Below are 144,179 nucleotides of genomic sequence, written 5' to 3'. Positions count from 1 at the left end.
GTTACAAGCGCCATGCTCTACCAATTGAGCTACAGAGGACCACATTACTTGCTGTAAGGTTTTGGGAAAACATAAGGAGCGTTTCTTTTAGATAAGCGAGAAATAATCAATTTTTAAAAAGGTTAAATAACTAACTAACTACACTCCTTTTATAGGGTCAGGGTTCCCAAACGGCTATATTTCCATGTCACAGCGCTTGGTTACAGAAAACAGACACGTACCTGTGCTAATTTGGCTATCTGCGTCGCCGAACACCTGTGTGTAAACAGAAGGCTGATGCCACAAACGTGTCGTCACTGAAAAATACTGTTGGCTGCAACTGGTTAAAACTGGTGTTAACAGTAAGTGTATATTTTAGCATTTGAGTTATTTTGATGTGATATGAAAGTAGAGGGCTTTGTTTCTAGAACCGTACCGCAATTGAGAATCGATTCACGTTTAGATGGGAGTATTTGGTTGTTTTGGCTGCCAGAACCAATTGGCCTCTAAACAGAACATGGTAAGGTCCTTGGACTATAAAAGGTGTAATGTTAGGCTCCTTTAGTCCATTATTGGGCTATCGCCTACCTACAGGGCAGTTGTGCCGCACATTTTCACACAACAAAAGTTAAGGCTGAGCTAGCTAACGTTAGCAGGGTGCGAATTACAGGGGAGCCGGGGGGCTCAGCTCCCCTGAATGAGACATTAGCTCCCCTAAATGCAACATTTACATTACATTTTAGTCATTTAGCAGACGCTCTTATCCAGAGCGACTTACACAACCCTGGCGTTGCAAGCGCCATGCTCTACCAACTGAGCTACACGGGGCATAATGAGCTTTAGGGGATACAGGATGCAACAAAAGTCAAACTTTGGAGGGGGCTATAAATAATGCTAATTTAACCATTCTCCTATTTGTTTAAAATGCAGTGGTAAATATGTTTGTTGTAAATATGAAGAGAAAAAAAAAATCTTCCAAATGAAACAAACATCATGGTTTAAACCATTTATATCTACAGTACCAGTCAAAAGTTTGGACACACCTACTGATTCAAGGGTTTTTCTTTATTTGGACATTTCTACATTGTAGAGTAATGGTGAAGACATCAAAATATGAAATAACACATATGGAATCATGTAACCCAAAAAGTGTTAAAATATATTTATTCAAAATATTTTATTCTTCAAATAGCCACCCTTTGCCTTGATGACAGCTTTAAACACTCTTGGCATTCTCTCAACCAGCTTCATGATGTAGTCACCTGGAATGCATTTCAATTAACAGTAGTGCCTTGTTAATTTGTGGAATTTCTTTCCTTAATGCGTTTGAGCCAATCAGTTGTTGTGACAAGGTAGGGGTGGTATACGGAAGATGGTCTTATACCAAATAGGCCATATTAGGGCAAGAACAGCTCAAATAAGCAAAGAGAAACAACAGTCCATCATTACTTGAAGACATGAATGTCAGTCAATCTGGAAAATTAAGAACTTTGACATTTTAAATCAAGTGCAGTTGCATCAAGCGCTATGATGAAACTGGCTCTCATGAGGACCGCCACAGGAAAGGAAGACCCAGAGTTACCTCTGCTGCAGACGATAAGTTCATTAGAGTTAACTGCACTTTAGATTGCAGCCCAAATAAATGCTTCACAGAGTTCAAGTAGCAGACATCAACATCAACTGTTCAGAGGAGACTGTTCATGGTCGAATTGCTGCAAAGAAACTACTACTAAAAAGGACACCAAAAAGAAGAAGAGACTTGCTTGGGCCAAGAAACACACACAATGGACATTAGACCGGTGGAAATCTGTCCATGAGTCCAATTTTGAGATTTTTGCTTCCAACCGCCATGTCTTTGTGAGACACAGAGTAGGTGAATGGTTGGACCGCAGAGTGAAGGAAAAGCAGCCAACAAGTGCTCAGCATATGTGGGAACTCCTTCAAGACTGTTGGAAAAGCATTCCAGGTGAAGGTAGTTGAGAGAGTACCAAGAGTGTGCAAAGCTGTCATCAAGGCAAAGGGCGGCTACTTTGAAGAATCTCAAATATAACGTTTAACACTTGTGTGGTTACGACATGATTCCATATGTGTTATTTCAAAGTTTGTCTTCACTATTATTCTACAATGTAGAAAATAGTAAAAATAAAGAAATCCTTGAATGAGTAGGTGTCCAAACTTTTGACTGGTACTGTACGTGGCTGCACAAAGTCTCCCTGTCCATGAATGGTACTGTAGAATTCTATCGCTGGCTAGACAACATCACTGGTAGTGCTGAATTTTGGTCCAAGCTGAGCTCCTTTAAAACTCTGATTTTCATTTCTACTTCTTAATTTTCTCCATTTGTTTGCCATGTGTCCTTAATAAAAAAAATTAAAATAAAAGAGCCTTTATTCCAATGCATTCGATTTCTGTTGATTTATCATTGTTTGCTTTTGTCAGTCAGCTGTTTAGAGCGCTCATTGCTTTGTTTTTCAGGGGCGCCGCAAATATTGGCGTTCAGAAGTAGATATTTAGACACCAACGCACATCCAATAAGTACAGTGGGGGAAAAAAGTATTTAGTCAGCCACCAATTGTGTAAGTTCTCCCACTTAAAAAAGATGAGAGGCCTGTAATTTTCATCATAGGTACACGTCAACTATGACAGACAAATTGAGGGGGAAAAAATCTAGAAAATCACATTGTAGGATTTTTTATGAATTTATTTGCAAATTATGGTGGAAAATAAGTATTTGGTCACCTACAAACAAGCAAGATTTCTGGCTCTCACAGACCTGTAACTTCTTCTTTAAGAGGCTCCTCTGTCCTCCACTCGTTACCTGTATTAATGGCACCTGTTTGAACTTGTTATCAGTATAAAAGACACCTGTCCACAACCTCAAACAGTCACACTCCAAACTCCACTATGGCCAAGACCAAAGAGCTGTCAAAGGACACCAGAAACAAAATTGTAGACCTGCACCAGGCTGGGAAGACTGAATCTGCAATAGGTAAGCAGCTTGGTTTGAAGAAATCAACTGTGGGAGCAATTATTAGGAAATGGAAGACATACAAGACCACTGATAATCTCCCTCGATCTGGGGCTCCACGCAAGATCTCACCCCGTGGGGTCAAAATGATCACAAGAACGGTGAGCAAAAATCCCAGAACCACACGGGGGGACCTAGTGAATGACCTGCAGAGAGCTGGGACCAAAGTAACAAAGCCTACCATCAGTAACACACTACGCCGCCAGGGACTCAAATCCTGCAGTGCCAGACGTGTCCCCCTACTTAAGCCAGTACATGTCCAGGCCCGTCTGAAGTTTGCTAGAGTGCATTTGGATGATCCAGAAGAGGATTGGGAGAATGTCATATGGTCAGATGAAACCAAAATAGAACTTTTTGGTAAAAACTCAACTCGTCATGTTTGGAGGACAAAGAATGCTGAGTTGCATCTAAAGAACACCATACCTACTGTGAAGCACGGGGGTGGAAACATCATGCTTTGGGGCTGTTTTTCTGCAAAGGGACCAGGACGACTGATCCGTGTAAAGGAAAGAATGAATGGGGCCATGTATCGTGAGATTTTGAGTGAAAACCTCCTTCCATCAGCAAGGGCATTGAAGATGAAACGTGGCTGGGTCTTTCAGCATGACAATGATCCCAAACACACCGCCCGGGCAACGAAGGAGTGGCTTCGTAAGAAGCATTTCAAGGTCCTGGAGTGGCCTAGCCAGTCTCCAGATCTCAACCCCATAGAAAATCTTTGGAGGGAGTTGAAAGTCTGTGTTGCCCAGCGACAGCCCCAAAACATCACTGCTCTAGAGGAGATCTGCATGGAGGAATGGGCCAAAATACCAGCAACAGTGTGTGTGAACCTTGTGAAGACTTACAGAAAACGTTTGACCTGTGTCATTGCCAACAAAGGGTATATAACAAAGTATTGAGAAACTTTTGTTATTGACCAAATACTTATTTTCCACCATAATTTGCAAATAAATTCATAAAAAATCCTACAATGTGATTTTCTGGATTTTTTTCTCATTTTGTCTGTCATAGTTGACGTGTACCTATGAAAATGACAGGCCTCTCGTCTTTTTAAGTGGGAGAACTTGCACAATTGGTGGCTGACTAAATACTTTTTTCCCCCACTGTATATGTTAATGACGGTAGGCCTATAGTTGACTCTTTTGGATAGAAGCATTCGATTTTGCAATGGCATAGGCCTACATTTATTTTGGATTTGTGCGCCCATGAGAAGTGTTTATGGCGAAACATAATGAAATGTTACGTAGGCATAGTTACACTCACAGTGCACTTTCCAAGATCTCCAAGATCCAGAATTCGTACAGGGTTTAAGTTTAATTGTTAAATGCTTAATAATGACATAACTGTCATTAATGTAAGGAAAGAAAGGTAGTATTTTTATGTCACATGATCTGTGAAGACTCCAAGCATTCAATTAATGAATTATGGACAACTCATGAACTAGGGTGTAAACATGTTGTTTTTATTCAACCGTTGTAGGCCTATTATATTGAATGTAGGTTACATATTCTGCGTGTGTTTGTGTGTAAAAATTGCCTAGGCTGAGAGGGTAGGCTACCGGCAGTGGAGTAGGACTAGTGGAGGGTAAACGGAAGTAAACGCTGTTTACCCACGTTTTTCAGAAAAATGCATTGAAAGTATAGGGAGCGTTACTTTTTCCCCCCCACCACGACCGGAAATCAGAGTTTACCCACCAATGTTTACCCCCCCGTGTAGCTCCGTTGGTAGAGCATGGCATTTGCAATGCCAGGGTTGTGAGTTTGATTCCCACAGGGGGGCCAGTATGAAAATGTATGCACTCACTAACTATAAGTCGCTCTGGATAAGAGCGTCTGCTAAATGACTAAAATGTAAAAACAAAATGTATTTTCAAGGCAATGAGCAAATTTCAGGTCTGCTGAGCAAAAAACGGAACATTAAATTCTGTGCAACTTCCAGCGCGCGTTTACTGTGAACACTGAGGCTATACCCGCTTTAAGTTAGTTAACAGTAGCCATGTAGGCTACTTGATCATAATGTAGGCCTACCAGAGTGGCCTACCACCAAAAACCATGGAGAAAATGTATCCCATAACATTTGAACATGGAAATAGCTGCTCTGTCATTCAGCCGACAGTAAAAGCCAATGTATTGTGTTAAATGTAGGCTTGACATTAACCTGTTTATCCACTTGTCCTTCAGACAAGGAGGTGACAAATGTTGTTGGATGCAAGAAACCACTTTACAAAATAAAATGCATTATTATTCCCATACCCTTATTACAGAGGATCAGACATTATGCTACCCTCTGCCTATTGGCTACTTAGCTTATTCAAGCAGGTCTCAAAATACAACACTGCCCCTTTTAAGACAAAAAAAGCTCTTTACCTGACTCGCTTGTCAAAGAGGTCTAGAAATATACACGTTTTGTGCTCTTGTAGGGAGCAATCACTCCCCTATTGCTGACTACAAATGATATATAACTGGGCTAATAACTCACTAACTACATTTTACATTTACATCATTTAGCAGACGCTCTTATCCAGAGCGACTTACAAATTGGACTAGCAAAGGATATGAACAAAATGTGCACAGGTGGCTACATGCAGCTCTCGCTTTGATCTCAAAACAAGCGCATCTACTCATGACCGCTCATGCTGTAAACACAGTCCAGTTCAAAGTAAATGGCACAGATCCATATATGGCAATGGTCTATTTGCATATAGGCCTACTGCAGCTCTGATTGTTTGTGCCACACCGGTCTGTATAGAGTACGGGCTGAGTTGTGCATGTCAACACAATAGAATCCTACTCCGATGTGTTCTGCCTACAACAAAATATCTTGCATAGTTCGTTTTTGTTTCAGTATGTTGCATTGAAAGTGGCTAATATTGTGTTGATTCGATCACAATTGCCACAGTAAAGGGAAACGTTGATGGTGTTAACAGGAAAAACTCCAGAATAGTGGTCAACAACCTTTTCTGAGTTAAGATAACGGAGTCAAAATACAAGCCGAGATCTACCACTCAGATTTTTTTTTATGACTTAAAACGTAAGCCTGTGCAACATTAACCAATTCAAAACAATACTGTATCAATGAAGTTTGTGCAGTAAGCTATAGACCCAATACATAATCACAGCATATTGGATTGCTTGAATTGCCCTGCCAATGCATTGTTCGGGCCATAAAAATAAAAAAAACTTCAACATCATTTTAGGTAGGCTATATAATCACAACGGTAATAGATCTGTTGTTGTATTACTTGTGAAGCACAGCTGAGTGAGCATACATTTAAATAATATGCTTTTTATTTTACTGGGCTGATGGTGCCTGCATCAGACTGAGGTTTTGCCTCAACATCCCTCCACTCTCCTTTACCAAAAAAGGGACACAGTCTTCCAGATGATGGTGAAACTCAAGTCGCACCGCATTATTTCTGCCTCATGCACAATTTCATGTTGTTACTCCTATGAACAGAGAAAGTGAAATATTCTTCCATATTTAAAAAAGACCCAAGCCGCAAATAACGCAAGAGTACAAATACCCTTTCCTACTCATTCATTACAGCTGCAGTGCTTGTTGTAGTGCTGAGTCGAACTAGGAAGAACGCACATTTTATGGCTTAGAAAAGTGTTGAATACAATGTGTTGACAGTGCTAAGTAAGAACTTTAACAAACTCACTCATAAAAACAGAATATCTTTGCTGTATTCGTTGACAGTCTCTCTCGTAAGGGTTTTAAACGTTTTGAAATCTCACAATATCAACTTTGCTGTAGCTTTATTTTATGCTTGCTACGTTACTGCAGACACGGTCATCTGAGCCATGCGTTTGGCCAGCGGTAGACCTATAGTGCACTTGATTTGCTCTCTGGACCCGCCGGGAAGGCAGTGTTTCGCTAAACGGGTGCACCTAACGAAAACAGCCCGAGACGAATACAAAAATAAAAATAGGAACAAGACTTTATCGTTGGGTTTTTTACAGAAATGTTTGGCTCGTGCATCTCTCTGTGGGATAATATTCCTGCACGGCATTCTCCGGGCAACAGTTTAGAGGGAAAACTGTTTCCCACCAAAAATGTTTTTACCACTACGTCACTGGCTACGGTTAGGCCTATTTGAAGTTCATGGCAATACACATTGTAGCCTAGCCTTGTAAATTCACCGTCCCGTTTTCAGCCCCATTTCAGGTCTCCAGACTTTACAGGCTACATAAAAGTATCATTTGTCGTCAAGACTCATCAATTAATGCATTCGCCGAATGTCATTAGGCACACTTGTGTTTAGTAAACAGATGACTATTTCCATTCATATGAAATGGCGCGAGTGTACATACAATGCACTGATTGGATGCTGGGATTATTTTGGAGTGGACGAACATGCACAGGTAGCTTGCTTTCTGAAGTGATTTGTTTGACAAACATTAAGACATGACTGGTTGTGTTCATGCCAAATTAAAAGGTAATTCATTTTCACGTCGTTATTATTAGGCCCGTAAGACCCCGAATGTCACGATGTAGTTCGCACTCTGAACATTAGCAGTGTGGCTAACGTTACACCATGTTAATGACGTTCAACGTTTTATGATTTCAAATGCCTTTACATGGCATACATGTCCACATTGTGTTATTCTACCCACACAACACACTTCTTCCACAAGCAACAAAACAGTATGATGAGAAAAGGCTTATGCAGAAGCCCGGTTTGCTAAACGCAAGTTGTTTCTCTAACGTTAACGCTACTGATGTTAGCAAGACCACAGATGTAAGGGGAAACATTTGTGACCGACATTAGCAGACTAGCCAGCCAGCTCGTAACGTTTTTAGCCTCAACAGTGCCGACAGAATTGTAGGTTACACAAAAGTATATATGGTAATAAAGCTAGCGGTAGCCAGGTTGGATAATCAATTATGCTAGCTATCTTACGTTAACTAGCTAGTCAGTTAACCAGCTTAGCTAGCTGGCTACGTTAGCTAGTAACACGTTGTTAGTTAGCTAGTTATATTAGTTCCTTGATTGCTAGTTGGCGTCTAACGTTGTTAGTTGAATAAAAATAGACGGCATTACCTTGGGGAAATCCTTCGTTTCACCACACGAAGCTTGAGAAATGGTTCTTTGTCGTTGTTGTTAGCTACCACGCCTGCGAATAATAGCTAAAGAAACCGTATTTGAATTTGCAACCGCTTCCGGTCCACCACGGTTAATTTAACTAAATGCAAATTATACTCTTTTCAGTTCCGATTCTACCACAGACAAAATAGGTTCGTAATCAGGATCTTTGATTCTACTTTGTTCTCCTTCTGTGGGGTTTCATGACGGTTGGCGTGATTTGTTCTGCTCATAGTATTTACAATAGGATACTGGCCATGATTACTTTATATGATATACACCATGATCAGTGGTGGAAAAAGTACCCAATTGTCATACTTTAGTAAAAGTAAAGCTACCTTAATAGAAAATGAATCAAGTAAAATTGAAAGTCACCCAGTAAAAATACTACTTGAGAAAAGTCTAAAAGTATTTGGTTTTAAATATACTTAAGTATCAAAAGTAAAAGTATACATCATTTCAATTTCCTTATATTAAGCAAACCAGAAGGCACCATTTTCTTGTTTTTTAAATTTACGTATAGCCAGGGGCACACTTTACAAATGAAGCATGTGTTTAGTGAGCCCGCCAGATCAGAGGCAGTAGGGTTGTTCTCTTGATAAGTGCGTGAATTGGACAATTTTCCTGTCCTCCTAAGCCTTCAAAATGTAACGAGTACTTTTGGGTGTCAGGGAAAATGTATGGAGTAAAAAGTACATTATTTTCTTTAGGAATATAGGGAAGTAATAGTTCTCAACAATTATAAATATTAAAGTACAGATACCAAAAAAAACGACTTAAGTAGTACTTTAAAGTATTTTTACTAAAGTACTTTACACCACTGACCATAATTTAAAAAAACACCCATAACATGTATTTTCATAAATAACTTATATAATAACTATATGTAAGCTATATATTCTTCCTCCTCCTTCCTTCTATCCTTCCTTCCTTGTTTCCTTCCTTCCTTTCCTATAATAAGATACTTTGGGAAGAGTCCCACATTGTGCATGACTGTGTTTGTGTTGTGTGGGACACCGTTTTTAAATTGGTCTTGCCCAATTTGTAGTTTCATACTAAACAGCAATTAGTGTGTTTTAGCTGATGTCTTCCTGTTGTGTTTCGCCTGGCAGGTCACTGTTCCCCTGAGTCAACTGATCAATGCCCTCCAATACCTGAAGACCGCAGTGGGCAGCAGCAGCAGTGCCACTGCTGAACCTCAGCACAGAGAGCATGCCTCTGAACAGGACTTGCAGAGCACAGAGGTACGCACACAGCCTACAGCTTGCAGATCTGCCAAGAACCAAGGCAAAGCAGCTGGCAATACTGCTCTGTCCAGCTGTCATGGGCAACCTAGCTATATGGAAAATAAAGGGTTTTCTGTATCCATAAGTGGCATGTAACTATGTGTTGTTTTTATCGCACTGCTTTGCTTTATCTTGGCCAGGTCGTAGTTGTAAATGAGAACCTGTTCTCAATTGTAAATGAGAACTTGTTCTCAACTGGCTTACTTGGTTAAATAAAGGTGAAATAAAAAATAAAATAAAATGTACAGTGCTTTCGGAAAAGTATTCAGACCTCTTGACTTTTTCCACATTTTGTTACATTACAGCCTTATTCTAAAATTGATTTAAAAAATAATCTCATCAGTTGACACACAATACCCCATAATGACAAATCAAAAACAGGTTTTTAGCAATTTTTGCTAATTTATTCCCAATAAAAACAGCTATCTTATTTACAGTATTCAGACCCTTTGCTATGAGACTCAAAATTCAGCTCAGGTGCACCCTGTTTCCATTGATCATCCTTGAGTTGTTTCTACAACTTGATTGGAGTCCACCTGTGGTAAATTCAATTGATTGGACATGATTTGGAAAGGCACACACGTGTATATAAAAGGTCCCACAGTTGACAGTGCATGTCAGAGCAAAAACCAAGCCATGAGGTTGAAGGAATTGTCCGTAGCGCTCCGAGACAGGATTGTGTCGAGGCACAGATCTGGGGAAGGGTACCAAAAAATGTCTGCAGCAATGAAGGTCCCCAAGAACACAGTGGAAGAAGTTGGAACCTCCAAGACTCTTCCTAGAGCTGGCCGCTCGGCCAAACTGAGCAATCGGGGGAGAAGGGCCTTGGTCAGGGAGGTGACCAAGAACCCGATGGTCACTCTGACAGAGCTCAAGAGTTCCTCTGTGGAGCTGGGACAACCTTCCAGAAGGACAACCATCTCTGCAGCACTCCATCAATCAGGCCTTTATGGTAGAGTGGCCAGACAGATGCCACTCTTCAGTAAAAGGCACATGACAGCCTACTTGGAGTTTGCCAAAAGGCACCTAAAGACTCTCAGACCATGAGAAACAAGTTTCTCTGGTCTGATGAAACCAAGATTGAACTCTTTGGCCTGAATGCCAAGCGTCACGTCTGGAGGAAACCTGGCACCATCCCTACGGTGAAGCATGGTGGTGGCAGAATCATGCTGTGGGGATGTTTTTCAGCGGCAGAGACTGGGAGACTAGTCAGGATCGAGGGAAAGATGAACGGAGCAAAGTACAGAGAGATCCTTGATGAAAACCTGCTCCAGAGCGCTCAGGACCTCAGACTGGGGCAAAGGTTCACCTTCCAACAGGACAACGACCATAAGCACACAGCCAAGACAATGCAGGAGTGGCTTCGGGACAAGTCTCTGAATGTCCTTGAGTGGCCCAGCCAGAGCCCGGACTTGAACACGATCAAACATCTCTGGAGAGATCTGAAAATAGCTGTGCAGCGACACTCCCCATCCAACCTGACAGAGCTTGAGAGGATCTGCAGAGAAGAATGGGAGAAACTCCCAACATTTTTATTTATTTTTATTTTACCTTTATTTAACTAGGCAAGTCAGTTAAGAACAAATTCTAATTTACAATGACAGGTGTGCCAAGCTTGTAGCGTCATACCCAAGAAGACTCAAGGCTGTAATCGCTGCCAAAGGTGCTTCACAAAGTACTGAGTAAAGGGTCTGAATACTTATGTAAATGTGATATTTCAGTGTTTTATTTATAATACATTTGCAAACATTTCTAAAAACCAGTTTTTGCTTTGTCATTATGGGGTATTGTGTGTAGATTGATGAGAGGAAAAAAACAATTTAATCCAGTTTAGAATAAGGCTGTAACATAACAAAATGTGGAAAAAGTCAAGGGGTCTGAATACTTTCCGAAGGCACTGTATCTGTAACCTTTGAAATGTTTGAATCTTTTAAAAATTGAATATGATTTGTGGATTCAAATAAAGCATTTAAAGTGTGTTCTGTGTGTGTGCGCCTGTACTTTATATATACCAGTACTGTACTGGTACCCCGTGTATAAAGCCAAGTTATCGTTACTCATTGTGTATTTATTCCTGGTGTTATTATCTTTCTATTAGTTCTCTGTTTTTCTCTCTGTATTGTTGTGAAGGTCCGTCAGTCAGCATTTCACTGTTAGTCTACACCTGTTGTTTATGAAGCATGTGACAAATAAGGTGTGATTTGTGTGCGTAGCCCGCACGGAGCCTTAGGGACCTGGGCCTGTCTGACCTGGGCGTGGGGCAGATGGACGAGCTAGCGAGCGCTATGTTACCACGTCTGAGTCAACAGGGGGCGCTGTCCTCATCCAGCCCCAGACAACAGGCCTGGAGGACCTCCCACCTCTCCTCACATTCCTTCTTCCACAACAAGCACGGTGAGGCGAAGGACACGTCTATAGATAATGACCATAGTAACCCTACTGCTGGTTGGTGAGTTTCCCCCAAAAACATTATTATGTTCATCTTTAGCACTAAGTTCATCTTGTACGAATGATGATCTTAATGCTAAACAGGATATTTTATGTTTTTGGGGAAACTCACCCGGTAATAGTACAATTAGCTGTAACCCGATTTAGATTCAGCTGAGTTGAGTTGAGTTTAAATCGTATTTTGTGTAGGGCCCATATCAAAGGGTGTGTGTGGGGTTGACTGCATGTGATTGCAGCATAGAGTACATATGATTCGCCTATGATAAGTGTTTTTGCATCGCACGGATTGTCTATTATTGAACTCATTCAGTGTCGTTTATATGATGAACGAGTTGTTTTTGAGACAGGAGAATCACAAATTATATCCTAATAAGAAGAATGTCTGTAGGGAAGAAGACCATTGGGTTGAATATGCACATCCAACTCTCCTTTCATTGTCTTTCTAGGGTTCTCTGGTGGTAAAATGGGCACGTCCTACCCTGTTTTCTGCAGACAGGTCCCTTCCCCTCTTCAGGCCATTTGTACAGAGTTCCACTATTGGCCTGGTAACCAAATATAATTGTATTATGTTATTTTGTAATGAAGTGACTAATAAATATCCAGCAAAAGTCCCAGCGTAGTCCTCCTGTAAATGCAAGTTAATGTCAACAGTGGCAAGCTTGTGACAGAATTATATATTTGGATGGGAGCTTATTCTACCGTTGTCATTGGAGGAAGGGTTCACGCAATGAAATGGAGGGCAAGGGTGTTTGTCTGTTGTTTTGACAATCACTCACCCATATTTGAGTGCGATCATGAACGCCTAAAGTGCATTCATATTTACCAAACAGCTTTCTACTTATAAATGTACTGTTTGATTTATATGTGTTGAACATACAGTATGTGTCCTTGTTCCCAGTGTGGGTCCAGAGCAGAGGCTTTAAAACTCTAGGGAAACACAAGCGACTGCAGGCAGGCTTTGAGCGTCCGATGGAACCAGATGGCTTTACACCCTCCTTTATGAAGGTGAGACCCCGGTTTGTCTGCACTCTGTCACTCTCTGGAGAGAGTACCTGGGTCTTGTTCATTAGGTCACACCATAGAAAAATGTGTGAAAACATTTTTACAACGAAAAGAAAAAAAAAAAAAAAAGCGTTTCTTATTTGACAAAGACTAATGGTACCTCCCAGTTTCACATTTTCTTCAGGTGGTTCCCTACTGAACATGCCCCTGGTTGCATTGTAAACATCTCTAACGTCGTTGTCTCGTGCAGGGCCTCCTGACGCGTGATAAGGGGTTGGAGGTGGAAACCTTGGACAAGCTCCTGAAGAACAAGAATATTCCCGATGGGCAGCAAGATTCTTTCAAGACCGGGTTTGCTGAGGGCTTCCTGAAATCCCAAGCTCTGACACAGCGCACACAAGGCAAGTGTACACTACACTACACTACACTACACTACACTACACTACACTACACTACACTACACTACACTACACTATACAACACTACACTACACTACACTACACTACAAGAACAGAGTCATGCTCAGTAAGACACAACATGGCTGAACGGTTTGAAACTGAAAACCAAAACGGCTGTTCTTAAAGGAACAGCTCAGGGTAGTACCTCCTTCGTTTTTCACAACATTGTCTCGTGTTTCCACTGCCTACCAAACATGACCTGGGTGCACGTTATCGTTCAGAAAACAAAAGTGACCAGCTCCACTCTCCTTGCAGTGAGCATTAAATGACCAACGTTTCAGCTTGCAGGCCCCGAAGGCTCACTGCAACAAGAGATGCGTGCCCAACTTTCATTTTTTTCCCCGGATTTAAAGTGGATTAAAACTCCCATGTTCTCTCCCCTTGTCTGCAGACTCTCTGAGGAGGACGAGGCTGGTCCTGCTGGTTCTGCTACTGCTGGGATTCTACGGCCTCTCAAAGACCCCCTTCCTATCGGGTAAAGGCTCCTTTTTCATTTTTTCATCTCTCTAATCAAGTCCTTCACTCTGGCATGCAGCTTGGTGTGTACCTGTTAAAGCCACAATCCGGAGTTTGCGTTTTAGTCCCAACTGCACTCCTCGCTAGAAAGGGTTGGGCCAGGAGAAACGTAAACCAGTGTCAAAGTGACATGATGGTTTTTGAAGCTGTATATTGTCTGTTTTTAAAGTTCCATTCTTTATAAGTTAATGGGTAGCCTATGTCATTCATTCATTCATTCATTTATTCAAATGACAGTTGAACAGTGTCCGAGATTGAGCCTTTAACTCTTTGCTGATGCATTCAGAATTCACACACAAAAAGCATGTTCAGCAAGTTTGATGAGTAATCAAGAAAACTTGATAAGAATATTGTTATCAATTGTTTCCATCGATTTTAGTTGACCGAATGCTTCTAAAAGACAGTGATTTGTTGCCAAACTAAACTAAATCTAACCATAGCTAAGAACGCTTTTGCATCCGAGCAGTGTGATTTCGAACCTTAATCTAACCATTCTGGACAGTGCGATTCCGAACCACATCAGGCCTGGACTCGACGGTGGACCCTGTCCACATGAAGAACGTGACGTTTGAGCACGTCAAAGGGGTGGAGGAGGCCAAGAACGAGCTGCAGGAGGTGGTGGAGTTCCTCCGCAGCCCAGAGAAGTTCACCGTCCTCGGAGGGAAACTGCCGAGAGGTGCAGTAGACCGTGGAACTCTTTTATGGCCTTTAGTTGATCAGGGTTGTGTTCATTAGGCACCAAATAGAGAAAAGAAATGGACTGGAACAGGAAGGACTACGTGGATTTGTCCAGTAAGAAACGCTCATTTTTATTTTCCGTTGCAAAACATTTAACAAAAAAATATATATATATACGCAGTTTCCGTGCCCTAATGAACACTACCCAGGTGTAGACTGACTGAACAATTCTGAATTCAAGAAGTTGTTTAGGCAGGCGCACGATCTTCCCCTGATGGGACATTTTAAATGGCGGCATTAATCTTTGTCACCACTTTAATTGACTCACAGTTTTTAGTTTTTAGTTACATATCTTGTTGTTGACTTCCACATTGGATTTCAATCTAATATTTTAGTCAACATTCATAAAAAAAAACAGGCTACTTTGTTAGGTAAATATTGTATTACTGTATATTTGTATATTGTATTACTGTACATAAAGTGGTTATCCCACTGGCTATAGGGTGAACGCACCAATTTGTGAGTCGCTCTGGCTAAGAGCGTCTGCTAAATGACGTTAATGTGCCCTTGAGCAAGGCACTTAACCCTAATTGCTCCTGTAAGTCGCTCTGGTTAAGAGCGTCTGCTAAATGACTAAAATGTAAAAATGTAAATGTATATTACCTATTACAGTTGTTCATAGCTCTTTCTCTCTATGTCTCTATGTCTCTGTGTGTCTGTGTGTCTGTGTGTCTGTGTGTCTGTGTCTGTGTCTGTGTCTGTGTCTGTGTCTGTGTCTGTGTCTGTGTCTGTGTGTGTGTGTGTGTGTGTGTGTGTGTGTGTGTGTAGGGATCTTGCTGGTTGGCCCTCCTGGCACTGGGAAGACTCTGTTGGCCAGAGCCGTGGCTGGAGAGGCCGACGTCCCCTTCTATTATGCCTCAGGCTCGGAGTTTGATGAGATGTTTGTTGGGGTTGGAGCCAGTCGCATCAGGAACCTCTTCAGTGAGTCCCATCTTCTCTTTAAGTCTCGGCCTATTCCTGGCTTCCAACCCTGACCCTAATATTGTAATTTTCACTGTCCTTAAAAAAAAATATAAAAAAATAACCTGGTTGCAACGATGCTAGATGGTATTGTCATAATTTATCAACCGTATATCTGAGACCCCAGCCCTAGACTTCAACCCACCCTCTCTATACATTACATCTGCAGAGGAAGCTAAAGCAAACGCCCCGTGTGTGATCTTCATTGACGAGTTGGACAGCGTCGGAGGGAAGAGAATCGAGTCTCCCATGCACCCTTACTCCAGACAGACCATCAACCAGCTACTGGCTGAGATGGACGGGTATGTTTCCAGACGCGTTTTTTTCTGGGTTGTGTTCAGTGAGGAAAAACGTTATAAAACGAAGTGAAATACATTTACATTTACATCATTTAGCAGACGCTCTTATCCAGAGCGACTTACAAATTGGTGCATTCAACTTATGATAGCCAGTGGGACAACCACTTTTTTTTATTTTTTATGGGGGAGTAGAAGAATTACTGTTATACTATTCCAGGTATTCCTTAAAGAGGTAGGGTTTCAAGTGTCTCCGGAAGGTGGTCAGTGACTCCGCTGTCCTGGCGTCATGGGGGAGCTTGTTCCACCATTGGGGTGCCAGAGCAGCAAATAGCTTTGACTGGGCTGAGTGGGAACTGTGCTTCCGTAGAGGTAGGGGAGCTAGCAGGCCAGAGGTGGATGAACGTAGTGCCCTCGTTTGGGTGTAGGGTCTGATCAGAGCCTGAAGGTACGGAGGTGCCGTTCCCCTCACAGCTCCGTAGGCAAGCACCATGGTCTTGTAGCAGATGCGAGCCTCAACTGGAAGCCAGTGGAGTGTGCGGAGGAGCGGGGTGACGTGAGAGAACTTGGGAAGGTCGAACACCAGACGGGCTGCGGCGTTCTGGATAAGTTGTAGGGGTTTGTGAGATTGTCCAATGTGAGATGTGAGATTGTCCAATAAGAACACAGATTTTTTCAGTTGCAAAACGTTTGTGCTGTACGGAACACGACCCTACTTTCTGTGGGGAGAAACATCCCACAGGGCACAGATGTCATTTCAACATCTAGTTTTGATTTACATTTTGTTGAGTTGTGAATTCAGCATGAAATCAACAACAAATGTCACCATGTCATTGGATTTAGATTAAAAGTTGGGTGAAAAAAATACAACATTCCCGTTGATGACTTTTTGCAAATCCAATCAGTTTTCCACGTTGATTCAACGTCATCGCATAGATTTTTTTTAAAAATGATGTGGAAACAACGTTGATTCAAGCAGTTTTTTTCCAAGTAGGATGGATCCACTGACTTCCCTGAACGTGTCACGATTGTCGCCCGCAGGTTCAAACCAAACGAAGGGGTCATCATCATTGGAGCAACAAACTTCCCTGAGGCTTTGGATAAGTATGTTAAGCTTTATTCATCTCGTAATGATGTTGCTCAATGACATGTTTTTTTTTTTTTACAGGGTTTCATTAGTTGACATGAGTACAGATTGACTTGCCATGTTAAAACAAACCTAAAGTCAGTGAAGCTCCTCCCCTCCCTAGCGCTCTGATTCGGCCAGGACGTTTCGACATGCAGGTCACCGTCCCCAAGCCAGACGTGAAGGGGCGCACAGAGATCCTCAACTGGTACCTAAGGAAGATCAAAGTAGACCCTGGTACGTGAGCAACATGCATGTGTGACCTATGTTGATCATAGCTTGAGTCAATTGCTGATGAGCAATAGCTTCACACAAGTGAATCTGCTGGGCTAAATGTTAATGGGTACATGCAAATAGACTATGGCTATATGAGAATCTACAGTGGCAATATGCTAATGGCTGTATGCCAATAGACTATGGCTACTTGCTAATGAATACATGCTAATAGAATATAGCTACATGCTAATGATGCATACTTATAGACAATGGCTATATGAGAATATGCAGTGGCAACATGCTAATCGCTGCATGCTAATAGCCTATGTGTACATACTAAAAGAGAAAAACATGCTAGTAAGACTCACCGTAGTTGATTAGCTGTACCTGTTCCTGCTAACGACTTCATGCAGACATCGAGGCTGGGATCATCGCCAGGGGAACAGTGGGCTTCTCCGGGGCAGACCTGGAGAACCTGGTCAACCAGGCGGCTCTGAAGGCGGCGGTGGACGGCAAAGACATGGTGACCCTCAAAGAGCTGGATTTCGCCAAGGACAAGATCCTCATGGGTGAGCTCTGCTGTAGGAATGGGGAGGAAAATAGAAATACAACCCTTAATCACATTAGGAATGGGGAGGAAAATAGAAATACAACCCTTAATCACAAATCGCCCCAGCCCCAACCCCCAACCCCCAGCCCCCAACCCCAGCCCCAGCCCCAACCCCCAGCCCCAACCCCCAGCCCCAACCCCCAACCCCAACCCCCAGCCCCAACCCCCAGCCCCAACCCCCAACCCCCAACCCCCAGCCCCAACCCCCAGCCCCAACCCCCAGCCCCAGCCCCAACCCCAGCCCCAGCCCCCAACCCCCAGCCCCAGCCCCCAACCCCCAGCCCCAACCCCCAACCCCCAGCCCCAACCCCCAGCCCCAGCCCCAGCCCCAGCCCCAGCCCCAACCCCCAGCCCCAACCCCCAACCCCCAGCCCCCAACCCCCAGCCCCAACCCCCAACCCCCAGCCCCAACCCCAGCCCCAGCCCCCAACCCCCAGCCCCAGCCCCCAACCCCCAGCCCCAACCCCCAACCCCCGGCCCCTCGACAATCCACTCAAAGAAAAACCGGCCCGCGGCTGAATATAGTTGATGATCCCTGACGTAGGGGTTAGGAGTTTATTGGAGATTCGGGGATCTTTGAGCAGGTTTTGGAAATCAACTTTTATATCTGTCCCGCTTCCCTCCCACAGGCCCAGAGAGGAGGAGTGTTGAGATAGACCTGAAGAACAAGGAGATCACGGCCTACCATGAGTCAGGCCACGCTATCGTGGCGTACTACACCAAGGACGCCATGCCCATCAACAAGGCCACCATCATGCCCAGAGGACCTACGCTGGGTCATGTAAGTAGGACTGGAAATAGGGAAATTCAAATCTATAGGAAATAAGATGGGTAGGGAGTGCTACATGGATAGACTAGTAGCATTTCACTGTACCGTTTACGCCATGTCCTGTGCACTAATAAGGTTATTACAGTTTTGTGTTTTTATATTCGTTTATTTATTTCTATACGCTTTTATTTAAAATTCTGTTTAGTTTCAGCTAGTTTTTATTTCGTTTCAGTTTATAGATTTGTTCGTTTTAGTGTTAGGGACAGAAAGCGTGTGTGGGGTAGTTTTATGTTTAGTTGCTATGTCACTTCTTGCCACTGGGGGGCAGTAATACATAAGGTGATGGGTCAGCTCATAGGTTAGGGAAGGTTTCAATTATAAAGTCAAAAACTCCAACATGCTTACACACTCCCCACACATCTCCCATCCTTTCACCTCACCGTTTTCACTCAAACCCAACAGGCTGTTGTGACTTGGATTTTAAAGGAAACAGAGACTGGTGCAAAAAATATGGTGGAAAGAAACTCTCTCACCCATGTTTATACCAATCCAATGCTTTTTTTTACTTTAGAAGTAGATACCTGTTAGAAGAATCAAGTTAGCTACCAAGCTGAGTTTTTTTTCTTCGTTGTTAGCTAGTGATAGTGATACACAAGCTAGGCCTATTTGAAACACCGCCATCTCCTGGCCGCATTTACCTGCCACAGTAGCTTGAAAACCAATGAATGTGTATAAACCCTGGATTGCTGATGCTATTTATGTATTGGCCAATGAGAGGCTTTGAAGCCACCGGTCGGCCATATTGACACTCCCCAGTAGAAGCAGTCCTCCATAGGAATGAATGGAATTCTACAGGACAAAATTTACATGTGTTTAAGAATGTTTTGGTTGTGGTGTGGACAATAACATTAGTACTCAAAGAAAACTTTCAGGAAAATGTTTTAATATATATATATTTATTTTAAATGTTTATGTTTAGCTAGCATAATATAATTTAAACGCATTCATTAAGGTGTCTCTAATAGAAGAAACGTGTCAAAATGAATGTAGACAATAATACATGCGTTTCTATAGCTTCCAAAATCTTTTTTTTTACATCTGAGGAGGAGTGCCAAGATGGCTGCTTAGTCATGCCAAGATGGCTGCTTAGTCATGCCAAGATGGCTGCTTAGTCATCCAGGGTTTGCATACGTCATTGTTGAAAACACCCCAAAAGCTTGAAAACCCTATTACGTTTTGCCCTAAGTTTAGAAAAAAAAACTCAAACTGAACATAATTCATGCTGGTTTTTATTTTATTTGAGTTTGTTTTATTTATAGTTTCAGTATAGTTTGTTTTTCAAACAGGTTTGTTAAATTTTTTTAGTTTACTGAACAGTTTTTTTTTCATGATTAGTTTGTTTGTTTTAGTTTTACTATAATAACCTTGCTGTGCACATGACCAATACACTTTGATTTGATTAGTAGAATATCAACAGTGTATTTATTTTTTTACTGTGATACTGGTTTCTTATATGAAGGCTATGACGGCCTTCAGGAAGTATTCATACCCCTTGACTTATTCCACATGTTGTTGTTGTTGTTGCAGCCTGAATTCAGAATGGATTACATTTATATTTTCTCTCACCCATCTACACACAATACCCCAGAATGACAAAGTAAAAACATGTTTTTAGACATTTTTGCAAATTTGATTTCAAATGAAATACAGAAATATCTCATTTACATAAGTATTCACACCACTGAGTCAATACCTTGTAGAATCACCTTTGGTGGCGATTACAGCTTTGAGTTGTCTTGGGTATGTCTGTATCAGCTTTGCACATCTGGATTTGGGGATTTTCTCCCATTCTTGCTTGCAGGTTTTCTCAAGCTCTGTTAAGTTCGATGGGGAGTGGCGGTGAACAGCAATCTTCAATTCTTTCCACAGATTTTCAATGGGATTGAGGTCTGGCCTTTGGCTGGGCCACTCAAGGACTTTCACATTCTTGTTCTTAAGCCATTCCAGTGTTGCTTTTGGCTGTATGCTTGGTGTCATTGTCCCGTTGGAACGTAAATCTTCACCCCAGTCTAAGGTTGTTTGCACTCTGAAGCAGGTTCTCATCAAGGATTTGCCTGTATTTGGCTCCATTCATTGTTCCCTCCATCCTTACCAGTCTCCCAGTCCCTGCTGCTGAAAAGCATCCCCATAGCATGATGCTGCCACCACCATGCTTCACGGTAGGGATGGTGTTAGACGGATGATGAGCTGTGCCTGGTTTTCTCCAGACATAGCGCTTTTTAGTCAGGGCAAATACTTAAATTTATGTCTCATCAGATCACAGAATCTTTTGCCTTTTGCCTCGGCTGCTCAGTTTGGTCGGACGGCCAGCTCTAGGCAGAGTCTTGGTGGTTCCAAACTTCTTCCATTTAAGAATGATGGAGGCCACTGTGTTCTTGGGGACCTTCAATGCTGCAGACATTTTTTGGTACCCTTCCCCAGATCTGTTCCTTGACACAATCCTGTCTCGGAGCTCTACGGACAATTGCTTCGACCTCATGGCTTGGTTTTTGCTCTGACATGCACTGTCAACTGTGGGACCTTATATAGACAGGTGTGTGCCTTTCCAAATCATGTCCAATCAATTGAATTTACCACAGGTGGACTCCAATCAAGTTGTATAAACATCTCAAGGATGATCAATGGAAACAGGATGCAGCTGAGCTCCATTTCGAGTCATAGGAAAAGGTCTGAATACTTATGTAAATAAGGTATTTCTGTTTTTTTATTTTTAATACATTTCCAAACATTCTAAAAACCTGTTTTCGATTTGTCATTTTGGGGTATTGTGTGTAGATTGATGAGGGATTTTATTTTATTTAATCCATTTTAGAATGAGGCTGTAACGTAACAAAATGTGGAAAAAGTTTAGGGGTCTGAATACTTTCCGAATGCACTGTATAGACAGGTGTTTCTTTTTAAATCATGTCCAAACAATTGAATTGGCCATAGGTGGACTCCAATCAAGTTGTAGTGACATCTCAAGGATGATCAAAGGAAATTGGATGCACCTGTGCGCAATTTGGAGGGTCATAGCAAAGGGCTGTAAATACTTATGTAAATTAGATATTTCTTTATTTCATTTGCAATAAATTTGCCAAGATTTTAAAAAAACAACAACGTGTTTTCACTTTGTCATTATGGGCTATTGTGTGATGATGGGTGAGGAAAAACATATATTGAATCCATTTTGAATTCAGGCTGCCTGTAACACAACAAAAATGTGGAATAAGTCGAGGGGTCTGAATACTTTCTGAAGGCACTGTAGTTTATCTGTACCGCCATGTTTTTTAGGAATCCGTTCTGCTGAGCATGCCAATATAATAAGGCCTCATTTTGGTAATTATGAACAGCGGCTTAGTCCTCCTCCTGGGTTTTTTTTCTGGCAAATTAAATAGTTGTTTTTGATGTTTTTAGAAACATCAAGTGTGCAATAAGTTGGTTCCATTTGCTGCCAGGCCTCACTCCTTCCCCCACTGTCTCCCAGGTGTCCATGCTACCGGAGGATGACCGCTGGAGCGAGACGCGTGCTCAGCTGCTGGCCCAGATGGACGTCAGCATGGGAGGCCGCGTGGCAGAGGAGATCATATTTGGCAATGAGTTCATCACCACTGGTATGCAGGGGGATGTAGAGTTGGTGTAGGAGGGTAATTTGAGTACAGAATTACAGTCAACGTGTACAGTAATGTAGTGCAATAAGCATATTCCTCCTCCACATCTCAAGGGGTGCAATCCTGTCATCCAAATTTCTAATAGATAAATTCAATCTAAATGTTGGGGATTTATGTTTTTGAGGGTATGATATGGTCATTTATCTGTTATTCAAACTGATTTACAGAATTGTGGAGATTAAGAGTGACACATATTTTCAGTAATATGTGGCCCATTCAGGAATCTAACCCACATCATTAGTGTTGCTAGAACCATGCTCTGACTAACCAACATCATTAATGTTACCAGAACCATGCTCTGACTAACCCATGTCATTAGTGTTGTCAGAACCATGCTCTGACTAACCCATGTCATTAGTGTTACCAGAACCATGCTCTGACTAACCAACATCATTAATGTTACCAGAACCATGCTCTGACTAACCCACGTCATTAGTGTTGTCAGAACCATGCTCTGACTAACCCATGTCATTAGTGTTACCAGAACCATGCTCTGACTAACCCACGTCATTAGTGTTACCAGAACCATGCTCTGACTAACCCACGTCATTAGTGTTACCAGAACCATGCTCTGACTAACCAACATCATTAGTGTTACCAGAACCATGCTCTGACTAACCCACATTCATTAGTGTTACCAGAACCATGCTCTGACTAACCAACATCATTAGTGTTACCAGAACCATGCTCTGACTAACCAACATCATTAGTGTTACCAGAACCATGCTCTGACTAACCCACGTCATTAGTGTTACCAGAACCATGCTCTGACTAACCAACATCATTAGTGTTACCAGAACCATGCTCTGACTAACCCACGTCATTAGTGTTACCAGAACCATGCTCTGACTAACCCCTGTCATTAGTGTTACCAGAACCATGCTCTGACTAACCAACATCATTAGTGTTACCAGAACCATGCTCTGACTAACCCACGTCATTAGTGTTACCAGAACCATGCTCTGACTAACCCATGTCATTAGTGTTACCAGAACCATGCTCTGACTAACCCACATTCATTAGTGTTACCAGAACCATGCTCTGACTAACCAACATCATTAGTGTTACCAGAACCATGCTCTGACTAACCCACGTCATTAGTGTTACCAGAACCATGCTCTGACTAACCCCTGTCATTAGTGTTACCAGAACCATGCTCTGACTAACCAACATCATTAGTGTTACCAGAACCATGCTCTGACTAACCCACGTCATTAGTGTTACCAGAACCATGCTCTGACTAACCCATGTCATTAGTGTTACCAGAACCATGCTCTGACTAACCCACATTCATTAGTGTTACCAGAACCATGCTCTGACTAACCAACATCATTAGTGTTACCAGAACCATGCTCTGACTAACCCACGTCATTAGTGTTACCAGAACCATGCTCTGACTAACCCATGTCATTAGTGTTACCAGAACCATGCTCTGACTAACCAACACCATTAGTGTTACCAGAACCATGCTCTGACTAACCCATGTCATTAGTGTTACCAGAACCATGCTCTGACTAACCCACGTCATTAGTGTTACCAGAACCATGCTCTGACTAACCCACGTCATTAGTGTTACCAGAACCATGCTCTGACTAACCAACATCATTAGTGTTACCAGAACCATGCTCTGACTAACCAACATCATTAGTGTTACCAGAACCATGCTCTGACTAACCAACATCATTAGTGTTACCAGAACCATGCTCTGACTAACCCACGTCATTAGTGTTACCAGAACCATGCTCTGACTAACCAACATCATTAGTGTTACCAGAACCATGCTCTGACTAACCCACGTCATTAGTGTTACCAGAACCATGCTCTGACTAACCCATGTCATTAGTGTTACCAGAACCATGCTCTGACTAACCCACGTCATTAGTGTTACCAGAACCATGCTCTGACTAACCCATGTCATTAGTGTTGCTGAGACATTTATATATTTTACCCTATTAGTCATCTTCCAAGAGTGCTTAAAGACTAAACAAATTATATATAAACCACGTTCATCTTTTTTGTTGTTTTTTCAGGTGCATCAAGTGACTTTGATGCTGCCACCAAAATTGCAAAAATGATGGTGACCAGATTTGGTATGTGTGAGAGGGTAAGTTATGGATGCTGGACGTTTGGTCAGGGAGAGACAAAATGAAGTCATGTCTTTTATAACGCATCAGCAAAGTCCCGTGATTTTACTGTATAACCTTCCGGACATGTAGTGTTGAATTAGCTTTATTGGCATGAATGGGAACCACCCAATGTTGCAGCACTACATATACAGTGAGGGGAAAAAAAGTATTTGATCCCCTGCTGATTTTGTACGTTTGCCCACTGACAAAGAAATGATCAGTCTATAATTTTAATGGTAGGTTTATTTGAACAGTGAGAGACAGAATAACAACAAAATCCAGAAAAACTCGTGTCAAAAATGTTATAAGTTGATTTGCATTTTAATGAGGGAAATAAGTATTTGACCCCCTCTCAATCAGAAAGATTTCTGGCTCCCAGGTGTCTTTTATACAGGTAACAATCTGAGATTAGGAGCACACTCTTAAAGGGAGTGCTCCTAATCTCAGCTTGTTACCTGTATAAAAGACACCTGTCCACAGAAGCAATCAATCAATCAGATTCCAAACTCTCCACCATGGCCAAGACCAAAGAGCTCTCCAAGGATGTCAGGGACAAGATTGTAGACCTACACAAGGCTGGAATGGGCTACAAGACCATTGCCAAGCAGCTTGGTGAGAAGGTGACAACAGTTGGTGCGATTATTCGCTAATGGAAGAAACACAAAATAACTGTCAATCTCCCTCGGCCTGGGGCTCAATGCAAGATCTCACCTCGTGGAGTTGCAATGATCATGAGAACGGTGAGGAACTACACGGGAGGATCTTGTCAATGATCTCAAGGCAGCTGGGACCATAGTCACCAAGAAAACAATTGGTAACACACTACGCCGTGAAGGACTGAAATCCTGCAGCGCCCGCAAGGTCCCCCTGCTCAAGAAAGCACATATACAGGCCCGTTTGCCAATGAACATCTGAATGATTCAGAGGAGAACTGGGTGAAAGTGTTGTGGTCAGATGAGACCAAAATGGAGCTCTTTGGCATCAACTCAACTCGCCGTGTTTGGAGGAGGAGGAATGTTGCCTATGACCCCAAGAACACCATCCCCACCGTCAAACATGGAGGTGGAAACATTATGCTTTGGGGGTATTTTTCTGCTAAGGGGACAGGACAACTTCACCACATCAAAGGGACGATGGACGGGGCCATGTACCGTCAAATCTTGGGTGAGAACCTCCTTCCCTCAGCCAGGGCATTGAAAATGGGTCGTGGATGGGTATTCCAGCATGACAATGACCCAAAACACACGGCCAAGGCAACAAAGGAGTGGCTCAAGAAGAAGCACATTAAGGTCCTGGAGTGGCCTAGCCAGTCTCCAGACCTTAATCCCATAGAAAATCTGTGGAGGGAGCTGAAGGTTCGAGTTGCCAAACGTCAGCCTCAAAACCTTAATGACTTGGAGAAGATCTGCAAAGAGGAGTGGGACAAAATCCCTCCTGAGATGTGTGCAAACCTGGTGGCCAACTATAAGAAACGTCTGACCTCTGTGATTGCCAACAAGGGTTTTGCCATCAAGTCCATGTTTTGCAGAGGGGTCAAATACATATTTCCCTCATTCAAATGCAAATCAATTTATAACATTTTTGACATGCGTTTTTCTGGATTTTTTTGTTGTTATTCTGTCTCTCACTGTTTAAATAAAATTATAGACTGATCATGTCTTTGTCAGTGGGCAAACGTACAAAATCAGCAGGGGATCAAATACTTTTTTCCCTCACTGTGTGTATATATATATATATATATATATTGTGACACTATCTGTCTCTCACCTGCGTTGTAGCTGGGTGTCATGACCTACGCTGACCAAACCAAGCAGAGCCCAAAGACACAGGCTGCCATCGAACACGAAGTCAGGAAACTTTTAAAGGTACGTTTCCACCTCCGTCGACCTTCCAAGCCCCTGTCCCAGTGCTCTTTGGCTTGTGGTTTTTTATGTTCCCCATTTTTCAAACCAGGCTTATTCAGTGTTGCAGTTTAAGGAAATAACAGACCCAATTTACAGGTGTGTCTAAGCCCTGTAATTGCACTGGAACATATCCAAGCCCGTTTCAGAAATTCCCTCAACTCCTCTGGTGGTTTGTATGGTCCTCAGGATTCGTACGAGCGGGCCAGGGTGCTCCTCAAGTCTCACGCCAAAGAGCACCAGAGCCTGGCCAGGGCCCTGCTGCAATACGAGACACTGGACGCCAGAGAGATCAAGATGGTCCTGGAGGGCAAGGCCCTGGAGACCAGATGAGACTTCCAAGGGTGGAGGCGTCACTGATTAATTGGGGAGATGGGGTGGGGAGACAATAAATCGCTGTCCGCAGTGATTTCACAGTCTTACGCAAACAGAGCTACGGAGCTGTGTACAGTGCCTTCAAGAAGCATTCACAGCCTGAATTTAAAATGGATAAAATTGTGATTTTGTGTCACTGGCCTACACACAATACCCCATAATGTCAAAGTGGAATTATGTTTTTAGAAATGTTTACAAATTTGAAAAGCTGAAATGCCTTGAGTCAATAAGTAATCAACACCTTTGTTATGGCAAGCCTAAATAAGTTCAGGAGTAAAAATGTGCTTAACAAGTCACATAATCAGTTGCATGGACTCACTCTGTGCAATAATAGTGTTTAATGTGATTTTTTTTAATGACTACTTCATCTCTGTACCACACACATACAATCATCTGTAAGGTTCCTCAGTCGAGCAGTGAATTTTAAACACAGATTCAACCACAAAGACCAGGGAGGTTTTCCAATGCCTCGCAAAGAATGGTACCTATTGGTAGATGGGTAAAAAAAAGAAGCAGACATTGAATATCCCTTTTGAGCATGGTGAAGTTATTCATTACACTTTGGATGGTGTATCAATATACCCAGTCACTACAAAGATACAGGCATCCTGCCCAACTCAGTTGCCGGAGCAGAAGGAAACCACTCAGGGATTTCACCATGAGGCCAGTGGTGACTTTAAAACAGTTACAGAGTTTAATGGCTGTAATAGGAGAACACTGAGGATGGATCAAAAGCATTGTAGTTACTCCACAATACTAACCTAAATGACCGAGTGAAAAGAAGGAAGCCTGTACAGAAAAAAATATTCCAAAACATGCATCCCACTGCAAAAGATGTGGCAAAGAAATGTACTTTATATCCTGAATACAAAGCATTATGTTTGGGGCAAATCCAACACAACACATCATCGACTACCACTCTTCATATTTTCAAGCATGGTGGTGGCTACATCATGTTATGGGTATGCTTGTTATCGGCAAGGACTAGGGAGTTTTTTGGGGGGGATAAAAAGAAACTGAAGTGAGCTAAGCACAGGCAAAATCCTAGACGAAAACCTGGTTCAGTCTGCTTTCTAACAGACACGCTGGGAGCAAAATTAACCTTTCAGCAGGACAATAACCTAAAACACAAGGACAAATATACATTGGTGTTGCTTACCAACCAAGACGACATTGGATGTTCCTGAGTGGCCTAGTTACAGTTTTGACTTAAATCTGCTTGACAATCTATGGCAAGACTTGAAAATGTCTGTCTAGCAATGATCAACAACCAACTTGAAAGAACTTGAAGAATTTTCAAAAAGAATAATGTGCAAATATTGTACAATCCAGGTGTGGAAAGCTGTTAGACTTACCCAGAAAGACGCACAGCTGCAATCGCTGCCAAAGGTAATTCTAACATGTATTGACTCAGGCAGGGATGTGAATACTTATGCAAATTAGATATTTTTGTATTTCTTTTTTTTTTTTGGGTTATACATTTGCAAAAAGTTCTAATAGCAGTCGTTATGGGGGGTATTGTTTGAAGATGGGTGAGGATTTTTTTATTTATTGAATCAATTTTGAATTCAGGCTGTAACACAACTAAATGTGGAATAAGTCAAGGGGTATGAATACTTCCTGAAGGCACTGTATATGTACTGTATGTACATGTTAAATGTTTTATGCCCAGTAAAAGTCCAAGTCCATTGATTCCATGTCTTGCTCTGGACAACCAGAATCACTACGAAATAATCTAACCTCAGTAAAAAATTCAGTTATTTCTACCTGAGACTACCTACTACAGAGACATGATTGAATCTGATTCTCCGTAAGTAGTTTACCAAGATTCCCAGGTTTTTCTGCTGGATCGAATCTCCGAGCTGACAAGGTAAAAAAAATAAAATAAATGTCGTTCTGCCCCTGAGCAAGGCAGTTCCCCGGGTTGCCGAAGATGTGGATGTCGATTTAAAGCAGTCCTCCGCACCTCTCCGATTCAGAGGGGTTGTGTTAAATGCGGAAGACACATTTCAGTTGAATGCATTCAGTTGTACAACTGACTAGATATACCCCTTTCCCTGTCTCTTTTGGGAATGTACTGTTAGGACTTAACCCAAAATTAAAATATTAAATTTACATTTACGTCATTTAGCAGACGCTCTTATCCAGAGCGACTTACAAATTGGTATCTCTTAGTCTGAAAATGTACTCTGTATGTGTGATATAATATGTAAATGCTGTGTGCATATACAGTACAGTACCAGTCAAATGTTTTGACACACCTACTGATTCCAGGGTTTTTCTTTATATGTACTATTTTCTACATTGTAGAATACTAGTGAAGACATCCAAAGCTATGAAATAACACATATGGAGTCATGTAGTAACCAAAAAAAGTATTAAACAAATCAAAATATATTTTATATTTGAGATTCTTCAAAGTAGCCACCCTTTTGCCTTGATGACAGCTTTGCACACTCTTGGCATTCTCTCCACCAGCTTCATGAGGTAGTAACCTGGAATGCATTTCAATTAACAGGTGTGCCTTGTTAAAAGTTAATTTGTGGAATTTCTTTCCTTAATGCGTTTGAGCCAATCAGTTGTGTTGTGACAAGGTGGGGGGGGGGGGGGGGGTTACGGAAGATAGCCCTATTTGGTAAAAGACCAAGTCCATATTACAGCGTTCTGCAACGATATGCCATCTGGTGGAGAGAATGCCAAGAGTGTGCAAAGCTGTCATCAAGGCAAAGGGTGGCTACTTTGAAGAATCTCAAATATAAAATATATTTTGATTTGTTTTAAAACTTTTTTGGGGTTACTACATGATTCCATATGTGTTATTTAATAGTTTTGATGTCTTCACTAGTATTCTACAATGTAGAAAATAGTAAAAATAAAGAAAAACCCTTGAATGAGTAGGTGTGTCCAAACTTTTGACTGGTACTGTAGATGGAAGGGAATGCTGCTGTGCTTCGAAATTATGTTTGTTACTTCAAACCCAACGTTGGTATATTAAGCAGTGACGGGCCATTAAATCGTTAGTTTTTAGTTTCAATTCAGCCAACATTAGTTTATCCATTAATGAAGAAATAACTCAAGTTATCTGGTTTCTAGTTCTAAACAATTTTCAAAGTAACAATGAAACCTATTAGAAGACCCTACAACCCCTCATATCCTGGTTCACCCCACTTCTGCTGTGTACTCTCTATTCACATCTGAACACCAGCTGTCTCCACCGTTCAGTAGATCTGGGAATCTCTTCTTTACATGTCCTCACGTTGTATGTTTTTAAACACAAGCACAGAACCTCATACTGTAAGCAAGTACCATCATAGTCATTTGCTGATGTGTGAGCCTTTTAAGGGAAACGGTCAAATGCATCTGTAGACAATACTCAATCGCTTCAACAATCTAGGATCTCCATCTTTGGTTAGCATGAACGCTTTAGGCAAGAGTGTTGAAATCCTTTTTGAAATGTCTGCTAATGTTGAGTTGGAAGCGTTAAGATTGCAATAGAATGGAGGTTTAAATACATACCTTTTTAGCATTTAAGAATAGAGACTTTTCTTTAGAGGCAAAGATTATTATTATTATTATGAAATACTGTATACCACATTGCCCAGTGTATAACCAGTATAACTTATTTGTATGCTTTGTACATTTCAAGCTCCTGTTTTTGGCTTTTTACCCACCTTTAGTTGTATATATGAATGGGGTTTAACAGGAACACTGTATATAGATAGAAGGCTTTTGGGCTGCGTATGCATTGGCTGGCTCTGCAATTGGCTGACACGCTTTTCATTCTCTCAATGATATGATGACAGACGTTGGAGGAATATTTTGTGCAGCTGAAGTAAATAAACAAAACCCTATTATAATCTTAACCCCTGTGGATGATCTTCACTGTTTTATCTGTTTGATACGCACACCTTTCCTGACATCAGAATGTATGCATGTTCAACTACAGTGTAGTTGATATATGTTCACAAATGCTTGCCAGAAGATTCTGGACGTTGATCAATAACATATATCAGCTAACTATTTGGATTAAACGACAACACCCAAGGCAAGTCGAAAATGTACTAAACTTGATAAAGAAACTATATACATGTATATATACATTTTTTGTAAGAAGAAAACGATAACTTAACTTTAACTAGATGTTAAAATATACTAGCAAACATTTGCACCTGTGTAAATACACTGACAGATTCAGATTTTTGTGTAAAATAGCCATTTTAATGTATTTATAATACAGTATGCAACTTTTATAGAACACAAGTTTTGCCAATGCAGCTGAAAGTCCACAGTGTAAGTAAATAAAATGTCAAATTACAGCAAAGAGAATAACATAGAAACATAAGAAAATCGGACCGACCAATTCAATCAATCGCAGATGAAGGAAAACTATTGTGTTAACAATTTTTTTAACAGGTGGTTTCACGTCAATATCCAATGACTATGTCCGTAAGAGAAATAGCTAGTGGCGTGAGTTGGTTTTAACCTATTTTACATTCCTTAATTCATTCACACTACCATCTAAAAAAAAGTGTTGTATTTTTTATTTACATCATGTATTTAGTGTTGCATCACTACACCATCCATTTCTGCACATCCCAACGAATGTCAAAAACACAGGAAGGAAAGCAACACCGTGAACCAGCCCGAGCATAATAACCAAGAAAATGAGTTTGAAAAAAGTCCTGAAGATGTAGCTCTCTGAGAAATAGAGCGCCACCACCCCTAAAAGGATGGAGACAGCTCCTTGCACTATGGGATAACCCATCTGGGCCAGCGCATCCACAGCCTTTTCGTTCAAGTCGGCCTTGGCGCTCGAGACAAAAGCGTACGAGACATGGGCGGAAAAGTTGACTGAGAAACCGATTCCGATGATCAGATTTATCATGGAGATTGAGTCCAGATTCACGTCCCATAGCGCCATGAATCCAGCTATGCCCATGATGACCGACCCAATGGAGAAGGCCACCCACAGCGAACAGAGCGGGTTGGGTATCAGGAGTAAGGAGATCACCAGCATCACCACTGTGGCAACCACGGTAGTCTGGATGGTGTTATCCACAATAACGTTGTACTGGTCAAAGTAGATAAACACTGGATGATAAACTAGTAAATCGATGGGGCATTTTTTAGCAGTTTTTCTGAGGCTTATCAACATGTCCTTCTGTTTCTTTGACGTGCTGATGTTTAGCGTCTGAAGAAAAAAGCGAGAAAAGCAGATCTTGTTGTCTGCATCCAAATGAATGTCCTGCCTGGTCATTGGACGTTGTTCCAAGAAGGGAAGCAGGTTGCTTTTGAAGGTATTTTCAGAGTTTATATCAAGATCCTTTGCAAAGTTTTGGAAAGAGTCAAGCCAGGAGAGAGAGAAGTTTTTGTCAACATTTTCCAACTTTTTAAAATCCGCAATGCACAAGCTGAGATTGTTGCGCTCGTCTTCTTCCCAGTAGGCAAGTGACTCATTAACAGCCACCATAACATTTGGACCATAGTGAGAGAAGTGCGTATTTTCGTTGTTGTAATATTTGATAATGTAGGAATCATCTAAAGCCAGGTTCTTTAGTTCAATTCCCTGCTTCAGTTCAACACATCCATAGATGCTGACAGCCAGAAATCCGGCATAGAGAACCACAATGGACGCTTTGGTCCATTTCTGGGTCAGAAACGGCCCGTAATACTTCCCAAAGAAGCCGCTAATTGGTTGCTCCTCCTCTGTCCCGGTGTCATGATCATAGGCCCCACCAACGCAGCAGATTCCATACCTTCTCGACTTCCCAGGAGGACAATCCACTGGAATCTTTACACAGGTGAACCAGTGCCGGTTGCTAGTTTCCCTCTGGCCATTCAGTGCTAAGAACGCGCCAAGGAATGTGATGTTGTAGATGTAACAGAAAAGAATAGCCGTGCCAGCGTACAGACAGAAGGTCTGAACAGAGCCAAAGGGCAAGCTGAAGCCCAGGTACAGCGCCAGGACATCCATTAGTGTGGTTATGGTGATGGCGATGGCGGCATCTTCGTAGGTGTCTGCCAGACGATCTATCACGCTGTCATGGACATTGGTCTTCTGCCAACAGGAGATCATGATAAACATGTCGTTCATTCCGATACCTTAAACAGAAAGGGTTTTGTCGTTGAGCGAGGCGGTGAACATGAACATGACTTCCCACTGGGCACACACTGGTTGAATCAACGTTGCTTCCATGTCGTTTCAATGAAATTACGTTGAACCAACGTGGAATAGATGTTGAATTGACGTCTGTGCCCAGTGGGTTGAGACAGAGAAAGGCATGAACAGTCATGACATTTAAGTAATTCATGACATTCAAATGAAGAATATGTGGTATGTTAGAAGAATCTCTGCGCCATATGACGCAGAAAGTTCAGCGAGACACTAGAATATGAATTTGAAGGCCTTACCCAGCGGACATAACTGGTTGCAATGACGTCATGGTCTGGTTGTATACTGGTTGTATAAGGAAGTTATTTGCCCTCTTGGTATGAAGCTATTATCTATACATTTTACCTTCAATGGAATGGAATGGAAATACTAATGAAGGTTTGAAGAGAAAATACTCTTTCCCCTTACCCAGTATCAGTAGAGGGGAGGAAGAAACAGTCATGACGAAAGGCACACCCATTAACAACAGCATCCCGAAACTGGAAAGAACTGCTAGTCCTGTAGAGAAGACTCCAATGGTGGCCACCCACACCTTATTCCTCACGTTGTCCAACCTGAAGAAATTAAAACCATTTAAAAGTGGATTTCCATACATACTGTGGACACGTGCTATGTAACTAACCCCCCCCCCACCACCACCACCCCACCACCCCTCACATGTACATCTACATGTCCATGTCATGTAACATAAAGTAGATAAATGCTTTACAAACCTTAAGCTTGAAACAATTGCAAAAGAAATGGTAATAGTATATGTGATGGAAAAAAATCTAATAATACTCTTTGGAACTTTGTCGAGTTCCCACTGTCTTGACATGGATGTAGAATATGACACCTAGAAAGAGATGACAAAAGTGTGTAAAAATACTTTTTTGTAAAAAAAAATATGTTTTACAAAGAAACATACATTACAGGTCCAGGCAGGAAAATAGAAAACAAATAAAACATTGTAATATATACACAGGGATGTATGGTATCTCACCTCGGTGACATTTGTTGATTCTTCTGAGAGCAACTTAACAAACTCAGTCAGCCAAATGTTGGTTCTTGTTTCGTTGTATTCTCGTAAATAGTAAAAAAGTTGTATTGCCTCGGCACTTTGAACAATTGAGTTGTCTATTTTAACACTACCAAGTGTTGACCTCAAGGAAACCCTGCCAGATGTAGAATAATGTGCTGGAAACGTCAAATTAATAAGATCAACATTGCTAGCATTGTAGCCTATAATGTCCAATATGGCATTGGTGTAACAACTTCCATTCACTGTTGCGCAAATATCCACATATTGCAACGGTTCACCCTCAAACTCCACAGTCATGTTCCGAACCTTGCTGTCCAAGACTAATATTTCCTCAAGTGGTGGCACTGTCAAAATGTTTGCCTTAGATGTGGCCATGAAACATGCATATGTTCCATCTGTGCTCAACCGCAAGCTGGAAAACATGGATTCATCTTGTGGGAAATATTTTTGAATAAATTTTCTTTCCTTCTTGGCTGGTCCATCTAGAGGTGTGAACTGCTTTTCGATGTCATTAGATGTTCTGTCTTCCAAAAAGTAAAATCCACTTCCTAATGCTGTCGAGATGATGATGGGTACGATGAAGAACCACCACGGATGTGTTCCTATGAAATGGCCGATTATTCTGAAACACATGCGGATCGGTTTTTCTATGCAGTCTGTGTGGTATTTCGCCAAAGCCATAGCTAATGTTGGCCTCTTTATAAATTCCGATCCACAAAAGCAGTCCTCGGAGCAGTAGAGTTCACCTCTCAGTGTGCCTCAGTCCTCAGTAACCAGAGCCTTTACTACCCCTTCATCAGGGGGATATTTGCATGTGATGGAGCCTGACTATCAGGTAGCAAAGAAAATTGGCCAATAACCATCTATCTCATCATTGGATGGATAGCTAGGTTGTTATCAATGGCACCAGTGTTCCACTGTCTGAACTTTATTCCTCATGTAGTGGAAGAAATGGAGCCCTCGTCCTCACACAGTTTTCAGTATAACAGTCATGAAAAAAACACAATTCTTTTTTTAGTTTATGTATTGAAATAACATGATAAAGTGCATTATGAATGAATGAAACCTTTGTCAAAAGCTGGGTCATGTCAGTTGGTGTTTGGCTGTTGATGCCTCACAACTGAAATTCAAAACAGTCAAACTACACGACAAGATTCCAATTCAACAGTAATCATATCATATATTCATAGACTTTTCAACAAATAAAATCCTTGTTGTTCAGAGTTGTAAAATTATTTGTAGTATTTACTGTTATTGGCTCATATCAATCAGCATTGGAAACAATAGGTGCGTATTACTATGGAAGAAGCATCAAAAAGTAATTTGACCCTCTACAGATAAGCTTTTCGTTACTCCAGGGAACAATGGGTTGTTGTAGTGTTGATCACTCCTTTGTCAGTGATACTGTAGCATCATGTAATTAAAAGATTCTGAATGGACTATAATCTTTTTAAGGTAGACATCCTGGTTTCCCGTCCATCCAACCTGGGGGCAGAGCCGACTCACTACAGCACGCCGCTGCTGACTGACCCTAGCTTTAAATCAGACAATGCTGGCTGGGATCTTGCAAACCCGAAATGAAATCTACAAAAAATGAACTACATTGGATACATCCATCTTGCAGAGGGATTATGTTATATGTAGTAGTTCAACTAAATGTGCCTGCTGTGTGAGCAACAATATTAATGAAATTGTGTATATTGGCAACACAGACCTGTGTAAACTCCTACTTTTAATGAATTGAAGGCAACATTGATACATTTATTAGATTTTTCTCAGGAAAATGATAGTAAGAAAACAACATCGGTCAGTGTTATTAAAATTTCCCTTTACACCTTCTCATCAGAGGCTTCCTTATTGCCCCAGAGCACAAGAGACCAATTTACCTGCAAGCCATATTATGTAAACCTCCAGTCACCATAAGGAAGTAAACCTCATGTAAAGACAGGGAGCTATATGCAACACCAGGATAAACCATGTTGTCTTTCAGGGAACAGAAATACACACGCAAACAAATGCACAGCTTATGCTTTAATACGGTATACAAACTCTATACTTTTTTTAGAGCATATATTCTCATGGATGAGAGTTTATTATTTTGACTGAGAGATGATCATACTGTGTCATTAAATATTAGCGGTTGAGATGAAACAATATGACATTAGATTGGATAACACATTGGCTCCTCTTGGCAATGAATTCATGAAGTACAGTGGGGAAAAAAAGTATTTAGTCAGCCACCAATTGTGCAAGTTCTCCCACTTAAAAAGATGAGAGAGGCCTGTAATTGTCATCATAGGTACACGTCAACTATGACAGACAAAATGAGAAAAAATTATCCAGAAAATCACATTGTAGGAATTTTAATGAATTTATTTGCAAATTATGGTGGAAAATAAGTATTTGGTCAATAACAAAAGTTTCTCAATACTTTGTTATATACCCTTTGTTGGCAATGACACACGTCAAACGTTTTCTGTAAGTCTTCACAAGGTTTTCACACACTGTTGCTGGTATTTTGGCCCATTCCTCCATGCAGATCTCCTCTAGAGCAGTGATGTTTTGGGGCTGTCGCTGGGCAACACAGACTTTCAACTCCCTCCAAAGATTTTCTATGGGGTTGAGATCTGGAGACTGGCTAGGCCACTCCAGGTGTCACGATCGTCTGAAGGATTGGACCAATGCGCAGCGTTGCGAGTGAACATGATGACTTTATTAATAAAAGCAACCACGAAAAACAACAAAAGACGATACGTGAAGTTCTATACTGAAAACGACAAACAGCAACAAAGAAACAATAACCCACAACACAAATGAGAAAACACACAGAATATATATGGCTCCCAATCAGAGATAACGAGCCGACAGCTGACACTCGTTACCTCTGATTGGGAGTCATCGACCAATCACCACATGACACAAACAAAATGAAACTCACCCATCCCCAACACCACCAAATGAAATACACCCAAACACAAGAAAATGAACAACCCTGGCTCAATATAAACGTCCATAGAGCCAGAGTGTTACAGTACCCCCCCCTAAAGGTGCGAACTCCGGGCGCACCAACATCAGGACTAGGGGAGGGTCTGGGTGGGCGTCTGTCCATGGTGGCGGCTCTGGCCCCGGTCGTGATCCCCACCCCACCACAGTCACAACCTGCTTCGGTAGCCTCCTCCCAATGACCACCCTCCACCTAACCCCACCTGGACTAAGGGGCAACCCCGGACTAAGGGGCAGCATCGGCCTAAGGGGCAGCACCGGGATAAGGGGCAGCACCGGGATAAGGGGCAGCACCGGGATAAGGGGCAGCACCGGGATAAGGGGCAGCACCGGGACAAGGGGCAGCACCGGACTACGGGGCAGTACCGGACTAAAGGGCAGTACAGGACTAAGGGGCAGCACCGGGCTAAGGGGCAGTACCGGACTACGGGGCAGCACTGGGCTAAGGGGCGGCACCGGACTCAGGGGCAGCACCGGACTAAGGGGCAGCACCGGGCTAAAGGGCAGCACCGGACTAAGGGGCAGCACCGGACTAAGGGGCAGTACCGGACTACGGGGCAGCACCGGGCTAAGGGGCGGCACCGGACTCAGGGGCAGCACCGGACTAAGGGGCAGCACCGGGCTAAAGGGCAGCACCGGGCTAAGGGGCAGCACCTGACTAGATGGCGGATCCTGGCTGGCTGGCTCTGGCGGATCCTGGCGGGACGGCTCTGGCGGATCCTGGCGGGACGTCTCTGGCGGATCCTGGCGGGACGGCTCTGGCGGATCCAGGCTGGACGGCTCTGGCGGATCCTGGCGGGACGGCTCTGGCGGATCCTGGCTGGACGGCTCTGGCGGATCCTGGCTGGACGGCTCTGGCGGATCCTGGCTGGACGGCTCTGGCGGATCCTGGCTGGACGGCTCTGGCGGATCCTGGCTGGACGGCTCTGGCGGATCCTGGCTGGACGGCTCTGGCGGATCCTGGCTGGACGGCTCTGGCGGATCCTGGCTGGACGGCTCTGGCGGATCCTGGCTGGACGGCTCTGGCGGATCCTGGCTGGCTGACGGGTCTGGCTGCTCATGGCTGGCTGACGGATCTGGCTGCTCATGGCTGGCTGACGGATCTGGCTGCTCATGGCTGGCTGACGGATCTGGCTGCTCATGGCTGACTGACGGATCTGGCTGCTCATGGCTGGCTGACGGGTCTGGCTGCTCATGGCTGGCTGACGGATCTGGCTGCTCATGGCTGGCTGACGGATCTGGCTGCTCATGGCTGGCTGACGGGTCTGGCTGCTCATGGCTGGCTGACAGATCTGGCTGCTCATGGCTGACTGACGGATCTGGCTGCTCATGGCTGGCTGACGGACCTGGCTGCTCATGGCTGGCTGACGGGTCTGGCTGCTCATGGCTGGCTGACGGATCTGGCTGCTCATGGCTGGCTGACGGGTCTAGCTGCTCATGGCTGGCTGACGGATCTGGCTGCTCATGGCTGGCTGATGGTGCTGGCTGGGAGGCTGGCGGTGGAGGCGGACCCCAGCCTCGGATTGCAGTCATCACCTCCAGCAGGGCGGCTCCCATCTGCAGGAGTTGCTCTTTCTGGTCCCGAACCCGAGCTTCCAGTCTAGTATGGGCTGCGTCGGCTCCTGCTGATTCCATAGCAGGTGTATGATTCTGTCTGGCGGACGGCTCTGAAGGCTCATGGCAGACGGACGGCTTTGCAGGCTCAGTACAGACGGACGGCTTATGCAGCGCTTGGCAGACGGGCAGTTCAGACGCCCTAGGGCAGACGGCAGACTCTGGCCGGCTGGCGACGCACATCGTGGACCTGGTGCGTGGAGTAGGAACAGACCGGTCCGTACCGGGAACACCCACCACTGGCCTTAACTGGGGATCAAGAACGGACCGGACCAGACTGGGAACACACTTCAGTCTCTCATGCCGTGCCACAACAACTTCCCTCCCTCTACTCGCCAATGGCTCCCGTAATCCGATAGCCTTCTCTCCAGCTCTACCTGTGGCAGCCTCCTGCTGCCCAGGCGCCCAAGCCATGTGCCCCCCCCAAAAATTTTTTTGGGGAGTAACCACGGGCTTCCAGCCTCGACTCCGCGCTTCCTCTTCATACCACCTCCTCTCGGCTGCAGCTGCCTCCAGCTCTTCACGAGGGCGGTGATATTCCTCCTCATACCACCTCCTCTCGGCTGCAGCTGTCTCCAGCTCTTCACGAGGGCGGTGATATTCCTCCGGTTGTGCCCAAGGACCCTTTCCAGCCCGAATCTCCTCCCAAGTCCAAAAATCCTTAGGAGGCGTCCATAAATCCTGCGTAGGTAGGTCCTGTTGCCGCTTGTTACGCCGCTTGGTCCTCTTGTGGTGGGTTATTCTGTCACGATCGTCTGAAGGATTGGACCAATGCGCAGCGTTGCGAGTGAACATGATGACTTTATTAATAAAAGCAACCACGAAAAACAACAAAAGACGATACGTGAAGTTCTATACTGAAAACGACAAACAGCAACAAAGAAACAATAACCCACAACACAAATGAGAAAACACACAGAATATATATGGCTCCCAATCAGAGATAACGAGCCGACAGCTGACACTCGTTACCTCTGATTGGGAGTCATCGACCAATCACCACATGACACAAACAAAATGAAACTCACCCATCCCCAACACCACCAAATGAAATACACCCAAACACAAGAAAATGAACAACCCTGGCTCAATATAAACGTCCATAGAGCCAGAGTGTTACACCAGGACCTTGAAATGCTTCTTACGAAGCACTCCTTCGTTGCCCGGGCAGTGTGTTTGGGATCATTGTCATGCTGAAAGACCCAGCCACGTTTCATCTTCAATGCCCTTGCTGATGGAAGGAGGTTTTCACTCAAAATCTCACGATACATGGCCCCATTCATTCTTTCCTTTACACGGATCAGTCGTCCTGGTCCCTTTGCAGAAAAACAGCCCCAAAGCATGATGTTTCCATCCCCATGCTTCACAGTAGGTATGGTGTTCTTTGGATGCAACTCAGCATTCTTTGTCCTCCAAACACGACGAGTTGAGTTTTTACCAAAAAGTTATATTTTGGTTTCATCTGACCATATGACATTCTCCCAATCCTCTTCTGGATCATCCAAATGCACTCTAGCAAACTTCAGACGGGCCTGGACATGTACTGGTTTAAGCAGGGGGACACGTCTGGCATTGCAGGATTTGAGTCCCTGGCGGCGTAGTGTGTTACTGATGGTAGGCTTTGTTACTTTGGTCCCAGCTCTCTGCAGGTCATTCACTAGGTCCCCCCGTGTGGTTCTGGGATTTTTGCTCACCATTCTTGTGATCATTTTGACCCCACGGGGTGAGATCTTGCGTGGAGCCCCAGATCGAGGGAGATTATCAGTGGTCTTGTATGTCTTCCATTTCCTAATAATTGCTCCCACAGTTGATTTCTTCAAACCAAGCTGCTTACCTATTGCAGATTCAGTCTTCCCAGCCTGGTGCAGGTCTACAATTTTATTTCTGGTGTCCTTTGACAGCTCTTTGGTCTTGGCCATAGTGGAGTTTGGAGTGTGACTGTTTGAGGTTGTGGACAGGTATCTTTTATACTGATAACAAGTTCAAACAGGTGCCATTAATACAGGTAACGAGTGGAGGATAAAGGAGCCTCTTAAAGAATAAGTTACAAGTCTGTGAGAGCCAGAAATCTTGCTTGTTTGTAGGTGACCAAATACTTATTTTCCACCATAAGTTGCAAATAAATTCATAAAAAATCCTACAATGTGATTTTCTGGATTTTTTTTCCTCAATTTGTCTGTCATAGTTGACGTGTACCTATGATGAAAATGACAGGCCTCTCTCATCTTTTTAAGTGGGAGAACTTGCACAATTGGTGGCTGACTAAATAATTTTTTTCCCCACTGTATATCTTTAGTCATCTGAGTCTCGATAGCTCTGATCACTAGGCTACCTAAGCATGCAATTGGCCAGGCAGCTGTGATTCTATTCATTTGATTTAAATAATTACATTTACATTTACGTCATTTAGCAGACGCTCTTATCCAGAGCGACTTACAAATTGGTGCATTCACCCTATAGCCAGTGGGATAACCACTTTACAATATGTTTTTTTTTTTTTTTTAATTATTTTTTATTTTATTTATTATTATATTTATTTATTCATTTTTTAGGGGGTGGGGGGGTAGAAGGATTACTTTATCCTATCCCAGGTGTTCCTTAAAGAGGTGGGGTTTCAAATGTCTCCGGAAGGTGGTGAGTGACTCCGCTGTCTTGGCGTCGTGAGGGAGCTTGTTCCACCATTGGGGTGCCAGAGCAGCGAACAGTTTTGACTGGGCTGAGCGGGAACTATGCTTCCGCAGAGGAAGGGGAGCCAGCAGGCCAGAGGTGGATGAACGCAATGCCCTCGTTTGGGTGTAGGGACTGATCAGAGCCTGAAGGTACAGAGGTGCCGATCCCCTCACAGCTCCATAGGCAAGCACCATGGTCTTGTAACAGATGCGAGCTTCAACTGGAAGCCAGTGGAGTGTGCGGAGGAGTGGGGTGACGTGAGAGAACTTGGGAAGGTTGAACACCAGATGGGCTGCGGCATTCTGGATGAGTTGTAGGGGTTTAATGGCACAGGCAGGGAGCCCAGCCAACAGCGAGTTGCAGTAATCCAGACGGGAGATGACAAGTGCCTGGATTAGGACCTGTGCCGCTTCCTGTGTAAGGCAGCGTCGTACTCTCCGAATGTTGTAGAGCATGAACCTGCAGGATCGGGTCACCGCCTTGATGTTATCGGAGAACGACAGGGTGTTGTCCAGGGTCACGCCAAGGCTCTTCGCACTCTGGGAGGAGGACACAACGGAGTTGTCAACTGTGATGGCGAGATCATGGAACGGGCAGTCCTTCCCCGGGAGGAAGAGCAGCTCCGTCTTGCCAAGGTTCAGCTTGAGGTGGTGATCCGTCATCCATACTGATATGTCTGCCAGACATGCAGAGATGCGATTCGCCACCTGGTTATCAGAAGGGGGAAAGGAGAAGATTAGTTGTGTATCGTCAGCGTAGCAATGATAGGAGAGGCCATGTGAGGATATGACAGAGCCAAGTGACTTGGTGTATAGGGAGAATAGGAGAGGGCCTAGAACTGAGCCCTGGGGGACACCAGTGGTGAGAGCACGTGGTGCGGAGAAAGCTTCTCGCCACGCCACTTGGTAGGAGCGACCGGTCAGGTAGGACGCAATCCAGGAGTGAGCCGCGCCGGAGATGCCCAGCTCGGAGAGGGTGGAGAGGAGGATCTGATGGTTCACAGTATCAAAGGCAGCAGACAGGTCTAGAAGGACAAGAGCAGAGGAGAGAGAGTTAGCTTTAGCAGTGCGGAGAGCCTCCGTGACACAGAGAAGAGCAGTCTCAGTTGAATGACCAGTCCTGAAACCTGACTGGTTTGGATCAAGAAGGTCATTCTGAGAGAGATAGCAAGAGAGTTGGCTAAAGACGGCACGCTCAATAGTTTTGGAAAGAAAAGAAAGAAGGGATACTGGTAGTCACAAGTCGCAGGATTTTATCTGGAGAGAGAGGGGAGAAAGAAGTCAAAGCATAGGGTAGGGCAGTGTGAGCAGGACCAGCAGTGTCATTAGACTTAACAAACGAGGATCGGATGTCGTCAACCTTCTTTTCAAAGTGGTTGACGAAGTCATCCACAGAGAGAGAGGGGGGGGGAGGATTCAGCAGGGAGGAAAATGTGGCAAAGAGCTTCCTAGGGTTAGAGGCAGATGCTTGGAATTTAGAGTGGTAGAAAGTGGCCTTAGCAGCAGAAACAGATGAAGAAAATGTAGAGAGGAGGGAGTGAAAAGATGCCAGGTCGGCAGGGAGTTTAGTTTTCTTCCATTTCCGCTCCGCTGCCCGGAGCTCTGTTCTGTGAGCTCGCAATGAGTCATCAAGCCACGGAGCTGGAGGGGAGGACCGAGCCGGCCGGGAGGATAGGGGACACAGAGAGTCAAAGGATGCAGAAAGGGAGGAGAGGAGGGTTGAGGAGGCAGAATCAGGAGATTGGAGGGAGAAGGATTGAGCAGAGGGAAGAGATGATAGGATGGAAGAGGAGAGAGTAGTGGGAGAGAGAGAGCGAAGGTTGCGGCGGCGCATTACCATCTGTGTAGGGGCAGAGTGAGTAGTGTTGGAGGAGAGCGAGAGAGAAAAGGATACAAAGTAGTGGTCGGAGACATGGAGGGGAGTTGCAGTGAGATTAGTAGAAGAGCAGCATCTAGTAAAGATGAGGTCAAGCGTATTGCCTGCCTTGTGAGTAGGGGGGGACGGTGAGAGGGTGAGGTCAAAAGAGGAGAGGAGTGGAAAGAAGGAGGCAGAGAGAAATGAGTCAAATGTAGACGTAGGGAGGTTGAAATCCCCCAAAACTGTGAGGGGTGAGCCATCCTCAGGAAAGGAACTTATCAAGGCGTCAAGCTCATTGATGAACTCTCCAAGGGAACCTGGAGGGCGATAGATGACAAGGATATTAAGCTTAAATGGGCTAGTGACTGTGACAGCATGGAATTCAAATGAGGAGATAGACAGATGGGTTAGGGGAAAAATTGAGAATGTCCACTTGGGAGAGATGAGGATTCCTGTGCCACCACCCCTCTGACCAGATGCTCTAGGGGTATGCGAGAACACATGCTCAGACGAGGAGAGAGCAGTAGGAGTAGCAGTGTTTTCAGTGGTAATCCATGTTTCCGTCAGCGCCAGGAAGTCGAGGGACTGGAGGTTAGCATAGGCTGGGATGAAGTCAGCCTTGTTGGCAGCAGAACGGCAGTTCCAGAGGCTGCCTGAGACCTGGAACTCCAGGTGTGGGGTGCGTGCAGGGACCACCAGGTTAGAGAGGCAGCAGCCACGCGGTGTGAGGCGTTTGTGTAGCCTGTGCGGAGAGGAGAGAACAGGGATAGGCAGAGGCATAGTTGACAGGCTGTAGCAAATGGCTACAATAATGCAGAGGAGATCGGAATTAAATGAACTAAACATCTGGGAAAGGAGAGAGTAGGGCCTCCCTCACCAAAACTCCCAAATATAACTCACCCAACTTCCACCTCAGAAACTATAATTGTTTCACTGAACCACCCGAATAAAAACTCTCGCAACTTCCACTTTAGAAATTAGAATTGTTGTGAACTACAGCGGTTCAATGTTTCAAGGAATAGACTCAACTTACTTTATTCAGCTAGCTAACTATGACGCCATAGCTAACTAGCATGCTAGCATCCAATAACACACAGTTTAGCACCAATACTTGGTTACAACAAACTACCAATAGTGTGTTAACACACTAAACAGATAATTCGTGTCCGTGTCTAGTTCCTTTCATAACGCAGCAATAATTAAACGTTGGCTAGCTAGCACAAATATATTGTATTTAGCTGCTACAGTACAGCTAGCTGGTCGTGTTGGCTAGCTAGCAATGGCTGCTGTGTTGACTTTGTTTGAAAAACGGCGGCGCTGCGAACAAATGTAACTGGCTAAAAGGATATTGTATCTAGTTGCTACCGTTGCTAATAGCTACTCGCCAGCTAGTCCAGGAGGTGAGTTAGCTAGCTAGCTAGCTTCGTGCTACACCCGGCACCGCCGAATACAATGCTAACCTACAATAACTACCCACAACAGCCCACGATGCCTACCTACAATACCTAACTACAATCTAAATACATAATTTAAGCCTTACTCGACAAAGCCCAAGCTATGTATAAAGCCAAACTTACCCGACGCCAGCTGTCTGGGTGGCAGACAAGAAGACATTTGTCTTCTGCAATCAATAGCTGTAATTAAGTACAGTAGCTACTAACTACCTAACGTTAATGCCTCAGATAATGAGGTTAGAAAAACAGCTGAATGGTAGGTAGCTAGCTGTCTTAATTACAGGTACTCTTAAGCGTGAAATAACATTGGAAACAACTATCCACCGTTGCTAAAAGTTACCAGTAGCTACCCGCTAGCTAGCTAGCTTTATTGGTCCAGGTAGTGGGTTAGCTAGCCTCGTGCTTCGCCGGGCTCCGCCGTATACAATACTTACCTACAATAATTACCTACAATAACCTACAATAACTACCTAAATAAACTACCTACAATACCTAACTACAACTACCTACCTACAATCTAAATACATGGTTTAAGCTTTACTCAACACCATATAAGAAGCCAAGCTTACCTCCTGCTAGAGAAAACACAACCTCTCCCGACCACTCTCGACCGATGTACTATTTAAATTGTGTGACGTGCATCGTAATAAACTGAATTAAACTAAAGTTCTAAACAACATGGCCAAATCACCTCAGATTTCGGTCACTTAAAACCAACAATTTATTAAAACTGAATAGGACATTATAAAGTCTTCATAAGCACTACATAAATGGTTCACAAATCATTTATTTAAAAAGTCATAGTAAGGTTGATATAAGGGTGGTATTTGCTTTTTCAATATAATCTCTTCTCAACCATCTTTGCTACATCTGTCTGTGTGCTGGCACTGAGTGATGTGTACTGTATTTTGTGTTATGGTCTGGCTGCTGTGTTTTGTAATGGTAGCTTAGTGGTTAAGAGCGTTGTGCCAGTAACCGAAAGGTTGCTGGTTCTAATCCCCGAGCCGACTAGGTGAAAATCTGTCGATGTGCCCTTGAGCAAGGCACTTAACCCTAATTGCTCCTGTAAGTCGCTCTGGATAAGAGCGTCTGCTAAATGACTAAAATGTTATGTTAAAATGAGTACAGACAGTAGGGAAACTGAGAGAAGTCCTCCTCACCTTCCTGTCACTGGACACATTGGTGGCAGATTATTTGAACCAATAATAAGAACCTCCAATTCTTGAACTATTTCATTTTGGGGAAGATCTCAACTGCAATACTCCTCACACCATCTCTCCTCATCTCCTTCTCAAAAACCCATTGGATGAGAAAGCCAGAAGTCCCTCCCCTCTGACCTTCTCCTCCAATGGGTTTTGAGAAGGAGACAAGGAGAGAGAGGACGCGAGGAGTATACACCACTAGCTGCAGTAGTACATTCATCCAAGTGTGTGTCATTTGTTGTTGCGTGTAGTTAAATAGCCAAAAGACACACCTATATCAGATGTGAAATGGAGTTGAGCAGATGGGATGCATAACAGCATCACCTGCAAATATTATTAATATCAGACACATATCAGATTATGTTGTGGTCATGTTCTATAGGAATTCGCAGTACTGTCCCTTTAAATAAAAGTCCACTCCTTCTTATCGACTGATGTGTGACGTAGCCGTGTATACTATTCGCGAAGACAGTACAGTATTAAGATATGCAGAAACTACTTTTTCAATAGAAATCCCCCCGATCACACTTGTATGCAATTTTAGCTAGCGAAGCTCATGCGCAGAAACACGTCATCGGGTCAAACGGTCGTGTCGCGCCGAACTGCTCATGTGCAGGCGGACAAATTAAAAGGCACTCCTTCGATATAAAGTTGTTTTTGACAAAAAATGAAAATGTGTCAGTTTGTCACTTTCACGAGGTTGTAGTAATGACAGGTTCAGTTACTCAAGACATTCGTTTGAATCTAGGCTTTGCCTTTAGAATTGGAGAAAACTAAGGAAGGATGTTTTACTTCTACCAATGGACGCGTTTGAGTGGTAAGGCGAAAGCAACCGGCTGTAGACGAAAATCGAGGAGTGAAGTCTGGGGAAGACGCATCTGTGACAGCCAAAAGTCGGACGCTAATGTTATTTTCCAACAGCAAGGCTCAGATCAACATGGCAGTGTTGCCATTGTTTATACAAGTTTTTCTTTATAATGTCGAAATAAACCCCCGTATCACACTCACAAAACTGAAATCATGTGTGTTCACAATCAGTTACCGAGAGAGTGCCGCAAATATAACATTCATTTGTATATATGCTATCCACTGTATAGCCTACATGAAGTCGGTTCCTGTTTCAGTCATGTCTTCGGTCACACTCGCGTAGAGTGGGTCAAACAAAAACACTAATGATTGGTTGACAATAGAGCCTTCCACACTGCAGGCGATGGCTGCAGGATGAAGCTGGTGAAGAGCAATTGCAGAAAACTTGTAGTCGACGACAGTCAAAACTTCATGACCTTTGATCACATGATTTCTGTCAAGTTCATGCAGTCGACATGTAGGCGCAAGTCGGACAATTTTTATAATGCAACACACAGCATTATAACGGTCACCGATTTGACAAAAGTGATCCGCTCGAACGCACCCATTGATTTGCCCCTCCCCCCCAAACCCGGGTCTGGTCTCTCGAGTCTTGCTTCGCGACTTGTTTCCGGAATTATCGTGATGTTGTGCCTGTCGGTTTGGAAACTGTGCTACTGCACTTTAGTTGGAAGAAACAACACAGAACACACAGTATAGTTTTATTAGGCCTACACGATTATGAAATTATTATAAACGTGCAATTAACTAATTCAGATTTAATTTCTCTAAAACCATGGCAGGATGAACGGAATTGGGTGGGTGGGTCTCTTTGAACACGTTTTTAATTGTTGTGTAATTGTCATGCATGCTGTATTTCGTAATATTCCGTGTAATTGTCATGCATGCTGTATTTCGCAATATTCCGTGGATTTGATGGTCAGGTGGAATAACTGGAATTTGAGCAGAGTCACGCGATAAAAAAGGGACCTCTTTCTCCACGAGCAGAAGGACTACAAATGCTTTCGGTTTTTCGCATATCTACTTTGTCGAAAGGATTCAACTAGGACAGATGCCTTGTCCAGTCCACACTGTACTACTGCCTAGGGTGAGGAGACCGCTTTCACGATATGTGAGGCAAAGGTCAGAAGGAGGAACCCGTCTAACTTGCTGAACACGAACTCGTGTTGTAATGGAGACTCCGACTCAGAGGAACGGATTCAGAAGAGAAAGTTACATTCTCTCTGTGGATGTGGGGACAACGTCAATCAGATGTCACGTTTACGACAAAGAAGCCCAGATTCGAGGATCATACATCACCAAGGTATTGGATAGGCTCGATTCAATAGAGCTATGAGAAATTGAAATTAAGTGTCTCCGAATTAGGCATGCTAAATCATATGAATTAGGATTATTTCATGAGTATGGACCCTGGTAATGGTTGTTGCTGGCACGCATAATCTCCACATTGTCAATTTTACTGGTATGATATGTTTACAGGTGAATCTCTTGTATCCCGAACCGGGCTTGGTCGAGTTGGACCCCGAAGAGCTGTGGAGAGGATTCGTTAAGGTGGTGAATGGTGCTGTGCAAGGTTTGTACCATTTCCCACCTCTCTCCATATGGATAGGCCCACCATGGTATATTTAGCCCTGGATTTGACCTCAATGGCACTCTTCTGATATAGTTCCAGTCATCTAGGGTTTGTACTGGCTCTGGTTTTCATCCTTGCCTTATAGGCAAATCAGAGATTGAGGTGTTGGAGATCTCTCTAGCCAATCATTGACACTAACTGATCAGCTAGTACCTTTTTACACTACTAGGCCAAACTGAGTCAAGTCGAGCTGTACTGGGCTGGCCTGGTTAAGCATCCACCATAGTTGCTGGAAGCGTGCTAGAAAGGCCAGTATGGTTTGGGTAGGCCCTAGAGTGGGAGTCAGGTATAAGATTGAGGAAGAAACATGGATCTGAGTTGTACAATTTTGATAAAGTGCCTGTAAAGGGAGAAGAAGAAAAAAATGTATCTTCAATACTGACCATTTGACACACTATCCAACATCTGTGTGTCTGTTTCTCACACATACTGATGATGGGCATTGCTTGAGGTGGACTGAAATAGGTGATGTAACTCATTTTGGGTGCTGGTACTGTTTATATTTAGGTTCCGGAACTCAGTTTCGGTTTCGTTCCTGAAGTCAAGGGACGATGTTCCTAATCCAATGTATAGCCCGGCCTGGTGTTAAAATAACCCTTGGTTCTATAAATGTTTAGTGTTGACAAGGAACCAGATAGGTAGACCTATAGGCAGGGTTGCTGGTTTGGATATAACAGGAACCAGAGAAGGTTGACCTATAGGCAGGGTTGCTGGTTTGGATAGAACAGGAACCAGTTCATCATGTCTGACAGAAACCAATCTGGTGGGATTCTAGAGATCCAAGATGCTGTACCCTTGTTGTACTCATGTTGTACCCTTGTTGTACTCATGTTGTACCCTTGTTGTACTCATGCTGTACCCTTGTTGTACTCATGCTGTACCCTTGTTGTACTCATGCTGTACCCTTGTTGTACTCATGTTGTACCCTTGTTGTACTCATGCTGTACCCTTGTTGTACTCATGTTGTACCCTTGTTGTACTCATGCTGTACCCTTGAGCTAGGCCCCTAAAACTGCTCCAGGGGCACCGCACTGTGACTGACCCTGGCTTCCTACCCCTTGGGGTGTTAATGTGTGTTTCTGTTGGGGTTTGGGCTAGGGCAGGGTTCCACATCCTGGTCCTGGAGTAGAGCTGCAGGGTCTGCTGGCGTTTGCTCAGGTTGCAGGTCCAGGGGTGGGAATCTCTCTCCGTTCTTCTGTGTCACTTCTGCCAAAAAAAAGAAAAATAAATACCAAACTCTAGGAGCTCCGATGCTAATGTCGTTTTCACCAGCGTTTTGATAGCAAACTGTTTTCACCAGCGTTTTGATAGCAAGCTGTTTTCACCAGCGTTTTGATAGCAAGCTGTTTTCAGCAGGGCATCACTTCTGCCATAAACACACAAATGTTCACTTACTGATGGCGTTGATGAATCATGTGTATGTTCCCCTCTCTGTCTCTCCCTGGTTGTTTTAGATTCAGGTTTACAGATGCGTCAGATGGAGGCCCTGGGCATCTCCACTCAGAGAGGCACCTTCACCACGTGGGACAGGTACATTTTACATAGGCTAAAACCACACTGTACAATTTAGGGAGGTACACAGAAATAGTACATGTACACTGTTAATACATACAGCAGGGTGGGCAGTCTCACCCTGTTAATACAGACAGCAGGGTGGGCAGTCTCACCCTGTTAATACATACAGCAGGGTGGGCAGTCTCACCCTGTTAATACATACAGCAGGATGGGCAGTCTCACCCTGTTAATATACATACAGCAGGATGGGCAGTCTCACCCTGTTAATACATACAGCAGGGTGGGCAGTCTCACCCTGTTAATACAGACAGCAGGGTGGGCAGTCTCACCCTGTTAATACATACAGCAGGGTGGGCAGTCTCACCCTGTTAATACATACAGCAGGGTGGGCAGTCTCACCCTGTTAATACATACAGCAGGGTGGGCAGTCTCACCCTGTTAATACATACAGCAGGATGGGCAGTCTCACCCTGTTAATACATACAGCAGGGTGGGCAGTCTCACCCTGTTAATACATACAGCAGGGTGGGCAGTCTCACCCTGTTAATACATACAGCAGGATGGGCAGTCTCACCCTGTTAATACATACAGCAGGATGGGCAGTCTCACCCTGTTAATACATACAGCAGGGTGGGCAGTCTCACCCTGTTAATACATAGAGCAGGGTGGGCAGTCTCACCCTGTTAATACAGACAGCAGGGTGGGCAGTCTCACCCTGTTAATACATACAGCAGGGTGGGCAGTCTCACCCTGTTAATACATACAGCAGGATGGGCAGTCTCACCCTGTTAATACATACAGCAGGGTGGGCAGTCTCACCCTGTTAATACAGACGGCAGGGTGGGCGGTCTCACCCTGTTAATACATAGAGCAGGGTGGGCAGTCTCACCCTGTTAATACATACAGCAGGGTGGGCAGTCTCACCCTGTTAATACATAGAGCAGGGTGGGCAGTCTCACCCTGTTAATACATACAGCAAGATGGGCGGTCTCACCCTGTTAATACATAGAGCAGGGTGGGCAGTCTCACCCTGTTAATACATACAGCAGGGTGGGCAGTCTCACCCTGTTAATATACATACAGCAGGATGGGCAGTCTCACCCTGTTAATACATACAGCAGGATGGGCAGTCTCACCCTGTTAATACATACAGCAGGGTGGGCGGTCTCACCCTGTTAATACATACAGCAGGGTGGGCAGTCTCACCCTGTTAATACAGACAGCAGGGTGGGCAGTCTCACCCTGTTAATACAGACAGCAGGGTGGGCAGTCTCACCCTGTTAATACATACAGCAGGGTGGGCAGTCTCACCCTGTTAATACATACAGCAGGGTGGGCAGTCTCACCCTGTTAATACAGACAGCAGGGTGGGCAGTCTCACCCTGTTAATACATACAGCAGGGTGGGCGGTCTCACCCTGTTAATACATACAGCAGGGTGGGCAGTCTCACCCTGTTAATACATACAGCAGGGTGGGCAGTCTCACCCTGTTAATACATACAGCAGGGTGGGCAGTCTCACCCTGTTAATACAGACAGCAGGGTGGGCAGTCTCACCCTGTTAATACATACAGCAGGATGGGCAGTCTCACCCTGTTAATACATACAGCAGGGTGGGCAGTCTCACCCTGTTAATACATACAGCAGGGTGGGCAGTCTCACCCTGTTAATACATACAGCAGGATGGGCAGTCTCACCCTGTTAATACATACAGCAGGATGGGCAGTCTCACCCTGTTAATACATACAGCAGGGTGGGCAGTCTCACCCTGTTAATACATACAGCAGGATGGGCAGTCTCACCCTGTTAATACATACAGCAGGGTGGGCAGTCTCACCCTGTTAATACAGACGGCAGGGTGGGCAGTCTCACCCTGTTAATACCGTATTGGTCCGAATATAAGACGGCCTTTTTTCCCCTCGAAATAGGTCCAAAAAAGTCGGGTCGTCTTATATTCGGGGTCTAGTATTCAGAGCGCAGTTTCTCTTCTTCGGCGCTCCCTTTAAATGTCAATACACATTCGCGGGCACAGATGGCGCCAAAAATTCGTTCCGGACGGAGGGAAGAGGCGTCCTTAACAACCAGCCCGTTACCGGTGTTTAAAGATGGAAAGACAGGCTGACCATTTAGAGACAAGTGGCTCAAAAGTGGGCCAGGTCAATAAACAACAGCGGAGGAGCTATGATGCCAATTTCAAAATAATGGTTGTCAATAAGGCAGAGTCATCTAACAACTGCCAAGCTGCCAAGACATTCGGGGTCACTGAGTGTAATGTAAGAAGATGGCGAGCAGAAAAACAACGTCTAAAAGATGCTAACAGTCAGCGAAAATCCTTCCGTGGTCCTCAAAGTGGTCGTTTCATTGAGGTTGACCGGAGGGTTTTTGAATATGTCAGGGAAAAAAGAAGTGAGGGAATGCCCATTACCAGAGCTGTCATCCAGGTTAAGGCCCTGGAAATCGCCAGAGAGCTCAACATCACTGGATTTAAAGCCAGCCTCGGCTGGTGTCGTAGGATGATGCGGCGTAATGGACTGTCACTTAGACGGAGAACGAGTTTGGCCCAACGCCTGCCGTCAGACTTCGGAGAGAAGCTGCTTTCGTTTCAGCGCTTTGTTATCAACCTGAGGAAGAAGCACTCCTACCCGCTGGATCAGATCGGCAATGCTGATCAGACACCCGTTTATTTCGACATGCCAACATCGGTGACTGTCAATAGAAAGGGAGAAAAGTCTGTGTTGGTGAAATCAACGGGCAACGAGAAGAGCCGCGTCACTGTCATGTTGACATGTCTCGCTGGTGGCAGCAAACTCCCCCCGTATGTCATTCTTAAGCGTAAGACTGTGCCAAAGGACCCAATGCCAGCTGGCATTATTGTGCGCGCCCAGGAGAAGGGCTGGATGGAGTCGGGGCTTGTAGTGGACTGGCTAAAGGTTGTGTGGGGCGCACGCTACGGGGGACTGAGGAAGAGGAGGAACATGCTCGTTCTGGATGCGTTCCGCGGACATCTGACTGAGCCCGTGAAAAGTCAGGTGCGAGCAATGAACGGGGATCTTGTGATCATACCAGGGGGAATGACAAGCCAGCTACAGGTGTTGGACGTAGTTGTGAACAAGCCTTTCAAGGATAACCTGCGAAAAAAATACACAGAGTGGCTCCTGTCTGGCAACCACGCACTCACACCGACCGGGAAAATACAGAAGCCGTCAGTCCGTCTACTGTGTGAATGGATCCTGCATGCATGGGATGCTATTCCCTCACAGAGCATCATCGATGGCTTTAAAAAATGTTGCATCTCAAATGCATTGGACGGCAGCGAGGACGACGTGCTTTGGGAGGAGCCGGTGGAAGCGGAGCAGCTGGGGAGCGATGACAGCGAGAGCGAACACAGCGGGGCAGAGGACGTGTGTGAGGGATAGAGAGACATCGGAGGAGAAGTTTGGCGAATTTTTGTTAAGTTTAGTTAAATGTGTGGCCTGTATTTTCTCTGTTATTTAAAAATGTTGCTTTATTATTGCTTGATATTAATTTTGAATCATACTGTACATAGTTTGCCTTTGTGTTTAATTCACTGTGTTTTTAATATTGTTATTTTAAAATAAAATGAAGTTCTTTGTTCGGCAAATCTAGTCTGCAAATCTGTTTTTCTAAATGTTTGTGTTGAAAAACGGGGGGTCGTCTTATAATCAGGGTCGTCTTATATTCGGACCAATACGGTACATAGAGCAGGGTGGGCAGTCTCACCCTGTTAATACATACAGCAGGGTGGGCAGTCTCACCCTGTTAATACATAGAGCAGGGTGGGCAGTCTCACCCTGTTAATACATACAGCAAGATGGGCGGTCTCACCCTGTTAATACATAGAGCAGGGTGGGCAGTCTCACCCTGTTAATACATACAGCAGGGTGGGCAGTCTCACCCTGTTAATACATGCAGCAGGGTGGGCGGTCTCACCCTGTTAATACATACAGCAGGGTGGGCAGTCTCACCCTGTTAATACATACAGCAGGGTGGGCAGTCTCACCCTGTTAATACATACAGCAGGGTGGGCAGTCTCACCCTGTTAATACATACAGCAGGGTGGGCAGTCTCACCCTGTTAATACAGACAGCAGGGTGGGCAGTCTCACCCTGTTAATACAGACGGCAGGGTGGGCAGTCTCACCCTGTTAATACAGACGGCAGGGTGGGCGGTCTCACCCTGTTAATACATAGAGCAGGGTGGGCAGTATCACCCTGTTAATACATACAGCAGGGTGGGCAGTCTCACCCTGTTAATACATAGAGCAGGGTGGGCAGTCTCACCCTGTTAATACATACAGCAGGATGGGCGGTCTCACCCTGTTAATACATAGAGCAGGGTGGGCAGTCTCACCCTGTTAATACATACAGCAGGATGGGCAGTCTCACCCTGTTAATACATACAGCAGGATGGGCAGTCTCACCCTGTTAATACATACAGCAGGGTGGGCAGTCTCACCCTGTTAATACAGACGGCAGGGTGGGCGGTCTCACCCTGTTAATACATAGAGCAGGGTGGGCAGTATCACCCTGTTAATACATACAGCAGGGTGGGCAGTCTCACCCTGTTAATACATAGAGCAGGGTGGGCAGTCTCACCCTGTTAATACATGCAGCAGGGTGGGCAGTCTCACCCTGTTAATACATACAGCAGGATGGGCGGTCTCACCCTGTTAATACATAGAGCAGGGTGGGCAGTCTCACCCTGTTAATACATACAGCAGGATGGGCAGTCTCACCCTGTTAATACATACAGCAGGATGGGCAGTCTCACCCTGTTAATACATACAGCAGGGTGGGCAGTCTCACCCTGTTAATACATAGAGCAGGATGGGCAGTCTCACCCTGTTAATACATACAGCAGGATGGGCGGTCTCACCCTGTTAATACATACAGCAGGGTGGGCAGTCTCACCCTGTTAATACATACAGCAGGGTGGGCAGTCTCACCCTGTTAATACATACAGCAGGGTGGGCAGTCTCACCCTGTTAATACAGACAGCAGGGTGGGCAGTCTCACCCTGTTAATACATACAGCAGGGTGGGCAGTCTCACCCTGTTAATACAGACAGCAGGATGGGCAGTCTCACCCTGTTAATACATACAGCAGGGTGGGCAGTCTCACCCTGTTAATACAGACGGCAGGGTGGGCAGTCTCACCCTGTTAATACATAGAGCAGGGTGGGCAGTCTCACCCTGTTAATACATACAGCAGGGTGGGCAGTCTCACCCTGTTAATACATACAGCAGGGTGGGCAGTCTCACCCTGTTAATACAGACAGCAGGGTGGGCAGTCTCACCCTGTTAATACATACAGCAGGGTGGGCAGTCTCACCCTGTTAATACAGACAGCAGGGTGGGCAGTCTCACCCTGTTAATACATACAGCAGGGTGGGCAGTCTCACCCTGTTAATACATACAGCAGGGTGGGCAGTCTCACCCTGTTAATACATACAGCAGGGTGGGCAGTCTCACCCTGTTAATACATACAGCAGGGTGGGCAGTCTCACCCTGTTAATACATACAGCAGGGTGGGCAGTCTCACCCTGTTAATACATACAGCAGGGTGGGCAGTCTCACCCTGTTAATACATGCAGCAGGATGGGCGGTCTCACCCTGTTAATACATACAGCAGGGTGGGCAGTCTCACCCTGTTAATACATGCAGCAGGGTGGGCAGTCTCACCCTGTTAATACATGCAGCAGGGTGGGCGGTCTCACCCTGTTAACACATACAGCAGTCTCACCCTGCGAGGGCCGGAGTGGTCGCAGGCTTTTGTTCCAGCGGAGTAACAACACGTACCTACGGTTAGACTGCGGTTAGACTGCGGTTAGACTGCGGTTAGACTAAGCTTAGACTAAGGTTAGACTAAGGTTAGACTACGGTTAGACTAAGGTTAGACTAAGGTTAGACTACGGTTAGTAGTCCCCTGTAGCTCAGTTGGTAGAGCATGGCGCTTGCAACGCCAGGGTTGTGGGTTCGTTTCCCACAGGGGGGCCAGTATGAAAAATTTATGCACTCACTAAACTGTAAGTCGCTCTGGCTAAGAGCTTCTGCTAAATGACTAAAATGTAAAAATGTTAGTTGATTAGTAGAATCAAGCGTTCTACTGCTTGGCTGGAACAAAAGCCTGCACTCACACAGGACCTTGTTGATCCCCAGAGCTGAACAACAGTATGTTTGTATCTGTGTTGATATCCCACCTCACACCTTTCTCTCTCTCTCACACACACACACACACACACACACTCACACACACACACACACACACACACACACACACACACACACACACACACACACACACACACACACACACACACACAGGAAAACAGGAGTTCCCTTTCACAACTTCATCAGCTGGCAGGACCTGAGGGCAGTGGAGCTGGTGAGGTCATGGAACAACTCCTGCACCATGAAGGTTAGTCTGGGGTCATTCAAAGGTCACAGTGAGGTCACAGTTCAGCAGACCTTGTGATAATATGGTAGAGGTCATAGGTCAGCAGACCTTGTGATAATACAGTATAGGTCAGCAGACCTTGTGATAATACGGTGGAGGTCATAGGTCAGCAGACCTTGTGATAATACAGTATAGGTCATAGGTCAGCAGACCTTGGGATAATACAGTATAGGTCATAGGTCAGCAGACCTTGGGATAATACAGTATAGGTCATAGGTCAGCAGACCTTGGGATAATACAGTATAGGTCATAGGTCAGCAGACCTTGGGATAATACAGTATAGGTCATAGGTCAGCAGACCTTGGGATAATACAGTATAGGTCATAGGTCAGCAGACCTTGGGATAATACAGTATAGGTCATAGGTCAGCAGACCTTGGGATAATACAGTATAGGTCATAGGTCAGCAGACCTTGGGATGGTACAGTATAGGTCAGCAGACCTTGGGATAATACAGTATAGGTCATAGGTCAGCAGACCTTGGGATAATACAGTATAGGTCAGCAGACCTTGGGATAATACAGTATATGTCAGCAGACCTTGTGATAATACAGTATAGGTCATAGGTCAGCAGACCTTGGGATAATACAGTATAGGTCATAGGTCAGCAGACCTTGGGATAATACATTATAGGGGCCTCTATCTTTGGGCTCTGATTATTAATAATGATAACGATAACTTGCCTTGGAAAATGCGTTTCATGCATTTTGCTATACCAAACAAAATGCAAATTACATCAAAACATTGATTTGGATTTGTTGTTTGTTTGTACTTTTGTATATGCAATTCAGCTTTTAGATGACTATTTCTACAAAATAAAACTAAACTAAATAGGAATGATAAGAACTGTGGCTGTGTTGTGTCCGTGACAATGGCAGGCGATCCACAGCGTTATGATGGTGCTGCACTTCCTGTCCAAAAACAAGCGCTTCCAGGCGGCCAGCCTCATAGTCTTCTCCACCCAACACGTCACCTTCCGCCTGGCCTGGGCCCTCCAACACTGGAAACAGGTGTGTGTGTGTGTGGCAGAGAGGGAGTTCAAGTGTTTGGGAGGGGTGGGGGAGTGAGAGAGGCTGTGTATGAGACAGAGAGGGAGAACATGTGGGTCGGGGGAGAGTGAGAGAGGCAGGTTTGTGTGCACATTCTGTAGTCAGAAAATACATTCTGTAGTCAGAAACTACATTCTGTGGTCAGAAACTACATTCTGTGTTCAGAAACTACATTCTGTGGTCAGAAACTACATTCTGTGGTCAGAAAATACATTTTGTATTCAGAAAAGTCCTCTGCTGTTTCTACCAACAGTATGTCTGAATCACACAATAACGGGCCTCTATGAATGATCACACAATAACGGGCCTCTATGAATGATCACACAATAACGGGCCTCTGTGAATAATCACACAATAATGGGCCTCTATGAATGATCACACAATAATGGACCTCTATGAATGGGCTTTGGTATTATACCTTGACTCATAGCCTAGGTGTGTAGCATGACTTTTACCCCAGTTCTCCCTGACACAGAACCTGGCCTTCATGGACTCTGATTGGACGTACTGTGACTGACTGCTATAATAATATCACTGGCACACCGGCCAATTGTAGACGGAGAGAAACTTTTCCTAGAATCGCCCTACATTGAATTGTGTTGACCTGAATCTAACTATATAGGCTACTGATGGCAGATGCGTTGAAAAGCCTACCTGGCAACACTTCAAACACTAATGGCCCAAAGGCACACTGGGCTTTTCGATATGAATCATAATACACAAATATTGTAGTCCTTACAGAGCAAAGTCACTGGCCTCCAGTTCTTTTAGTAGCCTTGCATGTGATTATTGAGGAGCTGATTGGGAGCAAGAGAACAGGAGAGGGACAGCAGATGATATCTCATCCTCTTCTTCTTCTCTATATCTGCCCTCTCTCTCCTCCCTCTCTCCCTTCTCTCCCTTCCCTCTCCTCTCTCTCTCCCCTCTCTCCCCCCTCTCTCTCCCCCCTCTCTCTCCCCCTTCTCTCTCCTCCCTCTCTCCTCCCTCTCTCCCTTCTCTCTCCTCTCTCTCTCCCTTCCCTCTCCTCTCTCTCTCCCCTCTCTCTCTCCTCTCTCCTCCCTCTCTCTCCCCCCTCTCTCCTCCCTCTCTCCCTTCTCTCCTCTCTCTCCCCTCTCTCTCTCCCTTCTCTCTCCTCCCTCTCTCTCCCCCCTCTCTCCTCTCTCTCTCCCTTCTCTCTCCTCCCTCCCTCCCTCCCCTCTCTCTCCCCTCTCTCTCCTCCCTCTCTCTCTCCCCTCTCTCCCTCTCTCACCCCTCACAGTTAAGTCAAGCAGTAGCAGAGGGCAACTGCTACTTTGGGACAATAGACACCTGGTTGCTTTATAAACTCACAAAAGGTAGGTGGTATGTTTCCTTATTCTCGTGTGGGTGCATGTGTGTGTGTGTGTACAGTACGTGACTGGCCAAGCCTGTGTGTATCTTTTTAAGCTGTATTTATGATTAAGGACGGCACACACTCCAGGAAATTCAAGTATATTCTTTATTTGAATAAAAAAAATGTAATCTTGTACAAACAAACAGAAATACGCGTCCACCACTCCAGCTAGATACCTTTTTCTACAGCACCTGTCCAAATCCATATCTTCAAGCTTCCCAAAATACTGATATGTGTTAAAGGAAAAATTCCACCCAAACTACTTATTCCTATAATTTACAGTGTTAAATAACACTAGTATGTGAGATCAATATTTTTTGTGAACAAATGTTTCATTTTGTCGTTTATAATAAGGAAATAAAAATCTGTTGCAGCTCAAATCGACTACAAAACCCACAATGCAATGCTGTCTCTCTGGGCTGGATGGCTAGCTAGGTAGCTGGTTGGCAAACATACAGTGCCTTCGGAAAGTATTCAGACCCCTTGACTTCTTCCACATTTTGTTATGTTACAGCCTTATTCTAAAATGGATTTTGGAGAGAAAAAAAACTGTCCTCAGCAATCTACACACAATACATTTAGATTTACGTCATTTAGCAGACACTCTTATCCAGAGCCACTTACAAATTGGTGCATTCAACTTATACCCCATAATGACTGCAAATTTATTACAAATAAAAAACAGAAATACCTTATTTACATAAGTATTCAGACCCTTTGCTATGAGGCTCGAAATTGAGCTCAGGTGCATCCTGTTTCTATTGATCATCCTTGAGATGTTTCTACAACTTGATTGGAGTCCACCTGTGGACCAAAACATTTCTGCAGCATTGAAGGTCCCCAAGAATACAGTGGCCCCATCATTCTTAAGTGGAAGAAGTTTGGAACCACCAAGACTCTTCCTAGAGCTGTCCGCCCGGCCAAACTGGGAAATCGTGGGAGAACAGCCTTGGTCAGGGAGGTGACCAAGAACCCGATGGTCACTCTGACAGTGACCAGCCTGAATGCCAAGCATCATGTCTGGAGGAAACCTGTCACCATCCCTATGGTGAAGCATGATGGTGACAGCATCATGCTGTGGGGATGTTTTTCAGCGGCAGGGACGGAGACTAGTCAGGATCGAGGGAAAGATGAACGGAGCAAAGTACAGAGAGATCCTTGATGAAAACCTGCTCCAGAGCGCTCAGGACCTCAGACTGGGACGAAGGTTCACCTTCCAACAGGACAATGACCATAAGCACACAGCCAAGACAACGCAGGAGTGGCTTTGGGACAAGTCTCTGAATATCCTTGAGTGGCCCAGCCAGAGCCCGGACTTGAACCCGATCGAACATCTCTGGAGAGACCTGAAAATAGCTGTGCAGCAACACTCCCCATCCAACCTGACAGAGCTTGAGAGGATCTGCAGAGAAGAATGGGAGAAACTCCCCAAATACAGGTTTGCCAGGCTTGTAGCGTCATACCCAAGAAGACTCAAGGCTGTAATCGCTGCCAAAGGTGCTTCAACAAAGTGCTGAGTAAAGGGTCTGAATGCTTATGTAAATATGATATTTCTGTTTTTTATTTTGTATACATTTTCAAAAATGTCTAAAAACCTGTTTTTGCTTTGTCATTACGTGGTATTTTGTGTAGATTTAATCAACTTTAGAATAAGGCTGTAACGTAACAAAATGTGGAAAAAGTCAAGGGGTCTGAATACTTTCCGAATCCACTGTAGCTCCACACAATAACACCAAAGTAAACATCAGCAGCTACAGTTGAAGTCGGAAGTTTACATACACTTAGTTTGGAGTCATTAAAACTCGTTTTTCAACCACTCCACACATTTCTTGTTAACAAACTATAGTTTTGGCAAGTCGGTTTGGACATGTACTTTGTGCATGACACAAGTCATTTTTCCAACAATTGTTTAGACAGATTATTTCACTTATAATTCACTGTATCACAATTCCAGTGGGTCAGAAGTTTACATACACTAAGTTGACTGTGCCTTTTAAACAGCTTGGAAAATTCCAGAAAATGATGTCATGGCTTTAGAAGCTCCTGATAGGCTAATTGACATCATTTGAGTCAATTGGAGGTGTACCTGTGGATGTATTTCAAGGCCTACCTTCAAACTCAGTGCCTCTTTGCTTGACATCATGGGAAAATCGAAATAAATCAGCCAAGACCTCAGAAAAGAAATTGTAGACCTCCACAAGTCTGGTTCATCCTTGGGAGCAATATCCAAACGCCTGATGGTACCACGTTCATCTGTACAAACAATAGTACGCAAGTATAAACACCATGGGACCACGCAGCCGTCATACCGCTCAGGAAGGAGACGCGTTCTGTCTCCTAGAGATGAACGTACTTCGGTGCGAAAAGTGCAAATCAATCCCAGAACAACAGCAAAGGACCTTGTGAAGATGCTGGAGGAAACGGGTACAAAAGTATCAATATCCACAGTAAAACGAGTCCTATATCGACATAACCTGAAAGGCCGCTCAGCAAGGAAGAAGCCACTGCTCCAAAACTGCCATAAAAAAGCCAGACTACGGTTTGCAACTGCACATGGGGACAAAGATTGTACTTTTTGGAGAAATGTCCTCTGGTCTGATGAAACAAAAATAGAACTGTTTGGCCATAATGACCATTGTTATGTTTGGAGAAAAAAGGGGGTTGCTTGCAAGCCGAAGAACACCATCCCAACCGTGAAGCACGGGGGTGGCAGCATCATGCTGTGGGGGTGCTTTGCTGCAGGAGGGACTGGTGCACTTCACAAAATAGATGGCATCATGAGGAAGGAAAATTATGTGGATATATTGAAGCAACATCTCAAGACATCAGTCAGGAAGTTAAAGCTTGGTCGCAAATGGGTCTTCCAAATGGACAATGACCCCAAGCATACTACCAAAGTTGTGGCAAAATGGCTTAAGGACAACAAAGTCAAGGTATTGGAGTGGCCATCACAAAGCCCTGACCTCAATCCTATAGAACATTTGTGGGCAGAACTGAAAAGGCGTGTGTGAGCAAGGAGGCCTACAAACCTGACTCAGTTACACCAGCTCTGTCAGGAGGAATGGGTCAAAATTCACCCAACTTATTGTGGGAAGCTTGTGGAAGGCTACCTGAAATGTTTGACCCAAGTTAAACAATTTAAAGGCAATGCTACCAAATACTAATTGAGTGTATGTAAACTTCTGACCCACTGGGAATGTGATGAAAGAAATAAAAGCTGAAATAAATCACTCTCTACTATTATTCTGACATTTCACATTCTTAAAATAAAGTGGTATCCTTATTGACGTAGGACAGGAAATTTGTACTAGGATTAAATGTCAGGAATTGTGAAATAATCTGTCTGTAAACAGTTGTTGGAAAAATGACTTGTGTCATGCACAAAGTAGATGTCCTAACCGACTTGCCAAAACCTATAGTTTGTTAACAAGAAATTTGTGGAGTGGTTGAAAAACGAGTTTTAATGACTCCAACCTAAGTGTATGTAAACTTACGACTTCAACTGTATTTGGCTAAGGTGTATGTAAACCTCAGACTCTTAAATTGATAGTGCATTTTATTCAAGTGATTTTACAGCTATCAATTTAGGAGTCTACAATCTCACCATGTTCAACCAGCAGATCGATGTGCCTCAGAGTGGAGTCTAATATTTGCATTGGCACCATGCAATGCACCCTGGACTGAAGAGGCATACAAATAGGAAAAATGTGGTGGACCCTCTGTTAAATTACACATTTCTCGAGGTAGGAATATCGCAAAAAATATGATCAATGGTTAATTCGAGAGAAGACAACCTCCCACGCTATGACATCGGCCAGTATTGAAATCTGACATGTATGATAGACGTTTTCGCTATCTAAAAGTTGTATTCCTATTAACTTCCAGTGTAGTGAGAGCGGCTTTACGCAATGCCAAGGAAAACCGGCTGATTTTCTGCCTGCTTGAACGGCAATAGCTCAGATAAAAATGAAATGACACCTGGAATCGATAGATCACTCAGAGATGCACAAAAACAATATAGCATTCAAAATGGGTGAATCTTTCCTTTTAAGCTTGTGAGCATGTAAGCGTGTGTATTTCCATGTTAATGATGAATTGTCACGCGGTTTAGCCTAGTGCTGCTAAGGTTTTGGGTTTCCTTGTTTTCGCAATCCTACTGCAGTCCTGTTTCCTCTGAAATCCCTCCGACACGTTGCACGACACAGTCAAGCGGGAATATGAGCTAATGATAGAATGTTCTTGGACAAATTGTTCTTGGTTCAGTGTCAATTGTACATGGTACATGGTCCCTGCCAAATAAACAAATATAATCGATCTGTATCTCTTCTCTAACCGATTCCAGGATTGGTCCATGCCACAGACTACTCTAATGCCAGTGCCACTGGGATATTTGATTCGTACCAGGTCGGTTTTTCCTTGTGTAATAACTGTGTATCAGGGTGGGGTCAATTGCATTTAAATTAAGTCAATCCAGGAAGTAAACTGAAATTGCAATTGAAATGTATTCTCATAGAGAAGTATTGAATTTTAGTTTAATTACTGTGTGTCTTTGTGTATGTGTGTGCACACGTGTGCGTGCGTTCCCCACAGTTGTGCTGGAGTGAATTCCTGTGCTGTCTCATCTCGCTGCCTCTCTCCATCCTCCCCAAAGTACTGAACACTGGGTGAGTCACGTGATACTGGTCACATGACTCACACGTCTCTAGATTGCAGTCAGAATTGAGAGATCAGAGGAGAACAGGCCACTTAAATGGCAGTTAGAATCCAAAAAGAAGGCCTGTATAATGTAGAGATTAGAAAGGGAAAGGAAGGGGGGGATATCTAGTCAGTTGTAAAACTGAATGCATTTAACTGAAATGTGTCTTCCACATTTAACCCAACCCCTCTGAATCAGAGAGGTGCGGAGGGCTGCCTGAATCGACATCCACGTCATCGGCGATGATTTACTAAACTCTATTTGTTTAGTTTCTTATCACTTGTATAGTCCCTTCTTGTACAATGTATACTGTATACTGTCTGTTGTTTTAACTTAATGGCCTTTAGTTTTTATATAACGCAAAGCACATTTATGTGAAAAACAGACAATACAATTCTATGTTATCTTATATCTATTATGTAGAGGTAGGAGCCGATCAGCATAGCTACGTTACAGCAGGATACAGAGGCTACTGAGTTTCGTCCTGTTGTAACTGAGCTTTGCCGGGTTCAGTAAAATGTCTTCTCTGCAAGTCATGTCAGACATTTCTATCACACAGTGGAGGCCGCTGAGGGGAGGAAGGCTCATAACGGCTTGAACGGAGTCAATGGAATGGTATCAAACGCATCAAAGATGCGGTTTCCATGTGGTCGATACCATTCCATTGACTCCATTCCAGACATTATTATGAGCCATCCTCCCCTCAGCGGCCTTCACTGCTATCAATCATGGTCTATTTGTCCTCTTCGCCCTGATATCTAGTAACAGCGATAAAGCCATATTAGATGTTGATTATCATTGTCGTATTTAATACCTATTTATTCATACATTATCTCCTCTTCTCCCTCATGCTCCACCAGTCACCACTTTGGATTGACAGATCCCTCCGTCTTTGGGGTGTCGATCCCTATCATGTCTGTTGTGAGTATCTCGTCTTTGCATCGCTGTCTCCACATCTTGGAAAGCGTCTGTTATCTTTACGGGATTACAGTATCTTTGTTTTGTCACGTCACCAGCTGTGCTAGGTCGGTGTGTCTTCAGGTTATTCTGCTATCTTTGAGGGAATATGACCTTTCAAAAATATCCACTTGCCTCATTAATTCTTAGCATCAGCTGTTTATTGCATGTTTTTAGAAACATACAGGGGATACAGTGCCTTCGGAAAGTATTCAGACCCCTTGATTTCTTCCACATTTTGTTATGCTACAGCCTTATTCTAAAATGGATTTTAAAAGAATCCTCAGCAATCTATACACAATACCCCATAACGACAAAGTGAAAACAGGATGTATCCACCTAATGGTTAAGGTTAGGATGGATCCCCCCTAATGGTTAAGGTTAGGATGGATCCCCCTAATGGTTAAGGTTAGGATGGATCCCCCTAATGGTTAAGGTTAGGATGGATCCCCCTAATGGTTAAGGTTAGGATGTATCCCCCTAATGGTTAAGGTTAGGATGGATCCCCCTAATGGTTAAGGTTAGGATGGATCCCCCTAATGGTTAAGGTTAGGATGGATCCCCCTAATGGTTAAGGTTAGGATGGATCCACCTAATGGTTAAGGTTAGGATGGATCCCCCTAATGGTTAAGGTTAGGTTGTATCCCCCTAATGGTTAAGGTTAGGATGGATCCCCCTAATGGTTAAGGTTAGGATGGATCCCCCTAATGGTTAAGGTTAGGATGGATCCCCCTAATGGTTAAGGTTAGGATGGATCCCCCTAATGGTTAAGGTTAGGATGGATCCCCCTAATGGTTAAGGTTAGGATGGATCCCCCTAATGGTTAAGGTTAGGATGTATCCCCCTAATGGTTAAGGTTAGGATGTATCCCCCTAATGGTTAAGGTTAGGATGGATCCCCCTAATGGTTAAGGTTAGGATGGATCCCCCTAATGGTTAAGGTTAGGATGTATCCCCCTAATGGTTAAGGTTAGGATGGATCCCCCTAATGGTTAAGGTTAGGATGGATCCCCCTAATGGTTAAGGTTAGGATGGATCCCCCTAATGGTTAAGGTTAGGATGGATCCCCCTAATGGTTAAGGTTAGGATGGATCCCCCCTAATGGTTAAGGTTAGGATGGATCCCCCTAATGGTTAAGGTTAGGATGGATCCCCCTAATGGTTAAGGTTAGGATGGATCCCCCTAATGGTTAAGGTTAGGATGGATCCCCCTAATGGTTAAGGTTAGGATGGATCCCCCTAATGGTTAAGGTTAGGATGGATCCCCCTAATGGTTAAGGTTAGGATGTATCCCCCTAATGGTTAAGGTTAGGATGGATCCCCCTAATGGTTAAGGTTAGGATGGATCCCCCTAATGGTTAAGGTTAGGATGGATCCCCCTAATGGTTAAGGTTAGGATGGATCCCCCTAATGGTTAAGGTTAGGATGGATCCCCCTAATGGTTAAGGTTAGGATGGATCCCCCTAATGGTTAAGGTTAGGATGGATCCCCCTAATGGTTAAGGTTAGGATGTATCCCCCTAATGGTTAAGGTTAGGATGGATCCCCCCTAATGGTTAAGGTTAGGATGTATCCCCCTAATGGTTAAGGTTAGGATGGATCCCCCTAATGGTTAAGGTTAGGATGGATCCCCCTAATGGTTAAGGTTAGGATGTATCCCCCTAATGGTTAAGGTTAGGATGGATCCCCCTAATGGTTAAGGTTAGGATGGATCCCCCTAATGGTTAAGGTTAGGATGGATCCCCCTAATGGTTAAGGTTAGGGTTTGGGAACAGGATACTGATCATAAATATGTTACCTCTCACCCTGTAGATGGCAGACCAGCAGGCGGCCATGTTTGGTGAGTGCTGCTTCGACATCGGTGACGTGAAGATCACCATGGGAACGGGCACCTTCATGAACATCAATACTGGGAGCAAGCCACACACGTCTGTGGCCGGTACGTAGCTATAGTCTTCATCACAGATAGAAAATGAGACAGACATTTCACCGGATGTATAAATGTGGCTGACAATTCTGCACATTTTCTCATCGAAGGAAACATTTGATCTCAATACAGTTTTCTGTTTCCAAAACTAGAATCTGTTACGACTAAGCTTTGTAGACTTTACCCTTTGCCAAAGTTTCAAAACATGGCGTTGTTTAGAAGGAGTGAAAGGGCGGATTGACATATTACACACACACACACACACGCACTTCACAGAGTAGGCGTTCCCTAACGGAATTATGCAAATACATGCTAGAACGCGCCAATAGGCTCTCGCCAGCTCGTGCTTGGCTCTGCCCACCTCTTTGCTTGTTCTGCCCACTAGGATTAATTTGATGCCATTGGAAACGACAGGCTGTGTTCTATCTTGGGTTAGTTATAAAAAATCTTTGTTTTTCATCCTGACTCAGATATGGACATATTCCCACATATAGGCTACATCTTGACTCAGAGATGGACATAGTCCCACTTACAATCACCACATTATGAGAAGTATGCTTAACGGGGGAAATCTCCATTGAAATAGCTTTTTAGCCGAGGGCTAGGCTTAATCTGTGACTAGGAAACTGTCCCTCAAAGTCAACATGACATCAAGACCTACACATACACTCATTCATAGACACAAGGTCTAAGTCAGAGCTGTAAGAAGCAGCCTTAAGAGCTACTGGCTGGGCAGGCTTTTGTTCCATCCCTGCTCTAACACACCTGATCAGCAGGTGATTAGTAGAATCGGCTAGGTTAGAGCAGGAATGGAACAAAAGCCAGCACAAGGTTGACCACCCCTGCTCTGTGTAAACTTTTTAAAGGACTAAAACGTTTGTATGACCATACAATTAGCATATTTTATCGATAGGAGTGGTAAAAAAGGTGCTTGTGCATTGATAACCAAACCAAAGATGGAATTAACGATATGTAATAAAATAAAGACGGCACTTCTAAAAGCCTATTTCACACCACAGCCTGATGAATTTATTTTGATTTTGGCACAAATGACAATTTGGCACTGACTTGCCCATGGATTGATGTTTCAGCATTGTCTCAATGAAGAGTTTGGGGTTCGACTGGACACATTTTAGATTTACATCATTTAGCAGACGCTCTTATCCAGAGCGACTTACAAATTACGTGCGACATGCATGCACAGTTACAAGCCTGCTAGAGTTAGCGACAGGCGGACGAGCAATATTCACCATCGTAGTACAGAGGAAGCCTGAGAAGGAACAGGAAGCTAACTGAAGCTAACTGAAGCTAGCTAGCTTTAGAAAACCCTGAGTAGATCTAACCTGCTTCGTAGTATACCATATATATATCTGATTCCCAATTTTGTCTTAGTTTTTCTTTTCACAAATATTTTTGGGGGGGATCACCCCCCCCCCCCCCCCCCCCTAGCTCAGAGAACACCAATAACAATGAATAAGGCACTTTTACAAAACGTAAGCAGTTCAGACATTGTCCCAGATTGTCATGAAAATGTGTTGTGTTTGTGTAGGTCTCTACCCTGTTGTGGGCTGGAAGATCGGCCCAGAGGTGGTGTATCTAGCAGAGGGCAACGCAGCAGACACTGGCACAGCCATTAAATGGGCACAGGAACTGGGTGAGTCTGACCACTGGCGTGATACCTGTTTAGCAGTAATCCAGTAGAGTCCACATTTAAAAAGGAGCTCTGTAATTAGGATATTCTCACAAATAAGGGGAAAGAGACCAATGTAATGAGGTTTAGTACACACGTACCAATTCATATATTGCGTAATTCATATGTTGATATTTGATAGAAGAATGGTATGAATACACAATGTGCATATAAGTAAGGTAGTATTTGGCCCATGTTTGGTGATGTCAGAGGAAGTGACATCAGTTGTGTCGTTCCAGAGCTGTTCTCAGACGTACGGGAGACAGATGCCATGGCCAGCAGTGTGGCCAACTCGGACGGAGTGTGCTTCGTTCCCTCATTTAGTGGCCTGCAGGTGAGTGAGTGAGTGTGTGTGTGTGTGTGTGTGTGTGTGTGTGTGTGTGCGTACAGGAATGATTTAAGCTTGTGTGTTCGCTTGCTCGCACAGACACACACAAGTATACTGTGTATTGCTTTGACAGTGAGATTATTAATGTCAGTTGGTGTGTCATCGGACTTTGAGTTTGTGGTTTTGTGGGTGTTATGGCATGCATTTGTTTCTGGGTGACCTTGGTAGTAGTGTCATCATTAATGTTAAGTGTCTACAGTGTTGTCATAACGTTGTCTTTTCCTTCTCTGCCTACGTTTGTGCAACCAGCTTTTGTAAGTTTTGTCTCTTCTTTAATTTCATGTGAGTTTACGCTCCCAAAACATGCTGGAATAATGTTGTGTTTGTGTATATGCCTTTGTTTACATGTGTGTGAAATTGTGTTTATATATGCTCTTGGGTTTTGTTATATATATATATATGTAGGGCCCTATAAAATCAGTTAAAATGTTTTGCCTGATTCCGTTTAGTGTTTTCCCAAATTCAGTTTTCTCAGTTTTGTATTTACAAGCTTCCATTTTCCCCATTATTTTCAGGTTTTCGCTCTCAAAATCACACTTTAAAAAAAATATAAAAACAACCAAATTGGATGTTCTAAGTCCACAACAATGCTTAAACGACATCAGGAGACCACTTGAGATCTGGGAAAAATCAGAGTAATTTAAATGTTTGTGTTTAGTTACCCACCCTTTTAATGCAAGTGTGCAGCAGCCGGAGACCGTTGTTTGGTTAACGATGTTTCTGTAGCGCTCATGTGATTGCAGATTTTGCAAAACAAATGGCCACTGGATTGATGCAAATAATCATGATATTATTCTGCCAGGTAGGCATAGGCTACGTTGCAGTTAAATTTTTACTGAGAAGGTTTTTGGGAAAGCCTTTCCATCTCTACCAGAAGAAGATTATCATTAGCATCATCGCTAACGGCTACATTAAGTGTAGACATATGCACACCACATGCACAGACAGGGGAATTCATATGCCGTTTCCAGAAAGTTGCAGGGCAATACCAATCACTGATGCATTTTGTTGATGGCTTATGATTAACTTGGGCAAATTTAATAAATGTTCTAAGTTCAATACATTTTTGAATATTGTTGAATTCCATTTTAATGTCTGGATTCCGTGATTCCGTCCGCGCTCTCCACATGGCAGATTTTCTAGGGCCTTGCCTACGGTGTGTTAGTGTTATGTCCTCTCTGTGGATGGTTAACGTGTTTGTGTGTTCACCAGGCTCCTTTAAACGATCCCAAAGCATGCGCCTCTTTCATGGGCCTAAAACCATCCACAAACAAGAGTCACCTGGTCCGAGCCATTCTGGAGTCTGTCGCATTTAGGTTAGTGTGATTTTACTTGAGAGTGCGTGCGTGGATGTGTGTAGGAGATATTGGTCAAGTTATAAATATAAGTTCTGAATGTATCTCTAAAGATGAATTAATGTGCTATGAATCAGGGCATAGGGGACAAAATGGTATTTTGAAGAAGACCGGACTTATGTTAATTGTAAGACCAAAATAGTGATAAGTGATCTATCTGAAGGTACAGTGCATTAGGAAAGTATTCAGAACCCTTCACTTTTTCCACATTTTGTTACGTTACAGCTTTATTCTAAAATGGATTAAATAAATATAAATCCACAGCAATCTACACACAATACCCCATAATGACAAAGCGAAAAACAGGTTTTTAAATATGTTTGCTAATTTATAAAAAAAAATAAAAACAGAAATACCTTATTTACATAAGTATTCAGACCCTTTGCTATGAGACTCGAAATTGAGCTCAGGTGCATCCTGTTTCCATTGATCAACCTTGAGATGTTTCTACAACTTGATTGGAGTCAACCTGTGGTAAATTCAATTAATTGGACATGATTTGGAATGGCACACATCTGTCTATATAAGGTTCCGCAGTTTGCAGTGCATGTCAGAGCAAAAACCAAGACATGAGGTCGAAGGAATTGTTCGTAATGAAGAGGGCACGACTGAAAATATTTGGCATGGGTCCTCAGATCCTCAAAAGGTTCTACAGCTGCACCATCGAGAGCATCCTGACTGGTTGCATCACTGCCTGGTATGGCAACTGCTCTGCCTCCGACCGCAAGACACTACAGAGGGTAGTGCTTACGGCCCAGTTCATCACTGGGGCCAAGCTTCCTGCCATCCAGGACCTCTATACCAGGCGGTGTCAGAGGAAGGCCCTAAAAACTGTCAGACTCCAGCCACCCTAGTCATAGACTGTTCTCTCTGCTACCCCATGGCAAATGGTACCGGAGTGCCAAGTCTAGGTCCAAAAAGCTTCTAAACAGCTTCTACCCCCAAGCCATAAGACTCCTGAACATCTAATCAAATGGCTACCCAGACTATTTGCATTGCCCCCCCCCCACCCCTCTTTTACGCTGCTGCTACTCTCTGTTTATTATCTATGCATAGTCACTTTAATAACTCTACATACATGTACATATTACCTCAATTACCTCGACTAACCTGTACCCCCGCACATTGACCCAGTACCGGTACCCCCTGTATATAGCCTCGCTATTGTTATTTAACTGCTGCTCTTTAATTATTTGTTACTTTTATTTCGTATTATTTGATATTGTATTTTTGTGTGATTTTTGGGGGGTATTCTTTCTTAAAACTGCATTGTTAGTTAAGGGCTTGTAAGTAAGCATTTCACTGTAAGGTCTACACTTGTTGTATTGAGCGCAAGTGACAAATAAAATTTGATTTGATTAGAGCTCTGATACAGGATTGTGTCGAGGCACAGATCTGGGGAAGGGTACCAAAAAATGTCTGCTGCATTGAAGGTCCTCAAGAACACAGTGGCCTCCATCATTCTTAAATGGAAGAAGTTTGGAACCACCAAGACTCTTCCTAGAGCTGGCTGGCAAGCAAAACTGAGCAATCGGGGGAGAAGGGCCTTGGTCAGGGAGGTGACCAAGAACCCGATGGTCACTCTGACAGAGCTCCAGATTTCCTCTGTGGAGATGGGAGAACCTTCCAGAAGGACAACCATCTCTGCAACACTCCACCAATCAGGCCTTTATGGTAGAGTGGCCAGATGGAAGCCACTCCTCAGCCACTCCTGGTCCTCTGTAGCTCAGCTGGTAGAGCACGGCGCTTGTAACGCCAAGGTAGTGGGTTCGATCCCCGGGACCACCCATACACAAAAAAATGTATGCATGCATGACTGTAAGTCGCTTTGGATAAAAGCGTCTGCTAAATGGCATATTATTATATTATAGTAAAAGGCACATGACAGCCCGCTTGGAGTTTGCTAAAAGGCACCTAAATGACTGACCATGAGAAAAAAGATTATCTGGTCTGATGAAACCAAGATTGAACTTTTTGACCTGAATACCAAGTGTCACGTCTGGAGGAAACCTGGCACCATCCCTACAGTGAAGCATGGTGGTGGTAGCATCATGCTGTGGGGATGTTTTTCAGCGGCAGAGACTGGGAGAAAACGCAGGAGTTGCTTCGGGACAAGTCTCTGAATGTCCTTGAGTGGCCCAACCAGAGCCCGGACTTGAACCTGATCGAACATCTCGGGGGAGACCTGAAAATAGCTGTGCAGTGATGCTCCCCATCCAACCTGACAGAGCTTGAGAGGATCTGCAGAGAAGAATGGGAGAAACTCCCCAAAAACAGGTGTGCCAAGCTTGTAGCGTCATACCCAAGAAGACTCAAGGCTGTAATCGCTGCCAAAGGTGCTTCAACAAAGTACTGAGTAAAGGGTCTGAATACTTATGTAAATGTGATATTTTTTATTCTACTTTTTCATACATTTGAAAAAATTGCTAAAAACCTGTTTTTGCTTTGTCATTATGGGTTACTGTGTGTAGATTGATGAGGAGAGGAAAAAAAACAATTTCACCCATTAGAATAAGGCTGTAACGTCACAAAATGTGGAAGAAGTCAAGGGCTCTGAATACTTTCTGAATACACTGATGAGCCTAATACCAGGGTGAGGAATTTGTACTGTTTTCTAGAGCTTGTTTTGTATCATAAACAAACAACAGGGACATGATATATTATCCCTTGTAACAACATACAAACATTACACAACATATCATTTTCAATAACCCCAACAATTTATCAGTCCTTCATGTTGGATGTGCTGTTAGGAAAGATTTTTAAGATGACATCTTGATCAGTAGGCCTTCTTTCTTAGAAAAAGTTGCAAAGAGGAAGTATGTGGATCTGGACTTTATTGCTCCGTCATGTACTGCAGCTAAAAAGCATTCCAGCTCATATGCATGGATTTCAGGCTGATTGGGGCAAGTGGGGGTCAATCAGGGTTCCTGGTGGGAAGAGAGTTGATAAGCCGCTGTCCAGAAAAGGGGGTTGTACTGATGTGACGTGTGTGTGTGTGTGTGTGTGTGTGTGTGTGTGTGTGTGTGTGTTTCACCGCACTAGTGTGTTTGGGCATATACACTCAGTGGCCAGTTTGTTAGGTACACCCGGTCGGACCCCTCTTTGCCTACAGTACAGCCTGAATTCTTCAGGGCATGGATTCTACAAGGTGTGGCGGTCAAACGTTGCTCAATTGGTATCAGCATGACGCAACAGGAACCGGGATTCGTCGGACCAGACAATGTTTTTTTCCACTCCTCAATTGTCTGGTGTTGGTGATCGCGTGCCCACTGGAGCCGCTTCTTCTTGTTTTTAGCTGATAGGAGTGGAACCCGGTGTGGACGTCTGCTGCAATAGCCCATCTGTGACGAGGACCGATGACTTGTGCATTCCCGAGATGCCGTTCTGCACACCACTGTTGTACTGCGCCGTTATTTGCCTGTTTGTGGCCCACCTGTTAGATTCTCAGTAAACCCTAGACACTGTCGTGCGTGAAAAGCCCAGGAGGCCAGCCGTTTCTGAGATGGTGGAACTGGCTAGCCTGGCTCCAACGATCATACCACGCTCAAAGACACTTAGGTCACTCATTTTGCCCATTCTAATGTTTCAAACGAACAGTAACTGGATGCCTGTCTGCCTTCGGCCACGTGACTCACTGTCTGTAGGAGCGATCCATTTTCTAATAAACTGGCCACTGCGTGTATATTTGAAGTTAGTATATACACTCTGATGTGTGTGTTTGTGTGTGTGTGTGCCATTTCGTAGGAACAAGCAGCTCTATGAGACGATGCTCAGAGAAACACACATTCCCATCAGGAAGATCAGGTAGGCCTACATTGGAGAACTCCTAGACATTTCAGATAATCTCAAACCAATATCTGGATGGTGTCGTTATTCTATTGTGGTTTATTTATGTATTTATTTATTTATTGATGCTATCGTTGATTGATACTGATTTTACTGATCTCTCTACAGTGCCGTGAAAAAGTATTTGCCCCCTTTCTAATCTTCTCTACTTTTGCATATTTTTGATACTGAATGTTATCAGATCTTCAACCAAAACCTAATATTAGGTAGATAAAGGGAACCTGAGTGAACAAATAACACAAGAATTACATACTTATTTCATTTATTTCACAAGCAAAGTTATGCAACACCCAATACCCCTGTGTGAAAAAGTAATTGCCCCCTTACACTCAATAACTGGTTGTGCCACCTTGAGCTGCAATGACTCAAATCAAATTGTATTTGTCACATGCGCCGAATACAACAGGTGTAGACCTTACAGTGAAATGCTTACTTACAAGCCCTTAATCAACAATGCAGTTTTAAGAAAAATAAGTGTTAAGTAAAAAAATAAAAAATAATAATAATTAAAGAGCAGCAGTAAAATAACAGTATCCAGGCTATATACAGGGGGTACCGATACAGAGTCAATGTGCGGGGGCACAGGTTAGTCGAGGTAATTGAGGTAATATGTACATGTAGGTAGAGTTAAAGTGACTATGCATACATATTAAACAGAGAGTAGCAGCTGCGTAAAAAGAGGGGGTGGGGGGGAACAATGCAAATAGTCCGGGTAGCCATTTGATTAGCTGTTCAGGAGTCTTATGGCTTGGGGGTAGAAGCTGTTAAGGAGCCTTTTGGTCCCAGACTTGGGGCTCCGATACCGCTTGCCGTGCAGTAGCAGAGAGAACAGTCTATGACTAGGGTGGCTGGAGTCTTTGACAATTTTTAGGGCCTTCCTCTGACACCGCCTGGTATAGAGGTCCTGGATGGCAGGAAGCTTGGCCCCAGTGATGTACTGGGCCGTACGCACTACCCTCTGTAGTGTCTTGCGGTCGGAGGCCGAGCAGTTGCCATACCAGGCAGTGATGGCACGGCAAGCGGTACCGGAGTGCCAAGTCTAGGTCCAAAAGACTTCTCAACAGCTTCTACCCCCAAGCCATAAGACTCCTGAACAGCTAATCATGGCTACCCGGACTATTTGCACTGCCCCCCCACCCCATCCTTTTTACGCTGCTGCTACTCTGTTAAGTATTTATGCATAGTCACTTTAACTCTACCCACATGTACATATTACCTCAACTACCTCAACTAGCCGGTGCCCCCGCACATTGACTATGCAACGGTACCCCCCTGTATATATAGCCTCCCTACTGTCACTTTATTTTACTGTATATATAGCCTCCCTACTGTCACTTTATTTTACTTCTGCTCTTTTTTTCTCAACACTTTTTTGTTGTTGTTTTATTCTTACTTTTTTTGTTTAAAATAAATGCACTGTTGGTTAAGGGCTGTAAGTAAGCATTTCACTGTAATGTCTGCACCTGTTGTATTCGGCGCATGTGACCAATAAAATTTGATTTGATTTGATGCAACCAGTCAGGATGCTCTCGAAGGTGCAGCTGTATAACTTTTTGAGGATCTGAGGACCCATGCCAAATCTTTTCAGTCTCCTTAGGGGGAATAGGCTTTGTCGTGCCCTCTTCACAACTGTCTTGGTGTGTTTGGACCATGATAGTTTGTTGGTGATGTGGACACCAAGGAACTTGAAGCTCTCAACCTGCTCCACTACAGCCCTGTCGATGAGAATGGAGGCATGCTCGGTCCTCTTCTTTTTCCTGTAGTCCACAATTATCTCCTTTGTCTTGATCACGTTATGGGAGAGGTTGTTATCCTGGCACCACACGGCCAGGTCTCTGACCTCCTCGTTGTCGGTGTTCAGGCCTACCACTGTTGTGTCGTCGGCAAACTTAATGATGGTGTTGGAGTCTTGCTTTGCCATGCAGTCATGGGTGAACAGGGAGTACAGGAGGGGACTGAGCACGCACCCCTGAGGGGCCCCCGTGTTGAGGATCAGCGTGGCAGATGTGTTGTTGCCTACCCTTACCACCTGGGGGCGGCCCGTCAGGAAGTCCAGGACTCAAAACAAACTCTTCCTGTAGTTGTTGATCAGATGTTGCTGTGGAGGAATTTTGACCCATTCTTCCATGCAAAACTGCTTTAACGCAACGACATTTGTGGGTTTTCAAGCATGAACTGCATGTTTCAAGTCCTGCCACAACATCTCAATTGGGATTAGGTCTGGACTTTGACTAGGCCATTCCAAAACTTCAAATGTGTTGCTTTTTAGCCATTTTCACGTAGACTTGATTGTGTGTTTTGGATCATTGTCTTGCTGCATGACCCAGCTGCGCTTCAGCTTCAGCTCACAGACGGATGGCCTGACATTCTCCTGTAGAACTCTCTAATACAGAGCAGAATTCATGGTTCCTTCTATTAAGGCAAGTCATCCAGGTCCTGAGGCAGCAAAGCATCCCCAAACCATCAAACTACCACCACCATGCTTGACCGTTGGTATAAGATTCTTACTAAATGCAGTGTTTGGTTTTCACCAGGCATAATGGGACCCATGTTGTCCAGAAAGTTATACTTTTGACTCATCTGTCCATAGAGCATTCTTCCAAGAGTCTTGATGATCTTCCAGGTGCTTTTTGGCAAACTTTTTGGAAGAGATGGGTCCCATTATGTCTGGCGAAAACCAAACACACACCTCATGCTGAAACAGGAAAGGGCCTTCCCCAAACTGTTGCCACAAAGTTGGAAGCACAGAGTAGTCTAGAATGTCATTGTATGCTGTAGCGTTAAGATTTCCTTCACTGGAACTAAGAGGCCTAGCCCAAACCATGAAAAACAGCCCCAGACCATTATTCCTCCTCCACCAAACTTTGCCGTTGGCACTATGCAATGGGGCAGGTAGCGTTCTCTTGGCATCCGCTACTTCAGCACTCGGCGGTCCCGTTCTGTGAGCTTGTGTGGCCTACCACTTCGCGGTTAAGCCGTTGTTGCTCCTAGACGTTTCCACTTCACAATAACAGCACTTACAGTTGACCGGGGCAGCTCTAGCAGGACGAACTGACTTGTTGGAAAGGTGGCATCCTATGACGGTGCCACGTTGAACGTCACTGAGCTCTTCAGTAAGGCCATTCTACTGCCAATGTTTGTCTATGGAGATTGCATGGCTGTGCGCTCGATTTGATACACCTGTCAGCAACGGGTGTGGCTGAAATGGCCAAATCCACTAATTTGAAGGGGTGTCCACATACTTTTGTGTGTATATATAGTGTATCTATCTATCAATCATGAATCCTCAATGTTTTGTGTGTGTGACTATCATGGCAGGAGTGTGAGGTATCTGTATATTCTGAGGTGTATGTGTGTGTGTCTGATATTATTTGTGTGTGCATGCAGGGCGGACGGTGGCGTTTGCACCAATGACTTTGTAATGCAGCTGACGGCGGACCTGTTTGGCAGGAAGGTCGCTCGGCCGACCCAACACGAAATGTCCTGCCTGGGGGCAGCCTTCGTCGCTGGACTGGGAGTTGGTACGACCCACACACACACACACATACATGCACATGCACACGCATGAGTCCTGCTGCTAATACAGTTAGGACTAGGTAGACAGAGGCTAACTGCTAATACAGTTAGGACTAGGTAGACAGAGGCTAACTGCTAATACAGTTAGAGGACTAGGTAGACAGAGGCTAACTGCTAATACAGTTAGGACTAGGTAGACAGAGGCTAACTGCTAATACAGTTAGGACTAGGTAGACAGAGGCTAACTGCTAATACAGTTAGGACTAGGTAGACAGAGGCTAACTGCTAATACAGTTAGGACTAGGTAGACAGAGGCTAGCTGCTAATACAGTTAGGACTAGGTAGACAGAGGCTAACTGCTAATACAGTTAGGACTAGGTAGACAGAGGCTAACTGCTAATACAGTTAGGACTAGGTAGACAGAGGCTAACTGCTAATACAGTTAGGACTAGGTAGACAGAGACTAGCTGCTAATACAGTTAGGACTAGGTAGACAGAGGCTAACTGCTAATACAGTTAGGACTAGGTAGACAGAGGCTAACTGCTAATACAGTTAGGACTAGGTAGACAGAGGCTAACTGCTAATACAGTTAGGACTAGGTAGACAGAGGCTAACTGCTAATACAGTTAGGACTAGGTAGACAGAGGCTAACTGCTAATACAGTTAGGACTAGGTAGACAGAGGCTAACTGCTAATACAGTTAGGACTAGGTAGACAGAGGCTAACTGCTAATACAGTTAGGACTAGGTAGACAGAGACTAGCTGCTAATACAGTTAGGACTAGGTAGACAGAGGCTAACTGCTAATACAGTTAGGACTAGGTAGACAGAGGCTAACTGCTAATACAGTTAGGACTAGGTAGACAGAGACTAGCTGCTAATACAGTTAGGACTAGGTAGACAGAGGCTAACTGCTAATACAGTTAGGACTAGGTAGACAGAGGCTAACTGCTAATACAGTTAGGACTAGGTAGACAGAGGCTAACTGCTAATACAGTTAGGACTAGGTAGACAGAGGCTAACTGCTAATACAGTTAGGACTAGGTAGACAGAGGCTAACTGCTAATACAGTTAGGACTAGGTAGACAGAGGCTAACTGCTAATACAGTTAGGACTAGGTAGACAGAGGCTAACTGCTAATACAGTTAGGACTAGGTAGACAGAGGCTAACTGCTAATACAGTTAGGACTAGGTAGACAGAGGCTTGCAGAATAAGGGGTGTGTTTGCATCAGCAGTCGTCTTTACAGACAAAGATACTGTAAATGTTGCTAGCTCTCGAATATATCAAATACATTGAATGGCTGGAGTCTAGAGGAGAGGTTTGGAATCACTGCAAAAGGAAACTCTGTCTCCCCTTGTTGACTCTCTCTCCCTCTCTCCTCTCTCTCTCTCTCTCTCTCTCTCTCTCTCTCTCTCTCTCTCTCTCTCTCTCTCTCTCTCTCTCTCTCTCTCTCTCTCTCTCTCGTGTGTGCAGGCTTCTGGAAGAGTCAGGAGGAGCTAAAGAGACTCCAGAGCACTGACCGAGTCTTCCTACCCCGGAATGGGTATGGATTGGGTGATGGGGGCACGGAGGGCGAGTACACACCCATTCTGCAGAGCTGGGAACGGGCGCTGAAACGCTCTATGAACTGGTATGGCAAGCACTGAGGCTCGTAGGACAGAGAGCCTTGACGTAGGCTTACTCTGTTGTACGGTGCTGCTGACCAAAACCCTAAGACTGCCTCTTTGATGTCTGACCTCTCAATAATATCTCGTTCTTTCTGTCCGGGGGTTGGACAGATGGGCAAATAGTTTTTTTCTGATCGTATTATTCGAAGGAAATCTGACATGACTGGATCTGTAAGATGTAGTAGAATCCAACTGTGTTATATTAGTGACTACATCAAGGAAGGGAGGAAGATGCATTTGAAAAGTATTGGAATTGGGTTTTAGGACTGAGTGGTGGAACTTTAATGCTGCTGAACCTTACGACCTTTGACCTTGAGCCACTGACCATGCACTCAAGATTATTTTGACCCCCAATACAACCTTACCTAACTCATTACAGCACACAAGGAAAACGTTTTATGAACGTTTCACAACGGAAAACTAAACTGTGAGTTTCTTATAGAAAGTCCCTCCCTGTTGCAGTGTTTTCATTTTGTCTGATGAACACCACCCAGGTGTGCCAGTACTGGAATAGATCAAATATATAGACTGTCTGGAGATGGGTTACTAGAGGAAACAGAACCAAACCATATGACCCCTGCTGGTTACTATCCAGCCATGCTAGAACCAATGGATTTCCATTGAGACCAATACTCTGTGGATTTCCATTGAGACCAATACTCTGTGGATTTCCATTGAGACCAATACTCTGTGGATTTCCATTGAGACCAATACTCTGTGCATTTCCATTGAGACCAATACTCCGTGGATTTCCATTGAGACCAATACTCTGTGGATTTCCACTGAGACCAATACTCTGTGGATTTCCATTGAGACCAATACTCGCTGTATTTCCATTGACCAATACTCTGTGTATTTCCATTGAGACCAATACTCTGTGTATTTCCATTGAGACCAATACTCTGTGGATTTCCATTGAGACCAATACTCTGTGGATTTCCATTGCTCCGGCCAAACGGTACGCTTAGTTTCTTCTCTGCAGTGAGTCTGGATCTGAGTACCTCCCTGACAATTTCTAGAACGCAAACACATTCATAACCGTTCTGTTCCTGAATAAAAACGTACTAGGACCTAAAAGCAACATAGAGAGAAATAACATATTGGAAGTCATCTTAAGGCATTATAAAGGCTCATGCATACTTATATGTTATAAAGCATTATACTGCAGGCTTTATGTAAAGCATTACACAATCTTCTAATCAGTCAGTGTTGGTAGCCAGTGTCCGTGCCTCATCTGGCAATCCTTGCAGTGCCCCCCATTGTCCAGAGGAGGGAGCTAGTCACTGCTTTTCAACAGGGTTCTGGAACACAATGGACAATTCTAGATATAGAATTCATATACTGTACACAGGATTGGCTCTCAAAAGGCTTTCTCTTCTTGTCTACTCTCCTCTGTCTCTGCACTAATATGAGGCTCATGTTCATTAGGGCATGCAGTGGAAAACATTCTAGAATGTTTTGAAACAGAAAAAGGAGATCAGTGTTTCTTTATTAATCCCCCAGAGGAGACATTTGATTGCACCAGCCAATACATACATGGACAAGGCCATGTAGTCCCCGCACTGTTTCTTCTTCTTCCATTTGAAGACTAATGAACGAAACGACCATGGCTAGATGAAAGCGATGTATGGCGGCAGGCCACCGGGGTACTTGTTTTCACTAATCCAGAACTATTTCAGAGCAGCGTAGTGAACGAAAGGAGACTATAGGATTTGATAGTATTACATATTATAATACTTTTGAGAATCAACCCTCATCTGCCTGGTTGCTTGAATCGGAAATGTATTTTTATAGTTGTTTTAATGTTCTTACAGACACAGTGATTATTGTGCTGCTTAATTGTGGCCCTTGGGGGCCACCATACCATAACTTACCATTGGATATTTGTGAAATTTGTATTAATTTATTTTGTATTGCTATCCATGGCGCTCTCTTCAGTTCTGTTGCCTGCCTGCCTTTTTTCCAAAGAACATCAAATGCAGGAGATGATATTTTAACCAATAGGATGCTGATGTTTTAACACTAGAACAAGACAATTTGACACCCTACTCTGTATGTATAACTGTTGTTAAAACTGTTGCCAAGTACTTACTTGTAAGCACGATAAAAGCTAAATTAGCTTGATTTGTCTATACATTGTTAGCCATTTGTCTGTGGATAAAATTGAGAAAATAGCATTGTGTAATAACGGTTACACGGTTAATAATAACATTAAAAACTTGAATGATCTAAATGATTGTACTTTGTGGTCTGTTACTAGCCTGTCCTGATTCCCTGTCTGTTTCTGCTTTAACTAACTTTCTTGTTTATGTCCTGCTAAACATTGGCGTATTGGCATGGAACACTTTGAAAATGCACTTCCCAGAGGAGACTCAGCCCCTAAAAACATGGGAAATGCAGTTCCTACTGGCTTAGAGCAGAGGTTTATGGGAAAAGCAGTTTTCCACTGACATTCACCTGCACCCAGAGACTTGTGGGAAATAGAGGCCTCAGATGGCGTTTAATTTTTACATTTACGTCATTTAGCAGACGCTCTTATCCAGAGCGACTTACAGTTAGTGAGTGCATACATTTTTTCATACTGACCCCCCTGTGGGAAACGAACCCATAACCCTGGCGTTGCAAGCGCCATGCTCTACCAACTGAGCTACTCGGGGACTAATGATTGGCTCTCGTCGACAGCAGTGATGCTGTCACTGTTGCCATGGCAATGGACGGTTGAATTGAGAACAGATCAACTGTATTCTTGCTCATTGTGCTGGTATGAGAGAGCGAGAGGAAACTAATTGGGCACACAGAGAAGGGCTCTGCAGACAATGAGAGGATTGTGATTGTGTGATATCTCTCACACACACACACACACACACACACACACACAGTTCCTGTGGGCTTGGCAGTGGGCTAATGTGGCATGGTGAATGTGTTAGAGTGAGGTAGAGATAGAACTGGGCCATGTGACAGGGTGAATGTGTTAGAGTGAGGTAGAGATAGAACTGGGCCATGTGACAGGGTGAATGTGTTAGAGTGAGGTAGAGATAGAACTGGGCCATGTGACAGGGTGAATGGGTTAGAGTGAGGTAGAGATAGAACTGGGCCATGTGACAGGGTGAATGGGTTAGAGTGAGGTAGAGATAGAACTGGGCCATGTGACAGGGTGAATGTGTTAGAGTGAGGTAGAGATAGAACTGGGCCATGAATCATTGCACTTTGTTCTCACTAATCACACTATGGCAAAACATATTTACTCTGTGTGCCAGAGAGTCAATTTGCTTGTGTGTGTGTGTGTGTGTGTGTGTGTGTGTGTGTGTGTGTGTGTGTGTGTGTGTGTGTGTGTGCTTGAATAATAAATATTAGGTGGTTGCTTATATTTGTCCTATTTCACACATATACATTAACACACTTATGATTTGGAAATGTGTTTTCTGCATATCCCAACTACCCCTTAGAATGAGGTAATGGCCAGCCATTATCAATGCCAACCCTGTAGCAATTAGGATTAAGTGCCTTGCTCAAGGGCATATCAACACATTTGTCGGCTCTGGGATTCAAACTAGCAACCTTTAGGTTACTGGCCCAATGCTTTAATCACTAGGCTACCTGCCTTGTGTGCATGCATGCCAGTGTGTTTCTAACTGACCTAAGTGTGTCTGTCATTTTCTTAGAAATGATTGTGTGTGCGCACGTGAGTGTGTGTATTGTATAGGATGGTTATAGTATGAACGCGTTCCGGTGGGCCCGGCATTGCAACACATTCATTCTGACAGGGGGGAACTGAATTCATTCTGACAGCAGGAACTGAATGCATAGCAACCTCCACTCCAGACCCTCCCCCGGCCCTCTCTCTCGCCACAGAACACGAAATCAATGACCGTTATATAACTCTCCATCTCGCTCTCCCTCTCTCTTTCTCTCTCTCTCACATACACACACACACACACACACACACACACACACACACACACACACTGTGATCTGCCATTGTGCATCAATGCATGCGGGTTGAGAGGTTGGAGTGTAGCGAGGTTGGAGTGTAGCGAGGTTGGAGTGTAGCGAGTTTGGAGTGTAGCGAGTTTGGAGTGTAGCGAGGTTGGAGTGTAGCGAGGTTGGAGTGTAGCGAGGTTGGAGTGTAGCGAGGTTGGAGTGTTGCGAGGTTGGAGTGTAGCGAGGTTGGAGTGTAGCGAGTTTGGAGTGTAGCGAGTTTGGAGTGTAGCGAGGTTGGAGTGTAGCGAGTTTGGAGTGTAGCGAGTTTGGAGTGTAGCGAGTTTGGAGTGTAGCGAGTTTGGAGTGTAGCGAGGTTGGAGTGTTGCGAGGTTGGAGTGTAGCGAGTTTGGAGTGTAGCGAGTTTGGAGTAGCGAGGTTGGAGTGTTGCGAGGTTGGAGTGTAGCGAGGTTGGAGTGTTGCGAGGTTGGAGTGTTGCGAGGTTGGAGTGTAGCGAGGTTGGAGTGTTGCGAGGTTGGAGTGTTGCGAGGTTGGAGTGTAGCGAGGTTGGAGTGTAGCGAGGTTGGAGTGTAGCGAGGTTGGAGTGTAGCGAGGTTGGAGTGTAGCGAGGTTGGAGTGTAGCGAGGTTGGAGTGTAGCGAGGTTGGAGTGTTGAGAGGTTGGAGTGTTGAGAGTGTGGCCTTGGTGGTAATTATTTTCTATATCTGTTCTTCACTCTCCCTTGGGTCAACAAATCCTACTGTGATAGTATTCTGTGCCATCTTTGTCTCTCTCTCCCTCGCTCTTACTCAGCCTGCTTGCATTGCATTTCAGTTATGCTGTATTTCCATGGCAACGGCGATTGTTAAAAGCACCAAATATGTATGTTTGTAGTCCACAATAGCACAGTATATAGTCCACAATAGCGTAGGCCTATAATGCGTTATTGTACAGTCACAATATGGGTGAAATGCTTCAGTTCAACCTGACCACATCCTAAAACCTGGTAACCAATAATATGGAATCTGTAGGGAATTTATGATTGTGCCCAATGGTTCACAAAGCCAATTAAGTTTTAGGAATAGTTCTCGCTAGTTTGAGTATGGAAAATAATAAATTAAATGTATGCACTCACTAACTGTAAGTCCCTCTGGATAAGAGCATCTGCTAAATGACTAAAATGTAAAAATGTAGTTTGACACCCCAGGCCTACATCTGGCCCAAATGTCCTAGCCTTACATGGGCCACTGCAACTGTGTGTGTGTGTGTGTGTGTGTGTGTGTGACTGGCAACCATAAGGTGTTCGTTTGGTTCACTTGCCCCGATATTGCAGTGAGACACACATTCCTTCCAGCAGTATTTCATTAAGGTTACCCTCTACAGTTATCATCCGGGTTTTCAAATCCGTTTATTTTAAAATGATATGGAAGTAGGTCACAACCATTGTGGTGTTAGGGGGTCCTCCCCACACACACACACACACACACACACACCAGATAGCAGATTGATCCCCTATGTGTTGCTCATTCTCAACACACCACACACATTTTTACCTGTAGCCAACTGAATACATGTTCAGGTGTGCTAGGCTACTTCAACCACAGACAGAATCATATGAATAGCATATTTACTCTATAGGAAGCCTACATATCATAATCTGTCGATATTTCCAGTTTTCGTCTTATTTGTTAGGTACACTGTTCTCTCATTTTCTCAGGCAATGATATCTGGATAAATACCGCGTTATATTATAGCGTTTTCGTTAGTGTCTACAAATGTAGTCTACACTGACCAAGCCGCTCTTCTATCGTGGCTCGTACCATTGAGTAGCGGAGCGAGGCTGCCGCTAGTGGCAGAAAACGTCACAGATTTTTCGCATGTTTTTTTTTTTAACAGAGCAATCTTGCCTCACTCTGCCGTCGACTCCATACCAACCACTGATCCAATCACATACCCCTTACATCCCTGATTTCGCTTCATTCTATCGCCCGCTGTTCCTCGTATCTTTAAGGAAAAATACATCCACAAATTTTCACCATGGCAAGCAACGAAGACAAACCGACGGTGAAAGAGGATGAGAATGCTGGAAGCTGGAAAGATTCCATCTTCAACCCAAGGACCGGGGAGTTTTGTGGGCGCACAGCGAAGAGCTGGGGTAAGAAAACCTGGACCGGGTCTGGGGGATAGCCCACTGTCGAAAACCACATTTTTATTATTTATCATATTGCAAGCTATTCCGTTTTGATGTGCATATTGTCACATATAGCCTAATATCGGATAGTACTATAATATTATATCCACCCATTCATTCGTGGTCTCCATCATCACAATCTATTTCTGTCTAGTTGGTTTTGTATGTGTGTGTGTGTTTGTGTGTATGTGTGTTCTTGCGTGCATGTGTGTTACAGCTTGTCCATTTCAGCACTGATTAGCTCAAGACAGATAAATGACACTAGCCCACCTGTATGAATAATAATTACAGACCAATACTCAGTGTAATTCCATTGAGACCACAAATGGACATATAGGCTACAACTGAAATATGAGATACAAGATGGGCTTAACTTTGTAAAAAAAAAAAAAACTAATTGGAATGATAAACTATAAGCAAATTATATTCATTCTTAAGATCATAAATTAAATTAATGGTCCCTTCTCAGAACAATGTTATCAGAAATTAGCTATATCTGCTCTGTAGTGTAGTGTACATCAGTGTAGTGTGCGCGTGTGTGTGTGCGCGTGTGTGCGTGTGCCTGTGCAGTTGTGTATGTGCATGTGAATCCTCTGGAGCAGACCAGTCCATGACTATCTAACAGTATGATTATATGAAGACCTTCACTTGTGTTACAGATGAGACACACTACCGACACACAAAGAGCATATGGAAATAAAATGTAGATTTCTCATTTATGGAATGTATATCCTCAATTTATAGCTGTAGTCTATGGTGTCTTTGAAGATGGTGAGCTGAGCTTGCTCTATCAATGGTAGCTAGCAGCTAGTATTGACCTTGTGCAGTGCTGTGGGATTCTCCTCTCTCACTGTCAGAACTCCTCCCACTGCTACGGATGCATGGCCGCCCACATTAGCATACTTGTCAAGGTCAAATGGGTTTCCCTGCAGGTGCATGATGGGAATGTATCGGAGGAGAGTGGAGGAGAGTAGGGAGACCTGACTGTCTGTAGGCTGTAGGTCTAGTGTGGTGAACAACCTGACTGTAGGCTGTAGGCTGTAGGTCTAGTGTGGTGAACAACCTGACTGTAGGCTGTAGGTCTAGTGTGGTGAACAACCTGACTGTCTGTAGGCTGTAGGTCTAGTGTGGTGAACAACCTGACTGTCTGTAGGCTGTAAGTCTAGTGTGGTGAACAACCTGACTGTAGGCTGTAGGTCTAGTGTGGTGAACAACCTGACTGTCTGTAGGCTGTAGGTCTAGTGTGGTGAACAACCTGACTGTCTGTAGGCTGTAGGTCTAGTTTGGTGAACAACCTGACTGTCTGTAGGCTGTAGGTCTAGTGTGGTGAACAACCTGACTGTCTGTAGGCTGTAGGTCTAGTGTGGTGAACAACCTGACTGTCAGTAGGCTGTAGGTCTAGTGTGGTGAACAACCTGACTGTCTGTAGGCTGTAGGTCTAGTGTGGTGAACAACCTGACTGTCTGTTGGCTGTAGGTCTAGTTTGGTGAACAACCTGACTGTCTGTAGGCTGTAGGTCTAGTGTGGTGAACAACCTGACTGTCTGTAGGCTGTAGGTCTAGTGTGGTGAACAACCTGACTGTCAGTAGGCTGTAGGTCTAGTGTGGTGAACAACCTGACTGTCTGTTGGCTGTAGGTCTAGTGTGGTGAACAACCTGACTGTCTGTAGGCTGTAGGTCTAGTTTGGTGAACAACCTGACTGTCTGTAGGCTGTAGGTCTAGTGTGGTGAACAACCTGACTGTCTGTAGGCTGTAGGTCTAGTGTGGTGAACAACCTGACTGTCAGTAGGCTGTAGGTCTAGTGTGGTGAACAACCTGACTGTCTGTAGGCTGTAGGTCTAGTGTGGTGAACAACCTGACTGTCTGTTGGCTGTAGGTCTAGTTTGGTGAACAACCTGACTGTCTGTAGGCTGTAGGTCTAGTGTGGTGAACAACCTGACTGTCTGTAGGCTGTAGGTCTAGTGTGGTGAACAACCTGACTGTCAGTAGGCTGTAGGTCTAGTGTGGTGAACAACCTGACTGTCTGTTGGCTGTAGGTCTAGTGTGGTGAACAACCTGACTGTCTGTAGGCTGTAGGTCTAGTGTGGTGAACAACCTGACTGTCTGTAGGCTGTAGGTCTAGTGTGGTGAACAACCTGACTGTCTGTAGGCTGTAGGTCTAGTGTGGTGAACAACCGGACTGTCTGTAGGCTGTAGGTCTAGTGTGGTGAACAACCTGACTGTCTGTAGGCTGTAGGTCTAGTGTGGTGAACAACCTGACTGTCTGTATTAATAAGGATGAATGAAGTAAAACACATTAATAAGGATGAATGATATAAAATACATTAATAAGGATGAATGATCTCTCTCTCTCTCTCTCTCTCTCTCTCTCTCTCTCTCTCTCTCTGTCTCTCTCTCTCTCTCTCTCTGTCTCTCTCTCTGTCTCTCTCTCTCTCTGTCTCTCTCTCTCTCTGTCTCTCTCTCCTCTCTCTCCTCTCTCTCTCTCTGTCTCTCTCCTCTCTCTCTCTCCTCTCTCTCCTCTCTCTCTCTCTCTCTCTCTCTCTCTCTCTGTCTCTGTCTCGCTCTCTCTCTCTCCTCTCTCTCTCTCTCTCTCTCTCTCTCCTCTCTCTTCTCTCTTTCTCTCTCTCTCTCTCTCTCTCTCTCTGTCTCTCTCTCTGTCTCTCTCTCTCTATCTCCTCTCTCTCTCTCTCTCTCTCTCTCTCTCTCTCTCTCCCCCCCCCCCCCCCCTCCAGGCCTCATCCTCCTGTTCTACTTGGTGTTCTATGCGTTCCTGGCTGGGATGTTCGTCCTCACCATTTGGGTCATGCTGCTGACGCTAGACGACTATGTGCCAAAGTACCGCGACCGGGTGCCACACCCAGGTAAGTAGCACCACAGGGAGATTATTTATTCAATCAACCAACCAATAAATCTAATAACCAATCAACTAACTAACTAACCAACCAACCATTCATTAAAATTAATCTTATCTCCCTCATTAACTTTAAGCATCAGTTGTCAGCGCAGCTTACCGATCACTGCACCTGTACACAGCCCATTTGTAATTAGCCCATCCAAGTACCTCATCCCCATATTGTTATTTACATTGTTATTTATTTTGCTCATTTGCACCCCAGTATCTCTATTTGCACATCTTCTGCACATCTATCACTCCAGTGTTAATACTAAATTGTAACTATTTTGCACTATGGCCTATTTATTGCCTTACCTCCATAACTTACTACATTTGCACACACTGTATATAGATTTTCTATTGTGTTATTGACTGTACGTTTTGTTTATTCCATATGTAACTCTGTGTTGTTGTTTTTATCGCACTGCTTTGCTTTATCTTGGCCAGGTCACAGTTGTAAATGAGAACTTGTTCTCAACTGGCTTACCTGGTTAAATAAAGGTTAAATAAAATAAATACAAAATAATAATCAGATTGGAAGATTATTGATTATTGGGAGATTATTAGAGCACAGGGTCGTTCTGAGGGAAAACGAATATCCAAGAAGTGCTGTATTTTGCAGATTTTGAGCACAAATTCTGTAGGTTCAGGACAGGTAGTCAGCTTTTTTCAAACCAGAGAATCCTCTGGACTACTATTGGTCAGTATTGCCCAGTAGGTACTATATGGCTGATGTTGAAAGGATTTCTTGTCTGAACGGTAATGCTAATGGTAATTGCCAGACTCTTTATATACTGTTTGTTTGGCAACACTTTATTTAAAGGCTACCTATATAAGGATGAATGTGGTATGTACGGGTTATGAATGGGTTATGTACGGGTTATGAATGGGTTATGTATGGGTCATGAATGTGGTATGGATTATGAATAGGTTATGTACAGGTTATGAATGGGTTATGAATGTGTTATGTATGGGTTATGAATGGGTTATGTATGGGTTATGAATGGGTTATGTATGGGTTATGAATGTGGTATGTATGGGTTATGAATGTGGTATGTATGGGTTATGAATGTGGTATATGTGGGTTATGAATGAGTTATGAAGCCCTTATGTAGGTATATTTCAAATGAAGTGTTACTGTATGTGTCTGAGTTTTACCACACAACACTGGTGACCCTGATTTCTTTGTTAGTGGATTTAATTTTTAAAAATGTAATATGCCATTTAGCAGACGCTTTTATCCAAAGCGACTTACAGTCATGCGTGCATACATTTTTGTGTATGGGTGGTCCCGGGGATCGAACCCACTACCTTGGCGTTACAAGCGCCGTGCTCTACCAACTGAGCTACAGAGGTTTGAACTATGTTTTACCATGTAGTTTTGATGATGTTAGTGGATTGAACTATGTTTTACCATGTCGTTTTGATGATGTTAGTGGATTGAACTATGTTTTACCATGTAGTTTTGATGATGTTAGTGGATTGAACTATGTTTTACCATGTAGTTTTGATGATGTTAGTGGATTGAACTATGTTTTACCATGTCGTTTTGATGATGTTAGTGGATTGAACTATGTTTTACCATGTCGTTTTGATGATGTTAGTGGATTGAACTATGTTTTACCATGTCGTTTTGATGATGTTAGTGGATTGAACTATGTTTTACCATGTAGTTTTGATGATGTTAGTGGATTGAACTATGTTTTACCATGTAGTTTTGATGATGTTAGTGGATTGAACTATGTTTTACCATGTAGTTTTGATGATGTTAATGGATTGAACTATGTTTTACCATGTAGTTTTGATGATGTTAGTGGATTGAACTATGTTTTACCATGTAGTTTTGATGATGTTAGTGGATTGAACTATGTTTTACCATGTCGTTTTGATGATGTTAGTGGATTGAACTATGTTTTACCATGTCGTTTTGATGATGTTAGTGGATTGAACTATGTTTTACCATGTCGTTTTGATGATGTTAGTGGATTGAACTATGTTTTACCATGTCGTTTTGATGACCCTGAAGGAAGTTGTGATCTCATACTGTACTCTCTGTCCCTTAGGGTTGGTCATCCGGCCAAAGCAGTTGGACATGCTGTTTAACAGATCACAGCGTCTCCAGTACGACCCATATGTCCAGACCTTAGAGTCTTTCCTGCAACGTGAGTATTAGTATTTTTATCTTGTCTCCTTGCAAAATATGTGCCCCTTCTCTCTCACTGTCTCTCTCTCTCTCACACCCTCTCTCTCTCTTTCTCTCTCTCTCACTCACTCTCTCTCTCTCACTCACTCTCTCTCTCCCTCTCCCACTCTCTCTCTCTCTCTCCCTCTCTCTCTCTCTCTCTCTCTCTAACTCACCTTCTTTCTCTCTCTATCTCTCTCTCTCTCTCTCTCTCTCTCTCTCTCTCTCTCTCTCTCTCTCTCTCTCTCTCTCTCTCTCTCACCTTCTTTCTCTCTCTCTCTAAATGTCCTTTTCAATAAGATATTTAAATGTTCAATAAGAGATACAGAGATACAGTGTTGCCATATAGTTCAGTGACAATTCAATCAAAGCATAGGGGGATGGTTAAAACTAGCATGAAATGATACGTTAACAATTACACACACAAATATCAGCCTGAGGTGAGTTTATCTTGTAGCCAATGTCTTATTTATCTCAACAACCCAGCTTCAATAGAGGAACAAACATCAAAATGTTTTAACAGTCAATCATCTGTGCATGAACTGGGTCGTTACCACGGTAACTACAGTGGGGAGAACAAGTTTTTGATACACTGCCGATTTTGCAGGTTTTCCTACTTACAAAGCATGTAGAGGTCTGTAATTTTTATCATAGGTACACTTCAACTGTGAGAGACGGAATCCAGAAAATCACATTGTATGATTTTTAAGTAATTAATTTGCATTTTATTGCATGACATAAGTATTTGATACATCAGAAAAGCAGAACTTAATATTTGGTACAGAAAACTTTGTTTGCAATTACAGAGATCATACGTTTCCTGTAGGTCTTGACCAGGTTTGCACACACTGCAGCAGGGATTTTGGCCCACTCCTCCATACAGACCTTCTCCAGATCCTTCAGGTTTCGGGGCTGTCGCTGGGCAATACAGACTTTCAGCTCACTCCAAAGATTTTCTATTGGGTTCAGGTCTGGAGACTGGCTAGGCCACTCCAGGACCTTGAGATGCTTCTTACGAAGCCACTCCTTAGTTGCCCTGGCTGTGTGTTTCGGGTCGTTGTCATGCTGGAAGACCCAGCCACGACCCATCTTCAATGCTCTTACTGAGGGCAGGAGGTAGTTGGCCAAGATCTCGCGATACATGGCCCCATCCATCCTCTCCTCAATACGGTGCAGTCGTCCTGTCCCCTTTGCAGAAAAGCATCCCCAAAGAATGATGTTTCCACCTCCATGCTTCACGGTTGGGATGGTGTTCTTGGGGTTGTACTCATCCTTCTTCTTCCTCCAAACACGGCGAGTGGAGTTTAGACCAAAAAGCTCAATTTTTGTCTCATCAGACCACATTACCTTCTCCCATTCCTCCTCTGGATCATCCAGATGGTCATTGGCAAACTTCAGACGGGCCTGGACATGCGCTGGCTTGAGCAGGGGGACCTTGAGTGCGCTGCAGGATTTTAATCCATGACGGCGTAGTGTGTTACTAATGGTTTTCTTTGAGACTGTGGTCCCAGCTCTCTTCAGGTCATTGACCAGGTCCTGCCGTGTAGTTCTGGGCTGATCCCTCACCTTCCTCATGATCATTGATGCCCCACGAGGTGAGATCTTGCATGGAGCCCCAGACTGAGGGTGATTGACCGTCATCTTGAACTTCTTCCATTTTCTAATAATTGCGCCAACAGTTGTTGCCTTCTCACCAAGCTGCTTGCCTATTGTCCTGTAGCCCATCCCAGCCTTGTGCAGGTCTACAATTTTATCCCTGATGTCCTTACACAGCTCTCTGGTCTTGGCCATTGTGGAGAGGTTGGAGTCTGTTTGATTGAGTGTGTGGACAGGTGTCTTTTATACAGGTAACGAGTTCAAACAGGTGCAGTTAATACAGGTAATGAGTGGAGAACAGGAGGGCTTCTTAAAGAAAAACTAACAGGTCTGTGAGAGACGGAATTCTTACTGGTTGGTAGGTGATCAAATACTTATGTCATGCAATAAAATGCAAATTAATTACTTAAAAATCATACAATGTGATTTTCTGGATTTTTGTTTTAGATTCCGTCTCTCACAGTTGAAGTGTACATATGATAAAAAATTACAGACCTCTACATGCTTTGTAAGTAGGAAAACCTGCAAAATCGGCAGTGTATCAAATACTTGTTCTCCCCACTGTAGCTCACCTCTGATGGTTCCGTCTTGTCATACAAATCTTTCGCTATTGTCTTTTGTCAGAGTACAACGACACGGAGCAGGAGAGGAACGAGGCATGCCTGGCGGGGGACTACTTTGAGCAGGAGGGCAAGGTGGGCGAGCAGAGGAAGGCGTGTCAGTTCAAGAGGAGTTCTCTGAGCCGCTGCTCCGGCCTGTCCGACTCCACCTTCGGTTACGCTGAGGGGAGACCATGTGTCCTCCTCAAAATGAATAGGGTACCTCCTCCTTTTCCCTCTTGTCTTTGGATACATGGTTGTGTCCTAATTATCTGCCTTTCCGAAGTGTGTACTGTACTTGCACACTGTCATGGATTAAAGCATTGGTTGGATGGAGTTCCTACCATTGTTCAATCCATGACGGGGAGTGTGCAAGGGCACATTTAGGGAAAATGGTAGAGAATTGGGACGAAGCCAAGACTCTTTCTTTGGATGCATGTAATTGACCTCAATACAGTTGGGTCCTGATGAGGTGCACATTGGATAAGTGCAGACTACAGGAGGTTGGTGGCACCTTAATTGGGGAGGACGGGCTCGTGGTAATGGCTGGAGTGGAATCAGTGGAATGGCATCAAATACATTCCATTCGTTCTGTTCCAGCCATTATTATGGGCCATCCTCCCCTCAGCAGCCTCCACTGGTGCAGACCGAATTAAATTCAGGGCAGTTCACCAGTCCCAATTCCAAATGCATTGTTCAGTGGACGCATTCACAAGAGCCTCGAGCTATTGCATGTATCAGTAGATGACATTAGCCCATAGTGGATTTCTCTCCTTCTTCTCAATCTAGATCTTTCCATTTGCCTCTCTTTGTTACCATTCTCTATTAGTGTGTTTTGCTGTCCTTCTCTATCCTTGTCTGTGTTTCGATATCATTGGATTACTCAGAGTAGACCACATTGATAATAATGGTGTTAACGAGACGATTGTCTGATTGCGGCTCTCTGATTTGGTTAATTGGTGTTCCATTCACAGATCATTGGGCTGAAGCCGCGTGGAGATCCCTATGTCAACTGCACGGCAAAGGTAAACGTCATCATGATTTCAGTATGTGTGTTTTTGTCTCTGTGTGTTTGAAGATAGTAAAATACTCTGGTTACATTTATATCGTTTTTAGTTATTTATTGTTTATCTTGATATTTGTGTGTTCTTTTTTTCCTGATTTGGTTGGGTTTTTGTTTTTCTGCATGCTTCCAGTTGAAGCTTTAGGGTAAGCTTAGCGATGTGTAAGTGTCTAACTTTATTTTCTAAGCTATTACATTGTGGAAATGACTTACAGGGTTGTTTTGTTATCTCTCTCTCTCTCCCCACCACCTTTTTTTTGCATTGTGTTATCTTCTTGATTCCCAGTCTCTTTTCCATCTTTTGGTCCAGTTTGATGCAGTACAGCAATGTTATTATAGGAAACTTATAGAACCTTTCAGTGTTATAATCAAACCAGTGTTAATATTATAAGAACTGGCCATTGAGTCTGACCTCTCATAGACCCCAGAAAGAGCAACTGTTGCTTAATGTAACAGCTAATGGCGTTAGAGTACAGTGTATGCAGCATAAGGAATATTTCCAATTCTTAGATAATATTTTATTCTTACATACTCATATGGACTTGTGTAGATCTGAAAAGATTGGATAGGTGTGAGCAATATGTAAAAAATGCCACATAATAGAGGGCAAAGTGGACCATAAGACCTACTATATACAGTATCAGTCAAGAGTTTGGACATAACCTACTCATTCAAGGGTTTGTCTTTATTTTTACTATTTTCTACATTGTAGAATAATAGTGAAGACATCAAAACTATGAAATAACACATATGGAATCATGTAGTAACCAAAAAAAAGTGTTAAACAAATCAAAATATATTTTATATTTGAGATTCTTCAAAGTAGCCACCCTTTGCCTTGACGACAGCTTTGCACACTCTTGGCATTCTTTCAACCAGCTTCATGAGGAATGCTTTTCCAACAGTCTTGAAGGATTTCCCACATATGCTGAGCACTTGTTGGCTGCTTTTCCTTCACTCTGCCGTCCGACTCATCCCACACCATCACACCTCCTCCTCCATGCTTCACGGTGGGAACCACACATGCGGAGATCATCTGTTCACCTGAGAGAATGCCAAGAGTGTGCAAAGCTGTCATCAAGGCAAAGGGTGGCTACTTTGAAGAATCTCAAATATAAAATATATTTTGATTTGTTTAACACTTTTTTTTGGTTACTACATGATTCCATATGTGTTATTTCATAGTTTTGATGTCTTCACTATTATTGTACAATGGTGAAAATAGTAAAAATAAAGAAAAACCCTGGAATGAGTAGGTGTGTCCAAACTTTTGACTGGTACTGTATACTTATCCAACCCTATTACCATAATACCTCCTGTATATACATATCAGAGGAGACAGTCTTCCTAAAGCTCCTCCCACCAGCCTCCTCTGATACCTATGGAGCCCTTTCAGATCTACATAAAGTCCCAAGGCTGACGCCTGACGCCTGACGCCTGACGGTCCATTTGGGATAGGATAGACTTATTCTTCCTCTTCTAGCGTTCTCTTGAGTTTGACTATTATTGTTTCTGTTCCTTCTTCTCCTCTTCAGAGAGACACCCCCGTACAGATGCAGTACTTCCCCAGTGAGGGGCGCTTCGATAAAATGTATTTCCCTTACTACGGCAACAAACTTCATGTAAGTTTGGGGTCAAAGGTCAATATTTGTCAATTTCTGATGTCTTGTCGTACTGGTTGGTTGGCCTTGATGGGAAAGCATTACTGTACAATGATGCAAGAATTTGGAAGACTGTTGGATGGACGTATGAGATATTCAACAGTCCATGTTGGTGAGATATTCAACAGGCCATGTTGGTGAGATATTCAACAGGCCATGTTGGTGAGATATTCAACAGGCCATGTTGGTGAGATATTCAACAGTCCATGTTGGTGAGATATTCAACAGGCCGTGTTGGTGAGATATTCAACAGGCCGTGTTGGTGAGATATTCAACAGGCCGTGTTGGTGAGATATTCAACAGGCCATGTTGGTGAGATATTCAACAGGCCATGTTGGTGAGATATTCAACAGGCCATGTTGGTGAGATATTCAACAGGCCATGTTGGTGAGATATTAAACAGGCCATGTTGGTGAGATATTCAACAGGCCATGTTGGTGAGATATTCAACAGGCCATGTTGGTGAGATATTCAACAGGCCATGTTGGTGAGATATTCAACAGGCCGTGTTGGTGAGATATTCAACAGGCCGTGTTGGTGAGATATTCAACAGGCCGTGTTGGTGAGATATTCAACAGGCCGTGTTGGTGAGATATTCAACAGGCCATGTTGGTGAGATATTCAACAGGCCATGTTGGTCAGTGATCTTATTTTTTGCTTTGTCCTTCTTTCCTACCCTCTTTGTCTCTCTCTCTCCCCAACCCTCCCTTTGTCTCATTCTCTCTCTCTCTCTCTCTCTCTCTCTCTCTCTCTCTCTCTCTCTCTCTCTCTCTCTCTCTCTCCCCAACCCTCCCTTTGTCTCTCTCTCTCTCTCTCTCTCTCTCTCTCTCTCTCTCTCTCTCTCTCTCTCTCTCTCTCTCTCTCTCTCTCTCTCTCTCCCCCCAAACCTCCCTTGTCTCTCGCTCTCTCTCCCCTCTCCTTTCTCTCTGTCTCTTTCTACTCCCATTCTCTCCCCCACCTCTCTTCTCCCCCTCTACCCCCCCCCCCCACCTCTCTTCTCCCCCTCTACCCCCCCCCCCCACCTCTCTTCTCCCCCTCTACTCTCTGTCTACCCCCCACCTCTCTTCTCCCCCTCTACTCTCTGTCTACCCCCCCACCTCTCTTCTCCCCCTCTACTCTCTGTCTACCCCCCCACCTCTCTTCTCCCCCTCTACTCTCTGTCTACCCCCCCCCCCACACCTCTCTTCTTCTCCCCCTCTACCCCCCCCCACCTCTCTTCTCCCCCTCTACTCTCTGTCTACCCCCCCACCTCTCTTCTCCCCCTCTACCCCCCACCTCTCTTCTCCCCCTCTACTCTCTGTCTACCCCCCCACCTCTCTTCTCCCCCTCTACTCTCTGTCTACCCCCCCTCCCCACACCTCTCTTCTTCTCCCCCTCTACCCCCCCCCCACCTCTCTTCTCCCCCTCTACTCTCTGTCTACCCCCCCCCCCCCCCCCTCCCCCCACCTCTCTTCTTCTCCTCCTCTACTCTCTGTCTACAGGAGAGGTATGTGCAGCCCCTGGTTGCTGTTAAGCTGTTGCTGAACAAGGAGGACTACAACACGGAGCTGACCATAGAATGCCGGATCGAGGGATCCGACCTGCGCAACAACGACGACCGAGACAAGTTCCTGGGCCGCGTCACCTTCCGAATCACAGTCAAAGAGTAGGGAATAGTGAGGAGGAGGCTAGTGTGGAGAAATGTGGTTCTGACCTCCCCCGGAAGATTCCTGGTAGAATAAGATGGGCCTAATTACAAACCAATCCCTCCACCCTCACTCCATATCCTAGGCGAGGGACATTCAAACCTGGTATTTTTCACTTCACCTTGGTAGTTCATTGATTGGTCAGATAATCTACTCACCTGTTGTTATAGGTCAGTCTCTAGTTAGACAGGATGGGGAAGGATTCAAACCAGCAGTGCTGTGAACCCCGAATCCCAGATTTGAATACCCTTCTCTTAGGCTCTTGTTGACTCCATCTTGTATTTCTGATAGGGTTGGATATGTGTAAACATAGCACAAGTGCTAGATGAAGCAATTATCATATCATAGCTGATGCCAATCCATTCCTTTCAGATCTACAGTACATCACACCCAAAAAGGGCCTAGTGTAGTGCCTACAGATGTAGCATCTTAATTTGATCAGTCTTTCATTGCTGAGAATTTTCCTGCACAGCAGGAAATGCAAACTTGTAGTGTATTTTAAAAAGGCTTCTAAGGTTTGTCATTTACACTTGGAGATTTCAGACTTGATTTGCCCTAATGAAAAATGTATCAAGCCCTACAAAAATGCCATTAATTATAATTCCGCATAATAAATCACATTTCCTGTTGCTGCAGGATTATCTTCCTGCTGTAGCAAACTGGCTCAAATTAAGATCCCAGATCTGTAGTGGTGGGGGTTGAGAGATCGGTTTGGGATTGGATCAAAGAAGGATAGGGCGGTGATGTCATCAATTTTCAACTTTCTCCTGGAAAAGCGGTAATCGTGCCAAATTTAATGGAACATCTAGTTCCCTTGTTTACTTCTATGTTTACTCTAGTATGACATCATCTTTGTCTTCTCTTTCATTATGTCATTCTAGCAGGAGTCTTTTCATGACTCACCAACCCTAACGACCATCAGACCCTTCTATTAGTCGGCTTTTGTTGTCTGACCCAGTGCTCTAGTGTTGATCTAGGCTCAGATCTTATTTTCTATTCAACTGGTCTAGATTGGAGCTTAGATGTGGTAAGCTGAACCTAGATCTGGGCTTAGTACCAAGGGTTGGATCAACTGTCAGGAGTTGGCCTCAGTCAGTATTTCACTTTCAGTCATCCACTGTCAATACAACCATGTTTACAGTTGACCCTCTCATCTGAAAACAGAATAAATAATTATTCCTCAAAATCACATAGGGACCACTAAATCATGAGGTCAACCACATAGATAGTCAACCCCAGTTAAACACTGTCAAACCCAGATGCCCTCTACAATTCAATGTCATTTAGAACCCTTTTCCTCTTGGGACCACAATTTGAACCACATCATATTATAATAGAGAACTGTAGATATGTATGTGTGGTGTGGTCTGACCACAACCCAGTGCCGTCTGTCTGTCCGTCTGCATGTCTGTGTATCTGTTTACTCTACCCCTTACCTCGCCACTGTAATAGCCAATTTGTGGTGAGTGTTCGGATGCAAAATGGCTGCTGTGCATCACCCAGGTGCGTGCTACACATTGGTGGTTTATGAGGTGAGTTATCCTCCCTCAAACACACACACACACAAACACACCACATCACTCATTCACTTACAGTACCAGTCAAAAGTTTGGACACACCTACTCATTCAAGGGTTTTTCTTTATTTTTACTATTTTCTACATTGTAGATTAATAGTGAAGACATCAAAACTATGAAATAACACATATGGAATCATGTAGTAACCAAAAAAGTGTTAAATAAATCAAAATATATTTTCTATTTGAGATTCTTCAAATAGCCACCCTTTGCCTTGATGACAGCTTTGCACACTCTTGGCATTCTCTCAACCAGCTTCACCTGGAATGCTTTTCCAACAGTCTTGAAGGAGTTCCCACATATGCTGAGCACTTGTTGGCTGCTTTTCCTTCACTCTGCCGTCCGACTCATCCCAAACCATCTCAATTGGGTTGAGGTCGGGGGATTGTGGAGACCAGGTTATCAGATGCAGCACTCCATCACTCTCCTTCTTGGTAAAATAGCCCTTACACAGCCTGGAGGTGTGTTGGGTCACTGTCCTGTTGAAAAACAAATGATAGTCCCACTAAGCCCAAACCAGATGGGCGTATTGCCAAATTTCAACCGTTCTAATATCCATTGCTCGTGTTTCTTGGCCCAAGCAGGTCTCTTCTTATTATTGGTGTCCTTTAGTAGTGATTTCTTTGCAGCAATTCGACCATGAAGGCCTGATTCACACAGTCCCCTCTGAACAGTTGATGTTGAGATGTGTCTGTGACTTGAACTCTGTGAAGCATTTATTTGGGCTGCAATTTCTGCGGCTGGTAACTCTAATGAACTTATCCTCTGCAGCAGAGGTAACTCTGGGTCTTCCATTCCTGTGGCGGTCCTCATGAGAGCCAGTTTCATCATAGCGCTTGATGGATTTTGTGACTGCACTTGTAGAAACTTTCAAAGTTCTTGAAATGTTCCGTATTGGACTGTCATTGGACTGTTGTTTCTCTTTGCTTATTTGACCTATTCTTGCCATATTATGGACTTGGTCTTTTACCAAATACGGCTATCTTCTGTATACCCCCCTACCTTGTTACAAAACAACTGATTGGCTCAAACGCATTAAGAAGGAAAGAAATTCCACAAATTAACTTTTAAGAAGGCACACATGTTAATTGAAATTCATTCCAGGTGACTACCTCATGAAGCTGGTTGAGAGAATGCCAAGAGTGTGCAAAGCTGTCATCAAGGCAAAGGGTGGCTATTTGAAGAATCTCAAATATAACATATATTTTGATTTGTTTAACACTTTTTTGGTTACTACATGATTTCATATGTGTTATTTCATAGTTTTGATGCCTTCACTATTATTCTACAATGTAAAAAAAATAGTAAAAATTAAGAAAAACCCTTGAATGAGTAGGTGTGGCGATTGGAGACCTGCGAGAAAGCGCTGTAAATGCAATCCCATTGTATCTATGTACTGTATATACATATCTTTGGGTCGAAAGCTTGTCTGTTTGTCTATTACTCTTCATCTACCCCTCCGTCTGTCTTTCTCAATGTATATATTTAATGGATTCACACAGTATTTTTTTCTGTCACAGAACACAATGTCTGAGCCCTGTGTTGAAGAAACTATTTAAACGAAGATTTACAGATTTTCAAAGCTATGTTACAGTCTAAAATGGAACCTACATATTGAAGGAACAACTTGTTAACATCTGCAGGATGCCTCAAGACCTGTGCAACAATTGTTGATTAAAAGGTGATTTTGGAGAAAAAAAATCGAACCTGTGGTCTTATGTCTAGTAGCTCAGTTGGTAGAGCATGGCGCTTGCGACGCCAGGGTTGTGAGTTCGATTCCCACGGGGGGCCAGTATGAAAAATGTATGCACTCACTAACTGTAAGTCTCTCTGGATAAGAGCGTCTGCTAAATGACTAAAATGTAAATGTAATAATGATTGTCAAGGTTTGGCATTTGAGTAGCATGTGGTATTCTACCTTTGCCACAAGAGGGCAGCAGCATTAAGGCAAAGCTCCATTGACTGAAGAGCCTTCCTGGCTTGCTTTAAAGACGTCCTCCTGGGCCCCCCGAGTGGCGCAGCGGTCTAAGGCAATGCAGTGCTTGAGGCGTCACTACAGATTCGGGTTCGATCCCGGGCTGTGTCGCAGCCGGCCGCTACCGGGAGACCCATGAGGCGACGCACAATTGGCCCAGCATCGTTAGGGTTTGGCCGGCCGGGATGTCCTTGTCCCATCGAGCTCTAGTGACTCCTGTGGCGGGCCAGGCGCATGCAAGCTGACACGGTTGCCAGTTGTACGGTGTTTCCTCCGACACATTGGTGCGGCTGGTTAAGCAGTGCGGCATGGCTCTCGACCTTCGCCTCTCCTGAGTCCGTACGGGAGTTGCAGCGATGGGACAAGACTAACTACAAATTGGGGAGAAAAAGGGGTAAAAATAAATTTACAAAATATGCCCTCCATCAATTTGTTAACTTTTCCTGTTGAAAAGCGATATCAAATCAAATCAATTTGTATTTGTCACATACACGTGTTTAGCAGATGTTATTGCGGATGTAGTGAAATGCTTGTGCTTCTAGCTCCGACAGTGCAGTAATATCTAACAAGTAATATCTAACAATTTCACAACATATCCCCAATACACACAAATCTAAATAAGGAATGGAATTAAGAATATATACAGTGGGGGAAAAAAGTATTTAGTCAGCCACCAGTTGTGCAAGTTCTCCCACTTAAAAAGATGAGAGAAGCCTGTAATTTTCATCATAGGTACACGTCAACTATGACAGACAAATTGAGGGAAAATCCAGAAAAGCACATTGTAGGATTTTTTATGAATTTATTTGCAAATTATGGTGGAAAATAAGTATTTGGTCAATAACAAAAGTTTCTCAATACTTTGTTATATACCCTTTGTTGGCAATGACACAGGTCAAACGTTTTCTGTAAGTCTTCACAAGGTTTTCACACACTGTTGCTGGTATTTTGGCCCATTCCTCCATGCAGATCTCCTCTAGAGCAGTGATGTTTTGGGGCTGTCGCTGGGCAACACAGACTTTCAACTCCCTCCAAAGATTTTCTATGGGGTTGAGATCTGGAGACTGGCTAGGCCACTCCAGGACCTTGAAATGCTTCTTACGAAGCCACTCCTTCGTTGCCTGGGCGGTGTGTTTGGGATCATTGTCATGCTGAAAGACCCAGCCACGTTTCATCTTCAATGCCCTTGCTGATGGAAGGAGGTTTTCACTCAAAATCTCACGATACATAGCCCCATTCATTCTTTCCTTTACACGGATCAGTCGTCCTGGTCCCTTTGCAGAAAAACAGCCCCAAAGCATGATGTTTCCACCCCCATGCTTCACAGTAGGTATGGTGTTCTTTGGATGCAACTCAGCATTCTTTGTCCTCCAAACACAACGAGTTGAGTTTTTACCAAAAAGTTCTATTTTGGTTTCATCTGACCATATGACATTCTCCCTATCCTCTTCTGGATCATCCAAATGCACTCTAGCAAACTTCAGACGGGCCTGGACATGTACTGGCTTAAGCAGGGGGACACGTCTGGCACTGCAGGATTTGAGTCCCTGGCGGCGTAGTGTGTTACTGATGGTAGGCTTTGTTACTTTGGTCCCAGCTCTCTGCAGGTCATTCACTAGGTCCCCCTGTGTGGTTCTGGGATTTTTGCTCACCGTTCTTGTGATCATTTTGACCCCACGGGGTGAGATCTTGCGTGGAGCCCCAGATCGAGGGAGATTATCAGTGGTCTTGTATGTCTTCCATTTCCTAATAATTGCTCCCACAGTTGATTTCTTCAAACCAAGCTGCTTACCTATTGCAGATTCAGTCTTCCCAGCCTGGTGCAGGTCTACAATTTTGTTTCTGGTGTCCTTTGACAGCTCTTTGGTCTTGGCCATAGTGGAGTTTGGAGTGTGACTGTTTGAGGTTGTGGACAGGTGTCTTTTATACTGATAACAAGTTCAAACAGGTGCCATTAATACAGGTAACGAGTGGAGGACAGAGGAGCCTCTTAAAGAAGATGTTACAGGTCTGTGAGAGCCAGAAATCTTGCTTGTTTGTAGGTGACCAAATACTTATTTTCCACCATAATTTGCAAATAAATTCATAAAAAATCCTACAATGTGATTTTCTGAATTTTTTAAAATCCATTTGTCTGTCATAGTTGACGTGTACCTATGATGAAAATTACAGGCCTCTCTCATCTTTTTAAGTGGGAGAACTTGCACAATTGGTGGCTGACTAAATACTTTTTCTCCCCACTGTACATATGGACAAGCAATAACAGAGCGGCATGGACTAAGATACAGTCGAATATTATAGAATAGAATGCAGTATATACATATGAGATGAGTAATGTAAGATATGTAAACATTATTAAAGTGACTAGTGTTCCATTTCTTAAAGTGGCCAGTGATTTCAATAGGCAGCAGCAGCCTCTAATGTGCTAGTGATGGCTATTTAACAGTCTGATGGCCTTGAGATAGAAGCTGTTTTTCATTCTCTCGGTCCCAGCTTTGATGCACCTGTACTGACCTCGCCTTCTGGATGATAGCAGTGGCTCAGGTGGTTGATGTCTTGATGATCTTTTTGGCCTTCCTGTGACATCGGGTGATGTAGGTGTCCTGGAGGGCGGGTAGTTTGAGAAGCAATAGAGAACAAAAGAGGAAAGCCCCCCCCCTTGTGCCATGTCATGAGGATACCTGGAACACCTATTGAGATGCGCCTTTTGTTCAGTACATCAGCTGATAAATGAGGTGAAAAGGAGACAGGAGTAGGACTTTAACCCTTTGGGATGGTGATATCCAGTAGTGATATTTAACATAGTAGTAGCCTAATGGTTTGCAGTCAAGCAATAATTGCGTTTAAGCACCCAACATAACAATATTATATATTAGTAGTAGATAATAAGCATCATCTTAAATTAAAGGCGCTTGGTTGGCAATTACTTTGATTACCGTAAATAAACCGTGATATTTATTACCGTAAATAAACCGTGATATTTATTACCGTAAATAAACCGTGATATTTATTACCGTAAATAAACCGTGATATTTATTACCGTAAATAAACCGTGATATTTATTACCGTAAATAAACCGTGATATTTATTACCGTAAATAAACCGTGATATTTATTACCGTAAATAAACCGTGATATTTATTACCGTAAATAAACCGTGATATTTATTACCGTAAATAAACCGTGATATTTATTACCGTAAATAAACCGTGATATTTATTACCGTAAATAAACCGTGATATTTATTACCGTAAATAAACCGTGATATTTATTACCGTAAATAAACCGTGATATTTATTACCGTAAATAAACCGTGATATTTATTACCGTAAATAAACCGTGATATTTATTACCGTAAATAAACCGTGACCTTTTTGCCCCTTGTGCTGTCTGTGCCTAACAATGTTTGTGCTGCTGCCATGTTGTGTTGCTACCATGTTGTGTTGCTACCACGTTGTGTTGCTACCATGTTGTGTTGCTACCATGTTGTGTTGCTACCACGTTGTGTTGCTACCATGTTGTGTTGCTACCATGTTGTGCTGCTGCCATGTTGTGCTGCTGCCACGTTGTGTTGCTGCCATGTTGTGCTGCTGCCATGTTGTGCTGCTGCCATGTTGTGCTGCTGCCATGTTGTGCTGCTGCCACGTTGTGTTGCTACCATGTTGTGTTGCTGCCATGTTGTGCTGCTACCACGTTGTGCTGCTGCCACGTTGTGCTGCTGCCACGTTGTGTTGCTGCCATGTTGTGCTGCTACCACGTTGTGCTGCTGCCACGTTGTGCTGCTACCATGTTGTGCTGCTACCATGTTGTTCTGCTACCATGTTGTGCTGCTGCCATGTTGTGCTGCTGCCATGTTGTGCTGCTACCATGTTGTGCTGCTGCCATGTTGTGCTGCTACCATGTTGTGCTGCTGCCATGTTGTGCTGCTGCCATGTTGTGCTGCTACCATGTTGTGCTGCTGCCATGTTGTGTTGCTGCCACGTTGTGCTGCTACCATGTTGTGCTGCTGCCACGTTGTGCTGCTACCACGTTGTGCTGCTGCCACGTTGTGCTGCTGCCACGTTGTGCTGCTGCCACGTTGTGCTGCTGCCACGTTGTGCTGCTGCCACGTTGTGCTGCTACCACGTTGTGCTGCTGCCATGTTGTGCTGCTGCCATGTTGTGCTGCTGCCATGTTGTGTTGCTGCCATGTTGTGCTGCTACCACGTTGTGCTGCTGCCACTTTGTGCTGCTGCCATGTTGTGCTGCTGCCATGTTGTGTTGCTGCCATGTTGTGCTGCTACCGTGTTGTTGTCATGATGTGTTGCTACCATGCTGTGTTGTCATGTGTTGCTGCCATGCTATGTTGTTGTCTTAGGTCTCTCTTTATGTAATGTTGTGGTGTCGCTCTTGTCGTGATGTGTGTTTTGTCCTAAATTATTAATATGTTGGGTTTTTTGCCCCCTTCACCGCAGGAGGCCTTTTGCCTCATGGTAAGCCGTCATGTAAGAATTTGTTCTTAATTGACTTTCCTAGTTAAATAAATATAAAATATTTTGTTTTAAATATTCAATTTATGTTGAGAACTAAATGAATTTAAGGGGCTTGCTTGCTGAGAGAAGTATAATGTTTCTTTCTTGCTTGATGATCGTGACACACATATTGGAGCAAACTAATATGTTCAGAATATTACACACATAAGCCAGCGCTTACGAACTTAGCTACATGTTTAGCCAAGCACAGGTGGTCTGTGGCACCTTAATTGGGGAGGACGGGCTCGCGGTAATGGCTGGAGCGGAATCAGTGGAATGGCATCAAATACATCAAACACATGGTTTCCATGGTTTCCATGTGTTTGATGCCGTTCTATTTGCTCCGTTCCAGACCTTATTATGAACCGTCCTCCCCTCAGCAGCCTCCATTGTAGCTAAAGTATTATTACACTACTTATATAGTAGGCTTACAATATGTTCAAAGGCTGATGCAAGGATGTGATCAAAACAACATAGAAATTCAGGTAAAATGTGGGGGACAGTGGAGGCTCTCAGAGGAGGTAGGGGAGAACCATCCTACTTAGTGATTTTCAGAAAAATATAAAATAATAAAACATTAAAATAGTTATCCTTTTTAGATAAAACTATGCTAAATATATTTACGTCACCAAATACCTGATTAAAACCAGTGGAGGCTGCTAAGGGGAGGACGGCTCATAATAATGGCCGAACGGAGCAAATGGAATGGCATTAAATATGTGGAACCAGGGACCCTCTGCACACATCGACAACAGTCACCCTCGAAGCACCGTTACCCGTCGCGGCCCTTGCAGAGGAAGAGAAGCACCGTTACCCGTCGCGGCCCTTGCAGAGGAAGAGAAGCACCGTTACCCGTCGCGGCCCTTGCAGAGGAAGAGAAGCACCGTTACCCGTCGCGGCCCTTGCAGAGGAAGAGAACCACCGACCTCAAGGTCTCAGAGCGAGTGACGTCACCGATTGAAACTCTACTGGCGCGCGCCGCTAACTAGCGAGCCATTTCTCACCGGTTACACCGGTTACACCGGCCTTCTTTTTAGACAGAATATGAGGTGGTGTTCTATTAATGGCAGCACCGCTTTTATCAAATGTTCATATTGATATTTTAGGCTACGCTGTGAAAACGGTTTCCATGCATGGGCACACAAATCCAAAATGATTTATGCGATTGCGAAATCGAATGCTTCTAACGAAAGAGTCACCTAACTTGTGTGGTTCTTCTATAGGCTATGCATAGGCAAATATACGTACTTGTTGGATGCGCATTTGGTATCCAGCTGTGTAGTTAGGCCTAGTGATATTACATTTATATTTTAGTCATTTAGCAGACGCTCTTATCCAGAGCGACTTACAGTTAGTGAGTGCATACATTTTCATATTGTAGACCATCCTCAGCTGATCCAGGAAATATTTTTCTGAATGACAGTCAAGTCAGCTGTCATGATGTAGCGTGTGACGCAAAAACAGCCTGTGCGGAAAATGGTGTTTCGGAAAAATGTCCAGAATATGTTGTCTCCTTGTTCAGTGAAGTTGTGATCCACGTTGGAACCAACGCAATACCCCAACATTTATGTTGATTATCTGCTATTGTCTGCTTGATAGAAGTTTTAACAGAGAAAGCATCAAGGTAATTTTTCTGTTGAGTTGGATTGGACTTCGAGGTAGGCTTCAGCGCGCAATTGTGTAGGATAGTTTAGGCTATCGCGCGAACACCCAACGGTATTTTCCTTTCTATTATTCGGGACATTGAATGACATCAAATCAGATGCCTAGTGGGCTTATAAACACAATGATTTTGTGAATTTGAATGAAATAAATAATTATAATGATGATGGTGAGAGCCCAGTAACAGATGGACTCCAATCACTGGCACCGCGCAGTTTCTCTGGACCCCCTTCCCTAAAAACAATACTCTACTGCTCAAGGCTCTCGCTGTCTATGGTTCTGAAATTGCGAGGTATTTGCGGCTACCTATCCATAGGCTATCAGATTATGTAGTGCTAGTGCTTGTAGTAGTCTATAACTTTTGCTTTAATGGAAACATTTGTATTTGGTCGTCAAGGTTATGTTTCACGAAGCTATAGGCCTACGGTGTCGCAATGCTGCTATTTAGAATGCTGGCTGGTGGCAATAATGTACTTACTTGTTCAGTAATTAAAGCGGGACATTCAGACATTGCAGATAGCAAAATTAATGTTCGATGCAAGAGCATACTAATCTGTAAGCAATATTTTTTTTTTGAATATACAACTGTCCTGTAGGCCTATAGCCTAAATTTAGCCAGCCATGCTCTCTCTGGCAGCTTGCATAGAATGTTTGTGCTGCGTAAAACCAGTCTATTAATGCCAAATAATACAAACAGTCCACTGTCAAAACAATAGCTTACTAATAGGGTTGGTGCCAGGTTTCCTCCAGATGTGACGTTTAGCATTCAGGCCAACGAGTTCAATCTTGGTTTCATCAGACCAGAGAATCTTGTTTCTCATGGTCTGAGAGTCTTTAGGTGCCTTTTGGCAAACTCCAAGCGGGCTGTCATGTGCCTTTTTACTGAGGAGTGGCTTCCGTCTGGCCACTCTACCATAAAGGCCTGATTGGTGGAGTGCTGCAGAGATGGTGGTCCTTCTGGAAGGTTCTCCCATCTCCACAGAGGAACTCTGGAGCTCCTTCAGAGTGACCATCGGGTTCTTGGTAACCTCCCTGACCAAGGCCCTTCTCCCCCGATTGCTCAGTTTGGCCGGGCGGCCAGCTCTAGGAAGAGTCTTGGTGGTTCCAGACTTCTTCCATTTAAGAAAGATGGAGGCCAATGTGTTCTTGGGGACCTTCAACGCTGCAGAAATAGTTTGGTGTCCTTCCCCAGATCTGTGCCTCGACACAATCCTGTCTCGGAGCTCTACGGACAATTCCTTCAACCTCATGGCTTGGTTTTTGCTCTGACATGCACTGTCAACTGTGGGACCTTATATAGACAGGTGTGTGCCTTTCCAAATCATGTCCAATCAATTGAATTTACCACAGGTGGACTCCAATCAAGTTGTAGAAACATCTCAAGGATGATCAATGGAAACAGGATGCACCTGAGCTCAATTTCGAGTATCATAGCAAAGGGTCAGAATACTTGTGTAAATAAGGTATTTCTGTTTTTTCTTTTTAATAAATCTGCAAAAAATCTAAAAACCTGTTTTCGCTTTGTTATTATGGGGTATTGTGTGTAGATTGAGGAGGAAAAATATTTATTTAATCCATTTTAGAATAAGGCTGTAACGTAACAAAATGTGGAAAAATTCAAAGGGTCTGAATACTTTCCGAATGCACTGTATAATGGGAAGTTTTTGGATTGCGTAAATAACAACAGTAATTGTGTGATAGTGGGGATGGAGAGCTGTGTTCCTAAACAAAAAACTACAAGTGTGCTCGCTTCAGTTCCTCAATGGCAAAGCTAGGAGAGCTAAAAAAACAATCACCTTGTGGCTAGTCATAAAAGTGCATTGACGTTACTTAAGTGCTGCACACTTTGGAGAGCTGTGTGCCCACTTGGAGACACCAGTTAGACCTCTCACTCAAACCCTTGTAATATTTTTTTTCTTATCTTGCACCTACTCCAAAATTTCAATGAATATTCTTATTATGTTACTGAATGTATCTAGAGTATTTCCAAATTTCATTATTGACAAATGCTGTGAAAAATACAGTAAATGTAAAATGCACATAAAATCAACGGTGTAATGTTTGGATTCAGTCTTGTGTCAGGTGAACTGTTGTGTCCTCACCTTTGGTCTGATAATTTCCCCATAACATCCAAAGTATTCTCTTTCAATCGCTACCATGGTCATGCATGTGCTTTTTATAGTTCTTCTGTTAGAAACATTTCAATTTGCCTTATCGATATACAGTGCCTTCAGAAAGTATTTATACCCCTTGACTTACTCCACATTTTGTTGTGTTACAACCTGAATTCAAAATGCATTAAAAAAATAAAAAATTTACCCACACACAATACCCCATAATGGCAAGGTGCACACATGTTTTTAGAATTATTTGCTAATTTATTGAAAATTAAATACCGAAATATATAATTTACATAAATATTCACACCCCTGAGTGAATACATGTTAGAATTACCTTTGGCAGCGATTGCAACTGTGAGTCTTTCTGGGTAAGTCTGTAAGCTTTGCACACCTGGATTGTACACTATTTGCACATTATTCTTGAAAAAATTATTCAAGCTCTGTCAAGTTGGTTGTTGATCATTGCTAGACAGCCATTTTCAAGTCTTTCCATAGATTTTAAAGCCGATTTTAAGTCGAAACTGTAACTAGACCACTCAGGAACATTCAATGTCGTCTTGGTGAGCAACTCCAATGTATATTTGGCCTTGTGTTTTAGGTTATTGTCCTGCTGAAAGGTGGATTTTGCTCCCAGTGTCTGTAGGAAAGAAGACTGAACCAGGTTTTCCTCTAGGATTTTGCCTGTGCTTAGCTGTATTCTATTTCATTTTATGCTAAAAAACTCCCTAGTCCTTGCAGATGACAAGCATACCCATAACATGATGTAGCCACCACCATGCTTGAAATTATGAAGAATGGTACTCAGTGATGTGTTGTGTTGGATTTGCCCCAAGCATAACGCATAAAGTTAATTTCTTTGCCACATTTCTTGCAGTTTTACTTTAGTGCCTTGTTGCAAACAGGATGCATGTTTTGAAATATTTGTGTTCTGTACAGGCTTCCTTCTTTTCACTCTGTCATTTAGGTTAGTATTGTGGAGTAACTACAATGTTGTTGATCCAGCCTCAGTTTTCTCCAATCACAGCCATTAAACTCTGTAACTATTTTAAAGTCACCATTGGCGAAATCCCTGAGAGTTTTCCTTCCTCTCCAGCAACTGAGTTAGGAAAAAGGCCTGTATCTTTGTAGTGACTGGGTGTGTTGATACACCATCCAAAGGGTATTAATAACTTCACCATGCTCAAAGGGATATTCAATGTCTGCTTTTTTAACCATCTACCAATAGGTGCCCTTTGCGAGGCATTGAAAAACCTCCCTGGTCTTTACATTTTAGTCATTTAGCAGACGCTCTTATCCAGAGCGACTTACAGTTAGTGAGTGCATACATTATTTTTTTCATACTGGCCCCCCCGTGGGAATCGAACCCACAACCCTGGCGTTGCAAACACCATGCTCTACCAACTGAGCTACATCCCTGCTGGCCATTCCCTCCCCTACCCTGGACGACGCTGGGCCAATTGTGCGCTGCCCCATGGGTCTCCCGGTTGCGGCCGGCTACGACAGAGCCTGGATTCGAACCAGGATCTCTAGTGGCACAGCTAACACTGTGATGCAGTGCCTTAGACCACTGCGCCACTCGGGAGGTTGAATCTGTGTTTGAAATTCACTGCTTGACTGAGGGACCTTAAAGATAATTGTATGTGTGGGGTACAGAGATGAGGTAGGCATTCAAAAATCATGTTAAACACTATAATTGCACACTTATTATGTGACTTGTTTTTACTCCTGAACTTATTTAGGCTTGCCATAATAAATGGGTTGAATACTTATTGACTCAAGACATTTCAGCTTTTCATTTTTAATTAATTTGCAAACATTTCTACAAACATAATTCCACTTTGACATTATGGGGTAGTGTGTGTAGGCCAGTGACACAAAATCTCAATTTAATCAATTTAAAATTCAGGCTTTAACACAAAATGTGGAAAAAGTCAAGGGGTGTGAATACTTTCTGAAACCACTGTAGGCCAATTTCCATGAGTGTAAGGGGTTCAAATAAGTTGTCTTTGATGGTCTTTTAAACACGTTTTGTCCTCCTCAATTTTTCAAGTCACCAGCTTTCCCTGATGGAGGATAATGTCATGATCAGAAAAGCTTGAATTTCTAATTAATCGGGAAAATCCCTACAACTGGCTATGGCCATGCTATGTTTAACTCTAGGATCCAACAGGTTGTGGCAAGGTTCTTTAGGGAGCGCTGCCCTTCACCACCAATAGCTGTCAATACCTGAGTCCCACTCTTTAACAGATAATCTCTCTTCTTTTGGCTCTAGTAGCTTTGGTCTACCTTCGTCACTCCCCTCACAGCCCTTAAGCCTTGACCTTGGAACATCGTCTCTGCATCAAGCGAGCTAAAAGTCAGGAATGTCCCCTCCGCCCATTCTGTTTCACTCCAACACTGATTTGTAAACTAAAAAAACACACTGTTTTCTCTTTTATACGTCTCTTGCTCTGCCTCCTCTCCTCTCTCCTCTCTCCTCTCTCCTCTCTCCTCTCTCCTCTCTCCTCTCTCCTCCCTCCTCTCTCCTCTCTCCCATTCTTTCTTTCCTTTTCCGTGTCTCTTTCACCATGTGTTTATTCCTCTCCAGTAGGCTATTGAACTTTTCACCTAAACAAACATTCCTAATGATTTATCAGGTTTGAGCTCTATTTTCCCCACCAATTTTTTTTAGTAGCTAAACGCCATTTTGTAAGGAACGGTAGTGTATCTATCCTCCTGAGGCTTCCCTTTAGATCCTGGGAGATTAGAGGTTGATTTCAGTACGCTGGGGGTAAGGCCGATTATCATCTTATCAGCTAAGAGTAGCACACTGAAATCTGCTCTGGGCCGCACACATCCTGCTTGTGATCTCTACCTAATGGGATTACTGCGGTCCAATTTTTTTTTTACAGTGAGATGTTTTCTTCGTCATACTCGTATTCGTAATTGTATCCGTTTTATCACACTTTAGCACATTTACTTGTGATCGGAAAAACTGGAATTGCGCTTTAAAAGCCTTTAAGCCTATACCCAGGGCTCTTCGACCAATTCGCATATGCAATTTTTTTCTTCTTCTGTGCGACCAGTACTTTTATTTTGGGAGCACCGTGCGACAAAAATACTATCCAATAAAATACTAAATATGACTCGCCACGACACTCTACTCTTCACTGCTGTAACAAGACAGGCTCAAACAAGACAGGCTCAAACAAGACAGGCTGATGGATTGTTTACAAATCATAACCAATCATAATGCTACAAATGTGTAAATGTAGCTAATTAAACCAATCAAACTTTCGCTCAGAACTGTGCTGCCCGTTTGGTCAGCTAAGTATTGGCATTAGCATTAGCAAGCTAGCTAGCAAGAACAACAACTGTAAATGCGGCGGAATTGAAGCTTTCTTTAACAAAAAAACAAATTATGAAAATGATCAACCACAACCAGAAGAAGATTATGTTGAGGACACTGTCGGAGATGCTGCAACTACCGCTCCTCCTCCTTAGAAAAATAAAAAAGATCAACATGTTTTGAGGGTTGGGCTTTACGAATTTAAGTGGCTAAGGAGGGACAAAACCGTCGAAAGTGTGGAGTAATAGCAGCAGGAATACTTATTTTGCCACTGGGTCCAGCAACCTAAAACACCAGTCGTTGCTAAAACAATAACTTAAGCCAAAAGCACATCAAGTGCATCGGGGCAGGGGCGGGGGCAACATCACTAGGTCTACCACCAGGCAGCCGCATTTGACAGGCAACAGGTGGCAACCCAAGCCGATCAACAGCATAGCTGCAGGAAGTAGGGGTGCTGAGGGTGCTGCAGGAAGTAGGGGTGCTGAGGGTGCTGCAGGAAGTAGGGGTGCTGAGGGTGCTGCAGGAAGTAGGGGTGCTGAGGGTGCTGCAGGAAGTAGGGGTGCTGAGGGTGCTGCAGGAAGTAGGGGTGCTGAGGGTGCTGCAGGAAGTAGGGCTGCTGCAGAAAGTAGGGGTGCTGAGGGTGCTGCAGGAAGTAGGGATGCTGAGGGTGCTGCAGGAAGTAGGGGTGCTGAGGGTGCTGCAGGAAGTAGGGGTGCTGAGGGTGCTGCAGGAAGTAGGGGTGCTGAGGGTGCTGCAGGAAGTAGGGGTGCTGAGGGTGCTGCAGGAAGTAGGGGTGCTGAGGGGGCTGCAGGAAGTAGGGGTGCTGAGGGTGCTGCAGGAAGTAGGGTTGCTGAGGGTGCTGCAGGAAGTAGGGGTGCTGAGGGTGCTGCAGGAAGTAGGGGTGCTGAGGGTGCTGCAGGAAGTAGGGGTGCTGAGGGTGCTGCAGGAAGTAGGGGTGCTGAGGGTGCTGCAGGAAGTAGGGCTGCTGAGGGTGCTGCAGGAAGTAGGGGTGCTGAGGGTGCTGCAGGAAGTAGGGGTGCTGAGGGTGCTGCAGGAAGTAGGGGTGCTGAGGGTGCTGCAGGAAGTAGGGGTGCTGAGGGTGCTGCAGGAAGTAGGGGTGCTGAGGGTGCTGCAGGAAGTAGGGGTGCTGAGGGTGCTGCAGGAAGTAGGGGTGCTGAGGGTGCTGCAGGAAGTAGGGGTGCTGAGGGTGCTGCAGGAAGTAGGGGTGCTGAGGGTGCTGCAGGAAGTAGGGCTGCTGAGGGTGCTGCAGCACCCCCTGACTAATGAAAAAAAAAAAAAAAAGTATATTAAAAAAAGGCCTTTATTACACCTGTATGAGCGGAGAAATACTCCTCAGCACCCCCCTCCTCCCCCTCAACAAAAATGATCTGCAGCACCTACCCTAAACCCTAGCCCTAAAAACAAGTAGAATTATTAGCAACATTTTACATCAAAAAAATGTATTAGTTATTGTGAAAGGAGACTAAACATTTATTTCATTATCCAAGTATCAGATCATAGTCATCATGTTGCATGGTTACAACATCAATATTATTATTATTATTATTATTATTATTATTATTATTATTATTATTATTATTACTACTATTATCTGTTAGCTGATTGCAGTAATGGATAACAGTTTACAGTTGCACAACAAAGCTTCTTTTTTAATCACCTATGTAAATATGTTTGCAGTCACACTTTTGTCAAGGTAACAACTGGTGATTAAGAACGATAGGACAGTCATTTGCAGTCAAATAAATATGTTTTTTTTCTGGTGCTCCTAAATTTTGTCTGGTGCTCCATACTTTTTGAAATTAGGAGCACCTGTGCTACCAATTTAAAAAAGGTGCGCAAGCCAATCGTTGCAGCTGGTTCAACCTACACCCCGCCCATTTATTGTCAGACAGCTGAACTAGCCAATGTAGTTATTTAGAGCCCACAGCCCTTCACGCTGTCTGACTGACATGACAGTGATGCGTGCTGGCATCTTAAAAAATACGTTTTATTGTAAAAAATACTTTGTATCATAATCGTATTCGGAAAGTTCTCCATATCCGTTACGATACTCGTTTTGTCTGAGTACTCGGCACACCCCGAGTTCTGAGGTCGATAGACACTGTGGGACTATGAGTCTCTTAGAACAAGGGGGATCTTTTCATGTTCATGAGGGGCATCGCTTAACATGCTGACCACACCGCTCGCGTTGCAAAATAAAATGTACACATACATGTTATTCAATAATTTCATCCAAACTGTTTGCGCGCGTCAACGAACGTCTGCGTAGCCAGGCGCTAAAATAGAACTTGGTTAAATTTTTTTATGCTTGACGCACTGCAAGTCCCGCCTCTCCCATCTCCTCATTGATTTTTAGAAGCATATACCCAAGTGGGTGATTGAAAGATGAACTGAGGTCCACACTCCAGTCCTGTTGGTGGTGGTAATGCACCTTAAAGTTGGTTGCCAACCGCCATATAAAGTCTGAAGGAGGAGAGATTACTAGAAACTAACTAGGTTTCCCCTTTTATCTGTGGATTAATTGTCGGAGTAGAGAACACATGATTTTGTGTGACTCAAAATAGGTCAGAATTCTACAAAGATCCAGAAAAAAAGGAGCATATGCATTTCAAGGTAAAATAACAACCCAATGTTTATATCCCAGGACAAATTAGCTAGCAACAGCAAGCTAGCTAGCTAAATGGCCATGAATGTTTCATATGTTTCGACCTGTCCCCAAATGTGTATATAGTTGGTTCAGAGTTCATTTGGATATTTCAACTTGCGTGTCCTGATTGTGTCTGGTGTGGATGGACAAAATAAACATGCGCGCGATGGCGGACGCACGCACGTGCCCGGTCTAGACAGCATGTCAATCTTATGTTCAGCTGTTTAATTCCTAATGCAGCAACCTGAGCGAAATGAATGAAAAGTGCTTTCACACAAGAGCAAACACACACACACACACACACACAAACACACACACAGAAACACACACGCACAAGTACAATAGTGAAGTACCATCGGAGGTAGTAAGAAAAACACAAGCTTTAAAATACATATATTTTTATTTCTTCAAATAACTCAAGATTCAAGCAAATCCCTGATAAATGTCAGATGTTCCTACAGTAGCATACGTAATGTTTTCCTCTCAAATTATATTTACAAGTATGTTTATCATATTTATATTCATAATATAATAAAGTTAGTCAATTTAAAGTTATATAATAATAATAATATATTATTATTATTATTATTATATGAAATAAGTCTTAGCCCTGAGACAACAAACAAGGGAACTGTGATTTTTTGGTTAAACGTTTTGAAAGCTAACTAGATTCTAACTTCAGATTTGTACACGTATCTCGAACTTCAGACAAATCACATGCATGGAAGCAATTTTCCAGTTAAAGTTGGGGGGGCAAATAGATATTCCTGGTACAGGAACACATTGTTGGCCTAGCCCAACTCTTCTCAATGTTCAATCATAGAGTCCTACTGGCTTTTCCTGAGAAACCAGGGCATAGAACCTTCACAGCCCACGAGAGTTGAGCATTCATCCAGTCATGACTAGCACTTAATCTGTGGATTTCTCCCCTGTCAATGCATAGATATACATATTTATATACAACGCCGTTTATATTTTAGTCATTTAGCAGATGCTCTTATCCAGAGTGACTTACAGTTAGTGAGTGCATACATTATTTTTTATTATTTTTATATTATTTTTATACTGGCCCCCATGGGAATCGAACCCACAACCCTGGAGTTGCAAACACCATGCTCAACCAACTGAGCTACATCCCTGCCGGCCATTCCCTCCCATAACCTGGACGACGCCGGGCCAATTGTGCGCTGCCCCATGGGTCTCCCAGTTGCGGCCGGCTACGACAGAGCCTGGATTCGAACCAGGATCTCTAGTGACACAGCTTAGACCACTGCGCCACTCGGGAGGCCTTTATAATAGTGTTTACAAATAGAACTAGATGCTGGATTGGAAAGTCCACCTGCTTGGAAATTTAGTGATCGACTTCAATCGGTTTAGTCACTATAGGTAAATAAATCTCTGTCACATTTAGTTAGAAATGTCCATAGAGACATTGATCTCATGAAATATTTGACCCAAAAAAGTTAGCACCTCTGCCTTTAGGGGGGGGGGGGGGGGGTTGAAAAAAACCTGGCCTCTATCACATTCAATTAATGGAACACAATCAAGAACGAGATCCCAACCATATTCCCAAACTAGTAAATGTAGCATACTGTGCTCCATTGTGGCCAATGGCTAGGGTTAGCACTAATCTTCTGGTGCAAGCTGTATGTAAACAGAGGCCTGTATTTATCCATTAATCATTTTAAAAATGTTTTATCCACAACATGAATTTGTTATATTCTACTCTTACGACCCCTGTTGGCCAGGAGGGCACTACTACATCATGAGAAACATCTGGGAGTAGCTGCAATCTGAATTGACAATACAAATCTTGGTAGTCACCTTTTACCCTCCTATTTGCTTGGAAGCTCAGGGAACTTTCGACCCATATTACTAAAATCAATGGCAACTGACCCGGTCCAGTGAAGGATACCTCATCTCTCTCTGTCTCCTGCTGCTCTCCTCCCTTGTGTAAAATAATGCATTTTGTTCAATTATTTCTGTGTGTAATGTTTCACAAGAATTTGACAGAACATGAGCGAATCAATTGATGTATTGGTGCCATGTATTGGTGTATATACTGGTGTTTATATGTGCCAGCTTTGGCTGCTCACAGCAACGTGCATGTGCCAGACTTCCCCTCCCCGTCACCACCCCCAGCAGACTCTTTCCTGTTGGGGTCGTTCAGCTCGTCAAACAGGTTCGTATCGATCATCTCCTGTTGCCATGGAATGGCCACGGCTCCCGTGCCAATCTCCTTGAAGAACTTCTCGTCATTGGCGTCGAACACAATGCCCTTGATCTCGGAGAACTCAGCAATGTCGCCAGTGTCCTTGGCATAGACCACGTTGGGCTTGGGCACCCAAGGGGGGTCGATCAAACCAGCCTCCAGACGAGGAAAGTTGATGGCCTTGAACCATTCGTGCTTACGGGGGTCCTCACCTCCTCCCCTGTGGAGGAAAGTTTTTTGACACATCCGTATGAGCATCATACTGGCAGGTGAAGGCTAACTAGCTAACTAGGCTAACGTCACAGTTAACTCAGCAATAAATACAGTTGAACAAACAAACTCAAATACTGTGTTCTGAAAAATGTATTAAACCAGTTGTTTGCGGAGTACATTGGATACTATTGATACTGCCTTGATCAACTGTAATGTAGGTAGTTGACTGACAACTGAGTTGAAAATCTATGTTGCATCAGCATGCTCGCATGTTAGCCAACAACAGGTTTGGGGTCAATTCTATTATAATTCCTGTCAATTCAGGAAGTACATTCACATTCCAATTCTCTGCAATGCTTTTCAATTAAGAAAATGTGGAATTGGAATTTGGTTTACTTTCTGAATTGACTGTAATTGAAAAGGAATTGACCCCAACCCTGGTCATCAAGCTAGCAAAATGCTTTTATCAAATCAAATCAAACTGTATTTGTCGCATGTGCCGAATACAACAGGTGTAGACCTTACAGTGAAATGCTTACTTACAAACCCTTAACTAACAATGCAGTTTTAAGAAAAATAAGTGTTAAGTAAAAAATAGATAACTACAAAATACGGTACAGAGTCAATGTGCACAGGTTAGTCGAGGTAATTGAGGTATTATGCCAGCTATGGTGAGCTACCTGACTTGAAAGGGCTGTTTCTTCATAAATGACAGCATCAGTAGAGAATAGAGAATTGCTATTATTGCGTATATTATATTATTAATGGTAGCCTGGATGGACTGATGCTCTTACTTGCAGCCCAGGCGTTCGTCGATATTCTTCTTGAGGAACTCCTGGATGATGGCCTTGGTGGGCGCGTCGAAGTTCTTGTGCTCCCATGGCGGTTCCTCTTTGCAGATGCGACGCTGCACCTCCTCCTTCTCCACCTTCTGCTTCCCGGATTCGGGACCCTTGAACGGAGTGTAGGCGGCCACCATCTCGTAAATACTGCAGCCCAGCGCCCACCAGTCCACTGATGTCCTGTAGGGAACTTCGTTCAGGATCTCAGGGGCCATGTACGCTCCGGTTCCAGCCTGGGACGGTGTAGGGGAGGCAGAAGAGAGATTCAGGAAGAATGGAAGAAAGATGGAAACAATTAGAGGACAACTCATCATCCTACAGTATGTTTGAAATATCAGCTCATTTGTTCCTGTCATGATATCAGATCCATCACATGGTATGGGTAACATGGTTTTAGAAGTGATACTAACCATCACTACAGTTCCTTCTCTACTGTATCTGTTTCCTGTTTCCCAAAAGTCAAAATGTATCTTAAAGCATGACAGATAATGAGAGCATGCCGATGCCAGTTATAATGGGTTATCGGGAAGCTGATGCACATGATGAGGAAGGAACAGCCTGAGTGAAATTCTACTTGCCAGGGGTCTATACCATGAGATGTGATTAGACATAAATTATGTTTTAGTGTTAGTTTGGCACATTTTCTACTAGCCTGGTCTGAGAAGTGCTAGCCTTGGACTAGCGAAGATGAGACCAGGTGAGACCTAGTGAGGATGAGACCAGGTGAGACCTAGGGAGGATAAGACCAGGAACATGAGGTTAGGAAGGATCTTAGGAATGACTAGAGAGCGACAGAGAGAGAGGGACAGGGAGGGCTTATATAAAACAGGAACTATGAACACAGCCATTTGCTGTTTTATATAAGCCCTCTTCTTCCTGTCTCTCTCTAGTTCCTCCTATGCTCCTTCCTGACTTCAGCCATAGCTTGGGACAAGTAGCTTAATGCTAATCTCTCTCTACCTGTCAAGAGTCATGTGTGCATCCATGGTGACGGATCTCTCCTTCTGCTTACATAAAGGATGTCAATCCATGGACTCTAGTGAGCAACCACATGCAGCATATACTGTAACACATCTATATGCATAACCATGCACAAACATTGCATTACAAATGTGCATAGCGATACATCCTGGAGATCCCTGTGGTCCTGTATTCTAGAGGATGACACTAACACAGCACTATACATTAGATCTTTAGCATGATTTCAAGGGCTTTTCACCTTGGCTGACTGGTATCAGGTGTCTATTTAAGCAATAAGGCCAGAGGGGGTGTGGTATATGGCCAATATACCACGGGTAAGATCTGTTCTTAGGTGCCTATTAGCATTTATCCTACATGAGCTAAAGCAGGACTGCTTGCCAGATTTATCCTTGTACACAGAAATGGACGTGGCACTCCCATCTTTCGGTTGACTTTTGACCCGCGCTTAAATGCTAACTACATTGAAAACACCTCTCCAAAAGAGGACAGCTATGGACTACTCCCTGTGACTGGTCAAATCAAAGCTCTCCAAACACCTGATTGGTCCAGCATGGACGCAGTAAGGACATTGGCCAAACAGCTGGTGCAAACTTTGACCTCTAATTCCGTAGATCTAAGGCCTCATGAATACACTGCATTGGCAAAAATTAAAACTAGACCACCAAAAGGATGCCACTATACAGACATTCATTAATACACACAAACTGTGCCTAAGGTTAACCTGGTTTTGCTAGTCTGATCAGGGGACTGATTTGTGTAATGCCTGCTAAGTAAGAGGCTTAGAAAGCCAAAGCCAGCCATGCCTAAGTCCAGGCTCCCCGGTCTGCCGAGGAGGACAAGAGAAGAGCTCTGGATAATGAGCTTACTGGGCTTCTGTAGAGCCTGCATCTTACTCTTCATTGGCCTTTTAGAGATGCCCCAATCTGCAAAACTCTGTGACAAATCATTTTACAGGAAAGCTAATGGTAGACTGGTTCACAGGATTTATAGACATACACACAGCATCTTAAGAACATGTAAAAGTCTTCCTAAGATGCATTTTTCATCAAGTATCAGTCAAACACCCAGGTAACAACACAATTAACACAATTAGCCTTGTCTTCCCTGAATGAAATGGTTGACTTAACCAAGGGAGATGCTTCTAAAGTATCTGTTTCTCTGGTTTGTTGACTTGCAAACTCCTGTCCTGTGTCTTTGATTGGTCAGATTTGGTTTTGATGACCAATTGTTTTTATCCTGGTTGGGCAAACAGACACCCCACATAGAGACCTTAGAATAGTCCCGTGTAGCTCAGTTGGTAGAGCATGGCGCTTGCAACAGCAGGGTTGTGGGTCCGATTCCCACTGGGGACCAGGTATGAAGAAAAATAATGTATGCACTCACTAACTGTAAGTCGCTCTGGATAAGAGCGTCTGCTAAATGACTGAAATGTAAATGTAGACTGTTCTACGGTCTCAAGAGGCTACATACATCTTGCCTGTCTTTATATAGCACAAAGATGCTGTTCCCATGAGTTTAGGCAGTCTCCAAGGAGTTTAGGGGCTGGACATAATAATCTCCTTGTCACTGTAGAGATCAAGAGGACACCTCTGACACACCCAACCCAACCCCCAACTCTACTTACAACGCAGTCACTCAGCCCCCAAAATGGTCGTCCTATAATTGTCTGGGCTAAAATAACCACCCACTAAGGATCAAATCGGTTATATCAAGGATGGGCAACTGGCAATTTCCAAAGATAAATAACTTTTTTTGGGGGGAATACACTAAATGCAATTTTGACATTTGGTTGTGCATCAGCAGTTTCTCTATTGTTATGTCACTGATAGTCACTCAATTAGCGTATGTCAGCAAAACATTTTTAGATTGCTAAGTTAGTCTAGCCAGCTATCTTGTAGTAATCATTGTCGATTTACCGACTGGGGCGCCCCCATTGATTCTGTTGGTCACTCTCTCTCAGATATCATATTAAAAACGGCAAACATTTCTCTCCACCCTATGGCAAAATGAGTAGAATTGCAGGAAATGAGTTATAAAATTGCAAAATCTTCTCTACAGGAAAGATGTATTTTTCTCTCCGTTGTCAAGAGAGGGGGGCCGCTAAAATGTTTTGCTCGCAAGGTGAGGGGGGCCCCCCGACCAAATTTCACTTAAGGCTCCAAAAAGGCTAGGGCATGCTCTGACTGCATGTGTGGGTACGCAGACCCAGGACCCACTGCGGCCCCTTGGGTACTGATGTGGGTACGCAGACCCAGGACCCACTGCGGCCCCTCATGATGAGTTCAGATTTTTCGTGGTCCCCACCCCCATCAAAGTTGCCCATCCCTGGTGTAGATCAATGATTTATATATACACTAGATGACTGACGGGGGGGCACGTTTTTAAAGCCACCGCGCCTCCATCTTGCCCATCCCTGAGTTATATAATGGAGGCAGAGACTCCTCTTGGACAGATCCTGAACAATCCAGTAACCATCCAAATTGTCACGCTATGTTGAAAAGGTCAACGCTGCAAGCTTGCTATCAGATCGTAATCATAAAGGAACCTTTCACGTCATCAACTCTCTGTCTTCATTGTCATGACATCATCATCATCATCTCTTCATACTCATTCTCCACCATCCCTACTGCTCCCGACTTTCGATAGTTTCCCAAAGCCACAGTCAACTACAAGTTCTTGAAAACCCAACTTCAACAGGCTTACCTTCTGGGAGATTGTCTTTCCAGCGGGCAGCTCCACGGCCAGACCCAGATCAGAGAGTCGGCACTGGCCAAAGCTGTCCAGCAGCACGTTCTCGGGCTTCATGTCACGGTATATGATATCCATTTCATGCAGGTGAAGAATGCCTGTGCAGATCTGCGCTGTGTAGTAGATGATGCGTGGCATCTCGATACCTTTGGTCTTCTCACTGACGTAATAGATGTGGTACCTGAGGTCTCCGCCGTTCATCAGGGTCATGACGAGGCACAGGTGGGTCTTGGTGTCGTAGGCATAGGCCAGGTTGACAAGGAACAGGCTGTTGACCTTTTCCAGGATTTGCTTCTCCAGCAGGGCCATCTTCTCACCATGTTTCTTCTTCAGGCGCTTCTTGCACAGCTTCTTGCAGGCGTACATCTGGCCTGTGTTCTTCACCTGTACGGCACATACCTGGACAGAGGGAGACCGTGGGTTAAAAGGACTCCTGAATACCTCAGCAAAGTTCCCTGAGGGTTTTATAAATGGCACCTCATGACGCTCAGATTTGATACTGACACAGTGCTTTCATTGACAATATTCATCTTGCAGAACAACTCGATAATGATACAAGCTTGAAAGTATGCATAGAGTAGTAAAGATGTGATGAAACTGATTCTGTGCTTAAGAACCGCGGGTCATCTCTGGTGGGGGATTAGCGAGAGATTAGCTCTTTGCAAGTTAACTGAGGTGTACTTTGTACTTATAGACACTGCATCAGTGAAACTATGGGAACGACAACATGGTATTAATCATTGATTCTGTGCATAATTTTTTCTTTTGTGAATTGTCCTGTTGCCACATTTTTTTTTTTTTTTTTTACATTCATTAAAGAGATAATATTGCAGATACATATTACTGACACGTAGTCATTTTGCCGGTATTGCAAAGACATGATGCTGCTGTATTGGTTTCTGAATGCTTACCTCTCCGAAACCTCCCTTGCCCAGAGTTCTGAACTCATAAAAGGTTTTATCACTGATGGGCTGCTTCTCGTACTCCTTCCACTGCAGGAATTTGTCAAAGAAGGGGCTAGTTTGGTAGTCCGTGAAGGGCTTGTCTTTCAGAAACTCTCGTGTAGCTTCCTTCACCTTGACGTTCATCACTTCGTCAAAGTCCTTGTCCGTCACTGCCTTACACTTGTCGGCTACCTCCCCGGTGAGGTAAGTCAGAAAGTTCTTGGAGTCGGCCTTGCAAAACTTTGTCATCATGTTCGCCCTCTGCTTTTCCTTATCAGCGCCTTCCGCCAGATCCCAGTCATTCAGCTCGTCCAGGTACTCAGCGGCATTGATGTACTCTGGGGTAGCAGCCAGGAACTGCCGGAAAAACTTCTTGCCGATTGGCTGCCTCTCACAGAGCGACTCAAAGTTCTTATCAATGGTGGTCCGGATGGCGGCACACTGCTCGGCCGGGGGCAGTGACAAACTCCGGCGACGCTTCTTCATCTCCTTGTCATCGCCACCCTGGGCTTTCAGGTAGGCCGTGTTGGCCACCAGGTTATCCAATCCCCCCATGTCACACATCTTGGTGGCTTCGTCTGGTCTGTCCCCCCCTACGTGACTGGGTTCTTCAGCAGTTCCTTAGGATCCCTTGCTTCGTGCAGTGTGTTTCTGAGTGAGCGTGTCTGTGTGAATGTGCAACTCGCTCCAAAGCTAGGGCGCGAATGAGCGACAACACCACACGTACCTGCAGACCTAAGACACACCCAGTAATTACTCCTTTAGAATTAAATACCTGGGAGGGATTTTGGCTTAAGGATCTTTGTGTGGTCTATTTACAGATGTTGTTCAAGGAAAGGGAATTGTAAGAAGGTTCTCTCCTAAGAGGCTTTATGGCTCTCCAAATTTGGCCCGGTGTCAACCTGTGACTATTGGAGGCCCATTGGGTTCTGTTGACTAAACACTTAGGTTGAGATGATGAGAGGAGAGAAGAGGATCTGTCTGCACATACTCATGCAACAGACACACTCATACAACACACACACTCACTCAAACATATCCTCATACCTTTTGTTTTCATTATTACAAACCCCAAATTATTAAAAACAGTTACATCTACAATTCCCGTCTACTATGAAGTCCTAGAGATCTCTGAAACATTCAGATTAGCCAGTATAGATTTTATTGGATTATGGGTCAGAGCCGTAAATTGGCAGATAACTTGTTGATATATATCAAGCTTTATCCCATCTCTGAATGGTTTCTGAACAGTTGATGAACAAGTTGTGAGAAGACACAGGATTCACAGGTTATTTATTTTTATAATATTCAGATATAACTGATTCCTGCTGTATGCTGCATGTAAGACAGCACTAAGATGTCAGAGGTTATAGGGGCGGCAGGTAGCGTAGTGGTTAAGAGCGTTGTGCCAGTAACCGAAAGGTCGCTGGTTCTAATCCCCGAGCCGACTAGGTGAAAAATCTGTCGATGTGCCCTTGAGCAAGGCACTTAACCCTAATTGCTCTGGATAAGAGCGCCTGCTAAATGACTAAAATGTTATTGGCGCAAAGGCTGCACAAGTGGTATATTTGCTTTACATCAAGAGTTGTAAGCAGTAGAGTAAACAATCATCTTGCAACGAGCCAGGGCCCAGTTTACCAAGAGCATAGTAAGGCTAAGTTCATCATTATAACCATAGGAGCTCTCTTTCTCTCTCTCGCTCGCTCGCTCTCTCTCTCTCTCTCGCTCTCTCTCTCTCTCCCAGTATCAGCAGGTCACTTCAGACAGTTTACTCATAATCTGTCTGCCTCTCCCTCCTCCCACCTGTGTATCTCTCTCTCTCTCTCACACACACACGGACACACACACGGACACACACACACACACACACACACACACACACACAAAACTCAGAGCACAGAGACACATTGTTGACTGCATGGGACACCTTATTCTTCATTTGAGCTAACATACAGAACCATGACATTACATTTTACATTTACATTTTAGTCATTTAGCAGACGCTCTTATCCAGAGCGACTTACAGTTAGTGAGTGCATACATTATTTGCATCTGTTTCTTAAAACTCCTCACATTGTTTAACACTTTTAAAACGTTATATCTATCTTATAATATATATCTGATTTCCCATATTTAACCTGAAAATCTACTGTCAATCTGCCTGAATATGACATTTTCTCCTCTTATGAAAACTCTAATAGTAAATGTTAAACATTGAGCACTTTGTAACATGCTCAATCTCTCACCCCTCCTTTAATCACTCTTCTCCATCCTCTTCTCCATTTTCTACTTTCCCCTGACCTCTTGGATATGAAACATCAATGCTGTATACAATGGATGACATCATACATGACTAAATGTTTACCATTGAGAAGCAAGTATCAGCGTTAGTGAGTGAGACAACCAGGGCTCTATTTTAACAAAACCTAACACAATGGTAAATCTGGAGGTAGGGCTGTTGGTCAAAGGCTGTGTCCAAAATATTTTGTATATTTTTCACAGCGGGAATTATGTGCGCAATAGCTGGCGGTGGCGCGAAAGGGCTGGGGTTTTGATGAATAAATAAGTTGTAGGTGTGACGAGGGCTTGGCCACTCACTGGCCAATGAATGTGTTCCATGGCCTAATACTGCATGTATTTGTTGGGGGCACGGAATATTGATACCAAATACTAATTGAGTGTATGTAAACTTCTGACCCACTGGGAATGTGATGAAAGAAGTAAAAGCTGAAATAAATCATTCTCTCTACTATTATTCTGACATTTCACATTCTTAAAATAAAGTGGTGATCCTAACTGACCTGAGACAGGGAATTATTGCTAGGATTAAATGTCAAGAATTGTGAAAAACAGAGTTTAAATGTATTTGGCTAAGGTGTATGTAAACTCCTTCACGGCGTAGTGTGTTACCAATTGTTTTCTTGGTGACTATGGCCCCAGCTGCCTTGAGATCATTGACAAGATCCTCCCGTGTAGTTCTGGGCTGATTCCTCACCGTTCTCATGATCATTGCATGGAGCCCCAGGCCGAGGGAGATTGACAGGTCTTTTGTGTTTCTTCCATTTGCAAATAATCACACCAACTGTTGTCACCTTCTCACCAAGCTGCTTGGCGATGGTCTTATAGCCCATTCCAGCCTTGTGTAGGTCTACAATCTTGTCCCTGACATCCTTGGAGAGCTCTTTGGTCTTGGCCATGGTGGAGAGTTTGGAATCTGATTGATTGATTGCTTCTGTGGACAGGTGTCTTTTATACAGGTAACAAGCTGAGATTAGGAGCACTCCCTTTAAGAGTGTGCTCCTAATCTCAGCTCGTTACCTGTATAAAATATACCTGGGAGCCAGAAATCTTTCTGATTGAGAGGGGGTCAAATACTTATTTCCCTCATTAAAATGCAAATCAATTTATAACATTTTTGACATGCGTTTTTCTGGATTTTTTTGTTGTTATTCTGTCTCTCACTGTTCAAATAAACCTACCATTAAAATTATAGACTGATAATTTCTTTGTCAGTGGGCAAACGTACAAAATCAGCAGGGATCAAATACTTTTTGTCCCTCACTGTAGATGGTTTTTAAGTAAAATTGTGGGACTTGCTTTATCTGTTTAAAGGAATTTTTGTGGTAGTTGAAGAAGTTAAAAACGTTTTACTTAAACAAAGCAGTTAAATATAGTCAAAGTTAAATGTAGGTCTGATTAATTGGTCTGATTACTTTTATATATTACTATATAAACCTTACTACTTTATGTTGTGGGGCAGTTAGATCACATATTTAATCAGAAACACTGTAATTACACTCGGACTACTACACTTTTATACACTCTCTACTAGAATACCACAGTATAGAATACCACAGTATAGAATACCACAGTATAGGATACCACAGTATAGGATACCACAGTATAGAATACCACAGTATAGGATAACAGTATAGGATACCACAGTATAGGATACCACAGTATAGGATACCACAGTATAGGATACCACAGTATAGGATACCACAGTATAGGATAACAGTATAGGATACCACAGTATAGGATACCACAGTATAGGATACCACAGTATAGGATACCACAGTATAGGATACCACAGTATAGAATACCACAGTATAGGATACCACAGTATAGGATACCACAGCATAGGATACCACAGTATAGGATACCACAGTATAGAATACCACAGTATAGGATACCACAGCATAGGATACCACAGTATAGGATACCACAGTATAGGATACCACAGTATAGGATACCACAGTATAGAATACCACAGTATAGGATACCACAGTATAGGATACCACAGTATAGGATACCACAGTATAGAATACCACAGTATAGGATACCACAGTATAGGATACCACAGTATAGGATACCACAGTATAGAATACCACAGTATAGGATACCACAGTATAGGATACCACAGTATAGGATACCACAGTATAGGATACCACAGTATAGAATACCACAGTATAGGATACCACAGTATAGGATACCACAGCATAGGATACCACAGTATAGAATACCACAGTATAGGATACCACAGCATAGGATACCACAGCATAGGATACCACAGCATAGAATACCACAGTATAGGATACCACAGTATAGAATACCACAGTATAGGATACCACAGTATAGGATACCACAGTATAGAATACCACAGTATAGGATACCACAGCATAGGATACCACAGTATAGGATACCACAGTATAGAATAACACAGTATAGGATACCACAGTATAGGATACCACAGTATAGGATACCACAGTATAGAATACCACAGTATAGGATACCACAGTATTACTGTTATAATAGAGCACAGAAGACAAGGGCATTGTTGAAGTTTTAAATAAATAAAACACTCTTTTTTTTTACAACATACAGTGGGGGAAAAAAGTATTTAGTCAGCCACCAATTGTGCAAGTTCTCCCACTTAAAAAGATGAGAGAGGCCTGTAATTTTCATCATAGGTACACGTCAACTATGACAGACAAATTGAGAAAAAAATTTCCAGAAAATCACATTGTAGGATTTTTAATGAATTTATTTGCAAATTATGGTGGAAAATAAGTATTTGGTCACCTACAAACAAGCAATATTTCTGGCTCTCACAGACCTGTAACTTCTTCTTTAAGAGGCTCCTCTGTCCTCCACTCTTTACCTGTAATAATGGCACCTGTTTGAACTTGTTATCAGTATAAAAGACACCTGTCCACAACCTCAAACAGTCACATTCCAAACTCCACTATGGCCAAGACCAAATAGCTGTCAAAGGACACCAGAAACAAAATTGTAGACCTGCACCAGGCTGGGAAGACTGAATATGCAATAGGTAAGCAGCTTGGTTTGAAGAAATCAACTGTGGGAGCAATTATTAGGAAATGGAAGACATACAAGACCTCTGATAATCTCCTTCGATCTGGGGCTCCACGCAAGATCTCACCCCGTGGGGTCAAAATGATCACAAGGACGGTGAGCAAAAATCCGAGAACCACACGGGGGGACCTAGTGAATTACCTGCAGAGAGCTGGGACCAAAGTAACAAAGCCTACCATCAGTAACACACTACGCCGCCAGGGACTCAAATCCTGCAGTGCCAGACGTGTCCCCCTGCTTCAGCCAGTACATGTCCAGGCCCGTCTGAAGTTTGCTAGAGTGCATTTGGATGATCCAGAAGAGGATTGGGAGAATGTCATATGGTCAGATGAAACCAAAATATAACTTTTTGGTAAAAACTCAACTCGTCGTGTTTGGAGGACAAAGAATGTTGAGTTGCATCCAAAGAACACCATACCTACTGTGAAGCATGGGGGTGGAAACATCATGCTTTGGGGCAGTTTTTCTGCAAAGGGACCAGGACGACTGATCCGTGTAAAGGAAAGAATGAATGGGGCCATGTATCGTGAGATTTTGAGTGAAAACCTCCTTCCATCAGCAAGGGCATTGAAGATGAAACGTGGCTGGGTCTTTCAGCATGACAATGATCCCAAACACACCGCCCGGGCAACGAAGGAGTGGCTTCGTAAGAATCATTTCAAGGTCCTGGAGTGGCCTAGCCAGTCTCCAGATCTCAACCCCATAGAAAATCTTTGGAGGGAGTTGAAAGTCCGTGTTGCCCAGCAACAACCCCAAAACATCACTGCTCTAGAGGAGATCTGCATGGAGGAATGGGCCAAAATACCAGCAACAGTGTGTGAAAACCTTGTGAAGACTTACAGAAAACGTTTGACCTGTTTCATTGCCAACAAAGGGTATATAACAAAGTATTGAGAAACTTTTGTTATTGACCATATACTTATTTTCCACCATAATTTGCAAATAAATTCATAAAAAATCCTACAATGTGATTTTCTGCATTTCTTTTTCTCATTTTGTCTGTCATAGTTGACGTGTACCTATGATGAAAATTACAGGCCTCTCATCTTTTTAAGTGGGAGAACTTGCACAATTGGTGGCTGACTAAATACTTTTTTCCCCCACTGTATACCCTTTGTTGGCAATGACACAGGTCAAACGTTCTTGTGATCATTTTGACCCCACGGGGTGAGATCTTGCGTGGAGCCCCAGATCGAGGGAGATTATCAGTGGTCTTGTATGTCTTCCATTTCCTAATAATTGCTCCCACAGTTGATTTCTTCAAACCAAGCTGCTTACCTATTGCATATTCAGTCTTCCCAGCCTGGTGCAGGTCTACAATTTTGTTGCTGGTGTCCTTTGACAGCTCTTTGGTCTTGGCCATAGTGGAGTTTGGAGTGTGACTGTTTGAGGTTGTGGACAGGTGTCTTTTATACTGATAACAAGTTCAAACAGGTGCCATTAATACAGGTAACGAGTGGAGGACAGAGGAGCCTCTTAAAGAAGAAGTAACAGGTCTGTGAGAGCCAGAAATCTTGCTTGTTTGTAGGTGACCAAATACTTATTTTCCACCATAATTTGCAAATAAATTCATTAAAAATCCTACAATGTGATTTTCTGGATTTTTTTCTCTCTCAATTTGTCTGTCATAGTTGACGTGTACCTATGATGAAAATTACAGGCCTCTCTCATCTTTTTAAGTGGGAGAACTTGCACAATTGGTGGCTGACTAAATACTTTTTTTCCCCACTGTACCTGCAGATATGTGCACCACGTCATTGCTCTCTCTATCTCTCTTGCTCTGCTGTTTGTGCATCTTGCTAGCTGTCACTCAAATGGTGAGGGGCTGAGGGGGGGGGGGGGGGGGGGGGGGGGGGGGTAGAAGGATTACTTTATCCTATCCCAGGTATTCCTTAAAGAGGTGTCAAATGTCTCCGGAAGGTGGTGAGTGACTCCGCTGTCCTGGCGTCGTGATGGAGCTTGTTCCACCATTGGGGTGCCAGAGCAGCGAACAGTTTTGACTGGGCTGAGCGGGAACTATGCTTTCGCAGAGGAAGGGGAGCCAGCAGGCCAGAGGTGGATGAACGCAATGCCCTCGTTTGGGTGTAGGGACTGATCAGAGCCTGAAGGTACAGAGGTGCCGATCCCCTCACAGCTCCATAGGCAAGCACCATGGTCTTGTAACAGATGTGAGCTTCAACTGGAAGCCAGTGGAGTGTGCGGAGGAGCGGGGTGACGTGAGAGAACTTGGGAAGGTTGAACACCAGACGGGCTGCGGCATTCTGGATGAGTTGTAGGGGTTTAATGGCACAGGCAGGGAGCCCAGCCAACAGCGAGTTGCAGTAATCCAGACGGGAGATGACAAGTGCCTGGATTAGGACCTGTGCCGCTTCCTGTGTAAGGCAGGGTCGTACTCTCCGAATGTTGTAGAGCATGAACCTGCAGGCTGGATAGGTTGCGCTTCCGCAATCAAAATCCATACCATTACCAACTGGTTACCGCTAAGACCTTCATTTCGTTGGTCTTAAATGTTATCATTTGTGCTGCATGAAATGGTCACTTTTGCGCTTGTTTTTAATTAACCTAAATTAAAAAATGTGCCACCCCTCCCACCTCAGCGCAAGTGAGCTGGTGTTAGACAGGTGAATTGCTGAACCTGGCGCATGTGGTTGAAAATGCCAACTAACGTGCGTTTGACACTTGCGCCGCCTTAGCGCCTGCCGAAAAATAGAGGCAGATAAAAATGGCCACCACTGGCCTGCTCTAACTCTCAGGGCGTCCATGACCTCAGACATGTGACAGGATTGAGGCTAAATGGGGGACATCAGATCGCCAACAGATCAGAACGATTTACATCGTTTGGGAATGATTGGATATTTTTACTGTGGAGCCAGAACAGATTGATCTCTGAATGATCCCAATTAAATCACCAAGGCCCAGGGCCTTAAGTGGTCACTTAGGGCCACCGTCCACTGGGGGGAGGGGGGGGGGGGGGTCATGACCGAATACCGACCGGCCCTGACCTCCAAGGGGCCCCCATTGATTTTGTTAGTCATTCGCACTCAGATATCATATTAACGTGGCATAATTCATTACAAAATGTGTAGAATTGAACGAAATTAGCTGTAAAACTGAAAAAAATTTATCTCTGCCCCATGGCGAAATTAGTAGAATTGAATGAAATTTGTTATGACATTTTTGTTTTCTCTCTGCCCCCATGACAAAATGTGTAGAATTGCAGGAAATAAACTTCAAAACTCTCCACCACAAAGAGGGTGTTTGTGTGAAAATTCACCAGCTTGCTTTGTCATCCTCGGCATCTCAGTTCTCTCACTCCGTCTGTATTCTTACAGGTGCAACTCCAGCTGTAAGTGGCCACACAAAAGCTGACATGGCAGGCCCCATAGTTACAACGGGTCCATGGCAGGGCCCATAGTTACAACGGGTCCATGTTGCAATGCTTTGATTCAATGCTCTGATCCAAACTCAATCAGTTGATCAGTCATTAAGATGTCACAGCCCATTATCCTCCTACATGGGATTTCATTTCTTACCCCTGTGACCAGGGGGCAAGTGACGGAGCAAATTACATCATCCCGACCATTACTGGTTCCGTTGGTTGGCAGAAACCTCAACCTAAGGCTATGAAGCTATATAGGCTAATTCAGTCCGATAAACCTAAGCTAATATGAGCTTATCCAAGCCCAAAGAATCCCCAGCTCCCAGAGCAGTGTGTAAGAGCAGGGGGGGTAAACGACTTGTCCATGGCTCGAACGCTCTAGCTAAGAGCTACGGCCCCAGTTCTCTCCAGTGTCACGTTGTACTCAAGCAGATCACTCACCCACGCTGCACGTAAGTGGGGGTAGCAGGGGAGAGGGTCTAAGGTTACACTGTTGTATCGGACATTAAAGCTACTGTGGATGCATTCAAATTTGACGTTTGCATAGACTTGAGCAGATGTCCTTTTTATGCTGATTTAGCGTTCAAGTTTTAATACGCGGGACGCAAATCCCTGCAGAAAATCTGATATTCTCTTAGTGGTTTATCATGTAATATTATGTAATATTCTAGAAGTGGTATGTTATTTATGATATTAAAACTATTGCTGTCATGAATATAACTACAGGTGCTAAGAAGTCAGATAATGCCTTTTCAATGCAAATGGGGGTGTGTCAGGTGAAGTGGCGTGAGGTAAGCAGCCACTGAAGCTCTGCCGCAGGTCACCACATGGAGAATCTCATTCAGACTCCTTTGGGATCCCTGCGGCGCACCACTACACTCCCTGACATGGATCCCTAGATCAACTTGTGTCCTCTGTGGCTTAGTTAGTAGAGCATGGCGCTTACAACGCCAAGGTAGTGGGTTCGATCCCCGGGACCACCCATACACAAAAAAAATGTATGCACGCATGACTGTAAGTCGCTTTGGATAAAAGCGTCTGCTAAATGGCATATTATTATTAAATATATTATTAAAGGTTGTGGGTTTGATTCCCACTGGGGCCACCCGTATAATATATGCATATGCACGATTGTTAACCTTTTAGGATAAAAGCATCAGCTAAATGGCATTATTATTATATTACTAACCCACAGACACCTACACAACAAACTAATTCACCTACAGGGACTCCTCGACAACAATGAAATGTACTCGCAGTAACACACACACACACACACACACAGGTACACAAACACACATTTAACTTTTTATACATTTGTGAAGTGCATGGAGACTTTCTAAATACTGTATAGTAAATCAGTAATATATACTCAATAGATAATAATGTAAATATAATTTAAATCCACCATGACAAATGAAGAACTATAAATAGCACATATTTCAGTGCTCTCGCATACAACCACTAATGCATTGTAAGCATCATGCAAAGGTAAATACTTTGGTTGCTCTCCCTCTCACTCTTCTTAACGGTATGCTTAGTACTGACCTGTCATCTCAGCTGACCTGCCCTAACCTTGCTTGCTGATTGGGGGGGGGGATTAGTTGGGGGTAGGGGAGTTAAGAATCAGACCAACAATCCCCCATCTGCTTCATGGCCTGGAGTGCCCTCCAGCAACCCCTCCCAACACGGCAGAGCTGAGTTGGAGGCCTCCGGTCTACCAGAGTTTCATAAACGTAAAGTTTTGAATAAGCACAGCACTGGTCTTTCTCTTTCACTCTGCACACATTACACACACACACACACACACACACACACACACACACACAAATCCAATCTCACTATTTCAAACACTTTATAGATCCACAAGTATTTGGTCACACACACACACACACACACACACACACACCTGCACAGTCACTTTATAAGCCATGAATGGTCCCTCATCACAAAAGCTACATTATCTGATAAGTGCGTGGTGACATCAGACAGCTCTCATAATGCTCTAACAACTAATTCCTGTACGACAGCGCCTGTCAGAGCCCACTACTACAGTATACTGCATTGTGCCTCCCATCATGGCTCTAATACATTCTGATTATGTTGTCCAAACACCATGGCTATGGATCCTATAGATGCTAGTCTTTGGCTGAAAGTGTTTGCCCTCCAGTGGCCGGTTTGCAGTCCGGGGTACTCTCATTAACCCGAAGTAGCAATCATAATCCTATGTCACAAGTGAGACAGATTAGCTAATGCTAAAAGGAACGGGAATACAGGGTATTTATCACTAGGCTTGTAAACAGATCCAGGACACAACCAAATAGAGAAGAGACGATCTGATGGACACGTTTTATGGCTGGCCTAGCTGACAGAGGTTCATGGTACTATTAGATCACTTCAAGATAATGATGATACAAGCCATCCACTCTCTCATGGACACAGTGTGCATATTAGTCCCACTGTATCAGGTTCACTTAAGACTTTTAAAAGTGTTGACATATGAACACTGAAGGCAGTGCTATTTTCTTCTTGTTAACTGAATTAGTGGGACTCATATACACTTTCTGAGTTAAACGTACACTGGGTGAATTTGCTGTGCACGTTTGTCATCTACTTCCTGTGCAACCTCCTTTGGCCTCCTTTACGCTTTCTCAAGTTGAAATGTCCCAGCTAACACTTCTAGGGAGGCAGACCATTTTTGTTGTGTTACCTGTACTGTTCCCCTGATGTTTGAGTGTTCAGTTTTCTGTTAGTTAGGGAGACATTCTATGTATGTTAGCAAAAACCTCCTTGGAACCTACGCTACATGACCAAAAGTATGTGGACATCTGCACATCGAACATCTCATTCCAAAATCATGGGCATTAATATGGAGTTGGTCCCCCCTTTGCTGCTATAACAGCCTCTATTCTTCTGGGAAGGCTTTCCACTAGATGTTGAAACATTGCTGAGGGGACTTGCTTCCATTTAGCCACAAGAGTATTAGTGAGGTCAGGCACTGATGTTGGGCGATTAGGCCTGGCTCGCAGTCGGCGTTCCAATTCATCCCAAAGGTGTTCGATGGGGTTGAGGTCAGGGCTCTGTGCAGGCCAGTCAAGTTCTTCCACACCGATCTCGACAAACCATTTCTGTATGGACCTCGATTTGTGCACGAGGGCATTGTCATGCTGAAACAGGAAGGGGCCTTCCCCAAACTGTTGCCACAAAGTTGGAAGCACAGAATTGCCTAGAATGCATTGTATGCTGCAGCGTTAAAGATTTTCCTTCACTGGAACTAAGGGGCCTAGCCCGAACCATGAAAAACAGCCCCAGACCATTATTCCTCCTCCACCAAACTTTACAGTTGGCACTATGTATTGGGGCAGGTAGCGTTCTTCTGGCATCCGCCAAACCCAGATTTGTCTGTCGGACTGCCAGATGGTGACGCCTGATTCATCACTCCAGAGAAAGCGTTTCCAATGCTCCAGAGTCCAATAGCGTCGAGCTTTACACCACTCCAGCCGACGCTTGGCATTGCGCATGGGGATCTTAGGCTTGTGTGCGTCTGCTCGGCCATGGAAACCCATTTCATGAAGCTCCCGACGAACAGTTCTTGTGCTGACGTTGCTTCCAGAGGCCAGTGGTGGAAAAAGTACCCAATTGTCATACTTCAGTAAAAGTAAATAATAATAATAATAAATAATAAAGATAGGTTAATAGAAAATGACTCAAGTAAAAGTGAAAGCCACCCAGTAAAATACTACTTGAGTAAAAGTTTGAAATATAGTTAAGTATCAAAAGTAAACGTAAAAGTATAAATCATTTCAAATTCCTTATATTAAGCAAAACAGACGGCACCATTTTTTTTTTTTTTTACATTTATGGATAATCATGGGCTATCTTCAACACTCAGACATAATTTATAAATGAAGCATGTGTTTAGTGAGTCCGCCAGATCAGAGGCAGTAGGGAAGACCAGGGATGTTCTCTTGATAAGTGTGTGAATTGGACCATTTTCTTGTCCTGCTAAGCATTCAAAATGTAACAAATACTTTTGGGTGTCAGGGAAAATGTATGGAGTAAAAAGTACATGATTTTCTTTAGGAATGTAGTGAAGTAAAAGTAAAAGTAGTCAAAAATATAAATAGTAAAGTACAGATACCCCCAAAAACGAATAAAGTAGTACTTTAAAGTAATTTTACTTAAGTACTTTACACCACTGCCAGAGGCATTTTGGAACTCGGTAGTGAGTGTTGCAACTGAGGACAGACAATTTTTACGCGCTTCAGCACTCGGCGGTCCCGTTCTGTGGCCTTGTGTGGCCTATCACTTCACGGCTGAGCCATTGTTGTTCCTAGACGTTTCCACTTCACAATAACAGCACTTACAGTTGACCGGGGCAGCTCTAGCAGGGCAGAAATTTTACGAACTGACTTGTTGGAAAGGTGGCATCCTATGACGGTGCCACTGAGCTCTTCAGTAAGGCCATTCTACTGCCAATGTTTGTCTATGGAGATTGCATGGCTGTGTGCTCGATGTTATACACCTGTCAGCAGAATCCACTAATTTGAAGGGGTGCCCACATACTTTTGTATATATAGTGTATTTAGCATGTTTTGGTGTTTGAGTTAGGAGAACACTCCCTTAACGTCAAACAGAACTTAGCCAGACACATTTCATGGGACATTGCAAGAAGATTCATGTGTCCAGTTTTCTTTGTTAGGAGAATATTACATCAACATCACACTAAACATACACAGAACATGATTGCCATGTTCTCAGAATATAAGATACGAATGTTCTAGACACGTTTCATTGGAATGTTTTAAGAACATTCCTCTGTCCGAGGACATTTAAAACATAGGACATTCTGCTATTGTCCCCTGGAGGTTTTTGTGTAGTTCCAGGCTTGTTCTGGGGACGTCCCTAAAGACGTTTTTAGGACGTCGCCTGATGGTCCCGAAGAAACATTCTCCCCCCCCAAAAAACGTGTTTCATTACACATCATCTCTTGTTCAGCTGCGAAGCCCATTCGGGCGAACCACTGATCCATTCAACACTCTTTGTCTGTTGGCAAGGTTAGGGACACCCACACACAGTGTTTTCCATTTTAATATTTGACATACATGACTATATTGTGCATGTTTATTTATACAGTAACTATTATTCGACATGTCTTCACCTGGGATTTGAACTCATAACCTCTCCGTTCAGGGCATTCTGATCTTCCTGCTACGCCGCAATGTCTGTGTCAATATTGAACTTCACCTGTATTGCTAAACTTTGCACTTCGAGGTAAATCCCAGCTCTGTTAAAAGTACACTCAATAAAAACTGTTATTTATCATTAACCAGGTTTCCATCCAACCGTTTTCTGCGAGTAAAGTACATGTCGGATAAAAAATGTCATGACAGGCCTCATGAATACAGAAAATGTGTCGGTAACAAAATACACTAGATGAGGTGGGATCTTTTTGTGTCGGTAAAATTCATTATGCGAGAAATGGCAGGGGAAGCTTTTATGCGCTAATTTATTAGGCTACAGATTAAATCAATTATGATGAACTTCACAGGGTGCTGAAAGTGCAAGGTGATGAGCTTGATGCTCCTTTCCAATAAATATCGAGGGTCTTATTCTGGTGACATGAATCATGATCCACGATGCTTGTCTGTTTGACAAATAAAAATAATCTCGCTCTTTTGTCCATAATGATCTCATCATGTAGGCTATACCCACAGTGTATCTGCAAGCTGTTGGCTAGAGCGCACATGCCAATAACAGAGTGAGCACACTCACAATATAACGCAACATTCTTTGTGACAAAACCGTCACAACCATCAGTAGAGTTGAAAATGTGATGGAAACCCATTTAACTTGTATTTTTTTATTCGGTACATGGGAATTTAACCACAAAATGTATTTTTATGTGCGCTACGTCATCACGCACATATTTTTATTCCCAACAAGTCAATTTGTTGGAAACATCTCTCTGGTGGGAAAATGTGCATATCGTTTTTATGCGGATTTTAGAATATTCACATGAAAATCTGTCACCATTTGGATGGAAACATAGCTATTGTGATTACGGAGTAACATTAAAACAGACTAATATGCCCCACCAACATTAGACAACTATACAGAAAACCCTCAAATTGCTGAAATAAATAAACCAAATCAATGATGAGAGAATAGTCTGATTAACTGATAACCGACACAGACATGGTGGCGTGGCAGGAAGATTGGAATACCGTTAACCAAGAGATTGTAAATTCAAATCCCAGGTGAGGACATGTTAAATAATCATTCCTGTATAAATGAACTTGAATCATGTATGTCAAATATTTAAGTTGAAACAGGATGACATTGCTCGTCCTAATATTTATATAGTTCTTAATTCCATTCTTTTACTTTTAGATTTGTGTATTGTTGTGATTTGTTAGATACTACTGCACTCTTGGGGCACAAGCGTTTCCCTACACCCGCAATAACATCTGCTAAATATGTGTATGTGACCAATACAATTTGATTTGATGTTAAAAAGCACTGTTTGTGTGGTTGTCCCTGACCTTGCCAACAGACAAAGAGCTGTGAGTGGATCAGTGGTTCACCAATCAGGGCCTTGATGGGCTTGGCAACAGTAACAAGACGTAGTGTGTACACTTTTATTTTTATTGGAGAACGTTTCTTTGAGACCATCAGGCGACGTCCTAAAAAACGTCTTTAGGGACGTCCCTGGAAACAAGCTGGGAACTAGACGAAAACCTCCAGGGGACCATGACAGAACGTCCTATGTTTTAAACGTCATTGGACGCAAGAATGTTCTTGCAACATTCCCATGAAACGTGTCTAGAAGATTAATATCTAATATTTAGAAAAACATGGCAACTATGTTCTGTGTATGTTTGGCGTGACGTTAATGGAATATTCTCCTTACCCTCAGAAAACTGGACTATTCTTGCTACGTTCCAATGAAACGTGTCTAGAACATTCATATTAAATATTCTGAGATCATGGTAACCATGTGTTGGGTAAATTCTGTTTTGACATGAAGGGAATGGTCTTTTGGAAACGGTCCTTGCAGTATCACTGGAACATTCCCACGTTTGGCAATGACCTAATGAGACTCTCCAAAGTTGTGGGAACGTTTTTTTTCTTGTTAGCTGGGGTCATTCAATGAATATATGACACACACCCACTCAGGGACCTTTTTAGATACTGTGTATGAGATGTAACGTAGTTTCTATTTATACATAAAAATATCGTGTTACTCCCTTATGGAGATTGGAAGAGTGGGCCACCTGGTCAGCCCAGCCAGGACACCTGGCCACACACAGCGATGCATATAATGATGTCCAGGGAGGAGAGGGTCACTGGAGTGAATAAGAAAATAGTAATCTTTTAAACTCAAGGCCTTAGATTTATAGTTAGACAGGCTGTTCAAATGAAAGTCAGGTGTATCGAGTGTTACCCGGTGCTGTCGAGAGTTTGGGACTATAATGTACTATCTGCAAAATGTAGTTTATTGACAGAGCCTTGTTCTGTTAAACGTTCTCTACCCGTATAGTACTCTAAATACCCCAATTCATGTTGTTAAGTTCAAAATAATACAATATAAAAATTGCTGACACCATTCAAACCAATGAGGGTTCGTAAAAAATGTAAAGCCAATTATCTCAGAATCATCGTTTTGCAGATAGAACCTTATAGTCAACTCACGATGAATATGCAAATCTGCTAATTATGTTGTGTCAGCATTATTTCACTATAGTTGCTGGTTGAAAATACAATCTATACAGGACCTTTTTTTTTCAGCAGATTTTGCATGGGTGGAGTTTTTGCTTCTCACATGACATTAAATGAGGGAATCATTTTACAGATCAATAACAAAAGCCTAGATTCAATCCAGACTGCGTGCACCGCGTTATAGCGCGATTTAAACATTTAAAGGCAATGTTCCTGCGTTTGCGGAGACTGCATTCACAGTAAACGCAGCATACAGTACGCCGGCTCAATCGAAAAATCACCTTTACATTTCAAACGCGCTATAGTGCGGATCTTCCGCAGTCCGGATTGAATCTAGCCTAAAGAGACTTTAAAACCTCCCTGCCAATAACCACCTTTCAGTTGACTAATCCTGCCCATTACACCACCCCCAACCCATCCATAATCCTAACAGAAATCCTTCCCTTTACACCCACCCCTTCCATAATCCTAACTGTGGTCCCCTCTCCACTCCACTCAGACCACTTCCAGACAAAAAAACTACTGTTTTTGTTTATTTTGTACCATTTTAACTTAAAACTATTGTAGTTAGTAACTTTATTGTTACCCAGAAATGATTTAATATGAAGCTCAAGATGGCTCTGATGGGCCTTTTAAATGAATCAAAAATAATTTTCAATGGTGCCCTGAGAAAGATTTTACAAAATATATAAAAAATGGATGGAGCCTAGTAGTTAGAGGGGGTGGCTAGTCTTGCAAATGTATTTTGGATGATGTGTAATTTGTGTAGGTAGGAAGCATATGTACTGGCCCAGACAATATTTGAAGTAAATGAAGCTGTAGTATAGTTTGGAAGCAAGCTTGATGAACCAAACCACTAATCTTTCTGAAGATACCAATGGACTTTACTACAAAGTGAATGTGATCTTTCCAGCACTTTTCATTAACTAAAACTGCAAGAAATCTAGTGGATGAAACATGATCAATTTCATTCCCACCAATTGAGATTCTGGCAAAAAAAAATTCTACAATATTTCTTATTTTTACCACCAGTGAATACAAGAAAGTAGTAAAAAAAAAGATTTGTTTATCTGGAACCATTCAGACAATTTGGCTATGCCTGTGTAGGCTTCATTGATTAGTGAATCGAAATGCTTGTGTGATGAAATCAAGTTGGTATCATCAGCAAAAAGTATGGGAAGTAAGGTAGAAGACACATCAGCAAGGTCATTGATACAGTGGCTTGCGAAAGTATTCACCCCCCTTGGCATTTTTCCTATTTTGTTGCCTTACAACCTGGAATTAAAATTTATTTTTGGGGGGTTTGTATCATTTGATTTACACAACATGCCTACCACTTTGAAGATGCAAAATATTTTTTATTGTGAAACAAACAAGAAATATGACAAAAAAACAGAACACTTGAGCTTGCATAACTATTCACCCCCCCCAAAGTCAATACTTTGTAGAGCCACCTTTTGCAGCAATTACAGCTGCAAGTCTCTTGGGGTATGTCTCTATAAGCTTGGCACATCTAGCCACTGGGATTTATGCCCATTCTTCAAGGCAAAACTGCTCCAGCTCCTTCAAATTGGATGGGTTCCGCTGGTGTACAGCAATCTTTAAGTCATACCACAGATTCTCAATTGGATTGAGGTCTGGGCTTTGACTAGGCCATTCCAAGACATTTAAATGTTTCCCCTTAAACCAATCGAGTGTTGCTTTAGCTGTATGCTTAGGGTCATTGTCCTGCTGAAAGGTGAACCTCCGTCCCAGTCTCAAATCTCTGGAAGACTGAAACAGGCTTCCCTCAAGAATTTCCCTGTATTTAACGCATCCATCATTCCTTCCATTCTGACCAGTTTCCCAGTCCCTGCCGATGAAAAAATCCCCACAGCATGATGCTGCCACCACCATGCTTCACTGTGGGGATGGTGTTCTCGGGGTGATGAGAGGTGTTGGGTTTGCACCAGACATAGCGTTTTCCTTGATGGCCAAAAAGCTAAATTTTAGTCTCATCTGACCAGAGTACCTTCTTCCATATGTTTGGGGAGTCTCCCACATGCCTTTTGGCGAACACCAAACGTGTTTGCTTAATTTTTTCTTTAAGCAATGGCTTTTTTCTGGCCACTCTTCCGTAAAGTCCAGCTCTGTGGAGTGTACGGCTTAAAGTGGTCCTATGGACAGATACTCCAATCTCCGCAGTGGAGCTTTGCAGCTCCTTCAGGGTTATCTTTGGTCTCTTTGTTGCCTCTCTGATTAATGCCCTCCTTGCCTGGTCCGTGAGTTTTGGTGGGTGGCCCTCTCTTGGCAGGTTTGTTGTGGTGCCATATTCTTTCCCTTTTTTAATAATGGATTTAATGGTGCTCCGTGGGATGTTCAAAGTTTCGGATATTTTCTTATAACCCAACCCTGATCTGTACTTCTCCACAACTTTGTCCCTGACCTGTTTGGAGAGCTCCTTGGTCTTCATGGTGACGCTTGCTTGGTGGTGCCCCTTGCTTAGTGGTGTTGCAGACTCTAGGGCCTTTCAGACAGGTGTATATATACTGAGATCATGTGACAGATCATGTGACACTTAGATTACACACAGGTGGACTTTATTTAACTAATTATGTGACTTCTGAAGGTAATTGGTTAAACCAGATCTTATTTAGGGGCTTCATAGCAAAGGGTGTGAATACATATGCACGCAACACTTTTCCGTTATTTATTTTGTATACTTTTTTGAAATAAGTTATTTTTTTCATTTCACTTCACGAATTTGGACTATTTTGTGTATGTCCATTTCATGAAATCCAAATAAAAATCAATTTAATTACATGTTGTAATGCAACAAAATAGGAAAAATGCCAAGGGGGATGAATACTTTTGCAAGGCACTGTATAAATGAGGAATATCAAAGGTCCAAGGAAACATCCTTGTGGGACGCCACAGGTAGACGCAAAACAATTTGCATGTACAAATTGTTCTCTATCATATACAGTGCCTTCAGAAAGTATTCACAACCCTTGACTTTTTCCACATGTTTTTGTGTTACAGCCTGAATTTAAAATTGATTAAATTGAGATGTTTTGTCACTGGCCTACACACAATACCCCATAATGTCAAAGTGGAATTATGTTTTCCGAAATGTTTAAAAATTCATTAAAATTAAAAAGCTGAAATGTCTTGAGTCTATAAATATTCAACCCCTTTGTTATGGCAAGCCTAAATGAGTAAAACTTTGCTTAACAAGTCACATAATAAGTTGCATGAATCACTCTGTGTGCAATAATAGTGTTTAACATGATTTTTGAATAACTATTTTTGAATAACTATATAATCTCTGTACCCCACACATACAATTATCTGTAAGATCCCTCATTCGACGAGTGAATTTCAATCACAGATTCAACCACAAAGACCAGAGAGGTTTTCCAAAGCCTCGCAAAGAAGGGCACCTATTGGTAGATGAGTAAACAAAAACCAAAAAAAGCAGACATTGAATATCCGTTTGAGAATGGTGAAGTTATTACACTTTGAATGGTGTATCAATACACCCAGTCACTACAAAGATACAGGCGTCCTTCCTAACTCAGTTGCCAGAGAGGAAGGAAACCGCTCAGGGATTTCACCATGAGGCCAATGGTGACTTTAAAACAGTTACAGAGTTTAATGACTGTGAAAGGAGAAAACTGAGGATGGATCAACAACATTGTAATTACTCCACAATACTAACCTAATTGACAGAGTGAAAATAAGTAAAAATATTCCAAAACATGCATCCTGTTTGCAACAAGGCACTAAAGTAAAACTGCTAAAATATTGGCAAAGCAATTAACTTTTTGTCCTGAATACAAAGTATTATGTTTGGGGCAAATCCAATACAACACATTACTGAGTACCACTCTCCATATTTTCAAGCATAGTTGTGGCTGCATCATGTCGTGGGTATGCTTGTAATCATTAAGGACTGGGACATTTTTCAGGATAAAAAATAAATGGAATGGAGCTAATCACAGGCAAAATCCTAGAGGAAAACCTGGTTAAGTCTGCTTTCCACCAGACACTGGGAGATGAATTCACCTTTCAGCAGGACAATAACCTAAAACACAAGGCCAAATCTACACTGGAGTTGCTTACCAAGAAGACAGTGAATGCTCCTGAGTGGCCGAGTTACAGTTATGACTTAAATCTGCTTGAAAATATATGAGAAAACCTGAAAATGGTTGTCTAGCAATGATCAACAACCAATTTGACAGAGCTTGAAGAATTCTGAAAATAATAATGGGCAAATGTTGCACAATCCAGGTGTGGAACGGTCTTAGAGACTTACCCACAGTGGCGATTTTAGCATGTAAATCTTGGTGGGGCAAACTCCCCAACAGTTTTTTAGATGCATGCCAGCAAAGCCACTACACAACACAACACAACATTATACAATACATTAATTGCACTATAACGGTGACTGACGGTGCCCACAAACTGTTAGGGCCTACATAAAGCTGTCCCAACAGCAGAGCTTTCTTTTCAGCACCATGGAGTGAATCCTTACCACCGCTACACCTGGCTATCAGCGGAGCATTGTCTGGCAGCAAAACAGTTCATTCAGCCTCATTTACTGCCTTTTTAAAAAACATAGCTGATATGGCTGACTTGCTTAAACAAATGTGGTTTCTACTGACAATTGAGATGTTCAAGGGAACGATGAGCGGATAAGAGGCAATCTGTAATTTCGATTAAGACAATGAGCGAGCTAAGACAGACATAGTCAATATAACTATCTGTTCAGCACTTTTGAAATGTACAGCGACAGAATTCAGAACACGGGCCATTCTTACAGTATTCTCCCTGTACACCAAGTCAGAACCGTAGGATAAATACGGCGGTCCTTCTTGTGGGCAAATTTTGTCATTAAACTTTGTCATCAAAGTCTGGCATTCTAATCCAATATGGATGGTGTTAAGAGATAGATGGGAGGGGTTGAATGGAGCTGAAAGTTGGGACTAATAACAACTAATAACAAGATAACTAATGTAAAACATACTGTGTCCGTAAAAACGTATATAGGTTATAGGTTAATAACTTTTATGAAAGAGCACAGTTTAAAAGATATGGCAAATAGAAATCAAACTGGATGGACATCAGAAATAGATGGGAGAGGTTGTGGGTAGAGGAAGGGCAGGAGTAAAAACAAACCAAATAGAACCATTGTAAAATTGACTGTGTCCATAAAATGTATATAGTATGTATAAGCTGGAAGTAGAGGCCTAAGCGTTGTTGTTCACTAGTTTACTCTAATTAGGGAAAGGGTGGTGGGGTTGGAAGATAATAAAGGGAAATATATTTTTAAAACTAAATATGTATATATGTATGTATATGTATTTATATGTATGTATGTATGTATGTATGTATGTATGTATGTATGTACAGTGGGGAAAAAAAGTATTTAGTCAGCCACCAATTGTGCAAGTTCTCCCACTTAAAAAGATGAGAGAGGCCTGTAATTTTCATCATAGGTACACGTCAACTATGACAGACAAAATGAGAAAAAAAAATCCAGAAAATCACATTGTAGGATTTTTAATGAATTTATTG

The 144,179-nt window shown here is 43.5% G+C and overlaps 5 protein-coding genes and 2 long non-coding RNA genes across 8 annotated transcripts in view; 4 read left to right on the top strand and 3 right to left on the bottom strand.

The window, feature by feature from the left end:
• LOC311147165 overlaps positions 1–8,166 on the bottom strand; it is a 14,389-nt gene extending 6,223 nt beyond the window's left edge. The window contains exon 1 of the long non-coding RNA XR_014614761.1: positions 8,052–8,166. This is a non-coding gene — a long non-coding RNA (uncharacterized lncRNA). The remainder of the gene's footprint in view (positions 1–8,051) is intronic.
• LOC311147163 (ATP-dependent zinc metalloprotease YME1L1-like) overlaps positions 1–28,502 on the top strand; it is a 35,818-nt gene extending 7,316 nt beyond the window's left edge. Inside the window, exons 2-18 of one of the 2 annotated variants that reach the window (XM_084183799.1) lie at positions 9,206–9,337; positions 11,593–11,773; positions 12,274–12,372; positions 12,726–12,832; positions 13,080–13,230; positions 13,679–13,762; positions 14,306–14,479; positions 15,310–15,462; positions 15,671–15,803; positions 16,839–16,901; positions 17,048–17,160; positions 17,553–17,708; positions 18,379–18,530; positions 22,045–22,171; positions 24,259–24,332; positions 26,133–26,219; positions 26,445–28,502. In XM_084183799.1, the coding sequence (XP_084039925.1) occupies positions 9,206–9,337; positions 11,593–11,773; positions 12,274–12,372; positions 12,726–12,832; positions 13,080–13,230; positions 13,679–13,762; positions 14,306–14,479; positions 15,310–15,462; positions 15,671–15,803; positions 16,839–16,901; positions 17,048–17,160; positions 17,553–17,708; positions 18,379–18,530; positions 22,045–22,171; positions 24,259–24,332; positions 26,133–26,219; positions 26,445–26,588 (2,130 nt within the window). In that variant the 3' untranslated portion in view covers positions 26,589–28,502. The remainder of the gene's footprint in view (positions 1–9,205; positions 9,338–11,592; positions 11,774–12,273; positions 12,373–12,725; positions 12,833–13,079; positions 13,231–13,678; positions 13,763–14,305; positions 14,480–15,309; positions 15,463–15,670; positions 15,804–16,838; positions 16,902–17,047; positions 17,161–17,552; positions 17,709–18,378; positions 18,531–22,044; positions 22,172–24,258; positions 24,333–26,132; positions 26,220–26,444) is intronic. The other variant, XM_084183800.1, reaches the window with a different exon arrangement.
• A 2,677-nt stretch (positions 28,503–31,179) lies between these two features.
• On the bottom strand, positions 31,180–34,504 carry LOC311146316 (patched domain-containing protein 3-like; the record flags this gene model as incomplete). Its single annotated transcript, XM_084182805.1, has 3 exons — positions 31,180–32,732; positions 33,211–33,356; positions 34,230–34,504. The coding sequence occupies 3 exons, from the start codon at positions 34,502–34,504 to the stop codon at positions 31,180–31,182; spliced, it is 1,974 nt and encodes a 657-aa protein (XP_084038931.1).
• A 12,594-nt stretch (positions 34,505–47,098) lies between these two features.
• On the top strand, positions 47,099–80,811 carry gk5 (glycerol kinase 5). Its single transcript, XM_084183728.1, has 16 exons — positions 47,099–47,793; positions 47,970–48,063; positions 49,578–49,653; positions 55,981–56,074; positions 56,991–57,122; positions 58,420–58,495; positions 62,876–62,937; positions 63,124–63,197; positions 64,090–64,150; positions 65,996–66,122; positions 67,660–67,764; positions 68,040–68,134; positions 69,401–69,504; positions 73,291–73,350; positions 76,780–76,913; positions 78,384–80,811. Exons 1-16 carry the CDS (start codon positions 47,662–47,664, stop codon positions 78,554–78,556), a joined length of 1,599 nt encoding a protein of 532 aa, XP_084039854.1. The 5' UTR covers positions 47,099–47,661; the 3' UTR covers positions 78,557–80,811.
• On the top strand, positions 55,393–55,663 carry LOC311147107. The gene is made up of 2 exons (XR_014614733.1): positions 55,393–55,460; positions 55,527–55,663. It is a non-coding gene; the product is annotated as an uncharacterized lncRNA (long non-coding RNA).
• Positions 80,812–84,341: 3,530 nt separating the features above from the next.
• On the top strand, positions 84,342–99,631 carry LOC311147105 (sodium/potassium-transporting ATPase subunit beta-3-like). Its single transcript, XM_084183729.1, has 7 exons — positions 84,342–84,649; positions 87,418–87,546; positions 89,642–89,740; positions 91,981–92,174; positions 92,930–92,980; positions 94,554–94,640; positions 96,161–99,631. The coding sequence occupies exons 1-7, from the start codon at positions 84,532–84,534 to the stop codon at positions 96,326–96,328; spliced, it is 846 nt and encodes a 281-aa protein (XP_084039855.1). The 5' UTR covers positions 84,342–84,531; the 3' UTR covers positions 96,329–99,631.
• A 16,664-nt stretch (positions 99,632–116,295) lies between these two features.
• Positions 116,296–122,707, bottom strand: LOC311146825 (rhodopsin kinase grk7a-like; the record flags this gene model as incomplete). The annotated part of the gene is made up of 4 exons (XM_084183422.1): positions 116,296–116,635; positions 117,423–117,703; positions 121,155–121,598; positions 122,111–122,707. 4 exons carry the CDS (start codon positions 122,705–122,707, stop codon positions 116,296–116,298), a joined length of 1,662 nt encoding a protein of 553 aa, XP_084039548.1.
• Between the last annotated feature and the right edge of the window lie 21,472 nt (positions 122,708–144,179).

The sequence above is a fragment of the Coregonus lavaretus genome (genome assembly GCF_964263955.1).
Source record: "Coregonus lavaretus genome assembly, chromosome: 19".
Classification (NCBI taxonomy): Eukaryota; Metazoa; Chordata; class Actinopteri; order Salmoniformes; family Salmonidae; genus Coregonus; species Coregonus lavaretus.
The sequence above is the reverse complement of the archived record's forward strand: the minus strand, read 5'-3'. Positions and strand labels throughout refer to the sequence as shown.

Excerpts from the sequence above, each read along its gene's own strand:
- gk5 (XM_084183728.1), top strand. The coding sequence starts at position 47,662 with ATGGAGACTCCGACTCAGAGGAACGGATTCAGAAGAGAAAGTTACATT. Across the intron at positions 62,938-63,123 it reads GGATATTTGATTCGTACCAG|TTGTGCTGGAGTGAATTCCT; the intron begins GTCGGTTTTTCC and ends CGTTCCCCACAG. Across the intron at positions 76,914-78,383 it reads CGTCGCTGGACTGGGAGTTG|GCTTCTGGAAGAGTCAGGAG; the intron begins GTACGACCCACA and ends TCGTGTGTGCAG.
- LOC311147105 (XM_084183729.1), top strand. The coding sequence starts at position 84,532 with ATGGCAAGCAACGAAGACAAACCGACGGTGAAAGAGGATGAGAATGCT. Across the intron at positions 92,175-92,929 it reads TCCTCCTCAAAATGAATAGG|ATCATTGGGCTGAAGCCGCG; the intron begins GTACCTCCTCCT and ends TTCCATTCACAG. Across the intron at positions 94,641-96,160 it reads ACTACGGCAACAAACTTCAT|GAGAGGTATGTGCAGCCCCT; the intron begins GTAAGTTTGGGG and ends CTCTGTCTACAG.